The sequence below is a fragment of the Hippocampus zosterae genome, chromosome 10 (genome assembly GCF_025434085.1).
Source record: "Hippocampus zosterae strain Florida chromosome 10, ASM2543408v3, whole genome shotgun sequence".
NCBI classification, from domain to species: Eukaryota; Metazoa; Chordata; class Actinopteri; order Syngnathiformes; family Syngnathidae; genus Hippocampus; species Hippocampus zosterae.
In genome coordinates, this window is record NC_067460.1 from 19,791,397 (window position 1) to 19,935,575 (window position 144,179).

General features: G+C 41.2%; 8 protein-coding genes, 1 long non-coding RNA gene and 1 other non-coding gene across 16 annotated transcripts; 4 read left to right on the forward strand and 6 right to left on the reverse strand.

The window, feature by feature from the left end:
• The first annotated feature begins 13,971 nt into the window (after positions 1-13,971).
• Positions 13,972-18,309, forward strand: LOC127608853 (protein NipSnap homolog 2-like). 2 transcript variants are annotated; one of them, XM_052078271.1, is made up of 10 exons: positions 13,972-14,129; positions 14,588-14,724; positions 14,793-14,838; positions 15,195-15,289; positions 15,574-15,644; positions 15,742-15,882; positions 16,197-16,228; positions 16,552-16,646; positions 16,750-16,833; positions 16,982-18,309. In XM_052078271.1, exons 1-10 carry the CDS (start codon positions 14,038-14,040, stop codon positions 17,044-17,046), a joined length of 858 nt encoding a protein of 285 aa, XP_051934231.1. In that variant the 5' UTR covers positions 13,972-14,037; the 3' UTR covers positions 17,047-18,309. The 2 variants fall into 2 exon arrangements, with proteins under 2 accessions (XP_051934231.1, XP_051934233.1); XM_052078273.1 differs by lacking the exon at positions 13,972-14,129 and adding an exon at positions 14,132-14,157.
• Positions 18,310-18,361: 52 nt separating this feature from the next.
• On the reverse strand, positions 18,362-21,515 carry psph (phosphoserine phosphatase). The gene is made up of 6 exons (XM_052078278.1): positions 21,361-21,515; positions 20,227-20,385; positions 20,006-20,140; positions 19,501-19,646; positions 18,964-19,112; positions 18,362-18,857 (listed from the first exon to the last, which is right to left on the reverse strand). The coding sequence occupies exons 1-6, from the start codon at positions 21,432-21,434 to the stop codon at positions 18,747-18,749; spliced, it is 774 nt and encodes a 257-aa protein (XP_051934238.1). The 5' UTR covers positions 21,435-21,515; the 3' UTR covers positions 18,362-18,746.
• A 53-nt stretch (positions 21,516-21,568) lies between these two features.
• LOC127608863 (uncharacterized) lies at positions 21,569-22,847 on the forward strand. The gene is made up of 3 exons (XR_007964396.1): positions 21,569-21,725; positions 22,228-22,301; positions 22,668-22,847. It is a non-coding gene; the product is annotated as an uncharacterized LOC127608863 (long non-coding RNA).
• On the forward strand, positions 22,417-22,546 carry LOC127609522 (small nucleolar RNA SNORA15). The gene has a single exon (XR_007964648.1). It is a non-coding gene; the product is annotated as a small nucleolar RNA SNORA15 (small nucleolar RNA).
• A 5-nt stretch (positions 22,848-22,852) lies between the features above and the next one.
• Positions 22,853-27,900, reverse strand: LOC127608850 (phosphorylase b kinase gamma catalytic chain, skeletal muscle/heart isoform-like). Of its 3 annotated transcripts, none has more exons than XM_052078267.1 (10): positions 27,577-27,900; positions 26,764-26,908; positions 25,970-26,148; positions 25,765-25,819; positions 25,580-25,645; positions 25,322-25,485; positions 24,408-24,498; positions 24,040-24,193; positions 23,806-23,931; positions 22,853-23,327 (listed from the first exon to the last, which is right to left on the reverse strand). In XM_052078267.1, the coding sequence occupies exons 2-10, from the start codon at positions 26,844-26,846 to the stop codon at positions 23,061-23,063; spliced, it is 1,185 nt and encodes a 394-aa protein (XP_051934227.1). In that variant the 5' UTR covers positions 26,847-26,908; positions 27,577-27,900; the 3' UTR covers positions 22,853-23,060. The 3 variants fall into 3 exon arrangements, with proteins under 3 accessions (XP_051934227.1, XP_051934228.1, XP_051934229.1); XM_052078268.1 differs by lacking the exon at positions 27,577-27,900 and adding an exon at positions 27,527-27,547; XM_052078269.1 differs by lacking the exon at positions 27,577-27,900 and adding an exon at positions 26,558-26,596 and having other exon boundaries at positions 26,764-27,418.
• A 542-nt stretch (positions 27,901-28,442) lies between these two features.
• Positions 28,443-30,607, reverse strand: chchd2 (coiled-coil-helix-coiled-coil-helix domain containing 2). Its single transcript, XM_052078287.1, has 4 exons — positions 30,416-30,607; positions 29,582-29,816; positions 29,084-29,258; positions 28,443-28,768 (listed from the first exon to the last, which is right to left on the reverse strand). Exons 1-4 carry the CDS (start codon positions 30,463-30,465, stop codon positions 28,758-28,760), a joined length of 471 nt encoding a protein of 156 aa, XP_051934247.1. The 5' UTR covers positions 30,466-30,607; the 3' UTR covers positions 28,443-28,757.
• Positions 30,608-30,780: 173 nt separating this feature from the next.
• On the reverse strand, positions 30,781-33,466 carry im:7138535 (uncharacterized protein LOC797998 homolog). Its single transcript, XM_052078270.1, has 8 exons — positions 33,308-33,466; positions 33,024-33,130; positions 32,633-32,758; positions 32,279-32,529; positions 32,109-32,189; positions 31,887-32,003; positions 31,269-31,415; positions 30,781-31,187 (listed from the first exon to the last, which is right to left on the reverse strand). The coding sequence occupies exons 1-8, from the start codon at positions 33,349-33,351 to the stop codon at positions 31,038-31,040; spliced, it is 1,023 nt and encodes a 340-aa protein (XP_051934230.1). The 5' UTR covers positions 33,352-33,466; the 3' UTR covers positions 30,781-31,037.
• Positions 33,467-34,968: 1,502 nt separating this feature from the next.
• On the forward strand, positions 34,969-44,942 carry si:ch211-235m3.5 (BICD family-like cargo adapter 1). Its single transcript, XM_052078264.1, has 9 exons — positions 34,969-35,293; positions 35,941-36,156; positions 40,035-40,154; positions 40,332-40,478; positions 40,607-40,777; positions 41,269-41,424; positions 42,137-42,249; positions 43,359-43,479; positions 44,088-44,942. Exons 1-9 carry the CDS (start codon positions 35,048-35,050, stop codon positions 44,295-44,297), a joined length of 1,500 nt encoding a protein of 499 aa, XP_051934224.1. The 5' UTR covers positions 34,969-35,047; the 3' UTR covers positions 44,298-44,942.
• Positions 44,943-45,349: 407 nt separating this feature from the next.
• Positions 45,350-56,550, reverse strand: LOC127608858 (sodium channel subunit beta-4-like). 4 transcript variants are annotated; one of them, XR_007964395.1, is made up of 6 exons: positions 54,908-56,536; positions 50,899-51,071; positions 50,585-50,804; positions 50,378-50,507; positions 50,059-50,161; positions 45,350-49,784 (listed from the first exon to the last, which is right to left on the reverse strand). XR_007964395.1 is itself a non-coding variant. In XM_052078282.1 (6 exons), exons 2-6 carry the CDS (start codon positions 54,960-54,962, stop codon positions 49,691-49,693), a joined length of 672 nt encoding a protein of 223 aa, XP_051934242.1. In that variant the 5' UTR covers positions 54,963-55,864; positions 56,449-56,550; the 3' UTR covers positions 45,350-49,690. The 4 variants fall into 4 exon arrangements, 2 of the variants coding, with proteins under 2 accessions (XP_051934242.1, XP_051934241.1); XR_007964394.1 differs by lacking the exon at positions 50,059-50,161 and having other exon boundaries at positions 45,350-48,867; positions 48,907-49,784; positions 54,908-56,532; XM_052078282.1 differs by lacking the exon at positions 50,059-50,161 and having other exon boundaries at positions 54,908-55,864; positions 56,449-56,550.
• A 7,191-nt stretch (positions 56,551-63,741) lies between these two features.
• On the reverse strand, positions 63,742-70,953 carry scn2b (sodium channel, voltage-gated, type II, beta). The gene is given in 5 exon segments (XM_052078279.1): positions 63,742-63,938; positions 65,092-65,308; positions 65,386-65,546; positions 70,688-70,825; positions 70,828-70,953. Coding segments are annotated over 5 exon segments (771 nt in total). The 5' UTR covers positions 70,886-70,953.
• Between the last annotated feature and the right edge of the window lie 73,226 nt (positions 70,954-144,179).

Here is a 144,179-nt window from a genome sequence, read left to right on the forward strand (position 1 = left end):
ACTAGTGATACAATGAGCCCTTGTTCACTGGTCGAGTGTTTGCATTTTCCTGGTGAATGCTGTACTGGATAACTTTCATGCTGATGATCAGAGAGCGACATTAGCCCCACTCTGCTGTACAGCTCCATAGTTAAACCTGGTCACATTTTCACCAAGTGGTACATTTGAATTTGGTTCATCGTGATACTGTTTGGAATGGTAAACCCTGATCTGGCTTGCTTTTCTACTGAAAGGTGTGCAGGTTGGATGGTGCAATGGTACGTCTACTGACGAACGTCTCTTCATAGGAAATTTTCAAGTTACGAAACGCCTCACCAGGAAAACATTGCCTCGTTATGAAATACATTTCAAAATACGAAAGGTAAAAATATAGTTTGGTCTGCTACTCGCAGCTCCGAGTTTGCTGAACGCAACATTGTTATAGCTTATAGCTTATAGCTGCTCTGCCATTGGCTATTACCTGGCATCTTCCTGGCATCCCATTGGCTAAGAGGGCTATGAGACGTTCCGATAGTTTTACCTCAATGTGTATCACCCAGAAAAAGGGTTCACCAGTCCGGCGATCGCTCACTATGCTGATGTTTACCTTGGACATTTTCGAAGGCTTGTTAAAAGCCGACAAAAGCAAACGTCCTTGGATCTTGACAAAACGCCAGGCAACAACCCCTTCTGAGAGAGAACATGAACTAAAGAGGGCAAAAAAACGATGAGGTTAAATGGTCATCATTTTTATTCTTGACCGGTACTCTATATTCTTTGTTTTTTACAATATGCACAACACTCATTTCTTGTGCAATAATCTACTTGTAATATGTATTCGTTACATATTGATTCATTTTTATGCTTTAGAAAACATTTATGTCTGAATTTTTGGGGGGCTTGGAACGAATTAGGACATTTACATGGAAAACGCATCTCTAGTTACAACATTTTCTTCCATAACTAAATTAATTTCGTAAGTAGACGTACCACTATATTGGCAACACTATAAGCATATGGCAAGCGCTTAGTCAGTACATACACTGTATGTGGTATACCACTGTGATAGTAGGGTGTGGAGAATGCCATGGAATGAGCTCTATCTGCATTGACCTCTCTCGTTTTGCTACTGTTACTGTTTAACACTTAAACCAACAACTCCATGGAGATCAAATTGCGCAGCTTTCTGGAAAAAGGACATATGCATCCCCCACATAGCCATACAGTGTTTTAATCGAGAGAAAACGATTCCTATAAGCTGCTTTCATTCGTCCAAAACTTATAAGGCAGTGACGTGGTTTTTGACAGGTAGACACCTTTGCTGGGAAAAGCGCACACTTCCACGTGACAAGTGCGGCACCACAATACAAACAGACTTTTTTTTAACGACCGGTGAAGTTGCAGACAAGCATACTGGCACTTTTTCAAAGTGAGATATACTCACCCAAACAAGGCTCCAGATGGGGTCGTTGAACATCAAGCGCCAGGGGAAAACAGATGAGCCCCAATTAGGGCCAGACTTGGCCATAGAGTGACTCATTTTGGCATTAACATTTTCGAGATCAACCTGCAAGAAAGGCATGGGTGCAATTGAGCAGAACATCCAAGTTTCTGAGGGTTTAACTTGTTTAATGAATGTGATTATATTTAATATGTGTCCAAAGAAACAAACTTCGGGAATCAAGGAATGTGTGCACACGTCATAATGGTTATTATTAATTATTTAATGACTCACAAATGGGTTTCAAAAAGGGGACTTCAAAATATTTGGGTTTACTCACATGAAAATTAAACATAAGGATTAAAATGACTGAAGTACAAATCTGGAAGTTGCTACTTTAAGCTCCACAAAAGCCGTTTGAATTTTTTTATTTATTGTGACAGTGTCATGGAACATTCGCCTAACTTCAGAGAGCAGCTTGGATTTAGTTCCCACTCAGTGCTGGCGCAAATGTGAGAGGGTGGTTATCTGTTGCCCTATGCACCTTGTGACTAACTGTACAGAACTTTTCTGTATCTTCCTGACGCTCTGAATTATCTGAGATAGACTCCAGTGGGAGAACGTGCAACACATAATGGATGGACGGATGGATAATCAAATGTCTAAGTTCAATTCAGAATTTCACCAAAATATGAAGTCAAGAATCACCTATTTAAGTTGCCATAAGGGTTTGGTAACAATAAAATGCTTACGGTATCACTCTTATTTATTACAAATGAGAATTTAAAATTTGGGTAGCGATTTTAGGAAGCATCGTGAAAGTTGACCTCTTTGATTTGCTTTCGCGGGCCACATAAAATGACGTGGGAGGCCAGATCTGGCCCCGAGCCTCGAGTTTGACACCAGTGCCCTAGATCCACCTTTAAATCTCTCCTCAGTATACCTCTTATACGCCCAAAATTAAGCTGAAGTTGCTTTTAGTTATTAATTCTTATGGTCCAACACTGTGGAACTTTTTGCCATTGGAGCTCTGGTCACATCCAACAATAGCTTCCTTTAAATGTAATCATAAAGGCATGTTTTCTGACTCGCGTTTAATTGGCTGAGTGTTTGTTTGAAATATGCCCTTTTAAATGTATTGCCATCTTGCTTCGTGTATAGTGCGCCCAATTGTTAACCATAGCATTGCCGTTCCCCCCCCGCAATAACATGCAGTACAGTAAATGGCTGAAATGTACTGGACTCTATGAAGCAGACTGTAAAGGCAATGGCAGCGATACCATAGGCATCTGATGTTGTCGAAGGTTTAATTTTGGCCTTATCGTTGTTCTCAGGCTTTTGCTTCAGCAATCACATGGAGGAATGTTTGATACACCGCAAAGATCGTCTGCGAGAGAGAGAAAAGGAACTCTCGGGCAGTGTAGACACTGGCGACATGGCTTTTCATCATGTCACTTGATGTCCACTGAAAGACACACTAAAGATATCATAATCGTTAAGTGAAATGGTGGGGCAACTTAAGGCATGGGAAAACAGTGACATTATCATCAGAGGACATTAGTATAATTTCCTGAGCTACCACAATTGGGTATACCGGTGTATATATATATATATATATATATATATATATATATATATATATATATATATATATATATATATGGAAACGACAGTGTAGCATTTGACTGCAGTGTGGAATCCACTTCTTGGCAAAGCTTTTGCAACGTTACACTCATTTCCCTCATGCAGACAAACACACTTCCTTGACATTGTTCAAACTTCCTTATGCCGCCCCTGAACGGAATTATTGGGGCCGATAGAATGAGGAATTTATCACACAACCAATGCCCTAGCTTTCAGTGTGAGAAATGAAGTAATGGCATTGTATGAATATTACGGAACCACTCGGGTCAGTTGCTGGATGCCGGCCTGCCGCCCGATGGAAATCATCCAAACTCAAAGATTCCAGGTTGAAACCGTTGTCGTCCTAAAAATGTTATTATTATCCCCAACTGTGGTAGAAGTTAAGCATTGCAACATTAATATCAGTAGGTAGGAAAGGTGGATTTGTCTTAATCCCAGGCTGAGCCCAAAAATGGTGATCTGCTGGTCCCTTTCTTTTGGGGAGGTGGGGGGTGGAGAAGCATCGCAAAAAGCAAAAGCAGTCATCTGCTGTCATCTTGTGTGCTCGATGCATCAAAATTTTGCATGACTTTTAAGGGCAATGAAATACACGGACTTCTCAGCTGTGGAGGCCTTTCCGGACCTTTTATTAGCTACATTGTTTTCTCACATTCAGATAACTTTGGGTTGGCATGTTCATTTCTGAATGTGGATGTTGGCACGGAGATATGGCCGTTGAATGAGACACAACCACTGCATCATGTATGTGAACGGTCCTATGAAAGTGTTCAGGAAGGGTTTGGCATCATTGTTCTCGAATACGTCTAATGTAAGTGAGATTGTTGTGACTGGAGAAATGAAAACACCGCAGTTTTCCCAACACAGCGTTCGTTTCGCAGCTCTTTTTGGTCTGCTCAGCATGTCCACACATTGAGTATAATCAGATGTCCACCCTTTAATTTTATAGGTATTGAGGGGTTTCATTTAATGTTTCACATATAGGGATCATCTTATAAATAAGTTAAAGTTTGAGATAGTTTTGGCCAATTTAAAGAGGGACATTTGTTTAGAAAACGGATGTTCGGAACAAAAAGAATCAACTTTCATCGAAAAGATGTTTTCTTAGTTTCAGTAGGTCGAACTCAGAAAACAGCTTTTATCTTTATAGCAGAAAAGGGACTTTTCTGTTTTGTAACCCAAATAAATCTTGTGAAAAGTGTGGGCCGAGTTTCATCTGGATCACATTTCGTCATTTTCTTTCAAGCAGTTGTCAACAAGAGATAAAAATAAAAGAATAATAACTATTGCAGGAGCAGGAGAGATATACAGGACTTGAAAACAGATTTTTCGTCATGATGACACGCAAAAATGTTCAAAATTTAAAGATGGCTTCATTACTCAAATGCTTTATAACTCTAACAAAGAGGGAAATATGAGCAGACAGGCCAGGTTAAGAGAAAATAAATATAAACAAAAAAAAATTGAAAAATTTATTGACAAAATGAATAAATTATCCAGTGGAAATGACAATGAATCTACAATAATTAAGACTATGCTTTTTTTCTCCTCTGTATATGTATAGAACTAACACGATATAATTATCAGTTATAAGTCAGTTATAACTGACTTATAACCGATAGCCAGGCACATACAGGCAAAAAAACAAACAAACAATTAACACTCATATTCAAGCCTACAGAAAACTTTGAATCATCATTTAGCCTCGGAAATATGTGTTTGGAATGTGGGGCGATGCCAGAGTCCCTGGAGAAAACCCACGCAAGCATGGGTAGAACTTGCATATGCCACACCATAACGCTAAAGCCCCCATGCTCGGAACCGTGAGGCCTGTGTGCGAACCACTCGCTCACTCGGGTTAACGTAATTCTTATTAATGAGTTGATATTTAAATTGTTGTTCTGGAAACTCCTGTTGATCATGAGCCTGGTCAGTAAAATGAAAATGAAATTTGACAGGGAGGAAAAACATGTCTTTAGCCTATTGACTTCAAGACATTTGCTGGGCACTGATAACGGTTGTTACAAATTTGCGTTTCTGTTTTGCGTTCGCGGCCGTCTTTTCAAAGTTCAGAGGTGCTAAAATGTTTTGCCAGCCACCGTGACACAAAATGTGTGCTCTGTTTACTTGTGGCAATCCAATGCCAGACTAAGGAGGTCCCTGGCTAGCACAAGCAAAAACTGTCAGAGTTCTGTCACCTCAGTGAACAAGGTGCAAAACAACAGTGGAAAGCTTGTGGCCAAATTTAAGGCCCCTGTTTCCTGTCTTGACATCATCACTTGGAAACCTCTTGGTGTCCGCTCATGCCTCCGCTCTTAAATCATCACACAGCAGGGCCAGTATTGGCGTAGCAAGTGGCACAAAACACCTCAAGTGCTGTTATTTTATTATTATCATTATTTTTTTATGTCAGGGAGGATACCAATAAACAATCCAAACACACACATGAAAGAAATACGCTTTTGGAATATGCAGTTCATTGCTTGTATATTGACATCATTTGCTTACTTAATTAGAATTCATTTGAAGGAGAAAAAAAAAAGCACAGAATCGACTGTCTGATGAATGATGTCACCAAATGGTCGGATGATTTTTATCAATTTGACTGCAATGGCGCAAAGAAATGTTCTCTGGACTGACTTCCTTAAGCGGAATGTTGACTCATGCTGTCATCACATACGACATGCTATGGTATTTTTTTAATCACTCATGAGATGAAATGAAGCCAAAATCTAACATTCGGTATATCGTGATGTCAAATATATATACATTTGTTTTGTTTATTGTTTGCAAATCAGCAGTCCATCTACCAAACAACGCGACATTCAATACCTACGGTAATATTATCGTTGTTTGGCTACAAGGCTAAAGGTGGAATGAATAAATATATGCGCATACCTTACAAAATATTTACATTCGATAAATGAGCTGAATAAAAGGTCCGTGTCAAATGGAATGAAAATAAACACTGACATTAATGCGTCATCTAACTTGATGACGGTAAATATTTACAAGAGAAAACAGCGAAAATAGGAATACATGCACACAAAGAAACGATCACCATCTGTGTAGCGCCACAATGAAGACTCGCTCTTTTATTTCAAGGTTGTTGTCGACCACAGAGCGCCGAATCTGACTCAATGTTTCGGTTTTTTCCCCATGTTACAATTGCAGGCTGGCAGAGACAAATGCCCACCTCACGGTCAGAAAACATCCAGAAATTGTATCCCTGAAGAATGTTTTCACAAACTTGAGTCTAATGGCTCAACATTTCAGTTCAAAATAAATAGGAGCGTACAATTAAATCGCACATGCCAATTAGAAACTCTAATGGGTGCTCAAGTGAAAACAGAATGTCTAATCATACATTCTCTGGCAAGTGTTTTGTAAAATGACCGCTCCTTGCTGCCAACAGTCATCATCCTTGAGTTAGTCAAATTTGGAATTCAACCAAATTTATGGAGGGCTTATCACGTTGAAAATTCACTTCAACAACCACCAAAGTATTAATTTGCGTGTTGCCTTTTTTTTTTGACAAAGCGATTTCAAATGAAGAACTCGTCTTAACATCGGCTGATGAGAGACAAATGAGAGGAGGGAACACCCCCGCCCCCCCCACCCCCCCATCTAATTTCATTAAATTGACGCACATTGAAAATTCACCACATTTACTGTTGCTACGAAAGTTACAGAAAAGTGAACATTTTTATCAAAATGCCAACAAATCTGAAGATGACTCATGTCCCATGATCAAAGGTTCCACGTTTTTTTTTTTTTTTTTTTTTTTACAAGTTAGACTGAAAACAAACAGTACACTATAAAGTTGAGCACCGAGACCATTTTGGGAAACAAAGACATCATCCGGCATCTGCCACAATTCCGTGTACTTTGGGAATGGCTTCACAGACAAAACTTTGCTGTTTAATTCTCTGCCCAAGAATCAGATAGAACAACAACTACCGGCACAAATTAAATTGGTACGGGTTCCAGGATAGTCTCATTCCCAATATTTAGCTCCAGAGTTTAAAACAGACATCAACGTCATCACCATCAAAGAAATAGTTTTGCAGATTTATATCGCACGTAATCGGATGAAGCCATTACGCACATGCTGCATATCATTCTAAGTGCTTTTGCTTTGCGAGACGACACTAACCTGGAAGATTAAATCACAAAAATATTGGTTGACAATTGCAAATGGGAAAAACGGCCTCCTGAGATTATCAAAAGAAAAGGTTGGAAGTAGTTCAACTGCAGATAATAATTAGAACAGTTTCATAAGATGCTGTGACCTGCACTGTTCAAGGTTCTTGAACAAACGGTTTACACAAAACAGGACACATGCAGCGAGCAGAGTCATGAAACGCTAAGTTTGACTCACTATTCAGATTTCATGTTAATAAAAAAAAAAAGTGTTTATATTGTCGCCTGCAGGAATTATTTGACATACTGCATGAAATGTATCTACATTCATACTCAAAGACACAGAAAATATGAATTAGTGCAATTTGAGCTCTTTCCCCATTTGTGATGCTGTTGACTTAAGAAGAAAATCACTATCATATGGTGGCGATACTTGCCACAGTCTGTCAGATGATTTTTTGTTTTCCCCCGCCATGATATTGACACAATCTTCTCAGTTGGTGGAACCTCTCACATCCTTATTGGAAAACCTTGTTGGTCCAAAGATGCGTCTATCTGCACAATAAACATGACGCAACATGAGAAGTTTATCGAACAAGCACAAGCCGTAGAAAAATTAATCTGAAGGGATTTCCTCTTCAAGTAAAACCATCTGTTTTTTATCTGATAGAGAACTGTGACAGCATCCCTCGTTCTGGAGCATTATTGATACCTTAACAACTTGAAAGTCTTCATTTTGTTGTGCTGAGATCTATTTTGCTTCATTTACGGAATGCACACAGCACGTTGGCTAAACTGGACCCTTTTGTTTAATAATTTCAAACCAACAAAAGTAAAAATATATTTTTTAAATTGGAAATGCGTGTTCAATCTAAATCACATGTTAAAAAGAAAATCTAATGAAACTTAGCTTTGTGATTTGGCTTTACCGTCTTTTGACACAACCCTTGACTTGTGGCTGGGTGCACATTTTGCTCCAGAATACCTTCAAAGTCTTGTTGATAGATTCTGCACTGTGGTGGGGGGGTATCAATAAAGCAAAATAAAGACGGACGCTGTCACATTCCTCCATTCTGTGTAGCAGGAATGGAACGTTTGACGTACAACCTACTCATTACATTATGCTTCCAGCGATAGTCAGTTCCATCCTTTCACTCTGCTAAATTCCACGCAGGAGAAGGAAATGTCATTATCCCTAATCAATCACTGTAGAGATCAAGATGGTCTTTTTCCAACCTGGCTCCAAAGTCAAATCAGCCATAAGAACCTGGTGGCATTTGCCGAGGTTTTGAAAGTTTCAAGAAAAGTACACGTGGGCCGACTGGGAGAAAACATGACGCACAGATTGACACTGCATGAGCGCATGAGGCTCCCCAGTGGCGCCTATTGGATCAATCCATTTTTCCCCCCATCCCCTCCCAAAAAAAAAAAACCCTCGTGTTTCATGTCACGACATCAGACGTATCAGTCAACTCGCTGAAGCTGGCGGATTCCAAAAGATCTGTAACGGAGCAACCTCCCTATACATCTTAATTTCATTCATGGAACCGGTGTTTCTAAGTAATCACATTCAGATGTCTTGCGTCGCGTTAAGGAAAAGCATACTTACAGTACTGCTGCAAACAATCAGGCGACAGAAAGATAACATGGTGTCTTAAATACGTCAACGGGCCATCCAATGAGGTCTTCTTAAGTAATGGTTGACTACTAAATGACTCACATTTTGCAAAGTAGTACTCATTTGTTATATCCATTAGAGATTTACTTCACAGTGAATGAATCTAGGTGCAATAATGATGGATGACTAGCTAACTAACGAACTAACTAGATCAGGGGTGTCAAACTCAGGTCCCGGAGGGCCGCTGTTCTACATGTTTTCCAAGTCTCCCTGCTGCAATACACCCGATTCAAATGAACATGTTCAATGTCAGGCTTCCGCAGAGCTTGCTGATGAGCTGATCACTTGAATCAGGTGTGTTGCAACAGGGAGACTTGCAGAAAACATGCAGGACAGTGGCACCTCCAGGACCGGAGTTTGACACCTAGGAACTAGATCGATAGATAAATAGTCTGAAGTCACAGTTGTATGTGAGAAAATAATTTTGAATCAGTATGAGATTGTGTGGGCTGTCGAACAATATAACAGGTCTATCCTAAAAAGACGCAGCACTGATAGCAGCCATGCAATGAACAATTTTATTCATATTTGTTCGTCTAATTTTTCAATGTATTCCCTTTTTAACTTTTACAACTGCAAGTAACCACATGGAACAGGAAGTTACAGTTGTATCAACAGTTGAGGTGTCAGCTATGGTTATAATTCCATTTTTTTTCCTCATAAATACCACACACATACAGAACAAGCAAAGATAAACACTGTTATACATGTGCTGTAATGATAGGCACATGTTTTGTTGATAATGTTTTTAGTTAGTATGAGTATTTGAAAAATTATTGGAGATTGGAACCATTCTTGTGGAATGTCCATGACTGAGTTGATTTTTGTCTTTCACCATTTGGTTTGTGTTGGTCTTCCAAAAATGTGAATTCGGCTGGGATCAAATTATTACAAATAAGTACTATGACAGCCTCGATCAATGGAGCAATTTAAATCACTATGGAGCTAAAGAACACGGGTACATTTTCATTTTTCAAAATAAATGTTCTGAGCAAATGTGCAAAGAACCTAATAAGAACCACTGACAGGTTACATTTATCCATTGCTGGCTTGGTGGTGGAGTGCTGCAAAATGTCATCTTTAAGTGAATAGTCTATTTCTTATATGTGTCCTAAATAGGACACATTTTTTAATACATGAAAAAAAATCGATATATCTTTCATTAAAAAAAACAACCAGATTGATGAATTCCATGCGGGCTTGGCTCCTATTGGCTCCCATATGTAACTGCAATCCAGCATGTTGGAATAAGACATCACTGCGGAATCCAACCGTTCATTTTATACCAGCTGGAATAGGCTCGAGGTCCATGTGACCCTGAACAACTAGTTCTTAGAACATATCCCAGATGACACCACAGTAAGTCTTTATAACTCACAGGGACAATGGAAAGAAGGTGTTTATTTATGACAAGTCACTGAACGACTCTCCTTTTATGGCAGCAGATATAGCAGCAAATTTCTGGCTAATATTCCTGTGATTAACTTTATAGACGTATTTCATTTGCAGGGATTTTGCATGAAGATCCACGGAGCGGAGAATAATCATTTCTCCTGATACGGGAACATATGTTCATTTCAGGCCTAAGAGTCCACAAATTCCATGAATTATTCCATTACAGCATCACAGATGGGGAGATATACTCATATTTTCAAGCATTAATGGCATTAACGGCAAGAAACACTGGGAAAAGGTTTTTAAGATTTATTGTTGCAGCAGTACGTTGGTTTTAAATTGCAGTCTTTTATCATATATATACTGTACTGTATATATATATATATATGAAAATAAATCTCTGAATTCACTGTACATGGTCAGAAGTCAGAACTGCAAAAAGTCAGCTCGGGAACCCTACGCTACGAATAACATGAGGTAATGTCCCATTCATAGAACAAGCGAAGGACTACAGATTTTAAATGATGTGGTGTTCACTGTCATTACACCCCATTAGAGTCACACGATCTGTCAATTGACACATTCCTAGGAACCCCCGCCCCCTTAAAAAAAAAAACATAATCCCAGCCATGCTCCTGTAATTAGCGATTTCTTATCTATACTATTATATCCGAGTATAAACAGAAATGTTTCCAGGATTTCAGTCTGCTCTATCAACTAAAACAAATGTTTTCGTGCCACTTTATGCACCAGTGCTGCATTTCCTCGCTCTGGTGCCCAGACAAACTAGGGAGTGGAGACTCACAACACTCACGACACAATACGCAGTGTTTTCTCACAAGTTCAACGGTGTTTCTTGGAGAGTTCTGAAATCCCACATACACAGGAAAGCCAAAGTTAATAAGCGAATGCTCAGGGTGACTGCTAGGTTTACTGATAAGGGTGTCCATAGGAACAAAAGAAGAATTTCCACCAGCCTATTTTGACCTACTCAACAGTCGAATAGATTCTGTTGTACTTTTATCAATAAGGATAAAATGGGTACCACTTTAAATGTCACCGATTTTTCAGTGTTTAATCTCAATTTGTAGCCACAACTCTTGTTTAATAGAGCGATATTTTGAATTTCCATGTGAACATAAACCAAGATGTCTGCACAGCTTGAGTCATTTGGCATGAGATTTAACATTGGAGTTTGAGAGGCTTGGGTGAAGGATTTATCCTCCTGGGTCCTAAACTGATAAATGGCATTTGCGGTTTTGGGGAGCATTAGTGGTGGATTCATGTCGTTTGTTTTCACAGCTGCTCTTCTTTGAGCCTGCTTCATAGGAAATTATTGTGTCCAACAATGAAATCTGAGAATATTTGAAGCGACTTTAGAGTCACATGGAAGCACACTACCAGTACAACCATGATATTTTCAACATGCCAAAAAATAGCTAAATATGTATCCAATACCGCATAGTAAAGTGCTCAAAGATGCAATTTCAACAGAGGAATAGGATACCTGTGATAAAATAAACCTAATTACGGAAACCCATATCTGAGTGCCAAGGCCAAGGAGCCCGTGGGCATTCTTTGACCTTGTTCTTTGTATTAATTTTCAACAATTTGCAAACAATCCCCAAGCACTGATGGGCTCATTATAAGAGTGTTGATTCCTGTATATTCTATATCCATTCAGCGCTACTTCCAACTACAATAATGTTCACTATCGTATCCGTAAAAATATACAATATTTTACAGTATGACTTTGTATAGGTCATAAGAAATCGTACATGCTTATTTTAAACTTGTTGAAACCTCTACACGGCTTAAAAAATGTGTCACATGATTTTTTATCAATAGCTTGAGCTAAGAAAGCTTCGGCTCGAATGTGAGAACCCTTACTGTTGGACCTGAAGGATTTCACTTGCTAAAATACACACCAACATATATAACGTCATTAAACATTAAACTATCTCAACAAATGAGCAAATTCACCGACTATGATGCAACACGGAAGTCTCGGGAATGGTTTGTCCTGCATTATGCATAACAGGACCGGCTATGTTGCACAGTAAATGTCGGTCGGGTACTTTAGGAGCTCTTTGTGTCACTTTTCCCATGACTAATATAAGCCCCCTTGTGAAAGTTTCCACACCCAAGTGCGCACCGATCAGACCATTCAAATGAACAGAGAGTTTCTGAGTGCTCTGCTGTGTTTGTGGTCTTTTGTGAGGTGCAACTAATGACATACCACATTAAATAAGTGCAACAAGGAATCCTTTTATATGATATTTAAACTCCTGAAATGCAAAGGTATAGTTGATGTTCCTGCATATCACAAATTACTGTGATAGAAAAAACATAGCCAACCCCCTAAAACAATGTATGATCATACTTGGAATTCCCAGACAAGTCTGCAATTTGCCATTGGTGTTTCAAAAATCTTTCACAGAGAAAATACTATGATTGATGTTTTTGAATTTAAAACAAAGATATGCATAGTTACTGGATTCCAACTGTTGTTTATATTACAGCCAACGAGGATTTGAAAATATGGAACCTGTTAGTTTCATTGTCACACTATCAAATAATAAATCAATCACAACTGTTCTGAATTCCACAGTGATTACGATCCCACCACCGCAGCCTGCGTCTATTTGGATCCTGTTCTCATGCTCGTCTCTTCTAGAAAAAAAAGAAAATCACATCATTCAAGTTTCAGTTTCAATTGTTTGGAAAAGAGTTTTTCCTTTGGTTAACTTATTTTCTGGTTGTTCTTATATATTTAAACATACATACATACATACATACATATATTTAAAGTTGAGTTTTCAAGGATTCTGAAATATTTTTTTTATTGTCGTCCCAATGCACATTTCCACATGATATGACAAGAAATTGAGTCTCAGATTACCTTTTTGTCGACACAGTGACCAAGAAGCAAACTGCTAGTGTGCCTGATTTTCTGTCAAATAACATATCCGAGTGTTAATATTACCGTTTCTTTTCGAACATTGAACCCTCTGGTCCCAAATTTCCTTAAGGACTGAACTACTGCTACAACCTATTTGTCTGCCAGTGTGAAAAATGGTGTCTGTCTGCTGTGTTCATGTAAAAGATTATGATAATGAATACATTTATATTCACTTTTGTAGCCTAAAGTTGCTGATCGAAATGAGCAACTCGCATTAGTCTTGACTTTGATAGGAGCTGCATGCATGAGTTTTGAGTAACATGCCCATTTCACTTTCAATTTTGTTTCAGTCACTTTATAAATAATACTTTAAATCCTTGAGTTGTGGCGCCCTCGTATGTACAGTTGTGGTAAGTGTTTTTGAAAAAGACTACTGTATATTGAAAACCCAGACGTTTTTTGCAAGGTCATAATCAATCAGGAGTGAGAGGAGAAAAATAAATTATATTTTTGAATTACTTTTGGTATAGCACGCGTGTAATGTTTATGTATTTTTGGCATGGTTGATTTGAAATTTCATTGAAGTGACAGAAAGCCATCGTTTAAGCTTCCTTCTCTCACAATAAGCTTTACACTAAAAGCAATGTTGTAAATCTGCTCTCAACAGTAGAGTGAAAAGAGGTAGACTTGCCTGGTCATGGTCGCAATGGTAATCAAAATAGTGACGTTGACGTGCGTAACACCCTGGTTCATTCTACTTCGACGAGACCAAATATAGACCCTGTGGCGCTAATGGGTTCCATCGCCACCTATCTGCCAACAGTGTGAACAGCGCCTTGGCTGCTGCTCCCCTGGAAAATGGCGACAGGAGTCCTTCAGAGAATGAGAGCCGGCTTGGCTCGGGCTCAAAGCGGGGCCCGTTCAAACGGGCATCTTCTCGTTTGGAGCAGGTCGGCTTGTCATCAACATGCATTACAAGTTTTATTTTTTGATGGAGGCTGTCAATTGTGTGTTAGCATCGGAGGTTGACGCGATGTAAGTGCGCAAGCTAGTGGCCGATGGAGGTTGACGCGATATAAGTGAGCAAGGTAGGGGCCGATGTCCTAGCTAAATATGTTGAGTAGTAGTCAATCTTGGAAACTAAACTAAACTATTTGGGAAAAAACACTTATTGTGGAATATGTTGTGTTTCGAGATTAGATGAGCGGTTTTTTTACTTATTCAAAAGAAACGCACTTTTTAAGTTGGGTCATGGTGTTGGTCAGATGCTCAAGGTCAATTTGGTTCTTGGGGGAATGTCATGTTGGACAAAGGGTGCAAACTAGTGCTCCTTGTATGTTATGATGTAATCAGATATTCAACTGATATCAAACGTTTTCCTCGGTTAAAACTCAACCTTATTTTACAGGGGCTTCTCCGTATCCAACGTCACTAGAGAAGACAGCTGGTTCAAATCACTTTTTGTCAGGAAAGTTGATCCGAGGAAAGATGCACACTCAGCTCTACTGACCAAAAACGAGGAAAGTAACCTCTACAAAATCCAGTGTAAGTACATTTCCTGTAACAAATATTCAGACATTGTCATAATTGTTTAACTTAACCTCTTTTTTCAGTCCACAATGTCAAGCCAGAGTGTCTTGAAGCATACAACAAACTCTGGTAAGTCTTATTTTTATTGTTTAATCTCAAAACATTTTGTCCATCGCTATTTACAACTGTAACACTTGGACAAGTGTACCTAGCGTTGTGCAGCCAGTAAAAAGAAACCAGTGTGGTCTATTCTTGTGAGGTGTTTAAGGAGCTGCTATGCTTCGAGTCATCTGTCTACAGGCCAAGTCCTTATAGCTAACTTCTATTTCTTTCTGCAATCATAGACATGACATTTAACAGAATTTCATGCAATTGTAATTTTAGGCATAGTTGTAAGGTTATTTTCGATTAAATTGTGTTAGAATCATGGTTCGGTGTAGGTAATACTAACTGATTTGTTTGTGAAATTGTCATTTTTGCCACAGCGAGGATGTCTTGCCCTCGATCCATGCTGATAAGTACTACCCCTGTGAGCTGGTGGGCACCTGGAATACTTGGTATGGAGAACAGGACCAGGCTGGTAGGCTTGCTTATGTCATCACTGCCAAATATATGACATGATAGCAACATTTCTCTGTTGGTATTGTATAGTTGCACATTAGTGTACGCTGAGATCTTCAGGTGTGCCGTTAAAAACAATGGATCCAAACAATTATTTTCTACAAATAAACGATTAAATACTCTGCACTGTATGGCAGACGTTACATACTTAATCTTAATTGTTGTAAATGACACCCTTTAAGATTGTAAATATAAATGACGTTGTAATGTGATGATACAGGGCGGTTTTGTTTTTTTGCCCAGTTCACCTGTGGCGTTATAGAGGTGGTTACCCAGCTCTGACAGAGGTGATGAACAAGCTACGTCAGAACAAGGTGAGCAGAACCTCTTCACACATCCTGTTGCTCCTACCCGGGTTGTAAACCAAGTAGAATGTAGCCCATTACTGGCCCATATTTATCCTCACGGCAGGAGTTCACAGAGTACAGGAAGGCGCGTGGTAAGATGCTGCTGTCTCGCAGAAATCAGCTTTTACTGGAGTTCAGTTTCTGGAATGAGCCAGTACCTAGAGAGGGGCCCAACGTATACGAGCTTAGAACCTACCAACTCAGGGTGAGTACGCAAGCACTACTGTTTTTTTTTATTACTCTTCGAGACCTCATAAGCGCTAGGTGGGATTTTGTCTTACTTCCCATTTTGTTTTTGTTTCTGGTTGCAACATTGTGCAAATAAATTAAGCCAAACGTATGAAACCGAGGGTATTATATCGGTCGATATTGGAAGAGTATATACATTTGGATATACTTGTGCTTATGCTTAGAATGACATATCACTTTTGCATTATTGACTCAATAACCCTGGCAAGAAGCAAGGTCTGACTATCATTTTTATTTCCGGTACTCATCCCATTGTTCTCTTTTCTCCAGCCAGGAACAATGATCGAGTGGGGTAATTACTGGTAAGACAGCATGAATTAATTGCATTCATAGACCCTGTCGAACCCTACTTAAAAATAGCCCGCACAGAATGGACTGCTCAATGACTAAACAAATGAAAAGACAGCACTGAATTCTACTGTATTTGGACAATGAGTGCCTCCATTTCAAAAATTCCCCTCAGTCATACTGTCAGCTGAATTTCTGTATCTAATCTGTAACTGTGATAAAGTGCTCTCCTTTTTTGGGACCAAATATCTGGACTATTCTTCCTCTGTGTACTCTGACCAGATTGTAGTTTTCTTCCCATAGATGACATAAATGATTGTTTTGTTGTCTTTGGCAGGGCCAGAGCTATTCGGATACGCCAGCAAAACAGTGAAGCCGTAGGAGGGTTTTTCTCACAGATCGGCAACCTCTACATGGTTCATCACCTCTGGGGTAAAGTCAAGAAACCAGTTCAATGGGAAAATACCGTACAGCGTTAAAGTCTGGTTTCATGCAGTGAACGGGTTTGAGCTGTAATAGATTTTGTTTCTTGCAGCCTACAAAGACCTTCAATCCAGAGAGGACATAAGGAAAGGTGCGTGGCAGGAAGAAGGCTGGCACGAAGTGGTCTATTATACAGGTGAGTATAGACGAAGAAAAAGAAACCCAGTCCTATTTAAAATTATTTTTAGAACTCTAACTGAAATCATTGTTTAAAAACTTTTGAGTTAAAATGGTGAGAGCAGATTGTTTATCCAACTGGTGCTGCATTCCCTCCCTCCCCACAGTTCCTCTCATCCAGCATATGGAATCCCGGATTATGATCCCCACCAAAGCATCACCGCTCAAGTGAAAAGACCGGAACCTCTTGCAGGCATGAGCATGGGGTGGTACCCTGACAAATGAGTAGCCCAAGAGCATCACTTTCGACGGTTTCAGTGCTGCACAACAACACGACCTTTCTCTTTCATCATTTTCGTTGTTTCAGAACTGTTCAACTCTGTGAAATATATCGTATGCGGACGGGTAAAGGAAGTTTTACATATTGCGTTGGCCGCTAGTGGCATTGCATGGGCTAAATACTTAAAAACAAGAGTAATTGTAGTGGTTACTTAATTTTTTCCAGGTTGTATTTCTGGCAAGATGCGTGTTTTGGTTGTTACAGTTTACACTCATGATTATTCAACCCCAATTCTTAGTTACACCTACTAAATGCACACAACCCTCAGCGGTTGGTTAATTGAAATAAATGGTTCCGTTGCACTGTTTAAATTTGTATTTGGAATCTTTGGCTCTTTGCAAAGCAACTAACAATTCGGGGTTGTTGTTTTTGAGTGCATGTGTGATTGAGTCAATATTCACTAACCTGATGGTGCAGCACATCAATCTACCGTACATAAAAACAACTTGCAGTAAGGGAAGAGGTGAATTGCTAATTCAGAAAGACTTATCTTCTCTGGTTCGTTGCAATATTTATATTGCCAGGCATCAACATAGACAAAATGTACCTTACGATAATATACAAAAGTGTCCTTTTCAATAATAGGATTTTGGAAAGGGTCAGGAATTGCTTTGACACAAGTCCTTGCAACTCCACTGCATTATGCCTCGAGCTGGTCATTCATTCCAACATCTACTCTTGCCACATGTAAAGTCATTGATGGACAAATGATCGTGACTTTTTTTTTTTTCAAACAAAGCAGCTGTATGGTATGTAAATGTTGATACCTGTTCATATATCAACACGACAAGCTACTACTAACACGGGGGGCTTTATTTATTAGTGTTAACCTTTTCAATGTTAGCTGGGATAACATCTGATTTTGTGTTCCAAGTTTGACAGTATGAACGTTTATTACATATTCATTTTCGGTTAATATTTTTGACTTGAAACATGTCTTGTTTTACTGTTATTTTTCCCTTGTTTCCCTGTGAGTTGTTTTTGTTTGTAAATGTGACTATCAATTTGTGGCCGTGTGAACTGAGCATGACATATATGAGCATATATATCTATCTATAGGAGATGTAAGGTATTTTCAAGGGGAGTAATGACAAATTACGTGGGCAAGCACCCCACGACATCTTTTCAGATTTTATCAGCAAAAAATAAATAAAAGGCGCATCTTTATTTGTCTTTCGGGGGCAACAATGACATAGAATTAAAGAAATTCAAGCAACAATATTTGTGTTTAATACTCCGTCTTAACGCATAATTCAATGCAGCCTGTCACTCACATGACCACTTACAATGATTTTTACATTGCACTTCCCAGTGTGTATTGTGTAGGAGTAAGTCGTATGTAAAAAGTGCTCAAAACACAAATGTCACATGTTTAACCTCCACACATCGTATGGTCTAGTAAAGAAAATCAAGAAACCACATGAAGGTAGAATTGGTCGAACTATAGTGAAAATGGTCAATGATTTAAAATTTGTTGACTTAAAGGGAGTGTGCACAATGGATAAAACCATCCCATACACAACTTTTGGTGCAAATAACATGAGTAAAGTTAAGAAAAAAATCATAAAAAGAGTAAATGTACTCTAGAATATTCAAATCTTTTCCATTTCTTTCAGCAGCTCTCCAAAACTTGTGACATACCATGAACTCATTTCTTTAACCTGTGGCCTGACAACATTGCCACCGAATCCAATGAATGCACTCTGCAGGGGGGAGAGCAAATCAACCAGATCAGTCTTCAAAACAATGAATGTAAATACAAACCTGAATATTTAAATGAACCCACACGGCATTAACATAAACACTTACAGCGGGAGGGCAGGCCTCGAGATCAGTGGCTCCATCTCCAATCATCACCACTGTCTTGAAGCCGTACTTTTCCTTCAGCATGCTAATTACTTTTCCTTTGCCTCCGCTCTCTGCTGTCGGTTGGCTCTCGTCAAATCCGGCGTACTCGCCTAAATACAACCACATTCAATCTCTTAAAAAGTAAAATCATGTTGGGACATGTTTGGAGAAGGGTAGTAATTGACATCTGGCTGATAATTATGTCTCAAAATAACCAAACATTTATATGTCTTTGGAACATGGGAGGAAGCCAGAATACCCGGGGAGAGACCATGCCAAGTCCAAACAGAAAGTCTGGAGACGAGATTCAAACCCAGAACCAGGTAGACTCTGGACTGAGGCTCTGAATAACTCAGAGGGTCTGATTCCAAATGGGTTCGTCAATAGGTACCGGTAATTTGAATTTTGAGGTACCACTGTATTCTCTTGAACACTGCTCTGGTACCTGATGTCATGGCTGGTGAGTGTGTATCACAATTTGTACTATAGTGCCCTTACCGTTGAAGTAGAACTTGAGTCGGTTGGCGTAGACGTTTTCTAGAGGAATGTTTAGCTGAGTGGCCACGTGTTCCACAATGCAGCGAAAGCCACCTGAGATGAGGAACACTTTGATGTTGCGCTGGTGTAGACGGTCCACAAGTTCCCTGGATATTGTTGAAAATGAGGGTGTATTTAGCTTATCAATCGTATAGTTCTACAATAACGTTCATGCATAAATACCACAGTCATGAACATGAAAGGAAATTCATACCACTATCGCTTCAATGGTCTTACCATCAAAGCTGATACACCTCAATTCAATTAGTGCATCAGGTTTTTTTTAAGAATGCCTTCTAAACGTTCTCAGCAATATACATTTGGGTGGCATTCCCGAAGCTTTCAATGACTTATGGTACTTTTCCAAGGCATTCGTGGACTTTTGGTACTTTTCCGGGAATTATTGATGTTCAGAATGCTGTAAGTGAGATGAAACAAAACAAATAATGGGGATTGCCTCTCATACCTGATACCTGGGGTCAGCTGTGGCGGGTGGTCTGTAATCAGTTTGTTGACCTGTTCTCTGGAACATTTGATGATGGCGAGGCGCTCAGTCAGGGCTGATTTGAAAGTCATCGAGCCCCCCATGGCTTTACGAGTCCTAAAACATGCAAATTAAGGCTCGTCTCATGTGATGCGATAATACCGGGGGGGGGGATAGTTGTGCACGAGAATGAATGCATTTACATTTCAGTGACGGCGTCCCCCACACCACAGAACTTCGCCAGTTCGTCGATGCCTTCTTCTTTGATGACTGTGCTGTCCACGTCAAAACAGACAGCTTCTGCTCTTCTAAAAAGTTCTTTAGTCTGTGACATTGTGGACACTGCAATACTGTGAACAGAACTACAGTACAGCCAATATTAGTGGAATAAACAAGAAAAATAACGAACATTCCAGTAGGGCTCTCTGTGATCAGTTTTAGTAATACAAAAAAACACAGTTTTACTTTCTATTCTACTTTTTCAAAACGGGCTTGCTGCATTAGATGGCATAAGGTAAAATAGCCAGTTTGGGGCCTTAGAAGGCAGATAAAATCAGGGAGGCCTGCAGCAGTGAAATGGAGCAACATGAACCAGGGAACAGATGTGGAGAAGCTTTTCGCCATCTAGTGCCTTATTTTATAAGTTAATAAAAGAGGGAAATTATTTTGTATGAGGATGTTTTTTTTTCATCGTGCAAAGTGAATAAAATGGGTATTGTACATAATTGACAATAAAATTAAATTGGTACCTTTGCAATTAAGCACGTCAGAGCCTGTCCTTTATTTATTTTAGTTGGAGCAGTACGTCTTTTTTTATTTGAGAACTTTTACATCTATTCAAGTGCGAGTCCTCAGCTGAAGTACACGTGACGTCTAATGTACAACATCCTTATGATAATACATGTCGAGCATCCAGTGGAGCGGCAAAAACAACAACAACAACAACAACAAAACGGCTCTAATCTTAACGTGTGAGTGCCAACAAACGTTGCATAATGCGGCCAGCCTAAACAAAATATATGAAGGGGCCATGGTGGACATCATCTGCCACTGTTGCGTCACCCCTCACTCACCATGCTCATAATAATTTGTTGCAACGCTAAAGTACACAACTAAATAGAATAATGCAACGTAGCAGACAATCTGATGCCAAAACAGTGCACCGCCATACATTTCTGAAGAAACGCTGACATTTGATAAAATTAAACCGGTTACGTTCACCCTAATACATTGTTTTCGCCGTGCAGTCCGTTGACACCGGCTGTTAAAAGATACAGTTTGTGAAACGAATAACAGGACGATGGCGTACAGGAAATGGAAAAATCAACAGAACAAACCGTTCTATACAGCAACGATGCAAGTGGACAGGAGACAGTTTCAGGAAGAGCCTCACAACTCCGCACAGAAGCATCAGTTAGTGAAAATTGCAGAAGAAGAGCGGAGCTAACGAGTTGCACCAATCAGAGCGAAGCCGGTGATGGACAGCCCACTCTCATGTGATCATGCGTCAGGAAGTATGACCAATCAGGGCTGTGATATAAATAATCCCGCCCCTACATCAGAACCGACTGTCTGACTCCGCAATTGCAAACTAGTCGAAGTACAGTGAAAACCACCACGAGGGCACTGCGCAAAGAGACATTGGCCAATAAAAGCGGATGTTTGAGGTTTTTATTAACGTTGCCGTTTGAGGAATTGAGGCGTGAGTAAGATTGTGTAATTTCTCACAGAAATTTTGACGTTAACTGTTGGCTACAGGTTCTAAATTGCCTTAAATTTAGCTTTAGCTTGTTGTCCGGCACTTTGAATCTCAACTGGGCCTCTCGTTCACGTGAAGCCATACTACAGCAAATAAATGACGGCATTTTCTTCCTTTGGACAATTATGATATATGGAATGTTAATGTAAATGATGTACATCAAGATGTCGATTTTTTTATACAACTGGTATCATTGCCGACAGGCACGTGTCTGAATGCATGGCCGAATTCTGATTTACTCTTTGAAGTGGTAAATTCAGTCAGACATCATGCGAAATAAAAGTTTTCACAGAGACTTTACAATGAAAGAGCAACTGGGTGGCTCATTCTGCTGTCAGTGATTTACATTTCATTTTACTAGTAAACATTTGCAGTATAATGAGTGAATAATTACAGAATTTCTTACGGTTATCCATGCCATGCTTTTCTTCTCGTTCTCCCTCAGAACATCAGCCATATTGATTGGTGGGCCGAAGACCACGCCATGCAAACATTTCCGCTTCTGGACCACAAGTTGAGGTGTGCTATCACAATCCAATATAAATGCACCTAATAAATGACAAATAGGGAGTTAATTTCAACAATTGAGATTCAGACTCTTATGTGGCATTATTCTTAATGGAAGACATTGACAGCATGGCAGAATTCTGTTCCAGCTCTGTGTTGGACACAGTCAGACACCATGCAAGAGTATTGCCTCAATTCTTTTAACTATGGGTGAATTGTTTTCAGCTTCATCCAGCAATATAGAAATGAGTACACCTTGTATGATACTCTTGTGACTATAATATTCTGCGTATCCAGTGGCTTTGTGAACTGTAGTACAGTTGGAACCAATAGCAAACTTGGAATATCGTTTTAATGTGTTTTTTTTTCCTTCAACAGGGCTTCTGCATGTTTATGATCTAGTGGCCTCAGTCATACTAGATGGTGTTGTGTGGATTCATGCAGACTTTCAATTTTCCATCCATGAGGTGCCATTGCAACAGAATGCTGAAGGAGTAATTATGGGTGATGACTTGCAAAGGGGTACAACAATAAATGTTGAAAATAAAGTTTAACACTAACTATTATTGTATTGTTTGTTTTTTATTTCCATAAACAGAAGGCTGCATTTCAAACATTTTCACATGATAAAACATCCAAATTATATTCTGTCATGCTTTATGAAATCCACATACTACAAATTGATGAGTTGATGAGGTCTGGCTCAGATCAAAGATTTTTTTTTTTAAACTTACAGTACTTTTATCATATTCTTCGCTAGCCAGCTGTTTATTACCAGATATGCTGGACTGGCTCATCTGCCTCTGCCACGATGGACAGCAGGATGGCCTTGGGAGTGTTCTCGAATAGTGCCGCTCTGTTCTGCGTCTGGCCCTTCTTGACCCAGTGGCCGTACATCTTGAAAGCACACGCGTCAATGAGCTTGCGAATGGGCTTGACCGCGTACGGGTCACTTTTGATCACCTCCTTGGTGACAGGTTTGACTCTGCGGTAGCTGCAGTAGATGCGCATGGTGGCGAGTACTGTGAGGCAGATGACCTGGTGGAAAAGTAGCATTCTTTAAGGTACTAGTGTCGTACATTGGTTTTGAGGTAGCGCAAGCGCCACTTGCGATATGTCATTTGATCAAACTTAATGGTAATGCACTATTCTCTCCTCAAATTCAGCTAAAAAAGTCAATGAAACCGCTATTTCATCGTGCTCCCCACACTCACCGTCATAAAAAAATAAATTCTTGAAAATATGGTTAAAAAAAGAATTGTAAATACTACATTGAGTTTTATTTGATCGATCCGCCCCCTTGATTGGAGGTTAAGTTCCCCTAAGGTGCCGCTGCTAGTAGAGAAAGTATATTCGTTGATTATCGGTCGACGTGTAAATCAATCACAGTGGACTATTTAGGTGACATGGTGTACTGGTGGTCTTACTAAATAAATATTGGTCGAACATTTAAGAGTTTGCTTCTTTCAGCGTTTGATGTCCTTAAGCCACATACTTTCAGCTTGTAAGACCTCACCTTGAATTTTCTGTACGGGCTAAATTGTCGAACTTCGTCTACCACATACTGGGTGAAGAACTGATGATTGAGCACGTCGACGGCTGTGTAACGCTGCTTCGGGTCCACTACGAGCATCCGAGAGATCTGAAAAAAAAAAACACTCAAATAAGTACCGGTGTATTTTACTGTCAGGCAGTTTTTACTGAACACATAAGGTAAACCACTGAGAGAACATCAATTAAAGCGGCTGACCAAATCTTTGACCGTGTCAGAGCGGTCGTCCCATTCAGGGGATGAGAAACTGTAATCCCCGGCCAAGATCATACGCAGCATTAGCATCTGTTTCCTGTGCCAGAAGGGTGGAGAGCCAGCCAGCAGTGTGTACATGATCACACCCGCACTCCATCTGCACGGAGGGCAAACACCGCGGCAGAATTCATTTAGGATGGCAGGAGCTTTCATATCACTTCCGTGAGTGAGTGAATTTGACTTCTTGGAAGGGATCGAGAGCAGTACAGCAAGGGCGTTTTAAGTCCACAGGCAAAGCCATCAGACAATGTCCGTAAATGCACTTCATATAATCATTTTTACTGTTTTGATTTTTTTTCCCCCCCTCTCACATGTCCACAGCCGTTCCATATCCGCGGTGGCCAGAGTCCATGGAGCACTGGATGATCTCAGGAGCGAGATATACAGGAGTCCCACACACCTCTGCAGGAAAGACAAACGTTTTAGCATCGAACAAGTTTGGCTTCAGGCAACAAGCGTCTCCTTACAGGCTGTCAAATAGTGTTGAATTAGTTCATTATTGATAGTCATAATGAGCATATCTGATATCTGGTGTGTAAAAATGTCCTCAATAAATGGGCATTTAGAGAGTGTCTGGCTTAAAGTGAGCATTTATTTCCGATTGCTTTTGAAATTTCAAATGTTCTGAGAGACTGTTGTCAAGCAAAAAAATTGGGATATTTTATACACACAACATATCAATCCTCATATACTGTGCAAATGATTATTATTTCAATGCAAATTTCAGGCTGCGGGCACCGCCTCATCCATAGCAGAATCAATGCTCGCCTTCTCTCCATGATCTTTCTTTTGATTGCTTCACTAAATCTATCGATTTCAATCATGCAACCTCAACAAGTTATTTCTTCATTATACAACAATTTCATGTTGAAGCAAATCACTATTTGACCTCTTTGCTCAATGGCAGATAGACTTGAGTATCTTGTTGCATCGCAACCTTTGTAACTTAAGAATGCACAACCAGACTCGACTCTGATTTCAAACAGCTGCTGGAACATTTGGAGAAGTTGTGACATTTCTTTCTTTGACAGTGCAAACATGCTCAATTAAAAACGTCTGCTCGCTCCATGTTTTGCTCTCAGTCAACACAAGATATGTAATGATATCACAATACACCAGCGACATATCTCGGCAGCTGTAGATGACAGACAACTATGGATACAATGTGTCGAACAGGCCCCCCTACCGGGGTAACTCTGATCGTGTTTATGAGTTGAGCTCTAACCTTTAAGCGTCTGTCCCGATTGCATTTGCACGGCGAAGCCAAAGTCTGTGAGTTTGATGTTCATCTGGTCATCCAAAAGGATGTTTTCAGGCTTGAGATCTCGATGGACTATGTTGTGGTCGTGGAGAAAGTGAACCACATCCAGCAGCGCACGCATGATGTTCCTACAACCGATACATCAAGCACTCATGAAGGCTTGTTCTGGCTGAGGTATGACAGTAGGCTGGTTTTGGGAGAAGTTAAAATTTGCTCAGTGACCTTGTTTCCTTCTCACTCAGTGTTACTTTCTCGGTGAGGTAGTCAAAAAGTTCACCCTTTCTCATCCTGAATTGAAGAGGACAAGTAATAAAACAAGAATAGGTTAACATTCATGGAAGCAAATTAAGCTCGGGACAGTATTGAATGAGATTAAAAGTGCAGATTTCCTGCTCGTCCTTACGTACAGGTCGAAAACCAGGAAGAAGAATACGTTGGATTCATAGCAATCTTTCAGCTGTACTGCAGGGGAAATATACATCAATTGTGTAATTGCTGTTAATACTCGCATAGCAAATGCCAAAATGTGTCATAGTTGAAAGCGGGTTGGTCATGCAACAAACAAAGACATGAGGGTGGAGTACATTCTAGGTGTATTCACAATGGACTTACTAATATTCTCTTGTCCACAGACTTTCTTGAGGATATCAATCTCCTTCATTGTAGAGTCCCTGATCTCCTCGATCTCTTGCGCGGTCATCTTGTCCGAGGGGGTGATGTCTATAATCTTCACAGCGTACTCCTCAGACGTGCGTTTGTCTACGCAACGACGCACAACGCTGCTTACTCCCCTGAGGAAAAAAAAATCCACAAACACTTTGGATGTCCAATAACTGGTCAGTACTGACAGAATGCCGACTTCTGACAATAATAATAATAATAATATCCATCCATCCATTTTCAAATGCGCTTGACCATGCATGTTTTTGAAATGTGGGAGGAAACCGGAGTACCTGGAGAAAAGGCACGGGTAGAACATGCAAATGCCACAGGGGAAGGCTGGAGCTGGAATCGAACCCTGCACCGCTGCAGACTGAGTGCAGTGTGTAACTATTATTTTACCCCAATGCCAATTAAAAACAATAACCGTGACATTATCTAAACTCCAAATCAATAAAGCCGCTTTGAACAGAGAAACATAACACGCAAGACACACGCATACCTCAGCAACAATGTTGCTTCTATAAGGGGGCCCCTAACCGAGAAATGGAGGAGAATGATAATTAGTGCTCTCATTCTCTGCTCACATGCCCCAAGGGATGTATGGAACACCATCGAGATAGATGTGGGAGGACAGACATCTCAGTAGATTTACAAAAGTTTATTAAAACAACGCAAATCCATTCCGTATCACAATTATCTCAGATTAAAGTGTTTTCAGTATGTCACATGCTGTATAAACATACCTTCCCAGTATCTCCTTGGGCTCATATTTGTCGTAGAACTCCTGGGCGCCCACCCAGTCGGGGATCTCCTCCTCTTTGGTCATGATGAAGTGATCGAAACAACAGAAAGGCTCTACGGATCCACGCGACAGTCTACAGAGAGAAACTAGAGGCAACGAAGTTAAAGTTTAGCACATAGTTTAAACGTTCAGATGTGTTTTAGCAGTAATCGTCGGTTTACAACAGTTAATGCCCATACGGCCGTGACGTAAACCAAATGTATCAATAAACGTCGTATATATCGCTGTAAACATTTGTAATGCTAAAAACACTCTTTGTTCCATAAATAACATCCCGGTTTAGAACACACTAAGGACCGCCGGTAGAGTAGCTCTCGTTATTGTACGTCGAAGCTCTCCACAATGCTAAAATGTCAGTCTCGCTAGAGTAGAAAACGTAGAAAGCGTTCGCATGTCCAGAGAGACAAGAAGAGTTGCGGTGATGTAATAATTAAGCCGTTATTGGTCACAGTAGTCAAGTGGTTTAAAAAACACACAAAAAACACCGAAGAATTAACGAGTGTCGCTGTCAGCGTTCGCCTATTATCCTACAGTATATTAAAAAAGAAGCGAGGAGCTAATATTTTGTTAATTTTGGAACGTTTTCGTCTTATGGCACTTTTCTGACTCCACGTGTTACGTTTATGTTAAAACGTAACATGGGGAGTAACAGGTTTAGTGCTAGCTAAAATCTCGAACGTTATCGCGTCTGTTTTAAACCACACTTGCTTGGACAAATTGGAGTGAAAGGAACTCGAAAGGACGATCCACTCACCGCGTTCCGTCTCACTCAGTCCCTCCTATTAAAGGTTATCCATCATTGAGAGGATGAGGGCGAACGACGACGCTGCCAGAGTTTTGCGGGGTCGCTGCCATGACAGGAGCTCCAATGTCAAGATGCCAAAAATAAGCTGTCGCTTCTAAAGCGACCACTCTTTATGCGACAGACTAGCATATACTTAAACGCACAGCTACTGAAATAACCTTATCAACTGTCTTGTGTCAAATGTAAACTCTTAACATGACTGCCCGACAGTGCTCACTTCAATACAATCTGCATGTTTTTTAAGATCGCTCTTCAGAACTATAATTAAAACCCATTAGACCAGGCATGTCCAGCTCCGGGCCTGGAGGACTACCGTCCTGCCTGTTTTCCATTTCTCTCGGCTGCAACACGCCTGATACAGATGATCAGCTCATCAGCCACCTCTGAAGCAGCATTAGGGCATTTCTAATTATTTGAATCAGGCGTGTTGCTCCTGGGAGAGCTGGAAAACCGACAGGACAGCGGCCCTCGAGGACCGACTTTGGACACCCCTGCATTAGGCAGTTTGCATGACGAGTGGCTCGTCAGATAGTGCAGCTAGTGTGTGCATGTACTTAAGTGTTGGTTTTGTTAACCTTTATTCTAAAGTGAAGCGATTGAAAGTGCACTGGCAGCTGTGTTTGGCTTTGATGACCTGTGGGGATTGGTAGAGTTCATTCAACTAGTGGTGGTCAGCCAATTAGCTAATGTAAACCATAGACGTGCGGTTGTACGACCGGTACTTTCAGAGTTTGCTTCCAGTGACATTAAACACATTCAGTTTTAGTGTAATGCCATGTATGACCAGTATGACAGACAAAATGTTGGAATCTTGGTTTTTGTCTTCATGATCCGAATGCTTTAATGTTTTTATTTCAAGCAGCAGGTTTTTGCAAGCAATCAGTGGTGGTATCGCTCAACAATAGAGAAGTATCTAGCACTGCAAAAAAATGAAAATGCTACCAAAACAAACTCAAAAGCAACATCTATATCAACATGTGACTACAAGCTCATCTGCAGTCTCTACTGATTGAATAGACCGATATTTGTCTGAAGATGATAAACTGTTGAATAGAAGTACATTTCTCAGGTCTCTAATTAATCAATAGTGAGTCGATGGTCTCCTCCGCTTCAAGGTTTCTGGATCCAATTCAAGATAGGCCTGTTGGATGAACAAAAAAGTTTTGAGATAATTAACCAACACAGTTACTATGAAGCAAAACGAAAATTCTAATCAACCTCTTGAGCACTTAAAGGTCAATATATTGTATCTGATGAGGGCTACATCAGACAGTCATGCTGTAAATGTGGTATGTACCAGACAACTTTCAAAAATATTTCATCACACAGTCATGGCCAAAAACATGGCCCCCTCAGTGCTTCTGTCAGAGAATGTGCCAATTCTTCCAGAAAACGGCACAGACATTTAAGAAGCTACTTTTCCTCATACAAAAAAAACGTGTGCTTTCATACTTACCATTCGCAAACTTGCACTGTTTGAGCACCTCGCTGAAGCCCTCGCAGAGTTTAAGATCACTTTGTGATTGAGCGCAGTCAATGAACTGTTTGAGCTCGTAGGAACAGGCTTGCTGCGGGGTATTTTGCTGCATGTAGGGGGACTGTGATTGGTATGGCTGGGCCTGGTGGGGCTCCTAACACACACAACAAGGCAGATGATTACAACCATTCAAGAGCATTCATCTGGGTTAATGTTATTTACGTTAAGGGTATTCCGACAACTGAGTGAATTTCTGAAACATAATCAAGAAGTATATACAAAACTTTGAGCTTTAAGCTTTTAGCACTTGTCCTTTGTAATATATGACAAACAATTGCATGTAGCTGCCCATTTAAAGAAGTCCTAAGAGTTGCACCAAATGTTTCATCTTTACAGCAATAATACAAATTAAAAAACCTTACATCTATTACACAAAATAGCCATTAATTATGAATGGATAAAGGGTTGTTTATTAACCTGGTATGTGACATCAGGCCGTGCAGGCTCTGAGCTACCCCCACTGAAGGCTCCCGTCATCGCATGGCCGAGAATGTGTCCGACTGCAGAACCAACGGCGACCCCGGCAGCGGTTGTAGCCATCTGGGCAAACATACCAGGCTGCCTGGGTGCTGCCGCTGGAGCAGCCATGGCGGTCGGAGGTGCATGCACTGGTACAGGTGCACGAGACGGAGGGGGAGACGGAGGTGCCCGGCTGAAAACAGTCACACAAAAGGTCAAACATTGGCACCATAAGTGTGTTTTGTAACAACAACTGACTTGGTGATAAAAACCTAAGAAAATGCAGAGCAGCGTGTTCAATTTAAATAATTTGTACAGGTTAACAGAGTTAGTTAAAAGTTGCTTTTTAAATTCCATACGAATAAGTTTTGCTATAACCTACCTACTAATTAAGTCAAGCGATATGGCTCAGTGACTGCCTTAATCAGACATCTTATGCAACATAACCCAGATCGCCACTACGTGTTTGATTTTCTTGTAATAGGAGAAGAATAAAGTTGAATTGAAAGGCTTTTTAATGGACTATTATTTGAGCAGCGTCACGATTTGGTTACGTGGTGTAGTCAACAACATGACCTTGAAGCAATAACTACAACTAGACGAAGCGTGCCAAAACCCCACTCAATTTTTACAAATTTGAGTCACACTTACAATTGTGATTGAACCACTTTGTGTTAGAAGTCATTTTCTTTCGCTTCCTCAGTCCAACATGCATCAAGAAGGATACGTTAGCCTCAGCGCAAACGTCGTCGCGTTGCTGAACAATTCATTACCGTAACATTCAAACGTTACCTTGCTGGAGAAGGCATCCTCGATGTTCGGCTTCTACTTCCTCTTGGCATGGTGTCGAAATACACAACTTATTTTTTACAATATTTTTGTCGTGGAAGATCTCCGATGTAATTTGGCGACTGGTCTTCAGCTAACGCTTATATCGTGCGACCTTTAGCTGTTCCGGAAATTTCTGTGCGTTACATCATTTGTCTCCGGGTAACTTCCGGCAAGTCGTTTTCGTCCACATTTAAAAAAAATATTGTTACAGTTTCAAGGTTTGTTCAGTAACTTACTCATGTATTTTTTTCTATTGTAAGTTATTCATCCTCCAAGTTAAATATACAGTAAATATGAAAACGTTGATAAATCACAAACAAACGTCAAAATTTTGAATAATCTTTAATTAGCATTTGTGAAAATGTATGAAATACAAAATCAATTATTATTCCCACGTATACCCCCCCCCCCCCAAAAGATTACAAAGCATATTGGGTCATATATCGTCACACTACAGGAAGTGAAATCCTGGTTTTAAAAAAAAGAAGACGACAGAGTGCAAATGCATACTATAATTTAGAATGAACTCAATGTGATTTTTTTTCCCCTGAAAAAATGTGAGTCAAGCTCGAGCGGGCGCCTGCTAATCCCTTTTCCCCTTTCCCTTTTTATTTGGATTTTTATGCCACTGATTGCGTCCACCATGTCCTGATCTTCGCTCAGCCCAGGCAGGCATAGGTGCCTCCATTTCTCCTGTTCGTCCTCCTCTGTCTGGTACATGGCCCATCATTTTCTAGTCAGAGAGAAGAATTATCTGCCTGTGAAGTTTCATTTACAATTAAAAAGCAGACTTCAGAGCAGGTTATTGTTTTACCTTGTAGACATTTGTGCTGGCTCCAGCTTTGATTGGCTCAATGCGGCATTGGTCCTCTCTGGTAGCCAGGAGAAGTGGGAGGGACACTCTGGACGAAATTGCGATGGATGTGAGGGGAGGGACTGAGTTGACTGCTTTATGACGCTCCTGTATGCAAGAAGTAATACTGCCATCTGATCGAAAGATTCAGTATTGTACTTTATAAAAACACACAGCAATAAAGAAATAATATGGAAATAATTTTAACAGTTTGTACATCATGATTTCATGCTTTTTCTGGAATTCATTGCACTACTCATTCTGATGTGCACACATTAGCCGTTAGGGGGCAGTATATTATATACAGACGTCAATAACATCAACAATAGTTTCATGAGCCCATCCAGTATTTTGCATTGTGTGTTGGCATTAAACAGGCAGAATTTCATAACGCAAACTACATGTCTGCTGTGGCGTTTGCTGCCACCATCTAGCGCTTGTAACCTCACATTTTTGCTCCCAACTAAAGGCAAAAAGATTGGCTGAATAACAGCCCTTATCTTGAAAAACTCCAAAGTCATGTCAATTGTAAGTTGAGGTAACAACGTAATTTTTTAATTGTGCTCACGATATTCCTACCTTTTGCTTTTCTCCCCAGGCAAATGACTCAAGTGAAACCTGAAAGCGTTTCAGCATCATTTGCTGTCGACAGCCATAGTCATCGGTCAGAACTCGATTTATCTTTTCCAGTTGCCTCTAAGGAATCAAGACATTCAGTAAAAATTGAAATTGAAGTTGAATTGCAGGGGAAATTTTATTGGAGTCAAGTGTAATACACTGCAGAATGTACAAACATCATACCCAGTGCTCTGTAGTGAGGACGGCATGTAGCAGAGGCTTTGTCATGGCTTCACCAGGAAGACAAGCAATTCTCGACTCCACCTACATTATAGGAAATATAACTACAGTATTACATATCTTTGCAGTCTGTAATGGCTCACATGACGCATGTCCTCTGCAAACCAGCTCACCTCATGCAGCACATCAGGATATTGAGAGGATGTATCCATGTTAAGAGCGTGAAGCAGTAATATCCACTCCGCCTGTATCTCAGCTGTCCTTTGGTTATTGGCTGCATCATTGTCTTCATGTTCCGGACAAAATACTGACATTTCCTCCTCTCTTTGCTCTTTGGCAGCCTCTTCTCTGGCGGGTTTATCGTCAGAATGTAGCTCTTTATATTTGATTATGTGCGCCGCTTGCAACTCTGACACAAGGAACTCTGCAGGGTTTCAAGCAACATTTTTCGAGGTTTCTGATTCAAATTCAAACAACTGCTACAATCTTACAGGAAAAAAAACACACACAATTTTTTTGTTTTTCACCTGTGATTCTGGAGAGGAAAGAAGGCTCCAGCATCTCAGATGTCAGCCCAGTGAGAGGAGATTTTAAGTCGGACAGGATAGTTCTTAGCTCTCTTACTAACAAGACGTTACATCTCCCACCTGAGTCTGCAGTAAGCAAACAACATTTTGACTGAGCACATTTGGGAGTTGAAAAATGAACATTTTGAAGTACACAGAGGGAACACTTGCAATAATATGGCTCATTTATGACCATCATAGTCATTTACGATCCAGCAATCCTTTTTTTGTTTTTAGGAATGAAACCTTTGCCTGGGTTTTGGGTCCTAATATGCCACTTAAATGTCATAACTGCTGAGGGGTGAATTAAAGAGTGGGTAGAAATGACTTTAATTGTACTGGACATTCATACCTTGAAGGTCTGGGCACAGACTCTTCAGCTGGGATGTAAGCCAGTCGAGCAGTGGGCATGGAAGTTCATCACAAGTACATCTCGACAAACAGTAACCGCTCTGGTACCTGTTCAAAAATAATGAGAGGACAATAAGTATATATGTTATTCGACGGGACATCATGAAACATGAAACACATTAAAAACAAGCTCGGGTTGCGCCTCTGTGTGAACGTTGCACGATTAAGAGCAACGAGGAGTAACAGGACCGCTCACAAAACACAACGCAGTTAAATATCACTTACCCTAACGCTTTAATTGTAGAAATGATCCCAACACTCCTCTCCATTTTTACCTACACTGGAAACAAATTGAGAACTGAGTATGACATACAAGCGCTGAAACATGTTTTGAGTTTTGACGTCGACTTCCCTCACTTCCTGGATAACAAGTAGGTTGCACATTGCCACCTACTGCCCGGAGAGTGAACTGACAGGAGAAAGAGTCGTTCGGACAACAGACTGTACTGTACAGTCAGTACCTCTAAGGAAGTAGTGTAGTCATAATTACAGTAAATATAAATGTATTGAAACACTTACAACCCATATTATGAAACTACAAACTCTTACATCGCAGAAGCCCTTAAAAAGTACTGGGATTTATATTACATACATATGTACATAATTATCTATCTATCTATCTATCTATCTATCTATCTATCTATCTATCTATCTATCTATCTATCTATCTATCTATCTATCTATCTATCTATCTATCTATCTATCTATCTATCTATCTATCTATCTATCTATCTATCTATCTATCTATCTATCTATCTATCTATCTATCTATCTATCTATCTATCTATCTATCTATCTATCTATCTATCTATCTATCTATCTATCTATCTATCTATCTATCTTTCTATGTGTGTGTGTGTGTGTGTGTGTGTGTGTGCGCGCGCGCTGAGAAAATGGATGGAAAAGATGTTCTTCGCCTATGTGTGTTTGTGTTTGCCTGCTCCCTCCTGGGACCACGCCGCCATATGTTGATGCTTTCGTCCCGGAGAAAACAAAGCTGTACCACGCGTCAGGATGCGCTGCCGTTTCTTCCCTGACATTGCCACTGCCTCAATAAAATGCCCTGGGGGCCGACCTCTGACCCTTGGCAACAAGCCAAACAATGCAAGGAGACGCTCTCCTCTAAGTTGGCAGCTTTGATCAGGTGGGGAGAGGCTTTGTGACTACTTGTTGGGTGGATTCACTGATACTATGGGAACTCTGACACATTTATTTGAATTGGCTAAACCTCTTCTATTTGTTCTCATTATTATTATTATTATTTCCTTACATTTCTTAATGTTTGTTATAAAGGTCAAGAGACTATCCCAAGTGACTTTGAGCAAAAGACAGTTAGACCCAGAACTGGTCGTTAGTGTCCTGCAAACAGACAAATCAACCATTCACACTTATGGACAAACTACAAAAAAAAAAAAAAAAAATCCTGTTAATCATCACAAACACATGGACAACATGCAAACTCACACGACTGCCTGCCTGAGCTGAGATCTGAAACCGAGAACTCTCGATTGTGAGACCGACCTGCTAACCAGCCATTACTCTTATTCTTGTTATTCTTTTTATTATCATTTGTGCAAAGTACAAACTTCTCAAGAGGATGCAATCACAATAATAAATTGCTAAATTTATTATTATTATTATTATTGTAAATTACTGAATCACAATAATAAATTGCTAAATTATGGTCAACTTGACCATAATTTAACAATTTATTATTGTGATGAGAGAGTTATTTAAAATGGGGCTTGTTTATTTAATTATTCAACGTGCAGTCGGAATGGACGCTAACCGTTGCCAGGTGATACAGTCGGACGCCCTGCGCAAACAGACAGCTGCAGTGCCCCCCCCCCCTCCCCCACACCATCCATCCTCCCGCCCTACGTAAGTACAGCACAAACCAGGTGTCATGGAGCACATTATGTGCTGCGTTCAAGTACACTACTTTGGAGTAAGCGGCAAGGAAACATGAATCGGCCGTACGCGTGGGGCTTCCCGGCCAAGCAAATTGGCCTGGAGGAGGACTTCTTCATCGACTACGGCGAAGAGGAAATAGTCGATTACCAAGACCCCGGTCATCTTGTGACCGCTTTGAAACAAAAGGAGGAAGAGGTTATTTTGGCTGCCCAGCTGGGGAATGCTTTGCTCCTGGAAAATCGTCAACTCAAAGAGCAGAGCGTCAAACTACATGAGAACTACGCAGAAAAGCTGGAGGTAAAGACTTTTTAAAAGTGAAAGACCAATTTTGTGCGTGGAGTTGTGTGGTTTTGGAGCGCTGACTTAATTTGGGCGGTGGGCAGTAAATAAAAGTAAAAAGCGTCAGTGTTACTCCGGGTGACTTGATTCCACAGATTTGTTTTCTTTGCTCTTACTTGTATCGAATAATAGGTGTGTTTGTTAGTTAGCGTGGTTATCTTTGGTTGCCTGATTGAGCGATACGAGAGGGGCTAAAATAAATGAAAATGAGGAACATTTTATTGCAACCTCAACAACAAATCTTGTCAGTCTGTCTGTCCTTTGAACTCTTGAGAGGGATTTGGGGATCCAGATGCTGAAACTGAAAATGTGCTAAAAATGTAGCAAGTTAAATGAATCCAAGTCGTATTTTTTTTAACTTTGAGTGAATAATGGGTGACACGGTTTGATGTGGGCACCAGTGGTGTTTCACTTTCAGTGTCCGTGGCTTCTGAGGTCCAAAATCGCTTTCTCGACTTTAATGAAAAATCCAGTTCATCAGCAGTGAATCAAGGCTTATATTTTGGGGGATATTTATTAAAATTGAGTTGATATGTTTATGATTCATATGCTGTTTCTGTCCACCCCCCCCCCCCCCCCCACCTAACCTTCCACCCCTCACGTAGGAACTGGAACAGAGCAATCATGAGCTACGCTTGAAGCTGGAAAACTGCCAATCTCAATTGGAGAGTCAGGTGGGTTACCTGGAAAGGGATTCCAGGGAATTGAGTGCTCAGGTGCAGCAGCTCACTCGGGCCTTGTGCCAGGCTGAGAAGGACAAGATCCAAGCCCAGATGGATTACAGTGAGAACACACAGCGACTAAAGGAGAAGCTCAACACTGTGAGTCCAAACACACACACTGGTCAGGCTGCATGTGAGAATAATTGACCTGTGTCTGGATGAAAGGCAGTCAAGGTGATCAAGTAACAACAGCTCCAAAGCAGATAAGACAAGCACCCACCCGGTACAACTCATGCACTGATACCGTGTTCTTTATAGGTCTCTCGGGTATCAGTCTGACACACAAGGCCATGCACACAGCCCTCAGTTTTTGTTACAACACCCACAATTTAATTGAAGACTCGAAGTTGTGTATTTAGTATCATACTGTAGCAGGTAACATTGTTAGACTTGAGCGAGATTTGTTTTTCATGCAATCATATGACCTTATGGAAAAATATCCATGGTAGCGGTAGCTGATTCATCATCATTTGTGGGCAGTCAAACATTAATAGTTAGATGCGAAGGAAGCAGTGTTTATTGTCATCAGAATTGAAGCAGTGACGTATTCAAAGATATCTTATCACCTGATATACAAAGTTAGTTGCTGATTGAAATTTGTGGTCCTAAGAAGGAAGTGGAAAAGGGTAGAGATGTGTCACGTTTGTGGTTAAAGAGAAGTTTCTTGTGCAGGAGAAAAAGAATAGCGTACTCATTTAGTTCCTGCTCAGTTAAAAATGAATCCAAAACAACACTCCCCACCCATGTGTGTCAAGGTCCACAGAAAACCGGAATGTGAATGTGATGCCTTTCCATCTGAGGGCTCGCTGTGGAGACGAGAGCCCCTTGAAGGGCAGGAAAAAGCCAATATAGATTAAAAAAAACGAGTCTGTTGAAGGCAAAGGAAGTGGAGAAACGGTTTTATTTTTATTTAATTTCAGCTATGTTGTAAAAGTTCTAGGATGGAGAAAGTGTGAGGAGGAATCCTAATGTCTGATGACAACTGTTCACCTGATTTACTGTTAAATGCTTCGTCTGGGCTTTTGGTGAGTACAGTATACACTGAAGTAGTTTTGTGTGTAAAGTAGGCCACGCCCATTTCATAAGACCAGCATAAAGCAAAAAGGATGGAAATTTGTATTTGGTTGTTGACTGGATTGTCAATTCCATTGTGTTACAATGGAGAAATAACATGCCAAACATACATTTCCGAGTTCTTTGTATTTTGTTTACAGGAGGACATTTTTGTTCTGTGCGGAGCACTTGAGTGGATTTGTGTGGCTTGTTTAGAGGGAGCAGCAAAACAGATGTTAACAGGAAAGCTTTGCTATACCGTTGAGGAAATGTTGGTATGAAAACAATGTGTCACGTCGTGTTTTGTTGCCCAAGTTTGCAGTAACTTTGCCCTCAAGTCTTGTTGACTGTGCTCTCTTACCTGTTGCAGTAGAATTAATCTTCGAATGCACCTGTCTTTGCGATTATTAATTGCATTTTTTTTTGTGACCCATTAGCTTCACATACAAAATTTTGGCAGACTGCAAAAGAAGTAACAGAACACAGTGTTGTTCAGTGTAACATTGCCACACTAAACTAAGGTGGTGCAGTCTAATCTCGCAGTTCTGTTTCGTTTGAAGTTTGTACTTACTGTCTTTGTTTGCTGACCGTACATGAATGACCATTTGTTTTTTTATATTACTCTCAGAAATGATTAACTTTATTATTGCATAAGTATACAGTGCAGGACATTTTCATATCGTTGATGTTGAGTCCCACACACACACACACACACACACACAAACACTAATATCTATCTAGCTGTTATATATATTCTCCTAATTTAATTCGCAATGGAGAATTAAATTAGGATAGGATGTCCAAAACACGGCCCGGGGGCCATTTACGTCACGCTGCCCATTCTTTAGTGTCCTACAGCATAAAATTCACAAATGACATGGCTCGTATTGTATGCCTGCTTCGTACTATGTACTGTGACTTGGTGGTGAGTTAGGAGAAGAGAAGAAGAAATTCTTTCTCATCATTTTCCACAAATCCCTAAAACTGAAACAAAATGTTCGTAACATTCGGATGAATAAATGGAATTCAGTCACAGCAGCAAACCATGTGAATCGCGTTTGCTTGCTCCGTTTTCTGCTCCGTGTCAAGGTCAGCGAAGTACATCTTGTTTTAGCTCTGACTGTGGAGATTTCTGCTTCTGCTCGTCACCCCCCCCCCCCATTCTCCTCCCGTTTTCATCGAAAATCCAGAGTGAATGTTTATTGGGTTTTGTTTTTCATTACAAATGTTTCGTTGGCTGTTTTTGATAGATCCCAAGAGCAAACAGCCCATCATCCCCAGGGAAAGCCATCCTCTCTATCCACTCCCCCAGGGACTTTGCTGTAGCTTGGCTTGTCATCTGCCCTATACTGTTCGCTCCTCTTGTGGACTTGGGATGGCCTGGAGGTCGGGGGGCCATTTGAGGGGATATCATCTCGGTCTTTGTGTTTCTAACAAATAGAGCGTTCCGCTTCCACTTGTGTCTCTGCTAATTCTCAGTGGGTCGCTGCCTCCATTGTGTGAGGGGTCCGTGTTGATGAGACCAGCCGGTAATTAAGGCATCTCCAGAAATCAGGCCTCCTCATTGTGCGCCTGCACACAGTTAGGCTTTGCTTTTGTTCACGTCGTGCTATATTTTACTACACACTCGCGACTCCCTCATTTCCTATTTACACGCCTTCAGACACGTACGCTCAACCTGCCGCCCGCCCCCGATCCTGCTGCACAACACTTGAAATGTCTGCCACATTGTTTTTTAATATGATGTTACTTACTTATGAGACCAAGAAGTTCTCTGCTCCATCTGGTGAATGGTACACTTTGAAGCTTGTATTATTTGGCCATTAGGGGACCCGAAAGCGACCCTACAAACTGCTCCATTAGTAAGGTTAAAAAAAAGGGTCCCAGACTTGAGGAAACTGCTGAAGTAAGGCCAAAGGGTTGTCACATTAATTTGGGCTTTGAACTCCAACAGTAGCGCCGCGGAGGCATTAAATTGATTTTGTTGTTGTTGTACCTCTTACACTTGTATTCTTTCCTGTGTTGTATTTTTCTCACCACGTCATTCATCCATCCCGACGTACATTTTTAACATGGAGCTGTTGTCCTTTTGTTGCTGCAGTGTGGGAACTCGGTGTCTTTCTTGTTGTAAAACAAAAAAACGTAAACATCTGCGAACAACATAACTCGATTGTGTTGTGGAATGCAAGCACACAATGACCTAGGAGCAAGAAAATATATACATTTCTCTTGACTTCTAAATGAACATTGAGGACCCCCAAAACCAAGAAGAATAACCCGACATGATCCCCAGATTTTAAAGGAAAATAACGGCGAACGGAAAGAGTCAAATAGTACAACACACTCTTTTATTAATAAACTACTTCTGCACCTCCGGTAGGTTTAGAGGCTCACGTACAGATCGAACTATTGGCGACATTCAGGTGTTTTTAGTTTGGAGATTGTGGCCTTTTTAATCCTTTCTGTCATGTTCCAAATCCTAAAAAAAAAATACAAATAAATACACATGAAGGGCGGCCCGGTAGTCCAGTGGTTAGCACGTCGGCTTCACAGTGCACAGGTACCGGGTTCGATTCCAGCTCCGGCCTCCCTGTTTGGAGTTTGCATGTTCTCCCCGGGCCTGCGTGGGTTTTCTCCGGGTGCTCCGGTTTCCTCCCACATTCCAAAAACATGCGTGGCAGGCTGATTGAACACTCTAAATTGCCCCTAGGTGTGAGTGTGAATGGTTGTTCGTTTCTGTGTGCCCTGCGATTGGCTGGCAACCGATTCAGGGTGTCCCCCGCCTACTGCCCGAAGACAGCTGGGATAGGCTCCAGCACCCCCCGCGACCCTAGTGAGGATCAAGCGGCTCGGAAGATGAATGAATGAATGAATAAATACACATGATCATCTTATCTACATCAAGTACCGCATACTGTTTGCAGGCAGCGGAGGTGGAGAGGGTGATGTCCAGTGAGCTGCGGACTCTTAAACAAGATCTGAAAAAAAACACAAAGCAGATTAGGCCTCAGGATGAGGAGGTGATTAGTGCCATGAGAGAGCAGGTAAGCAAACATCATTTAAAAAAAAAAGTGTCCAGAAATTTACTAAAACTTTTCTGCCCCTTTATGAACACCAAAATCACTCTGGTAGTTTTTGAAAGACTCCCGTTGACGTCTTTAGTGATTAAAATAACTCTCAGGAGTATCTTAAGTTCTGTTTTTGGGCACGTGTCTGTCCAGGTTCTCCGCCTGACGCAAAGGGAACAGGCGCTGGAGGAGCGTTTGGAGAGCGTTTGTCAGGAGAATGCTGAGCTCAGAGCCAACTTGGCCTCTTTGAATGCACGTTTGGCTATGCAGGATCAGCTCAACCAACAACATAACCAACGGGTAGGCGGGCACAGTTTAGAAAAAAAAAAAGATCCAAATAGCCTTGAGTCTAAAAGTCTGGCCCTATTACATCCATCCAACCATGCTTTGGTCTCTTATGTGCTTTTCTTTGTTTTTTTTTTTTTCAGCTCGCTGAAGCATTACAGGAGCTGGAGGTGGCGCAAAGTCGCTCACAGCAGCTTCAAGCACAGGTGGAGGAGCTGGAAGAACAAGTCTCCCTTCAAGAAGCCAAGAGTCTTGGCGATGCGTCCCTACTTTCTGAGTTGGACACGGCCGACCTAGGAGTCAGTAAAGAAGAGGTAACAAAAGATCCAAACTGAGTGGTGAATTTTTGTTTTTCATTAGCTGTAAAAAAAAAAATCACAAAACAACTAAAATCTGTATTTATTTTCATGCAATGAATCCGTACGACATACGAGTTTTACATTTTGAATTGAATTGATGGACTGAACTAAATGAAGTCTTCTATAATATTCAAATTTATATTTAAGGTTGCCTTTTGCTCCTCCCACTGAACATTCGGCAAGCCTCCTCGCTGCCCATCTTTAAAGCCCTCCTCAAAACTCACTTGTATTCTTTGGCGTTTGACTCAGCATGACTTAGATTTGCTATTGGTTTTACTGCTTGGTGCTTTCTACCGCCTTATTACTTATTACTTATTACTGATTCGTCTTACTGTTTATTGTATATGTTAAATCGCTCCATGTACAGCACTTTGTATGCAGCGATGGCTGTTTGAAAGTGCTCTATAAATACTGTTGACTTGACTTGACTTGACTTTTAATTGCAGCTAACAGAAGAAATGGGTTTGATCTGCCAGCTACTGCTACCGCTGGCCCAGAACAGCGCAACATGCGCAAATGCCGATCAAGGGGAGAACCTAAAGAGCGTTCTGCACCAACTGAAGACCGTGGCCCAAAGTCTGGCGCAGTCCTCTGGAGCACAGGTGATAGAATTATAAAAAAAATTACATTTCATCTGCTCCCCCCCCCACCCCATATCACACAGTTTTAAAAGTGAGCCAAGTATACTTGTAGACGCTGCAACTTTCTTATCACCGAAGGCGCTACGGTCTTATATAATATGAATGTTGGCTAATTATTGCAACTGCTAGTTTAAACGCTGACCGATTGTGGGTGAGCTTTAACTCCATGAGCAGTGACAATTTATCACTGTAACTAAATATGTTTCCCCGCCCCATTGTCTGCAAGAGCAAACAAATGGGCCAAAAATGGCAGAATCCCTTGTCGGGAAAAGTTTGGAACAAATTTATTGCTGCCATCCGATCTTTTCGGGGTTTTTTTTCCCTGTATGCTCCAGGAGCCGCATCATGCTTTGTTGTCTGCGTGAATGATCGGTGTGGGAATTCAAGTGCAATGTATGGTTTAGGAGATCGGGTGACGCGGTGCTCCTGGGGAGGGTTGGGACCCAACTGGGTCTTTATGAGAGGTCTCATCTGAGTGCTCGCATTTCATACGATCTCTGCGTCACAGACGTGCGGTGCAATTGCATGATTGACCCAAAAGTCGTTGGCTGTCTCAGACTTAATCTTTTATCCAAACAAAGGTGATGATGTGCTCTGATAGTGCCGTTTTCTTATCGTAAAATGATGGCAAAAATGAACAGATAAAACCCTGAACTGCTCTCTTCCCCTTAAGACGTTCCAGCTGCAGCAGGAGAATGCTGCAATGAGGCAGAAGCTGCAGAACGTCAAAGAGCGGGCGGAAGTCACCCAACAGGCCATCAGAGACCGAGATGAGGCCATTGCCAAGTCAGTCATCCTTCACGCTGAATCTTGTTCAAATCAACGATCGTAATTGCACTGGGTGTCCGCGGAACCTACGTACTTCCTCAACTCCAAATTTAAAGCCTTCTTATCCTCAATGATGTCAGTTAATCCTTTAATCCACAGTTCACGTCTTCCAAATGCCGCAAACATAATCCCCGACATGTTTATTTGTTCAATGGTCATCCTCTAAAGAATTTGAGGGTGTAATGAGTTTGCCATCACTATAAAATGTGTCATACTCATTTAAATAGTATTTAGAAGTAAAAATATGATCACAATATCTTAGACCAGAGGTGCCCATTAGGTAGATCCTGATCGACCGGTAGATCTAGGACAGGTCCCAAGTAGATCAGAGGAGTGTCGAGAAGAAAAAAAACAAACAACCATTTGTGTGTCTTTGTACATGTTAGTAATATATTTTTGTGTTAATATACACTCCACACTAATCAGTCTCATTTTCACACAAAAAAAAATTTAAAAAATAAAATAAAGCAGGTAAATCTTTAATTTGTGTGTGTGTGTGTGCGTGCGCGCGCCGGTAAGGGTAGATCCCGTGAGGTTAGTTGATCAAAAAGTAGATCTTCGATCCAAAAAGTTTGGGCACCCCAGTCTTAGACTATTATGATATAACATTGAGCCAGTAACGCCCATTCCTAATTTTGGCTCCTCAAGACCACAGATACGACAGGCTTCACTGTCTAAACCCAATCTTTTTGGACCCAAGATCGAATTTTCAAGCAGCCAACCTCCCGAAATCGTCCGGTTCAATGTCAACATTGCAAACGTGTACACTTTTGAAAATGCTGCGCCAGAGTCCCTTTCTTTGCCATTGTTGCATTGCAGATCAAATAAACAAGCTTTTAAATTAGAATAAGCAAAAAATAAAATGAATAAAATAAATCTAGCTGCAAGAAACTGCTGAATGCTGTCAACTTCCTACTATTTTCTTTTTTTTTTTCAACTTTTATGTGCATGTGGGACTGATCTGGATTTTTTTAGAGGCACTACTAGTGATTGAAAAACCTATATGTCTCTATAGTGATTGAAGCCCAATGTTGAATAATATTTATGTCCATACTGATTTGTTGCAGGAAAACCCTGATGGAGGCCGAGTTGGTCCGGAGTAAAAATGAAATGATGTCTCTGAACAACCAATTATTAGATGCTATTCAACGTAAACTGGAGCTTTCACAGGAATTGGAGGCCTGGCAGGTAAAGTCTCTTCTTCGGGGCTGTTTACACTGAGACAGTAACACATTGTGACCATTTGTTACGTTACAATGGCGTTTTGGATGTGGAAATAGACATTTGAAGGCAAGTTTTTGACCATGACTTACTGTATATTCAGACTGCGCCAGTGCCACAGTCAAAACAATGATCGGGGGAGCATAGCACTGATGTAGCGTTTGTGCTTGTAATGAATGCTTCTTCAACAAAGTGCACATACCGTATGCTATATCGCAACTGCGATGAACCGAACGGAGTCACATGACTTCCACATGTGAAGGTCTGAAGTATTACAGGAGCTGAGGGAAGGCGTTCACAATATTATGTGTGCTTGAAGGGTTTCTTTACAGTGCCATCTTGTGGTTCAGCGTTCATATTACACATTTGCCAATCGTGTGGCTGGTCTGTGTGGACAGAGATCATGTTGAGGATCAGTTAAACATGTAAACTTGTTTTTTGCATACAGTAAATGTATGTGGTCATCTCGCTTCCACAGTTTCATGGATTGCTCCTTTTGCATGTTACACCCCGTTACATATCTTTATTTCTTCATAAAACCGTCTCATCTGCAATTTTACTCCGCTCTTCTTCAGGACGACATCCAGATCGTCATCAACCAGCAGCTGATGTCGCAGCAGCAATCGGAGCAGCCTTCAAAGAAGATCACCTCACAGGGAATGTCATTCTTTCGCAAGTCCAACAAGACCGCTTTCCCTTGGAGTGTAGACGCCAATCAGGACAAGGCCCAGTCCCCGTGGCGGGATTGGTTAAGACGAAGCAAAGGCGCATCCTATAGCAAGTAAATAACTGATGGGCTTCAAGCTGCCAGCTGCTTGCTCAGGAGAATTAGTTGAAAATGATTGGATGGCGGATGTTTGATGAAAAGCAGCCATAAAGACACTCGTGATCACAGACGTTGGCGATCGAATGAACAACAAAGCACATTTCAAGTCAAGCTTCCTTCCACTGTGACCAACCCTTGAACACTTTTTTTTTCTCTGTTCACAGGGTGTTGCTTAAGATTGTAAATATTGTTTATTTTTGAATTATTGATTTTGTAAATGTCTTTGCATTGTTGCTTTATATAGTCTGTTTCAGAGAGGCGGCTACAGGTTTTGCTGCTGTGAATTAACGAAAAAGAGGAGAGCCAGGGAATGAGGACTGAACAATGCATTTGTACTAATTATTTTATTTTCCGAGTTAGATGTACAAGTTACATTGTCTTCTTCTCTTACATTACCAAAAAAAAAGGTAAGTGTGAGAGGAAGAGTTCCAGAAAAGTAGTTTGAGAAAGTTCTTACTTTTGCACTTTATTTGGGTTTTTGTAAAAATACCGAACACATTCAATAACCATACCTTGTTCCATCATAGCATCGTTAATGTGACTATATTTGGAATGATTTCTAATTGTCATATCTAATAAACCATTCTCATGTGTTTGGTCATAATGACAGGAGGGTACGTTTTGTGAGGTTTGCTTGCATCGGCGTCATATTATGGACCGTTCACCTCTGCCAGGGGGTCGATTTGCATCACACGTGTGGGGTTGCAATGATGTCATGTTTTACCGAAGCTCCGGATTGCTCATCTCTGCCCAGAACATCTCTCAACAGCTGCATGGAATAACTTGTTTGAATTTGAAATTTGTAAACCTGTTGACATACTTAAAGGTCCCACGTCATCAAAATTCCAATTTGTGGTAATGTTTTGAAGAGCCCATGATGGGCAGGGGCCCTTTGCTCAAAGAACATATAGTCAACTGACTCTGTACGTGCTAGAACGTAATGGGTTAATAATGACACTTTTACCTCCTATTTAGCTTAACTCCCCCGACACACACAAACCGATTCCCCACAATGCGTCAGATGTTTTATTTCACAAACAGGCACTGACACCAGCGTTCTCTGGCATTTACAGTGTTTTTATTTACATCATTATATTTCCTAAACAAGTCAAGTTATAAGTGCATAGTCATGAGGTGAACATGAGCGGCATGACTAGAGGGAGACAAAGAGTGACATTGAGGATTATTATTCCAGGAAATCTGGGGTTACATGTGTGGGTGGTGAATATTCAATAGACAGTACAGTTGGAATCGAAATACAAACAATTGCATCAAACAATTAGGAATTGTAAAGTTTGTGTTTAAAAAAAACATTTTGTTCCATCACAAGGGAGAATATTTAGTTTTGTTCTAAAGTAAGGATATAGACTATTGTTTTTTTTTAACCCATTGTAATAGTTAATATTTCATTTGAAGTGCATTGATCCGTGATTTGATCGTTGAATTTGAACGGAATGTGGGAGTAGACTTGGCAGTGTGGGCAGTGATGAAGTACCTTAGGCCAGTGGTCCCCAACCCCCGGGCCGTAGACTGATACCGGTCCGTGGGTCATTTGGTACCGAACCGCACAGAGAAAATAAATAACTTACCTTAATTCCGTTTTATTTATTTTAGAATCTGAAAGATATTTTATTTAGAAATATTACCGGATTCTCTGTTACATCTCTCTACAATATGTCACCCATGACACAGGTCAAGGTGCGCTTCTTGGTCACGTGATAGGTTACCACTGAAATGAAACCTGGAGCTAGCAAAATGAGTGAAAAAACCCTCCCCCCCAAACATCTTTGGAAAGGTTCTATAGGAAGGGGAAAAGGCTCGGCCAGGAGACCAAAGAGAGGCCTATGACTTTCAAGAAAAGGTAGGATACCTTTAATCCACACTATTAGTCGTCCTACTTAAAATACGGCTTTAGCTCAACGGGAAATTCCCACGCACCAAGCCCACTTTGGATAATGTGCGGCGGTGGTGAGTCGTATTTTTCACTCGCTTTATATTTGCGCTGTATCTTATTTTGAAGGCAGGTTTAAACATTAACATGACTACCAGAGAGTGGTGCGGCCAGATCGGACGTTCCTGGTGTCATGATTCGTGTTTATTATTATGTTACGAAAATAGTACCGTTTTAATGCAGGTCGTATCATATTATTTTGTTGTATTTATCCGGCCTTAAAGGCCGGTCTCTGAAAATATTGTCTGACATTAAACCAGTCCGTGGGGCAAAAAAGGTTGGGGACCACTGCTTAGGCCACATGCAGGCTGTTGCAATTCAGTAACAGTTGTTACAATGATCTTTTCTATTCGATTGCTGTATGTTTAAAAGGTGTCTCTGTAATATTTGGGAAGCCACAAGACTCCTGGACTGGCAGTATGAGCTCCAGTTGCTTGGCAGTTTAAATAATTTACCATAAGAAGACATCACGGTCTTTTCCCATTTTTTTCTCCTAAATTGTTTTGCCTCAATAGTTCCATTTTTGTGGTCCCTTGCCCTAATAATCTTTCAATTGAATAAAAACTTTAAAAATATGTGGCAAAGACATGGGACAAACAATCCGACCAAAAGAGACAAAAAAGTCATTCCTATCACTTGCAGAACTATGTATAAATGCATTGTTACACTTGTATTGTAGCCGAATAAACGGGATGTGAAAACACTACATTTTGCCTTGTAGAATAATGTGTCTCCAATATGTAAAACACTTAATTGACGAACTAATTGAGTTCAGACAACAGGCTTCTCATGTCAAGTTGACGAGATGGATATTATACCTAGAGTATACCCCAGTACTGCAGCAGGGGTTGTACACAGTCGGCTGACGATAAGTCGTGTTCTCTTAGTGCAGAAAAACAGAACGGGTCAAAATGAGGAAAAGGACAAAGGGTGAATGAGTTTCCATCCACATATGTCATCATTAAATATGAATTATATCTCCCTAAATGACATAATTAAATATGACTTTTTTGTGGTGGATGTAAATATTGGCCTTCAAATGATAATAAATGATCACAATATTATCTGCGATAACAGCCCATCTTGCCGGTATCTTTTATACAACTCCTCTCTTTATTTCCCTTTTTAAGTGCCATTCAGAAGGAGCACACTCGTGTGTGGGATGAGCACCACAATTGAGAATGTATGGCATACCCATATTAAACGTTGCTAGAACTTTGACATGAGGTCACCACGGACAACCAAATTGGCTTTTTTTTGTATTCAGAACACAAAAATCAGGAACTAAGACAGCAAACAGACTGTTTTGTGCGCTTTATGTTTGAGGTATATGATGTATGTTTAACTCCACCATACTGCCTCTTTTGGGATGTTTGTACCCTTATTACATCAGTTGCTACTGGCAATACTTTCATATGTCATCACTTATATCACGAACAAAGCGTATAAGTCTACAGTAATTTGAAAACCTGCCATTACGTTACATTAAAGTGATTAATCAGCTATTACATACAAATGGCATCTTTTGTTTATGTGAAGAAATCTGTCAAACTGAAGGAAATAATTTCAATCAGACCTTTTTTGCTGCTCAAATGGTAAATGTCAAACTGGTAAACGGTAACACTTAACATTTGTAATCCATCTCTTTATTGCAAGTATCGAGAAAATGGTATCGATGGTGGCTCTGCAATTATGTGTGCCACCAAAGTAATGGCAAGGACGAGACAGACGAAGTCTGTCCCAATACATTTGTCCAATAGTATTGATGAAACGCGACAGACCAATACACTTTATGATATTGCATTTTAACATTCACAACTGGATACATTCAAAAAGACAAAGTTGTTACTAGCTAGAATAAGGCAATGTTTACTTTAAGTTGATTTCATTGCGTATTATTTGCACTATTGAGGACACTAACCAGAGTCATTGTTGGGTTGTCTTACCTCAAGTAAAGTGAGACATCACTGGCCGGAACATCTTATACGTCTTCATTAATTATTGGATTCTATCAAGTTATGCCCAATAAAATATATTCAAGGCATCGGCCCACTAAGACACTTTACCACCCTGCCCATCATTGACAAAGCCTTCAACAGGCCTTTTGTCCTGACACACTTCCAAAGTGATCTTTAACATATTATTGCATAACAATTTCTTTATTATTGCTTCCATTGAAAGCAAGGAGGAAAAGACATAACACAAATAAGAAAGTGGCCAGTTGGCCAGAGTGAGAAATGTGAACAATAAAACAAATGCATGGCTGTTGACACATTCTCTTAACGGAACTATGGCAAATTAGATTTTCAGATTTTTTTTTCATTGTTCAAATTGTTTTCTAATAAAATAAGAATGGATTTAAGTTGATTTGTGCAGCCACTCCAAACAGTGGTAAAGTGCTGTATTGTTTGTGTGCAAGGCCCGTGCATGACTCATTGCTATTTGACAACTTAAATATAAGTGTGTGTGTGTGTGTGTGTATGTGTGTGTGTGTGTGTGTGTGTGTGTGTGTGTGTGTGTCTGTGTGTGTGTACGCGCACGTGCACGTGCACGTGTGCGTGCATGCATCCCTAAACTCCTGATCCCAGGATCACCCCTGACTTTCAGTTTTAATGACCTGAATTGAAATCGAGATTTGGACAATACAATTTTCTGAATTTTAGAGAAAAAAAAGACTTGTTCTTCAAAAAAGAACACCACTTATCCATCCAACGATCCATTCATACATCTTCTATTGCGCACTGGGTTCAAAATTACATGTGAGCTGTAGTCTTATCACCGTTGACTTTGGGCATGAGGCGGGGTACACAATGATCATAAAACCATTCACAATCCAATTTAGATTATTCAACTAGCTGGACTTGCATGGTTTTGGAAGATGGGAATATGCAAAGAAAACCTCATGCAAGTGTGGAAAACATACAAACTCCTCACTGAAAAGTCTAAGCCACAACTCGAACCCTTAACTTTTGACTGTGAGGCACACTTGCTATCAAATTCAACACTGTGTAGCTCCAAACATTTAAATGCCGGTTTGGGAGAGGCATTTCAGCTATTTTGTACTCTTCAATGATTCCAACGAAAGCATCTTTGCTCGGTTTCACTCGTGTTCAGTTTCATGTTAGCGCAAGACTAATCATCAAAAAGAATAAGCAGGATATTGACTGAGTTTAGTACATTTAGCATAGGGAACTACTTGTGAAAGACTGCAGAGTTTGATGATACGGGCGCTGAACACTGCAACAAATAGGCTGTCATGTAGACAAGTGTGGCCCATCCTTCTGCAGATCGTTTTTTTTCCATTGAAGCAATGATGGAGCTGTACATTTGCTTAGTGTACTTGAGAGTGTACATTTGTAACATCTTGTAACATATATACAAACATAACGTTGCGTTTTTGCTCATGCCTTTGGTGTTCCTTTGTTGTCAGCTTTGGCTCCTGTAAGTCCATTTTCGGTATTGTCGTTCCCTGAGGCATTTACCAGGCACTCTTTACTGCAAGGTGATGGAGAAACCAAAGATTAGCATGCAGAAGCAACAGCAGCAACAACAAAAACGATAAATATCCCTGATCCACATGACTAACATTTTTTTTATCCAAGCCATACAAAACAAAATGCATTGAAACGAAAGTGGATATTTTTTTTAAAGGATATTTTCCCCAATTTTGTAACCAAACATAATTTAAGTGAATGACAATTAGACATGTTCAAATGCTACTAAAAGCGTTAAAAATGTTTTCGAAGGGTCATCATTTGACTTAGTGCACCTTGCGTTGCTGTGGGGCCATTTTGCCTTTAGGACAGTTTGGAGGTTCGCTTGTTGAATTTGGCCTGTTTTACTGCTGCTTCTCCTCGCTCCCGATCCCATCCCTGTTCAGAGATTGTTAAATTTTGCAAACTGTGAGCCTGTGAAGCTAGATATGCTTTTATCATTAAGGCCTACATAAAAGAACTTCAATTGACTTGACTTTAATAGGTTTTTTGCAAGCCCTTATATTGTATCGTGAGGTTTTCGGAAAAGTGTTATCAGTCATGTAAGTTACGCATGCCGTGATGAGTTCCAGTCACCATCTTGAGACGACTTACTTCTTTTCATCATCCTTCAGCAGGAATTGGACCACCAAGGCCTTTATCACCATCACGATGATAACTATGCCAATGACTCCGCCCAACACAGAGACAATGATGACAGTTAACGTATTGTCAACCTCCCTCACTGTGGACAAAGAGCCATTGGGTGAGAGGTAGTCGACAAACAAAATACACAATAGGACATGTCAATACGGTGCATACTTTGATCCACCACATAGAGAGTGAAAACAGTGCTGTGGTTGCGGTACTTCTCTTTCGGGTTTCTTGCAAAACAGGTGTACTCTCCTTCATCTTCAAAGGTGATATTCCACAGCAGGACAGAAATATTGTGTTTCTTGGAAGAGCCTACAAACTCTATTCGCGGGTGTTGCACTTTCACCCTGGGCTCCGCAACTTCGCTCGGAATCACCCCATCGCATAACTAGATAAACGCCCAAGAAAACCTGACTTGGTTACCCAGCCCAGAGCCGACCATAAGGTTTTTATCAATGCGCTGATGCTTATGAGGTCCCTACCTTTTGCATTGTGCCGTTGTTATAATGCCAGCTGAAGTAGAGCTGGTGAATGCCAATGCAGGATGAGAAGGTGCAGGGTAACAGCACGGTGGAGCCATTCATCGCTTCAATTGATGACACTTTTCCTGTTGTTACCTCCAGTCCACGAACGTGCAGCACATCTGAATCAAAGACTGGGAGTATGGCGCACAGAATAAATGGGAGTGAGTCGTGAGAGATCATCAGGTGTGCCGCGGGAAATCATCAGATCCTCGAAATATACATAACAATATTGTCAATATTTATGAAATTGTGTATCAAGAGAAGTAAAAAAATACCAGTGCTTCATGAAGCTTCATTTTCCCCATCACTTTCATTGAAAATATTTAATATTTTACAACACTGGCTAGAATACGACTTTAAGAAGTAGATGATCGCTTCTAGAGAATTTTGACCACTAGCACGAGGTCAAATACAATCTGAGTCACCTATTAAGTCTATACTGTATGAGGAAAACAGCATTTGTGTTGCGGTCACTAGTGAGTCAGGTTCTCTCACACCTCATTAATACAAGTGTGCCTTATATAAGTGTGACTGTTTTTGTGTGTGTGTGTGTGCGTATGTGTGTGTTAGAAGCATAATTCTTCTATTTCTGCTTGGTAGGAAGCATAAAATTAAAAAAAAAGAAAACAATTAAGTCCCAAGACTTTTGTCTGCCACAAATGACACTTCATTTACGGTACTTGGAACCAACGAGAAGGATCGGCTGGGGACACATACGAAAATAATGCAATATATTGATAGTGATGTAAAAAATGTTAATTTAGTATTCTTCTTATTACTGTGTGCATGGGTCCAATGAGTTGTCCTTGCTTCATGGCAACCAGAGGAATTCTGACATTATTACTCTGGTGTCTGCCGACCCTTGAGTCCTATTTATAAACACTGTCCTCTCCACACTGACCATCATGGGATCACATTACACTTGGTGCAAACTGGGATTAAAACATTTTACGCCTGTCAATTGGTGTTTCAAAGACGATGTTTCGTCACCGTTTTTTTTCGCGGTCCAAACACAAAAATAAGACTGGCACTCTGCACTTGTGTACAGTTCCAAACCACAAAATCAGTCTTGTTTCAACTATTTTGTTGTTCCCAAATCTCTTTACATGTGACAAAACAAATGTGTTTACAAACACAGCGCGTGTCAGCTCATGCCTTCGTAGTTGTTTGGTTCTACTTCTGTCTCTGACTTCTGTCCCCCCCTTTCATCTTGACTTCGACGAGTGGATATTTTTATCTCCCGTCTGCATTCAAGTTGACTCGTCTTTAATAGCAATCTTAGCTCGGGTCCCCCTTATTCTGTTCTCTTTCTGGAGCTTGTCTCTTTTCTTGGACTTTTACTTTTCTTTGAGGTCTGGTCACTTTTAGCTTGTGCGTCTTATTGATCAGCGAATGCATCTATCTTGCAGGAATGTTGGAGTGAGATTGAAAAAGGTGCATGGTGTTCTTTTTAGATTGACATAATTGTGTTATCCTTGACCAGTCAAGGATTTGAAATGTTTCCATGATGGGAAGGGTTTTGAATGCCTGGACAAACATTTCCATTAATCCAGTTTCGATAGTGCTTGTCATCATTACATCGGGTCACGGGTGACCCTATCTCATTTGCCTTTTGGTGAGAGGCGAGGTACTGCCCTGACCTGGTCATTGTTCACAATTTATGCGATTTCAAGTCTTAAAAGAACCTAACTTGCATGTTTTGGAAAATGGGAAGCAATGCCCATGTAAAAACAGGGAGGGGTTGGCATTTGAAGCCTGTCAATGAAAATTTGTTGAATCCTTGCGTATCGATGAAGTTGTAATATTTGAAATTTGGTCAAAATCGTCAAAAGCGATTGAAATGGTGATTTATGAGCGAGCTTCGCATTCACCACGATGAAAAAAAGTGGAAAAGACAAACGACACTCTCACGAATGCAATTTCAGCAATTTACTGAAAAGTAAAAAAGAGTCAAACACTTGCAAGCCGCAACAGTAAACCAATCCTCACAGAGACTGACCAGACATGTTCCTAATGTTACTGACTCGGTCACACCCCTTGATGTTGTGATTTTTGGCTTGAACAGTAATTACGCTTTACACAACCTATTTATTTATTAACCTATTTATTAGATTCTCTTTTCTTATGTTTTAATTATGTTTTTGTACAATACAGTGCTATGGCTTTTATTGTTAAACGTGTAACAATGTGCTGTGGTGATTTTTGGAAGCTCAAATGGATTCAAGGAATTTAAGTTCATTTCAATCTGTAATATTGATTTGGTTCAAGGGTAAACTGTATTACGATCTTGGAACATATCTGACTTGTCATTCAAGATAAAAATCTGTGAATGTGATTTTCGAGTGTCGCTTTCATTCCACAATTACTTATCATTTACTGGTCTTGCAATTAGTGCACACTCGTGTACATTTGTGCTATATATTAGCTCCATTGTCTCAACCAAACGGCAATATCTAAAATCAATTCAGCTAATGGAACAAAATGCAATTGCTGGCATATCTTGTCCTTGGCTCAGAGTCAAGGTGATACGTTTTATTTAAGTAGGCCACGCATTGAAGAGTTAATGTATTTCTGAGCAAACCCACAGAGAACGGGCCGAGAACACAATTACCACTTGGAGAAGGAGGGGTGTGGGAGTGCTGCTGGGAAGAATGGAAAGGGAAGAGGGAGAATGCTCACAGAGGAAGAGAAAAAGGTGGAGGGATAGACATACCGGGTGGGAGATGGGAAGGAGAGCAGAGAGATGGACATTATGTTCCTGAAGTAATATAGCTTGCTTGTGATGACTTCCATAAGCGTGTGCATCCATGTACCACAACTTTTGACAAATTATATTACAGGTTATTGAAACTTGATAGAGACCCAAGTACCGATATGTGTAGGTATACTATCTAATCAAGGTAATAATAATACAGTGATACCTCTACTTAGGAAATTAATTGGTTCTGGAAGACATTTCTTAACTAGAAAATTATGTAAGTAGAGACGCGTTTTCCATTTAAATGCCCTAATCCGTCCCAAACCTCCCCAAAATTCAGACATAAATGTCAAGTCAAGTCAACAGTATTTATAGAGCACTTTCAAACAGCCATCGCTGCATACAAAGTGCTGTACATGGAGCAATTTAACATGCACAACAAACAGTAAGACAAATCTGTAATAAAGGCGGTAGAAAGCACCAAACAGTAAAACCAAGAACAAATCTAAGTCATGCTGAGTCGAACGCCAAAGAATACAAGTGAGTTTTGAGGAGGGCTTTGAAGATGGGCAGCGAGGAGGCTTGCCGAATGTTCAATGGGAGGTCATTCCAGAGAGAGGGACCAGCAACAGAAAAGGCTCGATCCCCTCTGAGCCTCAGTTTAGTTCTTGGTACGTCTAGCAAAGACTGGTCCACAGACCTGAGGCGCCGGGCAGGTGTGTAGGGGCGGATGAGCTCAAAGAGGTAAGGTGTACCAAAATGTATCAAATATATCAAATGTATCAAAATATGTAACAATTACATGTTACAATTAGATTATTGCACAATAAATGAGTTGTGCATAATGTAAAAACAAATAATAAAGAATACAAATAACGGTCATTTCACTTTTAACTGCGTCCTCATTGTAATTTCTCTCTCCATTTCTGCGACCAATCCAACTCAACATAATTCATCGGGAAAAAGGTTAATGCGCTGGACCTTGATAAGTACAACTCAAATTGTATGTCAGCAAGTTTGCACTCGGAAGGTGTGGGAGGTGAACGCTAAGGCTTCGCTTAGAAGGCTGATGTGGGTAAACCCTCACGTTTGGACTTGAAGGTATGGATTTACTGTGATGGCAATGAGCCACCCACTTTGCATTCAATTAATTTGACACAGAAGAGGTAATAGATACTATGAATGAGAACAAATGCACTTCATACCACCGACACACAGAAAGGTGTGAAACAACATTTTAAGGTGGATAGAAGGAAGTCGTTAACTCACCGAGCAGCAGCGCAAACAGCAGACCTGGCACACCGGTGCTGTCCAATGACGCCATGACACCAATAATCTTGTCCGAATCCTTTTGTTTTTCCCTATTCTGAATGTTGCCCTTGTCCTGTCACAGTTGAATCTGGCCAAAAACAAAATGTGGCTCTCTTACAGGTCTTTGGAGAAAGATGGTCGTGCTTTCAGTCCCTCCTTTTGCCCCCCCTCCCCCCCCCCTGTCCCCGGGACGCGTAAAGAGTTCTGTCCAGGCTGGGGAATGCGTCCCCCCCCCTGGCCCTTTGTTTGTGTCCCTGTCTTCCCCTCTCACTCGCCCACTCTCTCTCTCTTTCTGTCTTCGGTCAGGAGTCTGAGTGGTGATCCAGCAAGCCAAAAAAAAAAAAAAAAAGGCAGTGCAGAAGCTGTTTGACGACGTGCCGTGGAGTCAGATATAGCCTCAACACTCTGGCAGCAGAGGGATCTGTCAGGGAAGCGCACCAGCCGGCAAGCCACACAGAGGGGAGATGTAGGCTGGAGCAGTGCTGGATGCAGTCTGTGAGAAAGAGGCACAATAAGGGATGCTGGCGCAGAGCGGCCAGGCAGAGGAGCAGAAAGCGAACGTTTCCACGGCCGGCGAGGAGAGAAATGAGTGCGGAAGGTACTGCAGAGGGAGAGAGGGGATGAAGAAGAGAGAGAGAGAGAGAGCTAGAAGGAAGGCGGGGAGGCTCGGGGTGTGTGTTAGAGAGGTGAAGGTGATTACCAATGCCATGTTCACATACACATGACAATTCAGGGCAATTTCGCTGACTCAGCCATACTTTACAGTAGTTGAAGACAGGATGAGTGCCTTGCTTCAGTCACGCCACATGACCACCACTCAGTGTTGTCTTTGCTGCATCCTCTTGGCCTGTCTCACTTCCATGCGTCTTTTACTTCACGCTCCCTCCCGCTATCTTGCACTGGCAACCATCTGACCTTGTTCAAAGGCAAGACAGACATTGTAATCTATGTGACTATCACGGTTAAGGCAAACAGACAACAAGGTCAGACACAAATATAAAGGACGTTAAAATAAGAAACCATCAGAATCAAGTTAACTTCCATCCATCTTTCCATTTTCGATGCAGCTTGTTCTCTTTTGAAGCCGGTAGCCCAGACGACTGGGCCATAGGCGAGATACACCTTGGACTTCAATGAGCAAAAATAATTTGATATTCTGTTCGGTAAATTGAGTGACGAGCATGGTCACACATCAATATCAACACAAGTGACCATTGTCAAACGCAAAGACCAAGATGGCAGGTATGCAGCTAGCACCGGCAGGTAATTACTGTATCTAAATTGACACAACATGCCATTATTTCTGGCTCTTACGGCTAATCAATAATAATTTGACTCCCTCCTGCATTTCTGCCATGAAAACTGTTACAGCCTCATTGGGGGCTCTGAGCCACAGAAGGTCCCCCATGTGTGTCTATTTTCCAGGCAAGTGGAAAGACATCAAATCAACATGGCGTCTTTGTATTTGGAATGTAAATGTCGTCTTAGATAATACTTACTTGCAGTTGTCGCAAAAGGCACCATTCAAGATGAGATCAACAGTGCTCCGTGAATGTATGGAGCAAATGGCTCGTCTGAAGGGTATTCTTTATATATATAACCTGCCACTGTATGGAAACGGCGACCCGGTAGTCTAGTGGTTAGCATGTCGGCTTCACAGTGCAGAGGTACCGGGTTCGATTCCAGCTCCGGCCTCCCTGTGTGGAGTTTGCATGTTCTCCCCGGGCCTGCGTGGGTTTTCTTCGGGTGCTCTGGTTTCCTACCACATTCCAAAAAACATGTGTGGCAGGCTGATTGAACACTCTAAATTGTCCCCAGGTGTGAGTGTGAGCGTGGATGGTTGTTCGTCTATGTGTGGCCTGCGATTGGCTGGCAACCCCGCCAGCCAATCGCAACCCCGCCTACTGCCCGGAGACGGCTGGGATGGGCTCCAGCACCCCCCGCGACCCTAGTAAGGATCAAGCGGTACGGAAGATGAATGAATGTATGGAAACGGCATCGTTACGTTGTTGAACAAAGCTGTGTTATTTGCGTAAGTTGAGGGGGTCGTTGTTTTTAGTGGATAGCTCTACTTTACGAACGGCAAAAGGAGAGATGGAATCCTTTAAATGCAGTCGTTCCTCATAACTACAATCACTTCCTGCTTCTCTTACTTCAACAGCCAATCAGAACCTATCAACATAAAAACATGTCTAAGCAATTATTAAACAACAGAATATAATTGAGGTATTCTTAACATGAAATAATATGATGCTCAAACATAAAATGATAATAATTATTAATATAACATAAGTTTACATTTGTATCGAATAATTGTTTGGTCCCGCTTCACACCTGATGATCTCTAACAGATCATGAGTAGCTGTTTATCACCCTCTTGTCTATTTCACGCTCCTTGGTGAAGGCTGTGTTGATTAATCTTAACGCAGTAATCATCAAAGACAAATATATCCTGAAACTGTAAACCTTCTAAAGATTGAAACCTAGCTGCCGAGGTGACATGCTTGGTCTGACACGAACCTTCTCGAACCCACCAAATGAGCCCTTCACCAACATTACGCAATACAAAGAGACCTTCCATAAATCTCATCCAAACCACCAACGCAACCCTGCATTGGCAGTGAGGAATTGCGGTCCACGCCGTTGATGTGCAGACTGACCTCCTTCACTGGATTCATCACTTCCTGCTTGAATGATGTGCAATGTTGTCACGACATGTGAGCCAAAGACTTTAGCAATCCATAGGAAGGAGATGGCTCTTAAGGACACGTAGTTGGTTTGGCTAGCCTTTACAGACAAGTTGAGAACTTTTAATAACGTGAAAGTGCACATACCACGATAAACGGTGATCTGTTCTGACTACAGCATTGTGCTACAGAGTCGATTTGAAAACCTCCCATGTGCAAGGACAGCCCGGTGGTTATGTATCGGTTTGCACTGCCGGTTTAAGTGCATCTGGATGACAGTTTATTATGTTACATTTATCATATAAACATGTGTTTGTCAGACAGTCTTGTTTACATCCTTATTTTTGCAGTCTGTTACTGTTGTCAGCATAGATTTTGCTGTGGGTTTTGTGTGTTGACTTAAAATTCTGTAAGAACCTTGGAAATGTACCACAAAGGGTACATTAAAAGATTATTAATGCCTTTCATAATCGGAATATCATGGAATCATTTCATGAAAAATGAATTTTAAGCTGATGTTAATGACATCATCAATACAGTACATTCTCAAAAATTGACATATATACTAATAGTAAAAATACAGCTATAAATAAATAATTTCTCTCATAAAATTACCATTAAAAAAGTGGATCTGTCCAATTATTGTGCAGCTCTAAATTCTTGTGTATTGATACTGCATCATGAGTAATCTAATATCATTTTGATATTTTGCCCCAACGCCAGGCACCAGAGAGTCATAGAGCTTCATTGAACATGTCACTGGGCCTGCGTCAGCTGCATAAAAGTCATCACAGTGAACCACGACTTTATCACTGGTCATTTTCTTTGCTTTCCCTGTGAAAAATCAATTTATCTTCTTGACAACATGAAAGTCATCTATGCAGAAGGTGGGTCACAAAGGTCTTCAAATTAATGTTGATTTGTTCTGGATGGATCTGTGCATTGCAGAGTGTCCTTCAAATTACGACCACTCTTTTTCATTCTGTCTCTCATGTAGTTCCCGTAAGATACACAATTCATGATTCAAATAGGATTGACCACACATACACACACCGATGTGGATCGTTCGATACACACTCAGAGAGGCAAGGGACAAGGGAGTTAGCCTTTGCAAGTCCACGATCATATGTAGTGACAGTGGCATATGTGCACACGCACCTGCTCCTGCACGGGGGTGACCTTGGAACGCTTTGAAGGCGGAGCAAGAGAGGACATTGCACTTAGAGAAGAGGGGGAGAGGAGAATATTAGCGAGCGGTGGGAGAAAATCATGGTGGGATGGAAGGAGGAATTTGTGAAGATGCAGAAAAGGGTCTGCGGGGAGTGGATGTAACAGGAGGCAAAAGGGAAGTAACATGAGAGAGAGCGACGGAGGGTGTGGAGGATTTCTTTCTGGGGCGGCCGAGGTGCTGAAATGCTGCAGTCAAGCCACATGGATAACATTACTGACACGCACGAACAGTAGACACAGAGAACTGTACACCGGCCGTAACCCTTTCAATGACCACACCAACATCATCTTTCTGGATGTGCCCCCCCCCACCCCCCCCCCCACACACACAGTCTGATTAACCTTCCTATCACCCAACACTTGGGCTTGCTCTCCTTTCTCTTCTCCCTCCGTTTCCTCCTCTCTCTCTTTGCACCAGCCGGTGAGTGAGCACATTCCAGAGAACATCCTGAGTGGCCCTGTCTCAGCCTCATCTTCAGACTGTCCCCATCTGAGCATCCCATCTTTCACTCTTCTCACCATGACCCTTTTTTTCCCTTTGTTCTGGGTCCACTCTCTCCTCTGTGTTCTTTCTGCAGTTTTCACGTCTTTTCCAATCGCTCTGGGCCGTCCCATCTGACAGTTTGGCGGGGAACGGGATAAAATAAAAAGGTGAGTCCCATTTAAAAGGTGGGGGGACAAAGTTTTGCAACTGTTAGCTCAAAATTGTAGACTTGGATGCGGAGTCATCACGGAATATTAGATACGCCTCTGTGCAAAGATTATTACGGCGATGTGTGCAGACTTGTGGTTGGCCTTAAAATGAAGGACGCTCGAAAATGGCTGTGATGTCCTTGACAAAGGCAGAATGTTGACTATATAGCCATGAAAATTGACTCTCACATTTACGGTATATTTCTTGTGTACAAAATGATACTTTTATAAGCTGTGATTTGTCCAATTGTGAGGACAAAAACGATTTATTTTGTTCTGTTGCATTGCTATCTTTTAGATGGAAATGGTAAAAGGTTGCGGGGAGTTGTGCTCAGAGATGGATTAATTAATACAGACACGTCTATACATCTCTTGGTACTGTAACACTCTCACATCCCCAAAACATGCATTTTAGGATGAATTGAAGACTCTCGTGAGGGTAAACGGTTCAGATAATGGATGGTCGATATGAATATTGTGGAAATGGCTGACAAGAGTGTTCATCATCCATACTTCAATTGGCTTATAAACACACGTACATGTTGAGTTTACTTCTGCTGTAGTTTTCAATGGTGTCATTTGAATTTAGTCTCACAAAGATGTTTTGTCCTTCAAAGTATTATGTGATTCAAACACAATAAAAGGCAAATATGATGAAATACTTTATTACGATTTTTTTTACCCCAACATTCGCGATGCTGAAATTAAGGATACATGGAGAACATATCTTCCGTAGCATATAATCACCATGCTGTGTTGTAACTATAAAGTGCACATCTTCCAGGAAACCATTTACATACCTAACATTTTAGATACTTTTTTTTTGCATGCTCTCAATGACAGTATTATCTAAAACAGTGGTTCTCAACTGCTGTCAGTCTGGGATTCGCATCGTCTTATTGTTGCAAAGATGCATGTTTTTAGTGAAAAAACAAACAGTAAAGTACGTTACTTTTTAAATGCAGTTTCAAAATGAGTTTTATATACCGCCAAGAACATATTGAGCTATGAAGTGCGTTTGCCCAAGCCTGCGCTGCACTGCTTTTGTTTACAGAGGAGCTAGTGACAAGAGCAAAGGTGTGCCTACACCTCAGTACTGTCCTGGAAAATAATTCAATAAAAATCTAAAAATCAGAATACTGGTAGATATAATTTTTTACAAGCTGCACTTTTCGGTCCCGACACACCAGTTGAGAAGCACTGATGTGAAATATGTGACAATGTGCAAAGCAGTAACCTGACCTTAGAGACAGGAAAGGATATCATGAAAATCTTAAGACACACGCACACACACAAAAACACTTTTGCTTTGCTGCAATTGGAATGCAAATCTCTGTAAAATACAACTCCAGTTGGACATCATGATTCTATAACAAACTTTCTTTCGTATTGTTATTTAAACTAAAAAATAAATATACAAAACATCAAGGCAGCAATTTGTTCTTCTTTTCAAACGGAATTTTCTTGTAGCACAATGAAATAAGTGCGATATACATAAAAAGTGCCCATTGCTACGCAGTGTAAAAGATTAAGCATGCACACAGAAACCCATGTTTGTTTCTTGTTCTGACATAACTTAAGACTGGTTCATGTTGAAATGTGTTATCCCACATGCATTGAGTACACTACACTGTTTTTATACCATCAAATGGTTATGGCGCTGAAGTAAATGAAACAAAGTGAGGGACCTGTTCAACTATTGAGACTACAATCGATGACATTTCTGAGCTTTTGACGCTCTGCCCTGACGTGATGGTTTACTGAAGGCTGAACATCTGCCTGAAGTAGTAATTTCCGTAAACTATAGAGGGATGGATGGCACGGTACATGCACGCTGCTTAACACAGGTTAAGACGAGCGCTTTGCGCCATTGTGGGCGTCAACACAGCCGAATTGATTGGCTACCAATACATGGGACTCCTTCCTTTCCATTTAAAATTGGTGCATGAGGCGCACAGTCCTTGAAATGGCAGAAATGGAAACGTATTTGCTGGAGTTCATGAGGGAGGTTTAGTGCGTAAAATACGACTATAACACACTGGCAAACCAAAAATAATGTCAATGTAAAATATATGTTTTTCAAAATAATAGTCAATTACAACATTGATTTTGCCTGGTTAATGTGATTTTTGCTCTTGGATCTCAGTGAGCTGCGTTGGCACATCAAAGATATTTAACAAGCCTCAGTTTTACTCATAGTTATAAGCTGTCATCTGTAAGGGGCAAGCGATGCTTGTTTTTAACATCCCGGTAGGTCATGTAGCACATAGCATTCAAAAGTCTGAGGATGGCCACTATAGAAGGCTGAAAGAGCCACTTGGGGCTGGAAACCCCAATACTAAACCATTGAGTTAGCCCTGAATCGGAATTCTTCAATTGGCCCAACGCACAAAGCAAGATTCGTAAAAAAATAAATAAATAAAATAAAATGGATTGGATGAGTTTGTTGCCGAAGAACATAACAGCCCTTCAAATCCCTTTGGGGTGTACTGGAATGTTAATTTTCCAACATGAATGAACTCAAATACAGTATCTCATCTAAAATTATTTTTATGTCAAACAAAGAGGCAGCCAAAAGACATATTTTCTTCCATTTCAAGTGTTGCAGGCCAGTGTTCCAATACTTTTGTCCATACGGTATATATCGTGAGAAACAAAATCTCTTGTGTTTTTGGATCCTTTTGTTTTACTGTGAGGTTCTAGTGGTAATCTGTCAGACATGTTCAATGACAAATTTGTTCCTTGGACAGATGAACATTTATAACGTACCATATTTTCCACACTGGATTATGAGGCTCCCCTTCAATGAATGGCCTATTTTGTAGTGTTTTTCATACATTGGGCGCACCGCATTGTAAGATGCAATCTACAATGCCTCCACTAGATGGAGCTACGCTCAAGGAAATGCTAACAGAACGATCAGATGTCAGTAAAACAACCGCAAGTTATAACATTGACTCGTGAACGTTGAACTCTCTTGCCGCTGCTCTATTTCCGTGTTCAACTGCGTAACCGATCACCTTAAGTTTGAACTCTGCGTTGTCAGCATGTCTCGAGCAAGGAGCCATTTGGGGGTCGAAATATTGATAATGACCATACACAAGGCGCATCGGATTTTAAGGCGCGCTGTGAGCTTTTAAGAAAATGGAAGGCTTCTAGGTGCGCCTTTTAGTGCGGAAAATACAGAACCAGTAATTACCATTGTAGATGTAATCAGCGTCTGTAAAGAGACAAACACACTCTTTCTTAAGCACACACACACACGCACTTGTGTCCACTGAAACACACAAACATGCAGAGGGAACAGATGCACTTGGTGGTGAATGATTCAGTCAGTGGTTGTTCTGGGCAGAGGAATGATGACACAATATCTTCTGGAAGAAAACAGAAGGAACAACCTGAACATTCTTCGAACCCAAAACAAACATACACATGCAGTGAAACATTCAATATTTTGAAATTCTATTGAAAATCTATTCTCCGTTGGTTTATGAATGAGAGTGACTGAGAAAAAGCAATATTACAATAGAAATGAATTTGTAAAATTGTAACTAATGTCATAAACTCTCCTTGATGGACTGCAGAAGCTAAAGTTGATGTAATATACTGGACCATATGAAATACAAAACAGTCATTGAAGTATAATTGTCTGTGTCTGTGTTGACCTTCACTTAAAATGTCAATGGTCAGAGAATATATATTGCATACATCATTAGGTAATCATGGATAAACATCCCTGAGTGCACATTATGATGACAGCAAGACAATTGAATAGAAGTTTACCAGGGGGACGTGCTGGGTCGGCAGCTCTGCAGGCTCCTAATTTGTTCTGATGACCCATTTAAGTTTGTCTGCAAATGTCAGAAAAGAGATTGACATTCAGAAAGAGTTTGATCAGAGAGGGTGAGAAAGTATGAAGCTTGGTTGCAAAATCACAAAGTCATCCTAAAATAGATGCTGGAGCCTATGCCAGCTGACACTCTGGACTGGTTCCAGTTGATCAAAGGGTCCAGTGACATTTTTACCAGTGGGCTTCCCTGGGCTGAAATCAGAATTAAAAAAAAAAAGAAATCTGGACAACGCCGTGGCCGTAATTATAGTGTCTTAAGAGTCTTAAATAGTTTCATATAATTCTGCCACTTGTTGAACTTTTTTTTCCCCACGATTTGAATGAATGATTTCCTACTTTGTCCCTTCGTCTGCGGCACCTTCAGCCTCTAATTTCCCCTCCTCCTCCATCTTCTCCTCTGCGGTCAGATCCTGTTTGAGATGATGACGGAGAAATTTCACAACCACCATGGAAAGGATGAGGAGAGCAAGGGCTCCGCCCACCGATGCCCCGATTGCAACGGCGATCGTCGAGTCTCTCGGGGGGGGAACTGAAGGAAACAAGGGGGAGAGTTAAGTATATTGTATGGACAAGAAATGGAGTGCAGTGCTGGCTAAAAGCTCCACTGGGCTGATTAAACAGAGTGGAAAGAAAGTGCTGCTGAGTTAGCCTAGCTAGCGTGTAAGTGGGAGAAAGATGCTGAGGGACTAAGTTCAACCTCTCGTCGGCCATTAATAAATAAAAAGATGACTCATGAGCAAAAGGTCCGCAAAATCAAACAACACACACACACACACACACACACACACGCACGCACACACGCAGACACACACACACACACACACACACACACACAAAGTGATGTTACGTCGGATTATTATTTGGCATCGAGAGTATTTGGGAAGAACTCAAATACATTTCTGGAGTTTAGAAAGAACTATAGGAAGATTCCCACTTGCGGATGATGTCAAATTGGGACACAGCCTTCTACTCTCGATCATGTGTGACAACCCGCTACCCACACATACACCAGTCGTGGCAAAACAAAAATGCACCTTTAAAATGACTAATTTGCTCATCAAATGATTAGCAAACTTCTTCCTCACAGAAGTTCTTTCCAGCCCTGTAATGTATGCAATCGAACCCATCCATCCATCCATTTTCAGATCCGCTTTATCCTCACAAGGGTCGCGGGGGGGGTGCTGGAGCCTATCACAGCCGTCTTCGGGCAGTAGGCGGGGGACATTCTGAACCGGTTGCCAGGGAATCACAGGGCATGCAGAGAAGACCAACCATTCACGCGCACACTCACGCCTAGGGACAATTTTGGGTCTTCCATTAACCTACATATATGTCTTTCGAATGTGGGAGGAAACCGGAGTACCCGGATAAAACCCACGCAGGCCCGGGGAGAACATGCAAACTCCACACAGGGAGGCCGGAGATGGAATTGAACCTGGTATCTCTGCACTGTGATGTTGACATGCTAGCCATTGGACGCAATTGAACCACTGAAGTGAAATACTTCTGCATTTGTATGCGTTGGAATTTCGACGAACGCTGTCAAACAAAACAAAGAAAAAAAAGGACGAATCAACCACTATGCCATCTGAGCTCTATTGACTGCATCCTCAAGGCAAATTTGGGATGAAGATGAGTGCGCATTTATTTCTCCAGGAGGGAGGGGTGAGTGAGTATCTTACGTTCAGTCGAAACTTTAAGGTTGATGGCCCCGTGTCCATGTATACGGTCCGGGGGATTGATCACGTAACAGTTGTAAATCCCTTCATCTTCCTCCTGAACATCTAATAGAGTGATGGAAAGGTCATTCTTTGCCAGGTTGCCCGCAAATAGCACCCTTTCTCCAAAGCGCTCTGGAAACAAAGCCACCATTCCTTTCTTCCTATCGTACGCCAAAAACTATGGAAAGACAGAAGCAATGGTTGGTAAATGCGGTTTTGACAGTGCGTTTCTTCATATTTGCCGATCTTTCTGACCATTTTTTCGGTATCGTTGATTGATTCATGGTAGGTCCAGTTCATGACAAACTTGTTTGTGTCTATCTGATAGCAGGAAGTGAAAGTGCATGGGATTTTGATGTCTGATCCATTCATGACGTGGATTTTACTGGGCACAGTTACATCCATGCTTGAACAACCTGAAAGAAAACAACACAATTTCATTAATTGTTGCACAGAAAAATGGGTTGACAAGTACATTTCCAGTTGCAGACGTTGTGTGGGGAAAAAAAACAACAAAACAATGGAACCTTGACTGATCTCCACCAAATGGTTTTTCAACCAGAAAATTTGAGATTTTTACGCCTCGGATCAGGATCGAAAATCGGTTTTCGTCCAAACTAAGCCAACCCGAATACGCCACTCGTCTCCTCACACGAGGAAGTGACGCTTCCTCGTGTGACGTTCATTGCGAGCAGACGTGTTTGTTGTGATTTGCGCAAATATTTTTTTTTTTGTTACAGTATTTCTGCATAGTGTACTAGCCTCTCGTCATGGGCCGAACAAATCACTTTTCGAACAGCTTTCTGGAATGGATTATGGTCGAAAACCGAGGTATGACTGTATTTTGATATCTGGTGGAATGGATTGGGCTTTACATCTTCAAACCAGAAAGTACCGGTACTTGAATTTTTTTGGACTACTGGTAGTTCTGAGTTGTTCATGCACAAATATAATCTCCATCATCACAAAAAAGAATACAAATGATTTTTATTTACTAAAAATAAAAAAAAAGAGTACCGGTAGTTGTTGAGCCAACTTAGAAAGGCAATGCTACTGTGTTACGTTTTTTAAGTGTTTCCGCTGCGTTCTTTAAAACAGCTAACCCCAACAATATTCCACTTCAAAGTCACTTGAAGTTATCACATACGTGTCGTTTGAACAATGATTGCCGGTACTTCTATACGAATGATGATGAGTCTGGTAAGCATGAGTTTGCACTCTGACAGAAGTGTGTGTGCGTGTGTGTGTGTGTGTGTGTGTGTGTGTGTGTGTGTGTGTGTGCGTGTGTGTGTGAAGGGACTCTGCACCATTTTCTACTGCAGTTGGGTGTTTTTGGCTTGGTTCCCACTGCTGCTGCACCACTGCCTCTCTGCAGCCCCGCGCGTGAACACACACACACACACACACACACACACACACACACACACACACACACACACACACACACGAAATCTCACTAATGGACAACAGCAACCACAGCAGGTTGTGTTTTGATGCGACACAAAAGTGTGCCTCCCTCCACACACAAATAAGACACATGAACCCACTAACCTGAGAAATTGTGTGCATTGTTACCAAGGACACATTCTTTTTGCCCACCATGACATCCGCACACTCGTGCAGGAACATGTGCACATACAGTTACACACACATATTTAAACATTTAGCGATATTGTACAGAGTGGGTAGAAAAAGTCCACACACAGCACACCCATGTTCAAGTGCCAAGACTTTGTCACAAAAAAAACAAGACCAAAATTAATTATTTTAAAGCCATCATTGATGTGACCTATGTAACCTGCACAATGCAATTGCTAATCTGATTAACCACAAATGCATGAGTCTGAAGCTTTTGTCCTGACACTGGCCGCACCAGTGTCATGCAATCAATGTCACGTGGACCTTGATCAGTTACTCTGTTGGTTAATTTGATTAAAAAGTATCATTATTACAAAATTCCCATTTACTTCAATTGATTTGTGGGCAATTCAAGTCAATTTGGGATGATTCGCATCATAAAAAGTACCACAAAATCCTCAAACGATTCTTACAAACTTGGGCTCATTTAATTTGTCTTACAAATCTCGTTTCAATGATGTGCTTGTCTTTATTTTGATATTTAAGTGGTTTGAATTTTTTTTTAATTGAGAGAACATTGGTGTACAACTAATCTCAGTTGTTTATTTTTACTTCCCCTTTCTTTAAGAGTTCCTTTATTGCATGTGTGTTGTGCAAGTGACAAGTCCCATTCATGGTGGAAATGGCTTTGAAATTATTTATTTTGGTCTCATTTATTATGTCATACACACATACACACACACAACAGAATTTGAACAGAGGTGTGTATACTTTTTCCATCCACTGGGCAATGAATGACTCAGCATTCCTGCACAGGAAAGACAGGCAGGTACTCTATGAGCCAGTGGCACTCGCAAAGACAAGAAGTACTGCAGTGAAGCAGCCTCATGCATACCTCAGGCCCTTTGCCCCTCCCATCTTTGTCTGCCTCACTTGCCCCCCTCCCACCCCACCCCCTCTTATTTTTGATCAACACTCCTGGTACCCACAATGTCAGTGATCTCATCCTTATTATGAATACATGTATTTGTCTCTTTGGTCTTTGTGTGTTCGGTGTATGTTACACATGCAAGGTCAATGCCGGAAACGTGAAGGTGAATGTACAGCACGTTGAATTCTCGCTCATTTTATGTTATGTGTGATTATGTGTGTTCTCCGTTTGCTTGCGGGGGTTTGCTCCGGGCCTCCTGCTACATTCCAAACACCTGCATGTTGTGTTCAACCAAGATTACAGAGGTAGGAATATGATCATCATTTGCGGTGTAGAAAAACTCAGGTTTCAATTGGTTAAGATATTAAAACTAGCTTTTGTTTATTTGTTTGTCAGTGACCTACATGAAAACGCGGTCAGGAGAGGCTCAGAAGCTGAACATCACCTGCACGTGAGGAGTCAAAAACAAAATCATCAATAAAAATCTTTTCCATTTTAGTTCTCCCGTCTGTGCTTTCTACCGATTTTATTTTTGAATCCAATGTTGATGATGTCATTGTTAAACTTGCTGAATTTGTGCATTTCCTCTCCAAATACATGGCTGATGCAGGAAGTGGGGCAGCAAGCAGCTACTGTCACCTCAGATGGCCCCAAATTCCTCACAAAAACTGGAAACAACACAGTTCAACTGGACCATCTAATGGTAAAATTACTGTACGAAAACATTCATTCATTCATTCATTCATCTTCCGAACCGCTTGATCCTCACTAGGGTCGCGGGGGGTGCTGGAGCCTATCCCAGCTGTCTCCGGGCAGTAGGCGGGGGACACCCTGAATCGGTTGCCAGCCAATCACAGGGCACACAGAGACAAATAACCATCCACGCTCGCACTCACACCTAGGGACAATTTAGAGTGTTCAATCAGCCCGCCACACATTTTTTGGAATGTGGGAGGAAACTGGAGCACCCGGAGAAAACCCACGCAGGCCCGGGGAGAACATGCAAACTCCACACAGGGAGGCCGGAGGTGGAATCGAACCCAGTACCTCTGCACTATGAAGCCGACGTGCTAACCACTGGACTACCGGGCCGCCCTGTACGAAAAGGTGCCTGTTCTGTCTCCGATATAATGTTTTCAGACACTTCCAATATACATTTTGATTTTCTATATTCAGGCAAATTTATGTGTTAGAGTGCAACTTTAATTTTGCTTATTGCATAAAATTGCAGATAAATCGCCAGGGGCGGCAAAAGGGATTATGCTTCCACACTTCAGCAGCCTCGTTTTGAGTGGCTGTGGCAGCCACACTAATTGAATTTAGTGCCGGTGTTTGACACAGCAAAGTAGCTGCTAGCCAGGCTGCTCTCGTCATACTGTGCAGCTCACAAAAGGTGGGTAATTAATTAAAAAAAACATTTTTTTGTAATTCTTCTGGTGTGTATTTAAAATATAGTGTGCAAAAATAATGGGGGCAATTATTTATTTTTTTATTTTTGCCAATTTTCAATGTCTTGCTGCTAACTTAATGGCAAATACGCCACTCCATTTGGCTAGTCAATCCGATTTATATTAACGCCTCACCAGCCACGGCCCTCAACACACATCAAAGGTATATTTATTATCATTATTAAAATTATCCATCCATCCATTCTCTAATCATCTTATCCTCAGAAGGGTCGTGGGCATGCTGGAGCCTATCACAGCTGCCTTCGGGCAGTAGGTGGGGTCCACCCTGAACAGCCAATAACAAGGTATTATTAGTGTTATACTACTACCACAGTACCACTACTACAACTGCTAATATAATAATAAATATAATTATTGTTATTAAATGTTTAATTACACAAACAAACGAGTTGAAGATGTAACTGCAAAATATTGAAACAGACATACCCACATTGAAGCTGGGGTCATTTCATTGAGTGGACCGTTGCTGCCCTCTAGTGACACCAATCGGTAACAATTTTTAGAGAGGCTGTTCAAACAGCACATTTTGATAGACAAGAAAACGTATGCAGAGCTACCACAACGAGAAAACAATGCTGACATATTTGCTCATCTTAAGAAAACAAGAATGTTGATGTACGCAAAGGTATTACACCACAAGCTTTCCCACATAACTGCATTCCGAGGTGTTGTCATGGAGACTGAAAATGGTGTGGCACCTCACTTGGTGAAAAAGATCCACACGGCTAAACAAAAGCTGCTTCCTGTAGACAGTTGACCACTTTGCCACTTTGCTATATTTAGCATTTCCAAATCGCCTGCATTTTTGGTTTGGAGCGAAACAGAGAACATTTCTTAACATAAACAATTACTAGTTCACGTATGTGCTTAGAATAATCGCCATGGAAAGAAGAAAATATAACCAACAGCAATTGAATTCGAGTAATGCAGTGGCACGGCATGCAATACTCCGGCAATGAGTCGACCGCCGGAGCGCCTAGATATAGCAGGTGAAATCACTGACAAACAGGCAGCAGGTGTGCAGGCGACAGAAATGAACGCCTGCCACCTGCTGCCAAATACGGAACATGACACAATTCAAGATCTAAATATCACAAAATCAACGTTTCTAGTTGATGGATAGCCTTGACAGGTGCACGCATCATGATAAAACCAAGAAGGCAGTTGCATATACATTTGTGTGCTGTCACAGTACCGTCAGGTAAAGCAAATGCAGTATTTGGTTTTAATAGTAATTACGGTCATCTTTATTGGCCTTGGGCATCCACACTAAGTGGTAAGATTGTGGTTTTCAACTGTAAGTGGTATCGATATGTGTAACACGGGCACCACAGAAACCTGTATTAAGTAATTAAGTAATTTATGTGGCTAATCTTAAATGGGGGCGAGGGGTGTATTTAGGCCTTAGAAATCAGAAAAATGGCGAAGACAGCTGTTTTTACAAAATGTTTCGATTTTATGGCTTGAGCGACGTCATTTCTAAATGTAATTCTACACGCGTCACACAAATACAGTAATAAGATGCCATAATGTGCTGGTTGAGTGAAGCCCTCCTGACAATGTAGGGCGGCGTGCTTACCGGAGACGGAGAACATCATCATTACCGTCAACAGCAGTAACCGAACGTCAGACCTCCATTTCCCCAGTGCACTAACACACATGGCCGCGGCTTCGGGAAGCACACACAACGTTTTCACACCTTCAGAAAAATAATGACGTGAGAAAAAGAAGCAAAAATATAATTGAGAGTGACTAAAAAGGCTAAAAAAAACAGCATATGTTTACATGCAGGGCATGGCTGGCAGTGTCTGTAGCCTTATGACGGTTGGTCTCATGGTTGCCGATTTGTTTGCATCGTAGGCGGGAGGGTGAAAACAAAGACGAGGAATGAAATGAATCACTATGCTTCAGAACCCTTTTTTTCAAAAGGGGACATTGCGTAAAAAAACAACAACATTATTATTTCAAAACTGAAAATATAATGTGATGCATCACAACGATCGCTTTAGTAGCCTGTTGCTGCGGGCTATACGTGTACATTCAGATGAGATTAAGCGCCACTGTATGCGTGAAGTTAGAAAAGTATTTTTTTTCCATATTGATTGAGAATGGAAGGTAAACTGTGTTTTTTTCATATTGACTGAGAATGAAAGGTAAACAGTTCAAAAGACACCTGCCAGTTAGTGTTTGGAATAAATGAAGTAATCGTGCAACGCAAACAAATTATTAACCCATCCCAATCCAATTTCAGGGCTGCAAGGATTGGAAAATGCAGGAATACGGAAAATAAAATAATTAGAGCCAAATAACAACTGTCAATCACGGTCAGAAAGAGTGAGAGGATTTTGTAACACAAAAATAATGTCGATTGTTGCGATCCCTCTGTTTTCTTCCCCAAAGTGTTGAACATAAATCACTTGCAAGACAGACTGTAAAGTCGATGGCTTTTATGACATCTTCAAATGTCATCAACAAGCAGTTCAAAGTAAAACAGCAAATAGCGCGTAAGAATATGCATCGATAATTATGACCAAAGTGGTATATTAATATTTTGGCTATTTCTTCTTCATTCGTGAATGTAAGTTAGCCCAATGTCGATTCATGGGTTACTATACCCTCAAGTGAATTCTAGATTTGTTTGATTTAACACCATTCATATCAACAAATTGGTCTGTGTAGTCAAGATAACCAATTCATCGTTGATGGCAACTTCCAGAATTCCAGGGTTATTGTAGTTCTTCCTGAAGCCAGAGGATAGCGCTGTTACTCTGTGTTCACAACACCACACTCCGGGGCATCGGTGTCAAACTCAGGTCCTGGAGGGCCGCTGTCTTGCATGTTCTCCAATTCTCCCTGTTACAACACACCTGATTCAAATGATCAGATCATCAGCAACCTCTGTGCAAGCCTGACATTGAACTTGTTCATTTGAATCAGGTGTGTTGTAACAGGGAGAATTGGAGAACATGCAAGACAGCGGCCCTCCAGGACCTGAGTTTGACACCTATATGAGGCAAGTTTCTCTCAAAATATAAAACGCTTTTATAGTTTTCATTTCGCCATTAGCTTCAAAACCTCTGCCCACTGCCCGAAGACATCTGGGAGAGCCGGGGAGAGCCCCCCCCTCGCGACCCTTGTGAGGATACAGCGAATTGGAAAATAGATGGGTGAAAAAGCTGTCATTCAAACACGTGTGTGTAGACTTTTTATATCCAACGAAGAGACTGATGCCAAGTGTGAAAAGTTGGTTAATGAAATCAATCAGTGGATTAACATTCTGCATGGAGTCGCTAGCTGGGATTCGCAGTGAGAAATCGCTATACTACCTGCGAAGAAAAAACAACCCAGCATTCAAACAAAAGAGTTTTGAAGACTCCTTCGACAGCAAGCACAAGTGGAAGGGGGAGTCCAATCAAGTTAAATGCGTAAAAACCACTTCCTGCTGAGAAGAACTGCAATTTGTGCTCAGAATGAGATAATCAACACTACCTGGAGTGAGGACAAGTGGCACATCAGTGCTACATTTTAAAATAGCCTCCAAGCAATCAGAAAAGAAGCAATACCTACTCGACCATGTCAGACATTTGAAGCCCAAATGTGGAGGTGAAGTAAACAAATCAGACGTGATCATCTTCTATTTAGCAATTGGATACAATCCTCAAATTCAGGCAGACTGCACAAATTGTATCTTAAAGCATTGACGGTTTTTACATTATTTTAAACTTCATCACAATTAAAAAAAGAAAAAAGATCTGTCTTTCTCTCGTGAACATGTTAACTCAGGAACTATTCGGGGACATCATTACTCGGCAGCTTCTTGGCTGAAAGATAACAACAGTATCAATGAAACACTTGCTAAATGTGTGGTGGACTGTGCTGTATTGCATATTGATCGATAACACATGCCGCTGGGCTGAAAAGGAGAGCACGATTGGATTGCTCAACATGAAGAATGACGATTAGAATTGGCAACCCCAGGCTTGCTAATCCTCCTGTTTTGCGCAAACACAGTCGATGGTACGATGAGAACATACTTGATAATCCACAAAGATGCTTGAGATTATTTGTTAATGGTAAATGGTTGAGGGCCCGCCTGATCACACTAAATCATCTTGACTAAGAGCACAGAGCTGCATAATAAGCAGAAATAGAACAAAAAGATAATACATCGAGAGTGATTGCAAGGAAACAATCTATTTTTGCCCAAATGGATTTGACTCAGAGAAGCAAAAGCCTCACTTGATGTCTTCCCTTCACAGCGGGGTGGTTTCTGCATTTTTTTTTTTTTTTACTCTGCTGCATCAATTGTGATTCTAATCGTGTGTCATTTTTCAACTACGACAATCATTTATGGAGTAATTGCGTGCCAAAACTCAATTTAAAACAACATTGAATAAATTTGAGCACTTTGGTATTGTGGATTATTGAAGGAGTTTCATCCAACTGAAAATTGTGGTGAGTAATAAAAGATGTTGTGAGTTTGAGGCATAATGAAATCAGGGTCGAAGGCAAAAACAGGCAAGTCATATCAAAGCGGTCTTTTTTTGTTTTGCCGCAAAGTCATAACGACTGACGCAAGACGGTGCAATTTGTTCTCGCTCACAAACACTTGAGTGATCTGTTCACGTCCTCGCCATCCCAAAAAGCTGCGCAACAGGCATGAAGCCGAACAAGTATTCAAGAAAACAAAACAGACAAGGCTGTGTGGGTATATCATTGTACATACAGTATGCCAATATCATTTGCATACATCGAAATCAACTTGCTCCACCACCGCCGACTCGAGCGGAGTCACATGACTCGAGTTTATATATCTATATAGTCTACATTTGCTCTTTGTGAAGCTTTTCGTGAAAACAAAAAATATTCCGCTTCATTTCCTGTTGCATAAACACACCATTACATTGACATTTGAATGAATTTGATAGTACCACCAGATATGAAGTGAGGTAATCTGTAGCGTTTCACTGTTCTTACCGGTGACGCCTTGACACTGAAGAACATGACCGATAGTTTGCAGTGTGAGCAGTATCAGGTTAGCAGGTGGCATGAGAATAATTTTGATGAACAAGAATAATCATCACAGACGGGAAGAGATAAATCAAAATTCTCACAGAAAATAAATACATAAACAAATCCAACAATTCTGCATAGATTCATTTCATTCATTAATTCATTCATTCATCTTCCTAACCGCTTGATCCTCACTAGGGTCGCGGGGGGTGCTGGAGCCTATCCCAGCTGTCTCCGGGCAGTAGGCGGGGGACACCCTGAATCGGTTGCCAGCCAATCGCAGGGCACACAGAGACGAACAACCATTCGCACTCACACTCACACCTAGGGACAATTTAGAGCAGGGGTGTCCAAACTTTTTGCCAAGGGGGCCAGATTTTATGTGGTAAAATGTCGGGGGGCCGACCTTGGCTGACATTCTTTACATTGAACAACAATATTGTTCAACAAATTTTAGTAAGCCAGTCTGTTTCACATTTCCATTTTTATTTGAATTTCAACAATCTTAAGAATTTCTTTTGGTTCATTTGAAACAGGAATTTGAAATATGACATATCAGTCAATATAAACACTGAGTGATGTCTTGTTAACTCGTGAGTGATGCCCTCTGGTGTCTAAATGCTATTACTCATTTAGTGAATGCTATTACTCATTTAGCCACTAGAGGGAAGCAGTACTCTATGAAACATCACTCGCCAGTCTACGAGACCTCAGTCAATGCAACACGTGTTCCATTGCGCCCAACCTGCGGGCCAGACGGCACTGATTTTATGACGGGGGCCGAGGGCCGGATGAAATTCGACCGCGGGCCGGATTTGGCCCGCGGGCCGGACTTTGGACATGCCTGATTTAGAGTGTTCAATCAGCCTGCCACGCATATTTTTGGAATGTGGGAGGAAACCGGAGCACCCGGAGAAAACCCACGCAGGCCCGGGGAGAACATGCAAACTCCACACAGGGAGGCCGGAGCTGGAATTGAACCCGGTACCTCTGCACCGTGAAGCCGACGTGCTAACCACTGGACTACCGGGCTGCCCTTCTGCATAGATAAAGGTACTAATTAATTAATTGGCATAAAATCAACATAGCTTTTAACAATTATTACTCAGCCCGGAGGGGTGGTGAAGAGGTTCAACTCATCCGACTTTTTGTATATCAGCGCTCTATTCCACGTGAATAGATCATTGATCAATGTTGGAAGCGGCAAGCCCACTCTTGAAACTGTCTACGCACAGACAGATTGTTTGATTGTTTCTCCTCCCTGCAAGGTTAACACCTTTGACATTTAATGTGTCACGTTGTGCCCGAAGCGATGGAATTATAGCTTCGTGCACAACAAAATAAGGAAGTGTTTCCCCGAAATAGCAGACACAGAAAGATGTTTGTCATACAAAAATGAGATTTAATATAAACACAAAATACCCGTCTAGGCGAAACAAACAGAAGACGCTGGTCAAAATAAGGACCAGGAATGAATAAGGATGTAACAGAAAACGCTTGTGGAAAAACGGCAAAGAAAATGATTAGGCAACTCTAGAATTTCACACGAGCGGATAAGACTGCACGCAATAACAGTCAATCGATTTAAAGATAAGAATTTACTCGAGAAGGACTCGGCGAGAGTAATGGCACGGCGTGGAATACTCCGGCAGTGAGTAGACTGCAAGAGCGTCCAAATAAAGGCTGAGTAATTAATCACCAATGTGTGTCAGGTGTGCAAGCGGCAGGCAAAAGCCTGCCCCCTGCTGGCAAACACGGGACGTGACATAATGAGGAAATTGTTGTCTGACGCCGTCCTTCCATGCGTTCATACCAATATAAAACAACATTGAATCTCCTTGTGACTGTGAGTCTGAATCGTATCAGTGTTTTTTTTTTTAATGTGTGGGGGTGCTATGAAAAACTCCAAAAACAAATCACGCACCCACACACACACACACACACACAACACACACACACGTTGAGCATGAAGCACCAAGGCAAACTCAAAGAGACTGTGACAGAGTAGGTCGTCGGTGAGTGTTTGGTAACAGCGGTGAGTTGGCAGTACTGTACTGTACAGTCTAATCCTGTTTTTCTACTACCAATGGCCTGTAGAGGTCCCTCTTGTACCACGCTTGTGGTGACGCAACGTGAGATCGTGGGTGGATGCAGTGCTGAGGGATGTAGTGACAGTCGAGGGAGGCAGGTTGACTTTTGGCAAGTCTTCTGGTCCAAAGGTCAAACTTAATTCATCCTGAAAAACTTTCGCGGATGGGGAAATAGTTTTGGTTACAGAGGAGTAAGGAACGATGGACTTTGTTGGTTTGCGACCTGGATATTAACTATTATTATTTTGAAAAATACAGTATGACCTCACACTAAACCAAGCAGGCCTTTGAATCCCTTGATTAAACACATACACAGAAAATGGCCTTCCTCTAACTGTATGAAGTTAGAGGAATATGAAGTTTCTGATGGGCCATGTATGTATGCACTCTACACACACACACACACACACATATACACAAGTTTCTGGGATTGAAGCAGTTTTTAATGAATTCAATGAAAACGAATGGCTTGTCATATTTTAGCTCTGTATGCAGTGTTATTTCATGTATTCAGAAAGGACACGGTAGCCTGAGCGTGCTTCCGTCATTTTGAGAGCATGAGCAGCTTCAGAAAACGCACCCTCGTGCTTGCCTGTGTGTGAACGTCCTCCATGAAGTGTGACCGAGCGACCCTGAAAATGCACTGCCTTTGAATGAGTGCCAGAGGTTTTACCGCGATAAATAAAGTAGAACAGCAGTCGTCCTCATGCTCCTCTCATGAGTATACTCTTGCTTTGCTTCCATTTGCAAGTCGGTTCATACGACAGGATTTGCAGACTGGAGTCAGCTGAATTCTTCTGCAAAACAGATTATAACATGGTTTAGGACATCGCTGTCAAACCATTTTAATTGGTTCTCTTTCTTTAATTGGTCTTCCCTGAATGGATGTTTTGCCATTTTATCTTTTCATTCTTGGCTCTGCACATCAATGTTGAATAGCAAATGAATGTCTAAACAGCTTAGTAGTTAAGGATTAAATCATTATCTCTCCAATAATTGTCTCAATGTCTAGTAAGTAAGAGCAGCTATTAAACTCATGTAAAACGCATCCAATTAAATAGCCGAATCACAAAAAAAAACAACATTTGTTTGTGCGTAGTTGTAAATATATTTGCCACTCGTGAAGTCAACAAATACTTCTGTGCCGATCTCGCTAACCGCTACCCCGCTATAAAGTCATGTGTGGACGATGGCAACTTTTTCCACAACAAACTGTCACAATTAGCCCATTAAAATATTCTGCTCAGAGCATCACTTTTGATTACTGTCTGCCACTTGTCTTTGTGGTGATGATGAATATTCATCAATTCTCTGGGCCTTATTTTGTTCCCAGTGCGAGTCTATTTGCTTAGCATGGTCTAAAGGCACTTTTTCAAAGCACCGATTCGACACCGGAAAAAGCCTTTGCTGAGATTACTGCTGTGAAGTGGGCACTCGGAGACTGCCTTCCAAACCGATTCCAACCCCCCGTCCCACCACGGCTGCGACAAAAGAGGATGTTTTTAAGAATTACAATAATCACAATGCATTGGAATGAATTCCGGCAATGATTCAGAGGGTTCAACGTACGCTGTTGCCATATTTTACGAAAGAAATACGATGACATCCACACCGCATATCTGGCGCTCTCAATCAGTCTGCCTGCACCTCGATCGAACACTAGCACCACAACTTAGATCTGCTTCAAGTTGGTTTAAATTTTAGGGGACTTTCAGCCACCAAAATGTCATGCGCACACCCAGGGTGTGTAAAACAAAACAGCCTCGGTCTGCCGGAGTGCCTAGCGTTGCGCAGTGCGGTCTGCCAAATTCCCGAATGTGCTCAACGAGGCTCACACCGGCAGACAGTTTTAATGCCAGAACGAAGGTGCGCTGGCTACAAAAATAGAGCTCGATATGTCCATCACCAAATGGACTTGACGTGACCTGTAAGTTTCCACTGTACCAAATGTATCTTCTTTTGTGACAGGACTGGAACATTTTCGGAAGAGTCTCATATTGACTTGACTTCAGCGGCTGACATGATGACTCAACATTGAATATCGTATGCAAGGGCATGGAATGGATGGGGCGGCTACCAGGTAAATGCGTCTCGTGGCTGACATATGCATCTGGTCATAGGGGACCTCTGAAATTGAGCGCAGATGACACAGTCGGCTGTGTGATCGCCAAGTAAGCCATTACCAGTCGCTATCATGTACCACTCCCATAAAAAGTATTTCTGAGAGTTTGCCAGTCTTCTTCTTGCCAGCATCACTCACCCAGTCTGCCTTTTTCACAGCTTGTCATCTCTACTTTGAGTTCTCAGACACAGGACCCATTAGTCAACACCCATGTGCTTTTATACAGATTATGCTCCGGGCAGTCAGCAAGAAACCAAACGTGATCCGACGCTCCCCGAGAGCGTACTATCACTGTTTGACTGCAGCCTTATCCTTTTTGAAGTTAGCATATGCAAGTACGAGGTCCCCGACGTCCGCGGGATTTAATTAAGCTACATTCCGTCAGATGCGCGCGTGTCAAAGTCACACAGTGGTGCTGCATCGTCCGGTTTGTTGAGCAGCTCAGAAGTCTTCTCTGACCATCTAATAACCGCAAATGATTCAAATGTACAACACATCCATTTATTTCACCGTATTATGCGGCAGTGCAATTTTTCTGTCCAAATACTACAGCTAAGCATTTTACTCGTGATTGTGCTGAGGAAGCTCTAACCGCACTGCTGATATATTCTGAATTACAATGCGTCTAATAAAGATGCATTGTCATGAGTTTGCTTCTGTGATAAGTGTTGGATTTGATGTCCAATGCTTGTAATGCGATACCTGGTGATGAGTGATGCTCGTCATCGGAGACACAACACAGACATGTTGAAAGACTGCGCGGTGCTGTACTGTACTGTGCTGGTCATTACATACCGAACACTGTGATACAAATCGACACAGAGAGAAGCAATGAATATGCATGTTGGGCAAGTTGCTTCAAAAATCCATTGGCGACCAGTGCAGGGTCTATCCCACCTCTTCGCGAGTTGTATTCTGATATCGCTTTCTACTTTTGCAATTTTGTGACTTTTCACCAAATGTATGACATTTAACGAGCATCGGTGGCCTTTGAAAGGACGACAATGGCAGCCGTTTTATTCTTGCGACAGAGAAAGCATGAAATATCATTGAGTGCTCAGAGACAAGATATACACAATGGGCAACACACTCAAACTAGTTTGTTGTGAAGCGCTTGGGTGAGCTGCAGTTTTGCAAATGTAACACGTTTGGCTTATTCCTTTAAAAAAAAAAACAAGGATAAGTGCGGTGTTAATTGCCGCTTCCTGCCCCCCTGCTAATGTGAAAAGCACACGTGCTTGTTTCGTGTGGAAAGGAAAAAAAAAGGTAACTGTCCTCAGTGAGGTAAGTAAAGCAACATAATATCATTCAGGGGCGTAATATCACTTAATAAGCCGCGTCCCTAATTATCAAATGAAAGAAAAACACACAATGTTTCTCATTCACAACTACTCCTCTCTGCACCAATTTTGACTCTGCCTAATTTACATGGAAGCACACGGTTCTGTCCATCTCGTCCCCCGAGAAGATCTTCTCTTTGACCCTGCGCCGTCATCAGCATAACAGTTTTAGGGTGATTACTCCACGAGGGAGGCGGCAGATGTGGAAAACATCACGTAGCACATCCTGATTAACAATCTGTCTGAGACGTGCTGCGCACTGGCTGCCCGCCTTCCTCCAGCGATTCTGGCTGCCGGCTCGCAGCTCGGCAGAGGGGACGATGACTGAGGTCCAATTGCGTTAATGCAATCAGGTGGAGTTTGTGTGCGCGTGCATGTGGGTACGTGTGGATGGAGGCCGAAGTACTTTTTCCTCTCTTGTCATCCTTTCTCACTGGCCTCACTTTCAAAAATATATACAGTATATTCATTCATTCATTCATCTTCCTAACCGCTTGATCCTCACTAGGGTCGCGGGGGTTGCTGGAGCAGTAGGCGGGGGGACACCCTGAATCGGTTGCCAGCCAATCGCAGGGCACACAGAGACGAACAACCATTCACACTCACACTCACACCTAGGGACAATTTAGAGTGTTCAATCAGCCTGCCATGCATATTTTTGGAATGTGGGAGGAAACCGGAGCACCCGGAGAAAACCCACGCAGGCCCGGGGAGAACATGCAAACTCCACACAGGGAGGCCGGAGCTGGAATCGAACCCGGTACCTCTGCACTGTGAAGCCGACGTGCTAACCACTGGGCTACCGGGCCGCCCTATACAGTATATATTTTTTGAAATGTTCATTCATGCTACGAGTGGTGTTGATTGAGGCCTGATGTGCATGACTCACAAGTGCGCTGCTGAAATTAAAACAACACACCTGGGCCAAATCCAATAACAAAGTATGTTCTCCGTTCCCTCTCACAAGGTACAACCGCACAAATACACACACGTTTATGGCTTTATAGGAGAAATATTTTTTTGTCATGAAATCTTTGGCTCAGTTATTGAATTTGGGACTGGCACCAATCTAAAAAGCCCCGTGAAAGGAAGCAAAGGAAAATGAAAAAGCAAACGCCGGGGATAAGCTTGAGGTGGTGTCTGAAACCCCTTGTTAATATTGTTTTAGATGTTCATATACCTCTCCCCTCCAAAAGTATTGGAACACAGAGGCAAGTTACTTCATGATTTATGCAGAAAACATTTGAGTTCCGCATCCGGGGAAAATTAAATATTAATCTAAATATTAAAATATTATTGTAAATATTCATCTCTGTTTCTTGTTTTTTGGTAATCGACGCAAAACAAAAAAACAACAAACAAAAAACAAAATAAAGCAATTCATGCCTGAAAGGCATTTTAAAAAACCATCTCTTCAACTGAGATTTGGTTAAAACATTCCCCTGTAGTCTGCAACAAGCGAGAGCAACACAAAAAAAAGAGAGATCGATAAAAGTAAAGAGCTCATTTTTCTTTCGGCTCAATTAAGTGTTACACTTTATCAGTGGTGCCTTCTCGCTGCTTAAACCCCGAAGCTCAGTGTCCCGTCATGTTTTTTTTTTTTTTTTTTTTACACGATTACTGGCTGAAACGGATGAAGCCAAGTCTGTTTGTTTTCAGAGTGCTATTTTCCTGTCAGTTAAGGGGTGTGCTCATCAATGTCGATGGGTGTGAGGAGTTTTGAAAAACACGGGAGAAACTGAATAGAAGTAAAGGGCTCCGGAGTTTGAATCGGGCAGTAAGCGGGGCTAAATTTTAGAAGATTGTACAAAACGCAACTACACTACAGTACATGCGTTAGCATCATTAATTGTTGTATTATTGTTGTTTTGTGTTCGATGTAAAATGCTTTGTGACAACTGGAGCTGTTGTGAAACACACTCCATGCCACAAGTGTTATTGTCACTACTGACCCTCACAGTGATGTGGATCCAAATTGGGAAGTGCTATTGAGTTGAAAGATTGATTACTCTCTTCTTGATGCGTAAGGTTAAGCGCCACATTTGTTTTGTTGTGTCTCGTGTGTGCGCGTGTGTTTGCGTGTTGGTGCGCGCGTGAGTGTTTTCAGGGTCAAATCACCTATTAAGGGATCTAAGTGAGTCACTTAGAATCGAATTCTTGGGATGGCACAGTAGCTGACATCCAAACGAGATCATTTTTGGAGTAGCTGAGTTGACATGAGTTGCACAAAGTTGTGTTAACGTATATTCGAGCGCGTATTCCACTTGAGTATTGCCATAAGGTGCCCTTGACAAGTTCCTTTTTCACTGCCCCAATGTTCAACAAATACATCTGGCCTTTCATAAAGGAGATCAATTGATATTTCACCGTGACGGAGCATGGACATGTTCAGCTTGAAAACGCCCAAACGCACACGTACTTGATGATACTGTTGTTTAATTTAATTGCCGCTGTTAACATCTCCTTATACTTGTATGTCAGATAGACACAGCTGATTGGTTGATAGACTTTGTCTTTTTTGTTTTTTTAAATTAAAGTTATTATCTGATGGAAAATACATTGGTTGTGTAGACCTCGTATAAATGAAAACAAAATGCTGCAAAATATGTTGACGCGTATTTGAATCACGAGAACAAAAGAATCATTGCATCTTTGCTTGCATGCATTTCCTTCCTGCTTGAGAATGTTTGTCTGCATTTGTTAAGCAAATCAATACAATCCCGGCACTTTCTCTGAATATAGATCACAGATCCAAAAACGGGCGACTGTTCTGTTCACACATCACAACACAATCTCAATTTTCCGCACTGGTGGCGCTAGAAGGGATCAGAATGATAAACGTTCTAATGCACTATTAGCATTACTATCTTAGTCTAATGATGCCGCACGCTTGTGCGTCCAGATGAATATATTAAATATTTTCAAGAAAAAAAAGGACATGTCCTTATTCAACATTTCATTCATATATATATGTTAAATCGTTATTTATATTAGATTTCATGCCCTGATTGGGGAATTCAATTTACACTGTGCTGTACGATGTATACAATGTTGACTAAATTCCAACTCACAGAAAAATGTTTTTTTTCTTTATTGAACATAGAGGAGTCCAAATAGAAACCACAGTGTGAGAGGAAGAAAAAAGGGCCAGCGAGACCGTCTAGAGTCTAGACTGAATATAAATGACTGAGTGTACCTGCAGAAGGGGATGAACACCAATCATAATGTTGTACTTTGCGCAAACACAATGAAAAGTTTGCCTCAGCCGGTCTCTGGGGAGAAACGAATATAAACAGAGAAATGTTAAAATGTCACGTTGGTGAGTGATCACCCTCTTCCATCTGCTCTTGGGCGGCGACAACTTCTCACTGCCATTCACACGAGCACAACTGTGGTCATACGGCACAAGAACGACAGTTACACTTTGGCCCATATTTCTAATTTGATCCTTTTGTTTTTTTCACACTCGAAAAGAAAAGTGGAAAAACAAAAGGATGAAGTGAAACACAGACATTGTACATAATTGAATAGTCTGCGGAGCAGGGATGCCGCTACACAGGGGCCAATGGGGGGTGCTGTAGCCCCGTCAGAAATTTGGATAGCTCACATTTAGCCCTTCCGGAATTTTATTTGATGTTCTCAAAGATATTCATAAATTGGTGGTTGACTGGTTAGCACATTCGCCTGACAGTGCAGAGGTCGTGGGTTCATATCCGCCTCTGGCTTTCCCTGTGCCAAGTTTGTTCTCCGCGTTGCTGTGCGGGTTTTCTCCGGGTTTTCTCCGGGTTCTGAAAGCATGCATGGTAAATGAATTCAACACTCTAAATTGTCTCTAAGTGTGACTGTGAGCGTGAATAATTGTTTGTTGATGTGTGCCCTGCGATTGGCTGGCAACCAATTCAGGTGATGCCCCGCCGTCTGCGCGATGACAGCTGGGATAGGCTCCAGCATGCCCGCGACACTCGTGAGGATAAGCAGATCAGAAAATGGATGGATGGAAGGATGGATGGATGGATGATTTCCCCCTCCCTGTATCGGTCAAGCCCCCCCTTCCACCCCGGGAGAGAAAAACAAATTCTTGAGTTGTCCCTGGTCGGGAGAGAGAAATCGCTTTGAGGGTGAGATGCTGGCTTTGAGAACATGCATGTTTTGGCATAAGAGCCTAATTTAGCAGGTAGTACAATTGATTTAGAACAGCAGAGCGAGCAGAAGCCGGGCCCATTGCTCAAGCAGGAACTAATCTACTGCCAGTGGGATCATTTTGCAATGCTGCTCCCCTGTGGACTTCTTCATATAAATGTGAAGTGACTCAAACTCCTCATCTACAATCTAGCCAACGCAGTGGAGTGAGGAAATACAATCCTACAGGGCTTGTACTGTCAACGTTAGTTTTTTTTTTTTTTGCTCTGTTTGAGAAAGCTAAGTGGGTGCGGTCGACGGCTCGCAAGATTTTCTCATTATTTTCTCATTTTGTGGGGGTTTGCATGTGCCCGGTGTACAATTGTAAAATGTTAGCCATTGTGTTTTAGTTCATAAAACAGTAGCAGACCGATGCACATGTGGATGTCTGAGTCTGACGTGACTTGGCGCTGTGGGCTGAGTGTTGCGTGAGCGGGTATTAGCTCATCTATAAGTGCTTGTACTTTTGGAGCTGAATGGTCATGGAAAAAATGTATAAAAATGGCCAATGAGTTGTTTGAGAGAGATCCTCGCAATCATCGAGGGGCCCTTGAGCAAAGCATGATCGCTGCCTGCTGCAGCTCAAGTGGTGCTGCCATGTTTACACGTCTCTTTCGCGCCGACGTCTTTCCTATACATCGGAGCGTCGGGTGAATTTCCCCCTCGAGGGATTATAATGAGTTAAAAAAAAAGAAAGAAAGAGCAAAAAGACAGCTCTCTCATTTGTCAAGGGTGAAAGGAATGACCTAAAAACCCGAAACATGAGTTGGAGCAGCAGCGCAATCAATCGGACAGTTCCGAGCACAAAGTGAGACGTGTCTACAATGATTTGTACGTGCGTGTGCTGAGCGAGACACAAACGGACTTTTGATTTGTCACCGTTATTGACTCCACACACGAGTAGCAAAACACAGACCAGGAGGCTCATTATTTTGACAGTTACAAACTGCCTCTTGAGTACACCCGTATACACGCGCTCGACACATGGAAAATGAGCTTTCCACAATTACTCGCCGTGACCTTGACGTAAGATCAACTTCCTCCTGACAGCACAAATATGCGCACACTGGCATAATTAGCTCCAGAGTTGCCAACTTGAACTTTATTTTACTTTATTCGAGACACGAGCATTCTTGCTCTCGCGGGGTGTGTACAGCTCTATACTCGTGACGTCTTTTGAGGCAAAGAAATTGGAATTTTGTTTGCTTGTGTCAAAACAAAGCTATGGAGACAAAAAAGTGAGTCAAGTGAGGAAAATGATCGAGGGGGGTTCACGAGTTTCAGATGACAGGAATGGCCGATTTAATAAATGGAGACAAGATTGTCCATAAATGCCAAGGAGCAAATCAGATAAAGAAAATATGAAGAGGGGCATTTCAGAAGATAAACAAACGGCAAGAGCGGTTGCGACAATTGGTGCAGCGGAAAGGAGAGCGCATAGGACGAGGTCGAAGGAGACCTTGTGTCTCCCGTCACAAATGATTGCATTCTTAAATGTGATTATCGTTATCGCACTCCAAGTCCAAGATGGCATACTACTTCCTTTCATAACCTTGGTGCTTTGAATTGGGAATTTCTCCATTGTAAGGTTTTCTTATCTTATCTTATCTTACACATGAAAGTGTCACTAAGTAATAATAATAATAATAATACATTTTATTTGTGGGCGCCTTTCTAGAAACTCAAGGACACCTTACAACAAGCAGTTAAAATCACGAGTACAATGTTAAAAACAACATCAAATAAGAAAAAAATAAATACAACCAAAATAAATAAATAAATAAAATAACTTACTGTTCATATTCTATTTGCAATTGACAAATGAACACAGAAGCTCTTGAGTCTTTACGACGACGTGGCAAATATGGTCGCCTGAGGAACGGAACAAAAAACTTGGTGGAGGGATGTACGGATTCAAAGGAGAGGTGATAGCCTCACCAGTTTGACATTTGATTTGTATTATTTGCGTGTGGGTGTGTGCGTGGGGGTGTGAATTTGCTTGAACATAACCGAATCGGCACTTCCTGTTGGAGTGTGGCATGGAAAGCGGTGTTGGGGTTTCTGGGGGACAGACATGAAAGGAGCTTGTACACCATGCGGGCCTCTGCATGTGTTGATTCAGCTAAATTTTTGATCTGAGGAGGTCTCTTTCCAAACTTAATCATTAATGAGACACACACGTACACACACACACTTTTGCACACACACAACCTTGTGTACTGAGTAAGGCATAAAAACATCGGCAAATTAAAATGTCAAATACACATTTCAATTATATAGTAAAATAGAAAGGCCACAATATTTTGCTGTTTATTTAGTTTATTTCTCATCCAAGCTGAAAAAAAAAGTGCTGATCTGTTTCTGTTTGCCTTATGAAAAAAAAAATTCAAACAGAATGCATTACAGAATGACTCGTGACTCGTTTTTAAACTTTATACATTTCTCCCCTTTTTCCTTCCTCATTTCCCTTGATCTCTCACATTTTTTACAGTCTTAACAATGTTTCTGCTTTTTTTCATTTGCCCTCCTCTCCACCTCCCCCCCACCCCCCTCATGTGTTATTTCTCTTGTGCTCTCGCTCCCTCTCTGTCAAGCTACTCATACCGGGCGGTACTCCAGGCAGATCGTATGTGGAGCTGTTAAAGACTTTAATTCAACCTGACAGGACATTCATCATTAGTCACACTGAGCTAAGAGTGTTGTACCACTCTGGGATTTTTGTTTCTTCTCAAGTAGCGTGCCTATTATCAGTGTGCACATTGAGTAACGAGGGGAAAGACCCAAAGGACGACACGTTTGAAGATGGGGAAAACAAACTATGGCTCAAACTGTGAAAAAATGTTCAACTTGACAAAGACGCATCGTTTTGAGGTTTGCTCTGAGCTTTGAGTTCTACTTTCAAAAGCAGTCAGTCTTGGTGTCCACTGTCTGATTGGTCAACAGAGAGCCATCACTTCTGTGTGACAATACAACCGTGTGGGATATTTATTGTACTTCGGGAACACTCGATTACGTTGTTTGATGTTGGTCCTTGCAAAAAAATAAAATAAAATCAATCAATCCACAGTGGACATCCCAAACTAGATCAGGATTTATGATTGATCAACCGTTTGCTGTCGAGCTGAACTGTTCTGCTTGATAGAAAGATGACGACAGTATGCCGTCTTCCGTTAATTGGCGCAATTGACTTCATTTAGCTGATTATTCCATTGATCAGTTTTCTCAAGAGTCCATCAGTTGCAATTCATCTAATGAAGTCATCCTTTCGAGTTGGCTCCAAGTATTAGTTGTCTCGTTTGTTCCTCCTCCCTGCTGATTATTCGCCACACAATGCTCAATGCTAATGAAATTGAACAACAACTTCTGCTGCCAAATTAACACTCGCTTTGGAATCGGTGCAAAAACACACGCTCAAAAATGAAAAATACTGATTAGACTCGCTCCAAAGACAACGATTGATTTTTAACACGATGGTAATTAATTTTTAACCGACCGGCAGCCTGACAGTTTTTGGCCAGTTTGATGCCGGGTCATCATCGAAGATGAGAAATGATTCTCAACTGACCTACCTGGTTAAATAAAGAAAGAAATACATTATGACTGGGCTAGCTTCACAACATTTATTAAGTTTCGTATTTTTCCCCCATTCTTTACCAATTATAGGTGATGTGAATATTCTGAATGTCTGCTTGACATTCCATGATCTCTGCATCTGGTTCATACTTTCAAAAATTGTAGGACAGATACGATAACACGCCAAAAGGAAAAAAAAAATTATACATATATAAACGCGAGGTGGATGACGCATTTATCCGATAATGAAGCTGTGGTAATTTGACAGTTCATGTTTTTCTGTCTTTGTCTGTGTCTCTCATCGGCACTGTTTCTAATTTGACTTAATGATTCTCTCGAATAAACGCCCTCCGTGCTCTGATCCCGCCACAGGTAATGAGATGAAGCTTGAGATACTTAGAGATGTGTCACGCTCTACGAAACGCGAGTGCTTGTTGTTTGATTAATCCGCATGTACATTTAAAATGTTTGGAAATGTTTCTTTTTTTTCTCTAGACTGTCAAGAGTAAACAAGTATGTCTAAATGAAGACATGCAACAGGGCAGAAGAGAATGTGAAAAACAGGTTCTTAAAATGTATTCTGCTCAGTATCATTTTATTCATCCATCCATTTGCTGAACTGCTTATCCTCACAAGGGTTCTGCGGGGATCTGGAAGCCTGGCCAAGCTGTCTTAGGGTGAGGGGCCGAGTACACCCAATCGCAGTATTTTTATTTTCAGGTGAGAGGGAGCCCAATACCTTGTTGAATAAGTGAGATGTATTTAGTCCTTACAATTTAATGATTTGTACAGTAAGATCCAACTCGCCTTCTGGGATAGCCGACCCCCCCACCCCTTCCATAAAGACAGGCTGGAGTCGATGTTCAAAAGTCAAGCTTGTTATGAATGACTGTACCGAGACTTTGAGAGTCAACACTGAGGCGAGGAGGAGGAGATTGATGGCCTCTTCAGAACACCATTCACAGCCAAGCACACGAACACAACAAACACTCTCAACCGCGTTAGCAATGACAACAGAGGTTTGCAACAAAGATAAGGTTGTCACTGTTCACAGTGCCACCAGCTAATTATAAACAAAAGTCAATCAGAGCTTCCTGAATTGTAATTGTAGTTAATGGGATAAACCGGGATACCCCAAAGTGCATCCATCCATTCATTTTCGAATCCGCTTTATCCTCACAAGGGCCACGGGGCGTGCTGGAGCCCATCCCATCTGTCTTGGTGCAGTAGGCGGGGGCACACCAAAACCCCTGGTTCACTTAAATGGCCTTTGTCAAGAATACAAGTTATGTTTCCTCTTGTCATGAAGGCTTGAAAAGGCTGCGAAAATGACTTTACAATTTCAATGCTGACTCACTGTAAGTCTTACAGCTCTGAGTGGCCGTGTCATTTTTTTTTTAGCTGGAAAGGCCGCGCAAATTGATTGCTCTGGTTTGAGCAATCTTGTCACAGAAAAGTCTTTGAACCCCATTTTTAGTGGGGGGCAGTTTTTGAGATGCGGATGGGATTTTAGTGGTGCCACTGGCGGCACCACCGAGGGAGGATGAAGATGGCGTCATGAGACAATTTGCTGCTTATCACCATTTTCAGGGGCCTGTCATCTTGCATCATGACCATACGACCTTTTATAGAGACAATGAGCAGAAATGACCATGTGATTTTAACATTCATTTATGTGCATTATCCCAAACTAAAATAAATAGAAACCTACAGGAAATGAAAAGTTGTATTGAATACAGCTATACCGAATGAAAAAAAAAAGCCAATCCTAATTGATCTTTGAATGTTTGGGTGCGTTGAATGCGTCTCTGTGTGTTTGACTCGTCATGCAAGTGATTGGAATTAAAGTCAGATTATGTCCCCAGGATACAAAATCTGTCTAGGTTGTACAACGTGGATCTGCTAATGCGCTGGCACCAGCACACAACCACTGATAGACCTGACAGACAGGCGCAACGGGCATGGATTAATACATAAGAGGAATTGAAGAATGTGCTGCTTGTATGAAAGAAAGAACGAGGCGTTTTTGAAGGAGCGACTGTGTTTGTCTGTGCAAAACATATCTGACTCCTCGGGGAAGAGCAAAACAAATTTGTCAGATTGTGAGCTGATGTAATTGAAAGACATCTGAAAGTGTTTTCAACAAAAACAATCCACCAGTGTGATGTTTTGCATTATTGTTATGTTATTTATAGTTTTTTTTTGTGCTATCAAGTGAGTCAAATAGTTGTGATTAATTGCAATTCATTTCGGAAAACGGTGTATTTAAGTAATTGTAAGGAGTGGACTGTTTCAGAATTGTCTATATGATTTATTCCTTTGTTATGTGCTCACAAACGCCACCGCATAGAATTCATTTAGTAATTTCCTCGCTAGATTTTCTGTTTTGGTGAATTATTTTCAATGTTCCTAGTGCCATTGAAGCTATCATTAATTCACGTTTTTCTGAGGCGGTCTTTGAACGCCTCTCAAGGAAGAGCAGCCACATAGTCGGAGAGAGACGTCTCTGTATTTGTTTGAGAGTTTTTCAAGGATTAAGAAAGTCTACGTTGACTCTTTGTTTCGGTGCTGCAACACATTTAATCACAAACGTTTCTGTCATCGTTCACGGTTAATCAAATGTTGCTACTTCTGCTATTTTCTACGACGACGTTTGTAACAGATATTTACTTGAGTAACAACTGACTCAGCTTTACAGGCCCTTTCCTATATTTGTCTCATAGAAACAATTCTCAGTTTAATTTTTCCCACAAGCACCACATGCCTGCAGCGTTGACTTGCAAAGTCCGTGGAGGGAACTTGACCAGGGTATTTTGCTCTGCGATGATGTGGCAAAGATGTACAAATCATCACTGGAAATTGAGAAAAAAAAAAAAAACGTTAACGTTTACAGCTGTATTTTTTTTGGCGGACAAATAAATGATTACCGTATGTCTCGTGTCAATCAAAACTCTGCGTTGTTTTCTTTGTAAAGCCATGGTTTATTTTTTTGGTACAGTACTTTTAAATTTGTGTAACTGTAAACCTGCTCGCCATGAATTTACACGTAAGAGGCGAAGATTATTCATTAATGTTGAACAGCATAGGAGGTGATTTTATTGCTGATAATGCTGATTATCAAGGTGCCGTGGGCCCTTAGGGAGAGAAATGTAACATCAAGGCTTACATCTAAGTCTCTACACACCTTTGATAAAAGCTGCCTGAACTATGATTCGCAAATCGATATAGATGTGTAAAGATAAGATAAAAAAGGGATTTTTACGACCTTCAAAAGACAGATTAAAGACGCAATCATGATACTCACGAATATGTGATAATAAAAAAACTTTTTAAAGTTCAAACGAACTTATATTAATGCTTTAATTTGGGGACAAGCCATCAGGAAATGGAGACAAACCAAACATCTTACAATGGCTTGTATCTAATAACGTAAAGCTCACTAGTTGACTCTGTTGAACTCACAACACTTGGCCGCACTTTTCTTGGCCTTGTGTTTTGCTGCAGGCATTACGCAACAAACACACAATGACAGAAATAGATGGTAAATATTGGCAAAGGAAACGACCAGGGATTTCAACAATGGGATGGAATGGTTGGAGGGGAAAAACATGGATCACAATCGAGAGCCACAGCATCACAAGCGCCCCCCCACCCCTAAATAATAAAAAAATATATACATAAATAAATAAATACACCCGCACTCACACACACAAATTAATGTATTCTTCAATAGCCCACCTTTACATGCGACCACACACTCCTGTTGCCCGCCTTCTTGTAATTGTGTTTAATTAAATAGACGATTAAGACATGTTAGCACGTCGGCTTCACAGTGCAGAGGTACCGGGTTCGATTCCGGTTCCGGCCTTCCAATGTGGAGTTTGCATCTTCTCCCCATGGCTGCGAGGGTCTTATCCGGTTTCCTCCCACATTCCAAAAACATGCATGGCAGGATGACTGAACACTCCAAATTGTCCATAGGTATGAGTGCGAATGGTTGTTCGTCTGTGTGTGCCCTGCGATTGGCTGGCAAGCAGTTCAGGGTGTCCCCCGCCTCCTGCCCGAAGACAGCTGGGATAGGCTCCAGAACACCTGCGACCCTTGTGAGGAGAAGCAGATTAGAAAGCGGATAGATGGATGGATAGACAATGAAGGGTCTGCATTTTCAGAAGTTTGTGAAAGGTCAAAGGTGACAGGGTAAGACGGTGTCACAGATAATCCTTCCCTCAGCTCTGGACCAGTGGAGGCAAAGGATGCTGTGAATGTATCAGTGTGTGACAGGGAGGTAACCTACTGTATCAAGCGTGATGTGAATGCGTGTGGAAGGGTCAAACTCCTGGTTGCAGAAGGCGGTCGAGGTGAGCAGGGGAGTAGAGGCAGAAAGAGATATTCTGACGCTTTCATTTATTAGAAGTGACCCTTGAAGAAGTGTCACTCTCCACAGACTCTTAAGAGGCACTGAAGAGGAAAGTCAGAGAGACAGTAAAAAATTCTTTCGCAACCATACACACAGGTAGCTACAGTAAGTCTCTCTATTACATTTTTGGTCGAACTCCAGATTGGACAACTTCTGATGCGAACTTCTCGGTACATGGTTTTTTTTTTTGTGTTTGTTTTCTTTTTATGATAGGTCCTGGGGGTGCCTACCTTGCATTCTCTGGCTGATGTCAAACTTTGATCATTACACCATTGCCTTAAGAGTGGTTTTGATCTGCGTGTTTGTCTCATTAGGAAGTGACTGCAATCTTCAGGAGGGCAAGAATGATTTATCATACTAATGAACACTATCCTGAGGGTAGAAATACAACATTTTTTTGGATGAGAGCAGAAGATAGTAGGAACAGAACAGCGATAGACTGGAGGGAGATGTGAGAGAATTTTGGAGGGAATAAATATGTGAGAGAGACTAGACACTGTTTACGTTATTTTAAGTCACACCAAAGTGAACTTCAACAGTCAGAGTGGTCATACACATTGACGGCGCTCATTATTCCGTCATGCTAATGTGACCAGACTGATCAGCTTTCGCAAGCTAGAAGCTTTCATGTGAAAACAGACAAAGAAATCACGAAAATAAATGAATTATTTACATGTCAAAATAAGATGGAAAAAAGATTTAGAGGCAAGCATTTGCTGCATCTACTCGATAGAAGTAATGGCTTGCCGTCTAGAAATCACAAATCAGTGAAGTCACTTCAAAATATTTAGACAGGAGAACTCCGTTGTTTCTACTCATTGGATTGGATTGGATAAGCTTTATTGTCAAATAGTACTGTACGTGTAACAGAATAGATTTTCACATTTTTTAAAACTTGTAAAAACACTTTGCACATGCAAATCAAATCAATGTCCTCCGTTCTTTTTGTTTTGTTTACGTATGCGCCTCTGTTGGTATGAGATAGATGAGAACTGACAATGTTGTCTCCAGGTATCACAGATGGGGAAGAGGTGATGCCTCTCCTAAATGGACAGCCTGCAGCATCCTTCATCCTGACACTCATTTGCATTCAGGCTCATAACTTGTTTGTCTATTTGTGTGCGCTTGCGTGTGTCACCGCGTTGGTAAGGTGTGCACATTTCCTTCCGCCGTACACAGTATACGGTATGCAAATGGTAGGTCATTTCATATCTGGTTTTATGTCTGTGTAAACCTATGCTGTGTCCATTTAAAGAAAATTGGTTAAATAGTTTTCGGCAATAGCAACGCACGCACTGAACAAACACGCATACATTTACACGCACGCGCGCGTCATTTGGTGTCAACTTGCAAATTGGTTTGTCTCCTTTGGGCTGGCAGAGCTGACAAGCTCTCGATGAGAGGCATAAACATGGCAACCATCACCCCTCCCAACTCTTTCTCTCGTCTTTCAACATAAAGCTAAAAACCTCAGTTTGAACTAATCAACTTTATCTTACCCGACTTCAAATCAGGAGGAACGCACGAGACTCATTGCTCCTTGGTGTTGAAACAAATTCTCGATTTTTTTTGAGACGCTGGTGCTGATGGTGCCACACATGTAATGATTTTCCGACTTCAACGGACAGTTAGGACGGCAGAAAAAATCGTTGGCACCGCCCTACCCACTCTTGAGGACTTGCACACTGCAAGAATCAAGACAAGGGCACGGAAAATCCTCCTGGATCCCCCGCACCCTGCCCACCACCTTTTTCAGCCACTCCCCTCAGGCAGACGTTACAGATCCATGCGCACCAAATCCAGTAGACACTTAAACAGCTTCTTCCCTCTAGCCATTAACTCCTTAAACAGTCACTGACATAGCCACTCTTCTTGCACCACAAAATGGTACTACAAAACTACTGGTTACTCTAAAATGGTTCATTTAAGGTTCAATGTTTTTGTTGTTTACGATGATACTAGTGCAGCGTGTTATACCGGAGACAAATTCCTTGTGTGTTCTACATACTTGGCCAATAAAGATGATTCTGATTCTGATTCTGATTCTGATTATCTGAATGCGTAGAGCGACAGCGTACATTTGTGAGAAATTGAGGGATTTCATTATGGATGGACCATAATAACCACCAAAATGTTCAGAGAATCTGGAGAAATCAATGCATGTAAGCGGCAAGGCCTAAAAACCAGCATTGGAAGCCCGTTCAATCCGTCAGGTGGCACTGCATCAAAAACCGACAACAATGTTATAAAAAAGAGATCAGTTCTACAAAGTTCTGGGTAATAGCAACAAAAACAATGAGGTCATCTAGGTTCGAAGAAAAGCATTTTACATTCTGGTCTTGGCATTTCTCTGGATTCAAGAGTTCAACGTGTTGAAAATGTGTGTTGGTGTGTGCATGCCTGCCCAAATGAGTGTGTGTCCATCCCTTGATCCATCAGTAATGAACAGCCAGTTAATGATGGAGCCCTTGCTCCTTCCATTCCACCGGCCACGAAATAATTACCTTGTGTCTGAAGCCATTCTCCATCTGTAGCACACTCCACAGCTTCATTTAGCTGCCATCTCTCTCAAAATCCAATTCTTTCTCTTCCTTCTACCCCGCTTCACCTTGCATTTAACTACACCTTCACTCCGACTTCCATGTGGATATAAAGCCTCATTTACTCCTCCCTGTCGTGTTCTAAATTGGAGAACATAATTGTCTCCAGGGTATTTTTTTTGATGGTTGATGAAAGCCTTGAATTCATTTACCTGCAGGTCCCTGCACATTTGCACTTGTGTCTTCGGCCACGTGTGGACATGCATTGTAGAAGAGTGGTTTACCCATTTCCCAGAGACTGTATATTGTCTCTTGGGGTTTAAACATGTAATGTACTGAATAAGAACAAACGTGACTCGACTTCAATTTTGTACTTTGTCGTACTAGAATAAGAAAACGGAGTTCCGGGTATATAGTAATACTTTTTGATCATTAGTAATTGTCGGATTTGTTGAGATAACTCAAATATTTAGTGTAAATAAACATCCCTAACATGAGCCCACGGCTTTAGAGACAGCATGGAAAAAACAAGTACTGAGAAGAATATTATACAGTGGTAGCTCTACTTATGAAATTAATCGGTTCCGGAAGAAATTTCTTAACGAGAAAACTTAGTAAGTAGAGACGCATTTTACATGAAAATGCCCTAATCCGTTCCAAGACCCCCCCCAAATTCAGACATAAATGTTTCCTAGAGCATAAAAATGCATCAAAATATGTAACAAATATATGTTACAATTCAATTATTGCACAATAAATGAGAGTTGTGCATAATGTAAAAAGAATAAGAATAAAGAATAAAAATTATGGTCATTTAACTTTTAAATGTTTCCTCATCGGGACGGCCCGGTAGTCCAGTGGTTAGCACGTCGGCTTCACAGTGCAGAGGTACCGGGTTCGATTCCAGCTCCGGCCTCCCATTGTGGAGTTTGCATGTTCTCCCCGGGCCTGCATGGGTTTTCTCCGGGTACTCCGGTTTCCTCCCACATTCCAAAAACATGCGTGGCAGGCTGATTGAACACTCTAAATTGTCCCTAGGTGTGAGTGTGAGCGTGGATGGTTGTTCGTCTCTGTGTGCCCTGCGATTGGTTGGCAACCGATTCAGAGTGTACCCCGCCTACTGCCCGGAGACAGCTGGGATAGGCTCCAGCACCCCCCGCGACCCTAGTGAGGATCAAGCGGCTCGGAAGATGAATGAATGAATGAATGTTTCCTCATCGTTTTTTTGCCCTCTTTGGTCCATGTACTCTCTGAATCCAAGGACATTTGCTTTTGTCGGCTTTTAACAATCCTTCAAAAATATCCAAGGCAAACATCAGCATAGTGAGCGATGGCCCGACTGGTGAACACTTTATCTGGGTGATTTACATTTACATAAAACCATTGGAACACCTCCTGGGAGAATGACGAGGAGCTGCGTTGACACCTTTATCTCTACACACAAATTCACACAGGGGAGAGGTCCTTCTTAGCCAAAGGGATGCCAGGATGATGCTCGGTAGTAGCCAATGGCAGAGCAGCTACAAATATGTTGCATTCAGGAAAGTCGGAGCTGCGGGCAGAAGACCAGACTGTATTTTTAACTTTTGTATCTCTAAATTTATTTTGTAACAAGAGGCAAGATTTTCCTGTTGACACGTTTCGCAACTTGAAAATGTCGCATGAAGAGACGTTCGTAAGTAGAGGTGCCACTGTATTGAATTGGAATGCTTTCCAACAACCTCAGCACACCACACCTTTGCAAGTTCTGTTCACCTGTGCCTATACCTTCAAAAATGCATTCTCAAAATACTTTTTTTTTTTTCCTCAGGAACCTTTCGAAGTAATCTCCCAATATTGAAAATCTACTAATTAAAACCCATTACTCGTCATTTGAAATCTCTAAATAATTCACGGGAGAGCTCATGCAGTTGTTCTGCCTTCGGCCTCGCAAGCTGGTGGTGACTTATGATCGCAAGGAACCGTTTAAATTTTGATAAGGGGGTGCTGCATGAATCTTGTGACAGTGCCCTGGTAGATTTAACACCAGTATCACAGCATAGTTAGCAACACACTGAATGTGACATTGCTGAAGAAAACGGTCTTTTCACATCATGATCCTTATATCAAAACATTTGCGTTCATTATCTAAATTTGCCATACTATCCCTACTTCCTTTCATTTGAAGTTATATTATGCAAATGCATTAATAAAATGCATCGGAAAGAAACGGTGTCATTGAGATTCAATCATGTATTAATTAAATGGTGATTCACAATGGATACGAATGAGGATAATTAAACAAAGAACATATTTTCTGCTGATGACATCTTCAAACTCATTAGGTCTGCGCAGGCTTGACGTTGAGTTGGTGGTAACAGGAAGGGGGAATGAGGAAAAAAAAAGTGTTGTAAATTCAAACAGACAAAATGTGCAAACAGAAGGTGGCACTGGTGCTATGCTAACAAAAAGTGGTGTGAGTGGGAATGCCAGGATACCAATGCGGTGCTTTCACTGTGGTCATAATGCTCAGTTTAGAGGGCAGTCAAAACATTCTTGTCTATTTGCTGTATTCAATTTATTCTTTCATATCGTCAGGGTAATAAATGCTGCATTGAAATTCTCAAAATTGCAAGCACCGTATTTTGATACTTGCATCTATCCTAATGTTTTGTTTTTTGTTTTTGTAAAGTGTCCTTGGGTGTCTTGAAAGGAGCTTATAAATAAAATGTATTATTATTATTAGTATTATTTATGCGGCTCCAAAGATTTTGTGTTGCGTTGCTTTTTTTGTGTTGGTTTCTTTATGTATAATAATGCATGGTCAAAATTAATCATTTAAAAAAATCATTTCAGCAAACACTGTGACTACGCTAACGATCTCACAAGCGGTCAAAGGAGACATTTCATAATATGCTATATATAATATTTCCGGGGCCCTGCCAAAAAATATATACAAAATAAATAAAACTAAATCTATCACTTTGGCTCCAATACTTCAATGTTGAAAATTTAAAATCAAGTCGAACGATCGAGGTGCAAAGCTGTCTACAACAGTTCACTTCACAGCGGCGATCTCTTTGTAGTCCCTGATCAACGTAAGTCATCATCTTCTTCCGCCATGTAGAAAATTGTTTCGAAATGCCAACAAAGGCTCAACAGGTTCCCAGAACACGGGGTCTATTCTATTGCAAACATTTCCATTTTCCAGAGCGTGAACAAGAAGGGAAATATGCAAGATTTCTTTCTCCAAATTCACAACTCACGATGAGTCTTTTCAGCCATGCTTTTGCTTCTGCTTCTTGCTACCTTCAGAACACTCTGCAGAGCTGCAAAAATTAAGCTCAAGGGAAGCACATGGAGGAGGTCTGTGTATTTGAACTTGTACAGAATGCGGATGCGTGAGTGAATGTAGGTGGCACTTTTTCAGATTTCTATTTCGGCACATGATTTATTGCGTGCGCTTCCTTTTGGATCTCTCTCTGAGCAAGCATTTGTCTTTGCCTCTGCGCTTGAGGATGTATTGATTGGTATGTACTGAAAAGGAGAATTTCACTCTTCTCCTTGATTCTACTAGAATAAAACATTCTCATTGACTTGTCCGTTCCGAGCAGAATTTAGTATTTTCAGTCGTGTCAATGGTGGGACCTTGTTGGTTTATCAAACCAATCCGGTTTCTATTGCCAGTTCCATATGAGGGGCTTAATCAAATGTGAAAAGGTCAGTCAGTGTGTTTCTATGCATTTTGTATGAGTTGAGGTCATAAAGCGCGGGGCCCTTCACAAGGGCAGCTCAGGTCAGTTCACCTCCAAATCAGGCTGTTTCATTACAGGTTGACAGCTCGGCAACTCAGCGGGAATGTAATACTCCGTCAGCCACTGAAGGACAGGTGGCCATAAACATTATTGATAGAAGGGTTTTAAAAAATCAGTTCCAAGATCGATACAAGAAATGAAGGAGCACAAGCTTGTTTTCTTAGCTTATCTTTGTAACGTCTTCAATTGGGTGTTTTGTTCATTTGTATCCTGATCTCATGTAATTGATATTGCAATCTCTTTTAGTGACATATAATTCTTCATTCCAATTAGCATATTTTCAAAACCAATTACGACGACGATGAGCTGAAAACGAGTTGTTTTACACAGCTCGCTGAAAGCAGCTGCCCTGCTACATGCCAACAGATGGTTGAGCTATATTGTGGTTGAACGTTGCGCTTTCAAATTTTGTTCTAAAAAACAGAACCAATGAAAGTGTGTACGGTTTAGGATCCAAAAGCAGAGAGGACATTTTATATTATATATCATAATTACATATTAATTATATATTACACTCGGAACAAGACGTTTCTCAAAAGAGCAAAAAAGGCAACAATGTCCAAAAAAACAAAACAAAAAACAAGACACAAAGTTGTAAACCAATAACTAGAAATACACTCACAGGGAGAACGGCTGGGAACCAAATCCCAAAACACTGTGGAGACAAAGAGGAACACTTGGACAACACACAAGCGCCTGAAGGAGTTGATAGGTTGACACAAGTTGAACGCAGATGAAGGCGATAACCTTACGACACACACCGCACAAGGAAAGCATGACAAAACTAAAATCTTATCGAAACCAAAATGCACAAAAAAAAAAAACCAGACCGTGACACACATTTGGGTATGAATATATGAAAACGTAAGAAGCAGATTCTCTTTCTCACCACCACTCAGCGGTAACGGAGCCAACATATCAAATTCGGTTAGTTAACCTCGACACTGTGCGGGGCAATTTAAAAGACGTCATGTTAGAAATGATAATAATAATCCAAATGTAATGGATTATTTATTTATCATCAGTGGGCAGTTACTTGAAAGGTCAGTCAACAGGTTTTGCAAGAATGCTGGGGGACAACATCAACAAGTTGAGACGAGGTCATTTCCCCCTGCTCAGCTGCAGGCGCATGAATGACCTGCAGCTGAAGGACCTGCAGTCAAAGCCCATCTGGCCTTGTGCAAAAGCTCTTTCATCAGACGTACTTTCCATACTAAATTTGAAACTCAGCTTCTTGGTGCAAGCAGATCTCGAGCTGAAGGTTTACAAGTCTTTCTATATTGCACAAATCCATTCTTCATATATATATTCATATTTTGTCGCATCTTTATAATCTTGTTTAAGGGTCCAACTTCCGAAAGTAACAAATATGCACGATTAGGGGACATCAAATTTGACAAATTTGTGTGCTGATATGTGCTCGTCACGGATTCAGACGACACACGGTCAAGCAAATGCTCACTACCCGCACAGCCACAACTTTGCAGACTGGCGCATCGTTTTACTTGATCCGTCGTACAATGGTGGAGTCGTCAGCAAATTTGACAATCGCGCTGCTGGGGGGGAATTGTCACGTGTGCGTAGGGACCCTGGTAATCAGGTAGAGATTGAGCTTCCAAGGGTCAGTTTGCTAAGTTCTTTTAATAGTTTGTGGTGGTGAATTGTTATAAATGCATCTTTACTCATTCACTCCCAAAGACGTTTTTAAACGTCTTTTCAAACTTGGTCCGGAATCGGCTGGTACTGGATGACTAAACAACACAAATTAGGCAGTGAAATTTTTGTTCAATTTTAACAAAGGTTAATGATTGATTTTCCTCTACTAATCATTCCAATTGTAATCGGTCCGATCTGGTCATTTGCGCCATTTTTGGAAAGAAAATGGCGACTGCTTAAAAGCTGAAATTGAACCGGTCATTCAATGTGCAGTTATTAAATAAATTTTGTTTAAAAATCCTTTCAAAAAATCAAATTGTCTGTGGAAGCTGCTGTTATCCAGTCGCATTGTGTCTCAGGTTTGAAGTAAATCAACTTTTTGAGGCTGCGGAGTCAAGGCAGAAAAGCCTCAGCCATACTCTGAGACTTGATGGATGGCTTAGCATGAACACACACACACACACAGACGCCCACACACACACACACACACACAGACACACACGCACACACACTAGCTTTGCTCCCTCACAGAGATGCACAAAGTCACACACATGTGCACCAGTATTAAACAGCTGTGGTTCAGCCAGAGGACAGCAGAGTTATTTGGGAAAGATGGCGAGAAAGCGATGGAGGGCAGGTTTGAAAAGAGTCAGAAAATAAAGGAGGAAGAGCCGCTTTTCACAAACGTTAAACACTTTCTGGCAAGGCAGACTAATGACGTCTCTCTCAGCTCCACGACACCCTCCTCGTCAGGAAGGAGTGAAGAAGAGTGAACATTTGAGAGCTTCTGCATTCTTGATGGACATGGAAGGTAAACTGAACAAATATGTGCTCGACACAACGGAATTAATCTTGATGCTAATATCACAGACTTGATAGGCCGGTGAGCATTTGTATGAATGCTAAAATAAACAATCCAGGGTCATTATCGCAATACAAGACACGCTGCTTTTATTCTAGATGAATCTGAAGCGTTTTCTTCAATTAAATTTGAATATCTTCATTTAGTTTTTTTACTTACGCTGTGATTGAGACACAAAACGGAACAAAAGGCAGACATCCACAAAATTACCAAATAAAGAGCGTCGTCTTCCGCATCAACCAAGCACTTAACAACAACTCAACCAAATAAAATGGCTGATGCTCGAACAAATGCTCGAGTCGTTCTTCATCTGACAGTGTAAAGAGATATAGAGCTACATCAGACAATTGACAAAATCTGTCTTCTCAAATTATGATAAGAACAATAAAACAAAATATGCACTTCTTTTTCAAGATCATTTGATGGATGAACATCGGGTAGGAGATTAATTTGTTTCATTTCCTGGCACTTCCTCATTTGTCAGTCAGAGAGCTTCTTTGGTTGGCTACATTCCGTCACGTCACAGTTTGCAGAGTCAACTAGCTCAGGAAAATTCAGCTACCCCTACACACACACACACACACAAAGATTCTTGGTTGTAAATATTGAACACGTTCATTACTTACGGCACAACAAATGCACTCTTGAAACACCTCACGGATAAGGATACTTTTATCAGACTAATTGTCGCGCGTTTGATGCCCTTGGTCAGAAAGGGGCTAAAAACAAGCCGAGCAGCTGTCAGCAATCGCTTTTAAACTACAATTGTGTGTACTGCAGAGTTCAATATTAAGATAAGATATCCTTTATTTGTCCCACACTGGGGAAATTTATTATTTATTAGGCGTAGAGGTGTAATGCAGGAATCTTGATCAAATTCAAAACTGTTCAATCTCAGAGGCTTTGAACTTTGTAAATATAGACAGTGTAACCAAGAGTTATTGAACATAAATGTCAGCTGTCATTTTTTTTTTTTTTACCAGAAACCAAAGAGAATCCGTGGGGAGCAAAATGAGAAGTAGAAAAGGAAAGTTAAGCCAAATGGAGAAAGAAGGGAGTTGCAGACAGCTAACAAGTTCTGATAAAAATTTGGAGACGGATAAAGTGGATGTGAAGTTTGCATCTCCTCCTCACCCCACACCACCCACATCTCCAAGGCTCTTTCATGCTTCAATTGTCTCTACTCCGGGGGCTCTTATGATCTGTTCGTTTCACCAGCCTCATGTCATTTTCCCTCCTTCTTTTCTCACCTCCTCTTCGCACAGCACAAGCTCTTCTCTTCCCATACGGCCGGAATAGCTGTCTCCTTCAGACCGTTTGCCTCGTGCAACCCATAACATACTCGTGCGGCCATTGTGTCTCTTACCAAACAAGTTAATGGTGAATTTCATATTATTTTATCAACTCTGAATGTTAAAACGCGAGGAGAATCATTTAGAACACCCATAATGAAAGAAGAGCGACACGGTGGTCAACTGGCTAGTCCATCTGCCTCATCGTGTACAGGTGCAGGGTTCGATTCCGGCTCCGGCCTCCCTGTGTGGAGTTTCCATGTTCTCCTGCGTGGGTTTTCTCTGGGTACTCCGGTTTCCTCCCACATTCCATAAACATGCATGGCAGGTTAATGGAACACTCTAAATGCTCCCTCGTTGTTAAGGTGAGCATGGATGGTTGTTTCTTTGAGGCCTGCAATTGGCTGGCAGCCAGTTCAGGGTGTCCCCCGCCTATAGCCCGTCATAGTCAGCTGGGATAGGCTTCAGCACCCCACTTGTGAGGGTAAGACGATCAGAGAATGCATGGAAAATGAAAGAGTAAATTGAAGTTGAAATCACTTAATTTTGATTAATATTTTCACCTGTAAGAGCTATTCGACTTATGAGCATGGGTTTTATTGATTTCCTGAACAAAACATAACTGCTGTCATTTCCACCTCACATATCGAAGAGACAAACAACGACAACAAAAAAAATGGTCTGTGTAAACGCTATTGATGTAGCAGACAATATAGAGGTTATTTTTATCAAGTGGGAAAATCTGCAGTGCCATTTCATTCCCGAGCAGACGATAAGCAGCATGGCGCCAGCATGAAAGTCTGTCAACTGATTTGGGTTTTTTTAGAAACACTTCACTCTTCCTAATTGGTATCGCACATTCCTCTTGCTTGTCCGACTCTCATCAGGTAATCAATCGACAGTGGCTGGAAAAAAAATGCTTCATGTTAATTAATTGATTTTTTTTTTTTTAAATCTAGGCTCCAAAAGTGTTGAGCTCTTGGATGTCTCACTTTCTCGCACCTCTTCATTCTCAGCCTCTGTGTTGCTGTTCCAAGATGTGAGAGTGAGATTTTCAAGTCAAAATGGAAGGTTGAAAAAGGATGCATGCTATCATCCTTTCATGAAGTGAGTTTTTATTCTTTTTGCTGGTATTGTAGTTGATATTGTCACTTATCCAGCATTATACTAAAAATAAACGAAAAAAAGGATCACGGTTGGAGAGATTAAGACAAGTGTGAAGACCCTGAGTGTGAGCACTTTGATTCAGCTTCGAAATGAGCTCATGTAACATAATATGGGAATGATTTAAATCCGTCATTCCATTGAATCTCTTATTACAGTTCCTGGACTCCACCATGTCCAGTTTTCCTTTCAGCGAAATGAGCAAACTCCTCGGCTGAGGATTTCTGAAGACTCCATATTCATGAACGACAAACATAATGTATCTTTCTTTGGCACAAATCTGGCAGTGCCACAAGAAAAGTTAAATTGTTCACTCCATGTTTCGGTACACACGTATCATATGTATGGACTGGCTGGGGCAACCAAAAGGAGAAGTAGCCTAAGTGGTGACCTTGAGCAAAGTCTCCGGCCTGCTCCCTGAGCACTATATGAGTTACCATATGCTCCCGTGTGTTCCACTCATGGTGTGTGTACTTGCTCTAATCATTACTACGGTGAAAGAATGCTTGTCAATTCTCAACAACAAAATGTGTGCTTTGATGTGTGATCGATCTCTCTCCCTTTTTTTTTGAAGGGAAAGCACTCATGAATACAAGTTTAATCCTAATCCAACCACATGTCCGCCCCCCCAAAAAAGTTCCCATACATAGAGGCCAAAAGGCATGAAAAACCTTGCATCACACCTCTGTAAAACACACACACACACACACACACACACACACATATATATATATATATATATATATATATATATATATATATATATATATATATATATATATATATATATATATATAATAGTGATGCTGTTTGAAGCCAATCTATTTGCCGCGATGAGCTTTTTTTTAAGTGGTTACCATGGTGAAAATTAGCAAACTAAACCGCCTGCGTTGATTACACTTTCAGAGATATGGGGGGATACAAATAGCAGTAGTTAATCTTGTTTAGAGCACACAAATTCATTGTGACAGCTCAGCTGCTTCAACCCCGCAGTCTTTCCCAGAGTAAATTGAACTGACTGATTGTAAGAGAGAAAAATAAAAAAAGAAGAAGGCAACCACAACAAACCATAAAATAAATAAATGCAGGAGGGTTTGTGTGTGCTAGGAAATACAATAAAAGTAAGTTTGGGGCCTTGTTTAAATTGAATTTAAATGGTGTGCTGTAGTCTGAAAGCAACCAGATGAATTAAACTTTAAGTGTGGAAAGGAGAACCGGTGATTTGTATGCATATACAGTACATGACTTTGCCAACAACATGTCTCATTGTGAAGGTATCTTTCGGGGCATTTTAGCCACTGCATTTTTCATCATCAGCCAATAAACATACAGAGAGATGTTGAATGCATTAAAAGCCACTCTAACTACACAGCAAAGTGGACAAAACAAACACACTCAGCGCTCTACAGTACTGGATATGCAGCACGGGCGGTTTTACAGAGTGGTAAGGGCTGACAGCTACCCTTACCAAATGCCGTGACACCTAGTAGCTACCCCTAGCTGTTGGCATGGAATCTGTGCATATGAAATTCGTTCATTCATTCATTCATTTTCCAATCCGCCTTATTCTCACAAGGGAGAGCTGGAGCCTATCCCAGCCGTCTTCAGGCAGTAGGCAGGGGACACCCTGAACCGGTTGCCAGCCAATCGCAGTGCACACCGAGATGAACGATCATCCGTGCTCACACTCACAACTAGGGACAATTTAGAGTGTTCAATCAGCCTGCCATGCATGTTTTTTGGAATGTGGGAGGAAACCGGAGTACCCGGAGAAAACCCACGCGGGCACGTCGTGGGCAAGGAAGGGATGCCGACGAGGCAACGGGCTCAGTGGATATATATATATACATATATTTGTATATATACACAACGTGTGGGCTTTTGTGTGTGTGTGTGTGTGTGCGTGCGTGTGTGCGTGTGTGTGTGTGTGTGTGTGTGTTGGCAAATATGTATCTTGCTATGTGTGAAGAAGAAAAATTTCACCAGAGTGCTTCAAGGTCACACATTTTGTGCTTCGTGAGGGATATTTTTGAGTCTCACGTCCAATGAGGAAAAAAAAAACAACAGTCAAAGGAAAACACTTAAAAACAGTAAATACAGACTCTTGTCATGCCTTGTCTCATCTTTTATTCAGCATATTTTGCTCATCTGTCAAACTAGTGGTCACTGCAGTGGTAGTACATTAATAATATCACGCATCAGTACTGTTTGTCAAGAAGTAGATGGGATGTTCCAAAGAAATATTGCTTTTATACAAATGATTTGTCTTGATATTTTTGGCACGTTTCAAATGCATCGTTACGAGTAAATAGTATATTTCATCAAAAGTATTGGGAGTGAGGGAGAAAAAGAACATACACTGCGACTTTAACAACCTGAAGAAAAAAACAGTAAAGAACATGTGTGACTTGTGTGACCATAATGAATCTTTAGGTCGCAAGGGTTCATTCATGGGGCGTGGGGGTGGGGGTGGGATGGATGGACAAGTGAAAACAATAAAAATTATATATTCAAGCTTTACAAGGCCAACTTATCCACTTAGGTTCATTCATTATCATATATGTGCAATTATTTTGACTTCAAAATGGCTCCGCGTGAGTGGCTGCCTTTACAGCAGCTCCTATGTTTTGTTGTTCTACTTCTTCTCGTGACTTTGCTGCTGTGAATCTGGAATTTCTCCATTGCGAGACTGATAAAGGTTTTCTTATCTTATCTTATCTTATCTTAACCTCAACAAAAGTTCCCCCCCCCCCCCATCTTGAAAATCATTTAAAACTCCATCTAACAGTGCCTTTTAAATAACAGTAAAATTTACACTCAAAACAAGAAAAGTGTGACTTAATTCACTCATTATTCACTCGTTATTTACTGCTCAAGCCTCAAGCTCTGCTGTACAGATTGCTTTTAATGACGCAGACAAGCAAACCTTTCCTCTCAGGAGTAACTTTGTCCCGTCTTTCCCCAAAACCTCTTGTGGCCCAATCAAGCAGTGGATCTTTGAAGTGGAAGTGGCCGGAGGCTTTTGTGTGCGTGTGTGTGTGTGTGTGTGTGTTGCACGTATATCTGACAATGTGGGGACATAAATCTCTTGACATTCTCTTACTGTTGGGAACATAAAGCGGCATCACAAATTGAAAAAACATAAATAGTGGTATCGAGGTGAGGTGAATAATTTGAAAGTAAAATCGATGAGCTCGCCTTTTGACTTTTGCGAAAGCTTGAACAACAGTGCAAGCAGACATGTTAGCCCAAGCATCCGAAATCCATTCACGAATTGTGGCGTAACTCGCCCGGCGCTCCCAGTCTTAGCAATGCTATGTTCGCCATCGCTCCCACGGCGCTTGGAACTTCACTTTGAACGCCCTGTTAACGCCGATGTCCAACAGTTGGAGTTCCTTCTTCAAGCCGCTTGGACAAGAAGCACAATAAGCTTAAAGTGTAAAGCCACCTGCCTTCTGCAAGATTCCCTTTCATCACTTGTGTGTTAGAGCTGCCTAAATATCCCGTAATCAGCTTAAAGCATTCAGAAGGGTCCCATGATGATATCAAGTTTTGTGCTTGATGGACATGTGGCTTATAGTGGCTCGCTACTTGCCCAAAGAATGAGTGAGTCAACAGGAAATTATTTATAAATGTCACGATGCATGGTGGTGGTGGACCCAGAAAAAGCAGGCAGGAGAGAGGAGCAGGGTGTATTTGAAGATGTGTATTGATAAAACACAGAAAACTAAATCCTAAACAAACAAAGTCCAAAGTAGCAAACAAAAACAGCAACCAACGCATGACTCAAACAAACATGACAGTAGCAAAAGCAACAATGACCCGACACCGAGTGTGCGGGCAGGAGTCCTTTTATAGGCCTGATTACCTATGACCAACAGGTGTGCAGCTGCCAGGAGAGCTCTACAGTGCCACCTGTTGGTCCCTAAACCGAATCGTGACAATAAAAGATCATCCTGACGTACAAAAAGTAACATCGCTTTACTGGCAATGAAATTATATTGCATTGAATTTATTCGTCTTTATTGTAGCCATCATGAATTTGCAGGAATGCCCAATTCCTTCTCGTTTACCGAATGATTATTAATGGCCTCATTAATAATAGTGGCTTTTACATCCCAAATGAACCAGAAACAACACCAATGGGTTTAATCTTCTTATAGTGTAGCAGTTTGTGTAATTTCAGACATTTGTCTCTTACATACGTGACATCAACCATTATTTTCACTGGGAGAAAGAAAAGGTTATTTAACATGTATAATAATTAGGTAGTAGAGTAGATAGTCTGCTGCTGTGAGGGAAATCCCTGAGGTGGTGAATGTTCGTTCCTTTACACGCTGTTAATTTTCTTTTCTTTCATCTATCCTTTCAGGCGAACTGGATGAGTGTGTTTATTTGTTTGTAAGAAGTGTTGCGCGCTCTCTCTCACTCTATCTCTTGATTGATGGATATGTAAATTGTTTCTTTATTCTGTATCCCTTTTTTGTGTCTGTTTCCCTTTCTCTTGAAAAAGACAATAGTGTGGGATGCCAATCGCTAATCAGCAGTGTTGAGATTAACTCAAAGGAAAACCAACCCCCCCCCACCACCCCCCAAAAAAATGAAAGACTGTTCTGGCTGGTCTTAGAAAACAATTCTTCCTTTCCTGGATTCCTTGTTGCTTGGTCAAATTGAAACAAGAGGGAGAGTGTAACAAAAGAGGAAGCCAGTTTGTTGGGATTAGGTGAAAAGAGAAAGCCTCTAGTCTTTGAGGCACTGGGCGTATGTTTCCCTGACTAATTTAATAATGTGCCTGAGAAACCTCAAGTGAGTTTAATGTTTTGTTGTTTTTTTTTTCCACTTTGGGTTGTGTGTGTCGAAGTGTGTGAAAGTGCAATGTCACACTTTGGAAACATCCTAGGTTTGAGATGTCTGTATCTTTTGTAATAGCAAGAAACAATAAGATTCTCGGTCATCCACTGACACCTAAATGTGGTTTGCTTGGGCTACGAGTGCTTTCTTTGGAAACGATTTTGTCCATTACCACTGTCAAGATTTTGTTTTTTTTTTAGTTTTGATCGCAGTTAAATCTACTCAACCTGCTTCCACAATACTTTGTGGTGGGGTGCCACAATACGTTTTGGTTATGAATTATTATTTTTAATTAAAAAAAAAGAAAAAGAAATGTATTTGCTGCCCATGTCTGTGAAATTAGCATTAATCTTAATGACATCTTAATGTTCGAGATTCAATGACAGGGTGTGATCAAAACATCTTCCAGCAATCATTAAGAATAGACTGACCTCAATCCGTTTTATGTAGGTCTACGTATGGAATGTATTGTACCATAGATCGTATACGCTTCTGCACGCCAAAACACATGCTGCATATTCTGTGTGGGCGAATGATGAATTATGAATATGATGTTAATATGATATAAATATGAATTATACAAGACATATGTGAGAATCTCTCAGTGATGTGTTAAATGCTTCAAACGTGCTTTGTGCAAGGCCTTATCCTTAACTGTTCAATTGTCAAGAGTATTCATTGACATTTGTCTCTCCTTAGTTGCAAAACATTCATCCATTTATTCTCTTTGTCCACATAAATATAGACGAACAGCAATTCACACTCACATTCACACCTATCTGCAATTCGGAGTCTTCAATTCAACCTATTACGCATGCTTTGGGCGCAACTCCAACAGTGCTCATGGGTGGAGTCTTCTTTCTTTTGCTATTTTGCTCCACTTTGCAACAACAATTATCCTGCGCCTCAATTAAATACACCAAAAATCGCATTGACCACCTGCGCTTCCAAATCATTCTGCTTTTGTGAAGTCTAAAATTTAGTCAAATTTTTGTGGCCATATTTGCAGATGCGCTGGGGACCTAGGGTACAATGTCCGGTGAGGCATAGCATCACTACCAAATTGAAGTTACACTGTATTCTAGCATTGCAACTTCATGAAGGCTGAGTCTCCACATGTACTATTCACGCATGCATATGTGTGTAGAAATTCACAAGCTGCTTTATACTGACCCAGCGAGCTTGTTGAGCTGTGTGATGTGAATATGTTATGACACTCTCTGCAGGCATACAAAATTAAACATGGACTCCCATAGGAGCTACCATACATAGTTAAGTTGTGATTTGCACTGCTTCATCTACGTCCAGCTGTAAAGAGGTTCTGCTCAGGACACGGTCACACACATATCCAGCCATCTTTGCAAAATCGGATTATCCTGGAAAAAGCAGAGAGTTTGCATTATGCATACTTGCTTTTTACATACTGGACAACCTTTCTGGTTTCTTTGCAATGATGCATTTGTTTAGACATGCTAGCGACGTCTTTTTTGTGTACTGCTCTGCACTGTCACATCAACTAATGTCGTAGTTCAAAGAAAAATGGTCAATGGGCTTTCACTTGGGTTGGTCTTATACCGTCATGGTACAGTACACAGAGCGCCTTAACATTCATGTGATGATGACGAAGCAGGATCAACTGCAGGTCGAGTCTCATGCTCAGGGGCACTTTGACGTGTTCAGATTTGTTTCAGAATCAAACCCACCACCTTCAGTTTTGGGGTGGAACACTTGACCACCAATAGTGTAGTAGTACATTAACATCAGTGTCATGTATGCACTTACAGTATATTGTTATATTTTACAATCATAATCCTGCGAAATAATTTCAGTTTCCCATTGAATGGGGGGTCCCCCCCTTTTAGTGTAATTGAATACATTACAATTTTGTTTTGCATCCTGATTATGTAATACTGTTGTATGTATTTCGTTATGCCGCAGATCCAACTCGCAAATCGCAAGTGTTCCATCATAGCCTAATTCTAGAGGACCTTGTCAAAGCCAAACAACAACCGTTCTCCTGAAGAGTCCTTGACCAAGACAAAATTTCCTTGCCATCTTTATGAACGAAACACTTCACTTCACTCTGCCCTGACCTCCCTTGTCGGGACGAGCGTGACAATTTTGCAGTTCTAATTAATGGAGTCTTCCGTTTTTACTCAAGATTGCTGCTCGGTGCCTTTGTTAAAACGGGCAGGTTATGTGCTGTTTCAATGAGCAGTTGCAATGAATTTGAATGCTTCAATATACACACGAGCGCGCACACACACACACATACACACACACACACACACACACACACACACACACACACAATCATAATATTTTAGACACTGACTTTGCCACATAAGTTGTATATGTTTTATAAAACACATTTTCTTCCCTCAGAGTTCCTCTCGTTTTTTAGTTTTAAAAACTTGAAGGCATTAATCTTGTGTTCTTCGCTTATTTCAGTTGAACATGAATCACATCAAAGCATGTTGCTTTTCAAATGCGCAAACTTCCTCTCTACATACACACACAGGCCTCTGTGCCAAAATTCAAATACATTTCTCAGATGTTGAAGTTGTTGAATTTTGAGTTGAAGTTGAACTTAAGGCATAGAAAACTGTCTGGTGGCTGAATCACACAGTCTGTGAATGTTATTAACTTGCACTATGTGTATGAATATCCATTTGTGTAAGAAAATGTGAGAGGGTGATACAAATTGAATGAAAGATAGAAGAGCGAGAAAGAGAAACGCGGCAAATAAACACATGTGAGAAACGAGTTCGACTTCTGCTCAACGACTCGGTGACAGGTTGAACTTTTACTCACCTGTGATGTGTTTTGCTCTCCATCAAAGCAGACAAGCCAAAGCAACAGTCTAACCTACTTGAGGCAGAAGGAAATCTGGCCAGCAGCACAAAAAATACACAAATGTCAAATGTTTTGGCCTCTGAAAGTCTCTTGAACTCAACCAGGATGCTAAAGTGGGACATTTCATAGATTTTATGCAAAGTGGAGGTAGTATTAACAAGTAAGATAAACATTTACATGTAGAAAACACAATTTGACAAATATTTTCATCTCTCTAGTGCAGCATTTCTCAAACATTATTGAACAGAGGTCTCGATTTTAAAACAGAAGATTTTCACTGAAACACCAAACAAAAATGTCCCAAAAAGTATGAACTCTGAAAATAATTTGATGTCATCTGGTGATAAGCTTGCATGCAGCCATGGGCGTTTTATGAATAGCAACAGGAGAGCATAGGGGAGCACTTCCTCTGGTTTATTTTGTCACGTTTGCAGCTGCATCGGGTCTCTTTCGACCACACGTGCCTTAGCTTTGTGTGTTTTTTTTTTTTCCTGCTCGTTAGCCACCCAAATTCATTGAGGTAATAAAAAGGCTCAGCTTGTATGAAGTTGAATGGGATTGATCTTGATAAGAAGCAGAGACCCGTGAAATCTACAGGGTGAATAACACTGAGCCCAAATAATAAGAAGCATTGAGAAGATGGATGAGGCTGCCGGCTGCAATGACCAGCAGCTTCTATGAGTGTTTTCAAATTTCCACAATTATGTTTTAAGAGTATTTGCTATTCAACTTGGCCAACATGGCTTTACTTTTAATGACCCTGGCCTTCAACTATGATGCAAAAAAATTAACAATTTGAAGGTATCAACTTTTAGTTCAATTTAGCTCAGTTTGTATAAACTAGTATAAAAATACAATTTGTAGAAATGATTGGAAGGGTTATTATATTTAACTTTACCAATCAATAGTCAGAAATGCAAAAGTGTTTGTTACAATATGTTTTTTTTGGAGATTTACTAAATATTACCAGTACCACAAAACTCATCTGAGTAGTTTCTTAAGTTGAAAATGCAACATTGTCAACATTGCGTGTGAAGGATGAAAAATGTGGAACAAGGAAGCAAGGAAACAAATAAGCAAGAAATCAGAAAGCAAGTATCAAAGAAGGAGAAAACAAGGAAACTGAAAAACAAACAAGCAAGGAATAAAAGATTCACTTAAACAAACAAAAAGGGGAAGCAAGGAAAGAAGGAAACTAAGAAGTAAGTAAGCATGGACACGAGGAAATTAGGAAGAAAGAAGACACGAAAGTAAGGAAATGAGGCAAGGATGAAGTAAGAAGGAAATGACACAATGAAACTCGGAAGCAAGGAAAAAATGAACCGAGGAAAGTAGGAAGTAATGAAACTTGAGTTCAAGAAAGGAATGAAGCATGAAAACTAGGAAGCACGGAAACAATGAAGCAAGGATGCAATCAATCTAAGAAGCAAGGATAAAACTGGAAGCGAGGAAACTAGGATGCAAGCAAAAAGGAAGGCATGAAACAAGGACATCCTTTCAATAAATGCAAAGAGACAAATGCGGTCTCTTCAGAGTTGCCCCGAAACCTGTAACGGTAGGGCAAGCTCGAGAGTTGCTCCGAGATTGTGAACCGAGACATGTTTTAGCGCACTCCTCTAGCAAGAAAGACAAAAACACCTGCGTCCTGGGTCTTCCTGTTCCTGAAAAATTTTCTTAGCGTCTGATTACCAGCAAAAAACGAACACTTGACATTCATTCATTCATTCATTCATCTTCCGAACCGCTTGATCCTCACTAGGGTCGTGGGGGGTGCTGGAGCCTATCCCAGCAGTCTCCGGGCAGTAGGCGGGGGACACCCTGAATCGGTTGCCAGCCAATCGCAGGGCACACAGAGACGAACAACCATTCGCACTCACACTCACACCTAGGGACAATTTAGAGTGTTCAATCAGCCTGCCACGCATATTTTTGGAATGTGGGAGGAAACCGGAGACCCGGAGAAAACCCACGCAGGCCCGGGGAGAACATGCAAACTCCACACAGGGAGGCCGGAGCTGGAATCGAACCCGGTACCTCTGCACTGTGAAGCCGACGTGCTAACCACTGGACAACCGGGCCGCCCCACACTTGACATCATCTGTCTCATTTGTGTAAACTACCCTCAACGATGCGATGCAGTAGAAATGGAAATCGCCTGGTCCGAAGGGACTTTGTTTTTCCAGGAATGAAAAGTTCCGGGGCTTGGTGGTTGGAAAAATTGGCTGAATGTAAAATTTTACACGGCCAGAAGGCTCAGCTACTGCCAAGAGGGAGAGCTATTTTCAAACAAGCAAGCTTCACCATTGACCTTATAAAACAAACATCTCGAAGCAGTATGGAAAAACCAATTGTTGAATAAATAAAAAGTATTCTTGTAATTCTCCCAATCTTGCCCCCATCCTGTCCTAAAAGTGATGGATTAAACCTTCATTTTTTTTCTGTGATAGAACCAGTTGCGGGTTAAAGACGGATGTGAGGATTTTTTCCCCCTCTACTCTGACACCTCAGAAGGGGAACAAACATTGTCCGATTTTCATTTGAGAGGAAAAAAACTCAGGGGAGTGTGACTTATGGACATGACAGCAAACGCTGCTTTACAGCCCGTGATGCACCGCGTACGTCCTGACTCGGTAATACTTCCCTCCCTCTGCCTGTCTGGCTGGCTGGCATCTCGTCGGCTTGTGAATCGTTGTATCGGCCCGCCCATCCATCTGCCTCACTGCGACTCGTTTTGTCTTTTGCCTTGTCCCCGTGTTATTGTATGCACCTGTCAGTGGCCGAAGAAGTACGACGCCGTTTGCTTCCCTTTGCTCTCAATATCCACCCTAATCATAGCTCAGACGCTTCTCTCCACTGGCCAATGTGACTCATTGCCATGATCCATCCATCTGTTGTTTTGAACAACGACCACATCTCCCTTTTGTATTCCATCCAGCGTTCCATTGTAGTCGTGTTTAACTTTCTGCTCTGCGTCTCAGTCTTGGCTTTACATTTCTGCCGTTCATTTGTTTGTTCATTATCTCCGTAGGGCGAGCGGCTCTCCCTTGGCCTGTGCAATAGTCATGCTTATGATGCATGCAGATAATTACCGAGCACCTCTTGTCTCTCAGGTGGTCAATAATATTATGACGTAAGGTTGATGGAGTGGGGGTATATAGTACTATTGTAACCTCATGTGGATTTACATGAGACCGTGAGATGGGGGGGTGCCTAGGGGGGGTGTAGGAAGCCGCGCTTTTGTCTAATAGGACTTGGAGTATGCTGCTTGACGAAAGGATGATAAATCTATGCTTGTGGCCATGGGGACAAACATAAAAACCACATAGCTGTGTAATGTATGAGGCGAGGAAACAAGGAGATCAAGGGTATAAAAAGGATGATGACACAAAATGGAAATCATCCATTTCTGGTGTTCAGAGACATACACGGTGTAAAAGCACTGAAAACACAACTGTTTTGTATTCTCTGAGAATAAAATGAAGTCGCGCTCATCTACGGCCTGTTTAGCACAACCTGTGAAGTATTTCTTATGGATATGTGTGCAGTGTTATATTGTCGCGGTTGCGTTGAATCCTTTTAACAAGCCACTACCCACTGCTTTTATCCATACTTTTCAGGAAAAACAAAACAAAACAGAAAAACACCATCTCGCTTTGGTTCCCAACACTGTGTACCAGTTCGTATTACACCTTATCTTGCCATTACCGATTGCGACTCACCTCACCATTTCAAAATTTTGTTTGCTTGCTAATTTAGAGTGCTGGAAAATGTCAACATTTTCACTGAAACGAAATCGCAGGGTCTGCATAGAAAGATGTTGCAATTTCATCTCAACAACACATTTTTCTATTTTTTTTTCAAAAACAAATTACTTAACAGGGTGTGTATGAAAAGTTCAATGATTGCAGGGAGGTGAAGGCACAGTTCTTTACTCCAGCCGGCCCCAACCGTTGGTCCGATTCGTGTTTATTTTTATGTTTCGAAAATACCACCGTTTTCATGCAGGTCTTCTTATAAATATTGTCTGACATTAAAGTGGTCCGTGGGGCAAAAAAGGTTGGGGATCGTTGCTTTGCTCAAGGGCTTTTATATTTAAGGGGACACTTTTCTGGCAGATTCCAGAGAAATGTTTTTCTCAAAGAATTCCTGCAAACTAAAGGAGGTATTACGGACATACCAGATCGTGCTCCAGCAATGGCCGAGTGAGTTAATTCATGAGCAATGTGCACTCTGAAAACTCCAAGTTTGTTTTCTTAATTTTGGTTAAATAAATAAATACATACATAAACTAAGTAATGTAATTCTCCGTGTTTCTGATTTGGATTCTCCACATGCCTGAAATAAAGTACTCAATTGTGCTAAAAGAAGACTTTTCTGTTGCCAGCTTCTGTCAGATGGTCACGATCTGTACAAATCTCCAGCCATCCTCTCCTGCCGACCCAGCCACCTGCTTGTGTTATCAATTACGTCTTAGACACAGCCAGACACAGACATGGGATCTTGACTCTCTTTAAGATATGAAAGTGCTTTCTGCCCTTCAACAGTTCAGTGTTATGCATTTGCGCTCAGATTCCACAAACGTGGGACTTTAATTACGACTTGTCACTTACAATCATCATAATGTATTCACTTTAAGATTGTGGGCCGGCGTCTATCCCAGCTGACAGTGATTGTGAAAATGCCTTTGGGACACATTTTAACAAACCGCCATCTCCAACTACGCTAACCCTGTCCAGATGTCTGCTGATGACCGAGGTCAACTTCTTGGATTTATTTCGGAGCCTGTTCACTTTTATTTGCTGAAAAATGCTTTATTTTGTGGTTTGGGTTTGATTCAGTTGTGAGGTAATGGTCCAATCAATAGTTACATGTTGCCGCAGTTACACACACACACACACACACGCGCACACACACACGATGGTAATCTCAAAACAGATATGACAGACTTGGCATCCCTTTACTGAGCCATCATGCCCACTGGCCGAAATGAGGGCTACAAATTGGTATTGATCAGGCCGCATTTGGAATTGCTTCAGTTGTAATCATAGTCCGTCAAAGGCGCACTGTAGAGTTACAGCTGTGGGAGTTAGTTAAGTAAAATTGGGTTTTGCGGTGGAATAGTCGTGTAAGATTGGTGGAATTGATAGACAACTAAAATGGTGTGGAAAGTGAAAGAAGAATGGCAAGCTTAAGAAAGGATTAGCCACGCGGCGAACCAGAGAGGTTGAATAGGTAATGAAGGAGAAGGGCCAGTAATGCATGAGAATAGGATCGAGGGGCTTAACAGGCATCGTGCAGTGCATTGATTACCTCGGTCTGCTATATAGTCCCCATATGTTGACTTTTGTTGAGTTTCATCGTGGTTGGGAGGTGGGAGGCTTTGGACGAGGAGAGGAGACTGGTAAAGAGCAATTGTGCTGCTGAGCAGAGCAAAAATAAAACAGGAATGACTTGTTCAAGTCGGTTCTCGGTGTTTACTTTCTTTGCACTGTCTACCTACTCTTGAGCAAGGCATTAAACCCTCACACTGCTCTGCACCGCCTTACCAGTCACCTGATATCTCCCCCCCCCCCCTCCCCCAATGTTGTGCAGTGGATCAATTGATGCATGCATGGGAATGGGGTCATACGTTGCACCATTAAGAAGTTCCTTCGCCAAAGAGGGATTATTAGTCAAGGTATGAAATATATGTATTCAACTGCATTTAATTTCATTGAGATTTGTGGTTTATTTGCTGTCGTTATTTAAATGAATGGCGTAAAACACTTGATTGAATTTGTTGCTCATTGACCAGAAACGGTTCATTCAACATCTCATTGTATTTATGGGGACATTACCAGCAGCTCCATTTGTAAGGACTTATTGTAGCTTGAAGAACAATGAACGACCAAATGGAAATCAGAATTGCTCTCAGAGGGATGCTTGTTCTCTTCCTTGGCACTGTGGATGTGATCTTGAGCCAGGCACTGAACACCCAATTATCCGAGATCCTCATTGTGTATCTCCCTTGCTCTGACATCGTTCCTTCATTGCATGTCCATACGATCCGGATGTCATGTTCATTGTATAACTTCAGCACATTCGGAACAGACATTAAAAACCGTATTTGGAAGAATATACATTTTGACCTCCTTTAGTCAGCCTTTTATTGAGCAATTTATTTACCCAAACAAAAATGTCATGGCACACTACCAAACAAACATGACACAAAAACGCATGACAACTGAATTAATGTTGCGCTTGTCTGACTTCATTCACAAACTGACTTACTCCGTGTGAAATATGGGCCTGCTTCAAGGGGAAGACAAGAACAAAATGACATCACGGTTGCTCGGGGCTCAGATCAAATCTTGTGAATGTCACATGACCAAAATCAGGAAACAGGTGAGTCGTGATTGGCCGTTACCCGAGCCCTGAGCGACTATGATCCGTGGACAGCAAGTGTCAAAATGGCTGCCACTTGAGATGGACAAGAACGGGTGGATTTTGTCACTTAATTCACCTTCCACAAATGCAACATTAATTCGAATACCATGTTTAGATTTGGCTGCATTGGTTAGCACGTCCGGTTTAATGTTTATATGCTAACAAGAAGTGATCGACCCAACCCAGAACTGGTCCGCAAAATGGCTTTGAGTACTCTGGTCTTATGTTCAAGTTAGCAGGCTGTATGTCACTCGAGCAAAACTGAACGAGCCATAAATTTCTAAATGTGAGGGTAGATTTTACAGATAAACTCAGTTTGTTTGTGTATTTCATTTACTGCAGCAAGCAGACCGATGCAATTCTTGGATGTGTTATCAATGATTCTTGCTTCTCTCCATTCTTTCGGTCACTTTTTACCCAATCTCTTCCCTCTCTCCCCACTTTGTTGTTGTTCACCCAGTCCCAGATTGCCAAACTCACTGAATGAGATTCAATCCTGTAGCTGTCAGGTGAATGACTGATACTGATCAATCTCCCGGAAGCTCTGGAGCGTGACTGAAAGGAAACTGGTTCCTGTCCTGCACGTCGCTCTCATCAAGCCCTACAAAGATGCTAAACGGTACTTTCATTGTTGATGCAGAATGTATTAACTTTACAAATAACTGAAGTCACTCCAACAATTCGAATGATTTTCTAATCATAAATCCGATACAAAAGTTTCCCAGATGCACTGTTAAAAACTCCCTCAGTCACAATTCAATGCTGGGTTCAGTCTTTGCTTCAATTCAGGGTGTGGCTCAGTCCAAAATATAAAAATACGATATCATACCATATAGTCCTACCAAAAAGCCTCTGCAAAGCAATGTGTTTATATCTTGGTATCTTATCAAAGAAACAGATCTGGAATGAGAGAAACTGGATGGAAACGAAATGAAACCAAGCTTTCCTCGCACCCTCATAAGTGAGACACGGAGAGACTAATCATTCTGATCCTTTCATCAGCGGTTGAACTGGGAAACTAGAAACGGTTTCTCTCTTGACTTTCACCAAACATACGGACAAGGGTGGTGGTGGGGCCGTACTTCTGAGCAGAAAGTTCGTGTTTTGAGAGTCGTTTAATGGCCAACTTGTAACAACAGAGTCCTCATGGAAATCGGACTGTTGGAACGGAGAAGCAAGACGTTTGCCAGGTTCCTGAGCAGAAGGGTTATCCTCTACTCAATAGATGTTCTGATCGGCTTCCTCAAGTAAAGTCCTATTGGTTGTTAACTGTAAATTTTCAAATTGAAAAAAATTGTTGATAAAATTGAAAATGCAAGGGACTATCCTTTTCCTGAATAGTCTTTTTTTAAATTACATTGTTTCGGCATTGTAGGAAAGTTGTTAAAAGATGCAAGTAATTGAATACTTGTTTATGCAGCCTTCTGCCAAGGCCAAATCCGCAAGTGGAAATAACACTTCTCAAACCATGATATATTGAATGTATCTTAAAATTTTTCTGATTCTCACGAGGAAACACATTGTTTTTATGTAGCGCACATCTGCGGTTGGAGTAGTCTCTCAATGAACAAATACACACAGATGCATTTTTTTTCATGTGTAGCTGAGATTTATACTTTGTCAGACTGTTCCTGCCAGTCTGTCAATTTACTTCAGATTCCGCTCTACCCTCCATCCAGTCGGCCAAACGGTACGACTAATAAACAGGAAATGAACCATAAGCTCCCTCCTCTACAGCTTCATATTGAACTTTAGAGGACATTTCCACTAAGCTCAGGAACTTTTCATAAGCTAGCCGCAGATGAGTTCACTTTCAGGTTTCAGGTTTCAAAACATGCCGCAGATCATCTGAATGTCACTAAAAATCAGCTTTTGAAATGAAATTGAAACACACTTATTAGATCGGTTCAAAATAATTCGCTTTCAAATCCTGCATTCCGTGGCTACGTACACACCTGCTAAGTCTTTCCCAGTCGGTCTGTAAAAAGTCTGTCTCGCAAACCAGCAATTGATTGGTCGTTAGTCACAAAAACTAATGTGTATCTGAGGTTGCCAGACGAATCTTGAATGTATTTATCAAGCATGGATTATCTGTTCATTAAAGTGATAGAAGGTTTGGCAAGAACACCAGAGGAAGTGAATTGAGCGTTCTCAATCTCTTTCCTCTTCTCTTTCTGCCATGTTAATTTGTGAACAACCTTTTGGTAGCCCTGGAATTCTATAATTGTAACATGTAATCAGGGACGGTAATTAGATAGAGGGGTCACTGTATACCTCATTAATTGGAGAGTCCCAATCTCTTTCCTCTCAATATATCTGCAGACAGATAGAGATACTACCCCAGGGTATTTGTTCTTATTAAAATGATTTCAGAGCAGCAATTAACCACACTGGTGACACGAAAGCCATTCCGAACCACTCAAAAGGCCACTATTCCCAGGCACGACACAAAAGGGGGAGTTATTAAGTTGACCAGGAAATACTGACTGAGGGTTTTATGTAATTAGGGTGACAGCCTCCAGCATCATTAATTCATTCATTCATTCATTCATTCATCTTCCGTACCGCTTGATCCTCACTAGGGTCGCGGGGGGTGCTGGAGCCTATCCCAGCTGTCTCCGGGCAGTAGGCGGGGGACACCCTGAATCGGTTGCCAGCCAATCGCAGGGCACACAGAGACGAACAACCATCACGCTCACAATCACATCTAGGGACAATTTAGAGTGTTCAATCAGCCTGCCAAGCATGTTTTTGGAATGTGGGTGGAAACCGGAGTACCCGGAGAAAACCCACGCAGGCCCGGGGAGAACATGCAAACTCCACACAGGGAGGCCGGAGCTGGAATCGAACCCGGTACCTCTGCACTGTGAAGCCGACGTGCTAACCACTGGACTACCGGGCCGCCCGCATCATTAATTAAAGGCGCAATTTGTATCATTTACAACCATTTACATATAAGGTAAATGCACATATAATTCAAAAGATTTACATTCTCGAGTGAATCCATTTCCCACCATAACTCTGTTTTATCTGTGTTTAATGCAACACGGCACCACCACGCCGGTACAATATTCGTAATCCTCCTGAGGGTCCCAGGTGAGCTGGAGGTGATCCCATCTGATTTTGGGCGAGAGGCCGGGTACATCCCTGACTGGTCACCAGGCAATCACACGGCACATATTGTTGCTGCTGGGCGAAAACCCTGCACAGTGGTACCTCTACTTACGAATGTCTCTTGATATGAAATTTTCAAGTTACAAAATGCCTCTTGTTACGAAAGAAATTTCAAGATACGAAACGGAAAAAAATACAGCCTGGGCTGCTTGTCGCAGCTCCGAGTTTCCTGAATGCAACATACTTAGAGCTGCTCTGTCAATGTCTATTACCTAGCATCTTCCTGCCATCCAATTGGCTAAGAGGGACCTCAACAGTTTGTGTCGATGTGTGTAGATAGATCGATATGTGTCTATGTAGTGTCCTCCTCATTCGTCCCTCGAGCCATGTGGTGTTTTGATAGTTTTACGTAAATGTGAATCACCCAGAAAAAGTGTTTACCAGTCGGGCGATCGCTCCCTTAGCTGATGTTTGCCTTGGACATTTTCGAAGGATTGTTAAAAGCCGACAAAAGCAAACGTTCTTTACAAAAGGCCAGGCAAAACCACTTCTGAGAAGTGGTTTGGCCTTTTACATGAACTAAAGAGGGCACAAAATGATGACGATGCAGTCCAAAGTTAATTGACCATCATTTGTATTCTTTATTCTTAGTTTTTTACATTATGCACAATCTCATTTAGTGTGCAATAATTTCATTGTAACGTGTGTTTGTTACATATTTTCATGCATTTTTATGCTTCAGAAAACATTTATGTCTGAATTTTGGGGGGGCTTGGTACGAATTAGGGCATTTAGATGGAAAACATGTCTCTACTAACAACATTTTCTAGTTAAGAAATTTCTTCCAGAACCAATTAATTTTGTAAGTAGAGGAACCACTGTTTGTCCAAATGTGGTCATGTTAATGTTTTTCAAAACTTGATAGGAACAAGCATTTTTAAAGGAGTGGAGTGTAATTATGATATAGTATAGTTACTATAATATACTATAGTGAATCTTGTGTTTAGCCTGTCAACGCATCCTGCAGCATTTTGAAAACAAAAACTAATTAATGTACTCCCACTCACAAAGGAAGAGGCATGATTGATGATTTCTACAAAGCACTTCATTTATGAAAAGCAGAGATGGCGAAACAGAGTCGGTTGGCGACTGGCAGACTATCACTTAGAATTGGGTGGCAGACTGGGTGCCTTCCTTCTCTTGGACGATCGTCTTGTGAATTTTTGTGTTCATCATCATGATCATTCACTCAGCCTTTCCGAATAACAATAACATTAATACGATAACAATAATATAATATGTAATTTAGTAATACTGATGATTTAAGGGTTAGTTTGAATAACGGATGGAATATTTTTCTGAAATCATCAGTCAAAAATATGTCAAGGGTCACATAAAGCTATCTCTGATTAAAACTTGCCGTTAACCAGTGTTAATTGCCATACTATTACAAAATTTGGTTATTATTTGACAAGTTAGTGGAGCAATGTATTATATCAAACTAATAAATGAGGCTTCATAGCACAAATTCAAACCGCTATTTCTTGCCAGTATATTAAATCAGAACTAGGGCATAAACAAGGCAAAGTATTTTCTCTTTCAAAAAAATCAAGCACCCCCCCCCCCCAACTGAAATTTTACATCCAGCGGGGGTGTCATTGCGCTCATGCTTTCTGTGTACCTGTCATCTCAGTGTTCAGGTGGTAGCCAAATGCTCTCATAGCTGCAGTGTCTGAAATTGATGGAATGTTTCAAATTCTAGCCCCCCCCCCCCCTCCACACACACACACACACACACACACTCCCTTGGGCCCCTTCTCTCATCCCCCTCATTCTTTTTCAAGAAGGTGAGCAATTTCAAACTCTGCAAACTGATTTGATTCTGCAGGGGCAGTTATTAAATTTGTTTGCAAATCTCAACCCATTCCCCCACCCACCATGCATCCGTCCATCACACCCTCTTCCTTCCCAGCCCTTCTTGCTTTTTTAGCCTTCTGCTACAGTCTTGAATGCTATCAAATTTCACGCTGACAAATAGAGAGACAAAAAGAGAGGGAGTATAAGCCCCAGGAGAGAGAGTAGGGGGAATAATAGATTATTTCTATGAAAAATAGCCTACTGAAATATTCTAAGACATGGGGACCTCTTCAATAAGACGTTTTATAATAATTTTTTTTTTCCGAGTCGTTTATCTTACACTCAGCGACAGTGGACGGGAGCCAGAGAGCAGACGGAAGGAGGTGACTTGTGGAGGCAAGACCTGATAACACAAATGAAGATGGCTAGTTGAGTCTGGCGCATCACTTACATCGAATAGGTTCTCTGCTAAACGAATATTTATACTGCTGATGGAGTCAAAAGCAGGGAAGTGTAGGTTTATAGCAAGCACATAAGTCACACTGGCCACACGCGCGCGCACACACACACACACACACACACACACTGTATTCAGACTAAATACTGATTTCTGTCTTTACATTGGCTGAATGTGCCAAAAACCTCGAGGTGCACTACTGTGACCGCTGATGTGTCTGTACTGGTGCGAGAGTGCCCCCCCCCCCAAAAAAAAGCTGATTGACTGTTAACAGACCTTGCATGGACTAATAAGAATGAAGCATGTCAATTGTTTGCACAGATGGGGGTGTGAGAACAGAGTGTGAAGGCAACGAGGATCCAATAAAGCCTTGAACTATAACAAGAGAAGACGCGAGGACAGAATGTGTACTCAGAATATCTAATTATTCCATTATTGTACGTTATTTTATGTTTCAAGGTGTCACATTCTGTTCTACTGCTTTACTTTACATGTTATATATGACCATACAGCAATTCTCCTCTTTTTTCTTTTTGTCTGCCAAAGAACAAGTTTCAGTTGAAGTCGGACACCCCTGTGAGGGAGTAAAGTTCAGACACTGACCAACATTTTCAGGGGAAATGCTGTTACTTTTTCATCAAAAACATGTCACAGTATGATTTTTTTTAATGTGTGTGTGCGTGTGTGTGTGTGTGTGTGTAAAATGCGCAGGCATAATGGTATAGTCTGGCCAAACAAACAGACAAGACTTGTTTATTTGTTAATTAGCCCAAAGTCACCGCTAGCTGTTAGCCACCTGCTCATCACTGTGGGTATCGAAACAGCATGTTTGGTGGAAAAAAAAAAAGAAAAGAAAGCATGAACATGAAAAGGACCACAGGGCTTATCCTAACAGGACAAATTGTATTTTTATAAAGAAAAATGGGGACATTGTTAAAAGCACGCATCCCTGTTGCTTTTAATGCTTAAATCCCAGCTCACGTTTCAGTGCACCGCAGATATATAAATAATATTGACACTGATGATATCAAACTTTGAAAGCATAAATATGTTTTGTAACAAAGACAATATTTTGATTTGTTCCGACCTTCCAAATTAAAACAATGAATTTTGTTCTTGCTTTGATCTTCTCCTTCTCCTTCTTGCTTTTCCTTTTGGCTTTTCCCCTCAGGGGTCGCCACAGCGAATCGGTTGCCTCCATCTAACCCTTTTCTGTGCATCCTCTTCTTTCACACCAGCTACCTTCATGGCCTCTTTCACTACATCCACAAACCTCCTCTTTGGTTTTCATCTTGGCCTCCTGCCTGTGAGTTAGTTTTTAATAAATTAGGCATGAATATTTTTTTTTCTAACAATGAGCAATGTACTGGAGCTCATTTTTAATAGATTAGGCATGAATATGTTTTCTAACAATGACAATGTACTGGAGCTCATTTCTCTTTTCTTAAGTGTAATCAAGCAAAAAAATAAATCAAATAAAACAAAAAAAATATATTGTCCATCCAGTACTGTTTCGATCACTGTAATTAATTTGCAATAAGAGAAGCATAGATTAAACAATGTGTTTATCTGTGAAGGTTTCAGTGCGTCACACAGAGAATCATCAGATCCTAAATGAACGAAATGCAATGTTGAGAAAGTATTCCTGATACAAATCCCTGCTTCTGCAATTCTTCGAATGCAGCAGAACGGCATACGGCAATATTCTCTTCCCGCTGTTTCGTTGGCAAACAAATAAAAGTCCAAATGAAGCACCATCCACAGGTAAGTCGGGCACTAGTCCCGCTGTCAGACCAACCGGGATAAAAATGAAATTGACAAATATGGGGTAGGAGGAAAGATATATCAAAGAGCGGTGCTAAACCACTTTTCTCGCCTCAAATCAAAAGCGGAGTGGTTTTCTTATCTTGCCGTTAGATGTAAGATATGAGCTGGCTTTGCACGTTGACAGGTTAATGCACTTGGCAATGAACGCATGCGCACAAAAGGAGCGGCCAACATGAATAACAGGTGAGTAAAAATCCCAACAAATACACATCATCAGCACGACGTGACATCAAACACTCATACGAAGGAAGAAAAGGCGGTTCTAAGAGTTCAAAGGTTAAGATGGAACCACTGTGTACTTGTACCGGCAATTGGATGAAGAGAGAACTTTGAAGCGGCTTCGACACTGCACAGAAAGCGAACTTCACTGCACCGTTTTATGCCATGTTACACCCCCTACAAATTTGAGGCCCCCTGAGTTTTGAAATGATCGAGCTGACAGATGAAGTGACAGATGGACAAAAAGAAAGGCCAATGCTTGGCAGAGGTAATATAGCAATTGTTCCTACCTTCTCATATCACTGAACAGTTCCTAAATTTGTACGACCAGCAGTGGCGGCTGGCATGTCGTATCTTCAGCCTGTGTGATTTGATGTGCTCCCAATAATCGCTACGAGGACATGCGGTGGTTTCTGTAATTTGATGACAATACTTTCTTGAAACCACTGCCCAGTTCTTTCTGAAATGAACAGGGGCAGTAGAATGAAATAGACTAGAGGTGCACATACATATACAATTATTTTCATTGAGTCAAAGCTCAATTGATCTAAGTCGGTCAGACCAAATCCAATAATACTGTAACAGAGTCAAAATGAATCGTCACAAAAGATGACATGACCCCATTCATGAATCTAAAGCACGGTGTCAAACCCAAGGCCCATGGGCCACACCCGGCCCGCCACATCATTTTATCCGGCCCACAAAAGCAAATCATGTGTGTCAACTTGCATGATCCTTGCTAAAATCAGTAATTTCTATTCTGGCAAGATTTCCTTCCCCCTTTCTCTTCTGCCGTGAGTCTTTGTGTTGCCTTGTGAACAGCAAGAGGGGCCAACACAACTAGGATGCACAACAACTCAAATACACAGCAAGACTGGGCCCCGATACACGCTCACATCTTATTCCTGCACTTAGCTTTCCTTATAGTTTTGTGAAGTTGGTCAGGTGGCCTATCAATTCGCACATTTCTGGGGGAAAAAACAACAACAACAAAAAACCACAAGATTCATTTGAACGTTAACATTAGTCACTTCCATCCCTCCAGTTTTCCCTTTGACACACACACACACATACACTCACGTTCTCGGCAGGCAGTGTGACATTTGCCACCTGTTGATCTAAGTGTTTCAAAGGACAAAGGCATGTCTGGAATGTAGATACATTGCATGAATAAGAAGCGAAGGGCAGGTACAGAAGTACGTAAAGAGGAGAAAGAAGTGATAGAAAGAAAGGTAACGGAGAACAGACAGAATGAGACAGACGCCAAAATAATAAAAACAGGAGGGGAGACAGCAAGCCTCGGGCTTTGTCAAGGGTTGATGTGGACGTGAGAGGATTCGGCGCAGAGCACCATCATCAATCCTTTTGGCTAATCAGAGTATAGCTGAATTATTGATAATAAACCTCATCAATAATTGCACGGTGCTTTTTGGGTAACGGACCATTGCGGGGGAGGAAATGGAAGATCTTGCTTCTCACTAGCGCCAGCATGACGTGCTTGTTTATGAACTCAAGAGAGCAAAATAACAAAGATAATGAGGTAGTGATGAAATTTGCATGTTTGGACCAAAACATGTTACAAAAAACAAGAACAGATATTTGGGAAATCATATTCATGACATTACCTGGAATGTGCTTCAAACATTTATGACAAGCTTAAAGCTCTCGGGTCAGATCGAGTACTTATCACCATGACAGAAAGTGTCTCCTGCTCAAACATTGCTCCTGCCTGATTGATGATGCTGAAAATTCGTCAATTGCAGGAGAATTCTGGTGCCGGAAGAAGTTTAAGTTAATGTTTGACTGATAGCCCTATCGCTATCGATAGCCCCAGGCCGAGTTTGTGGACAAAAAGAATGATCTGCACCTCAAATTCATATACTGCAATGTAGGTATATGACAGTCTGTATTTAATTTTTGAGTTCAATGGGGTTATCGGTAGAATAAAACCGATAGCCCTCGCGTGAGTCGGAAATGTTTTATCATAGATAAACAATGAAATCAAGTGGAGTCTTATCCAACAGGTACTAATGCAGCACATGTTGTAGTTTAGCCGAGTCTAAAATACAAAATATCTACTCACCATACTGACGGTAAAAAGTGCAATTTCGACGCCCAATACAAAGGTTATGCCGAAAGTCATCATTTATTTTCAGTGGAGTGAAATTAAATGGGAGTTTCAGTGAATAATTCAACATTTCATAATGAGAAAAGTGCCACTTTTCTGAGTCGACTTCTTTCAGTTAAGTCCACATTCCGCTCTACCTCATATTGTATTAATCTCCCCACTTCTCTTCGTAGTTCTTGTTTGACTCTCCATCCTGGGCGCTCCCTGTTAGAAAAAGGGATGGTCCCGCAGGGTGAAATCGAACAAGGACTCTTGAATTCAACCACATTTCCTTAGCCTTGGGCTCCCTTTTACTGACATTCTATTTGTGCACGGGGCCATCTTAAAAGTATCCTTCTTTCTGTATAAAATATCACCATACTGAATCACATCTTCTGTATGCGCCGTGTGCACTTGATGCATTTACAGATCTCAAGGACTCCTACTTTTTTCCCTCGACGTAACTTTACAAACCTAGAAGAGAAACAAAACAAAAATGCGGCAGTAGACAAGAAGGAGATGGGGGAAAAACAAACAACAACCTCCATCCATCCATCCAATTTCTAATCCGCTTTATCCTCATTCGGGTCACAGGGCGTGCTCCTCGCCCTTTGGGCAGTAGGGAGGGGACACCCTGAACCGGTTGCCAGCCAATCGCAGGGCACACATAGACGAACAACCATCTTCGTAAACACTCACATCTAGGGACCATTTAGAGTGTTCGAATCAGCCTGCCATGCATGTTTTTGGAATGTGGGAGGAAACCGGAGTACCCGGAGAAAACCCACGCGGGCACGGGGAGAACATGCAAACTTCACAATCCAACCCACGACCTCTGCAGTGTGAGTTCGATGCGCTAACCACTGGACCACCGGGCCGCCCCCTTCGTCAACTTGAATTGATTGGATGATAGCACACTGCAATACAATACAATACATCTTCATCAATGTGTTAAGTATCGTGTGAAAGGGTCTTTAGACACCCTCCATCCACTGTCATTTCTTTGATCCTTTCTGACATCGGCTCCGTTGCCATATTTGAAAGTCGGCTATTGAACGAGATGTGGAGAAAACCTCGAATACAGCCCACACATGTGGTATCAAACCAAAAGAGTGACCTTTATGGCAATAGCTGACTCTTTGAAGCTTGATGTCGTTTAAAAGGATTGAGACAACCATTGATTTTTTTTTAAACACTCAGTAGACAGCGGTGTTATCCGCAGGTAGTGGAACCGCATTCAAGGGCCATTGATCGGGAACAAACAGAGAAAAAAGAAACATAACACGGATATACAAAGACAAGCATAATACAACATTCGGTATGCTCATTCCAAAAGAAGCATTTAACCTCAGACTTCCTCTTGTGACATCACACAACAATAATGTACCAATAATTCTTCAGCGTATGAGGAATCAAATGCAGTCAATTAAATTACAGAAGAATATTTCCAGTTAGGGCGGCCCGGTAGCCCAGTGGTTAGCACGTCGGCTTCACAGTGCAGAGGTAACGGGTTTGATTCCAGCTCCGGCCTCCCTGTGTGGAGTTTGCATGTTCTCCGCGGGCCTGCGTGGGTTTTCTCCGGGTGCTCCGGTTTCCTCCCACATTCCAAAAACATGCATGGCAGGCTGATTGAACACTCTAAATTGTCCCTAGATTGCCATCCATCACCCCCCGAGTCAAATGAGCTACTTCCATCGATCCATTTTCCGATCCAGAAAGATATTCCAGTTATAAGATAGTTTCTTATTTTAGCACCTAGCATTTTGCATGGGATATAGAGTTTTGTATTCTATCTTATCCGGTCTGAATATGGTGAACGTGTGCAGGATCAGCTATCATGTTGATATATGTTGATCATCATAACAGGGAAAATCCTATTTCATCTGATCATATCGAATTGCTTCAGAGTGAAATTCCACGATGAACCTAAAATGGGCTTTAGATTCGAATTCAATTTGACTTCTATTTGCTGTTGATTATTGTTCAACATTCACATTCACAAAACGTTTTTAGATCCATGAACGGGCCACTATATTCGCTAGTGGAATTAGAATTGGTATTTGAGCAGCCCTCTTCATCATGCAATTCATTTTGGAAATTGCGAGACCAAAACAACACTTAACAATTCATGAAGAGTGCGTCGACATTGCGAGGCTTCAAATAGAACATCAGACGAAAGTGGCCACTGAGCTTAGAATGTCACAGAGTGGCATCAGCAGCTTGCAAAACAGATACAGTGAGACCGGAAGAGTCACTGAAAGGCATAAATTTGGACTTTGCATTCCGAGGTCATGCATCAAACACCTCGTGTCAATATTAATCAATGGGGAGTGGAGCAGCAATGGCGGATAATTGGAGCAGTCTGTCCAGTTAGTACGGCTCAAGATTCATTTCCTAGAGAGGCATTCATCAATCAAGATAATTTGCAGTTGATCGAATGCATTTATGAAGCAAATGATTTTACGAGTAACCATGAACATTTCCACCAACACACACAAACACCGAGGTCAGCCAAACCTCCAGTAACAAAATGCCTTCAATATTTTGCAAAGGTGGTTGCAATGTGGAGGTTTGGTGCTCATAAGGGAATGGAGTGATGAGGCTACTGTCTGGAAACCGTCTGTGTTGGCAAAAAAGTTACAACTCTAGAAAATGCTTTGTGACTTTGTGTCGACCCCCCCCCCCCCTCCAAGTACACTTCTTGGATTTTGAATTCAACTCCTTAAAGTGCCTGGAACTGAAACTAAGGTTTTCCTTTTCATTTATTCTCATAATAGACTTTGTAGCAAAAAAAATCCCTAGTCTTCCATAAGAGTATCGAAGAACAATAATTGAGTCAAACTAAAAGCACCTTATCAGAAGATGACTTGGGTCGATACCTGTTAAATTCATTTTCTGCTGTTAAATGCAGGCTACATAAGAGATAAAACAAAAGTAAACACACTTACAAATAGTGAATAGAATTTTGATCATATATTTATTTACTTTCATTTTATTTCATTTTCTGCGAGACAGCACGGAGCGCAAATTCCTTTGTGGGGTTTGTATGTTCTCCCTGTGTCGGTTTCTCAGAACACTCTGGTTTCCTCCCCTTCCATTCTATAAAAACAGGCTTATAGAAAACCCTTAATTGTGAGTGTTTGTTTTTTTTCTGCCCTGTGATTGACTCACGGCCAGTTCAGGGCGTACCCCTCCTCTTGTCCTAGGTGAGCTGGGATAGGATCCAACACAACTGCGACCCACGTGAAGATATCAGCCGAACAGAGAATGGATGGACGGATACTTTACTTCGGTGATGCAAAGTAGTGTGTGGCACACACGTCACCGTGCGCATCGGGTTGACCATATGCTTAAAGAAGCACAACTAAATGAATAATGACATTTTGACTGCACTGGATTAATATAAAGTGATTTAGCCGACAGGATGGGCAAGGCGTTTTTTAACATATTCAATATTTCTGTCACTTTAGTTATATATAAATTAAAAAAAAAAACCTCTTCATTATGTCGGAACAGTCTTCCACACCACTGTATAAAAACCTGTAAATACGCCCACTTAGGTGTAACGTTATCCTCGTTATCGACAACTACAAGAATTCCCCACTGCAGTAATTTTGGTCGCGATCTGCTGCTGGAGATGTTGTGAGAGCTGAGCAGCAGTCAACAGGAGCTGATTCCATCTTTAATTCGATCAATTTGTAATGCGTCAGTACTTGCGGGACTATTTTTCCACTTGGTGCTTTGCACATTAAGTATGACATCAATGCACAATAGTTTTGCCAGTAATATTTCAATCGTGAAGTAAACTACATGAGTGTGACAATTCTACTGAAGAAGAGAAAAAAAAATATGTGTACTCCTTTGCAGGGCTGCAGATACAGCAGCAACCCTTTAATGGATCATAGCTGCCCTCTTAAAGTCAAACCCTAACCCTAATCCCGGTTATATGCCAAACATGTATGAGGTTGTAGTTTAAGGCTCTGTGTGACTTCAGTTGAGTATATGTATTTGTTTTCCTGTCGATGTACAAATTTTGAAAGAACTTTTCTCAAAACCCGGTGCATCGTGTAAGCATTTGGTGTGTATAAAGAGAATGGATGTGTATAAAAGAGTATGTGTGTGTGTGTGTGTGTGTGTGTGCATAGTGTGACAAACAGGAGACATAGATGGGGTGGGGGAGAAATGTGGAAGTAACAGTGGCAGAAATATAGAAAATGCGCAGGGCCAGAGGGAGTGTGTAACCGGGAAACCCAATCTGCGACTTGATTGTGCTCCTAAGCACAGAGGCTAAATCAATTTGACTGCTGCTGCCCGTGCACTGAATGGGAGGCGAGCTGGATGGAGTGAGAGAGGGAAGAAGGTCGGGACGAAAAGGTTGACTAGATAAGGATGGAGCAGGGGAGCGATGTGAAGAAACACGTGAAGGGAGTCGCAAGATGGAGATGACAAGGTTGGGGGAGGGAATCCACACCAGGGAGAAAAGATGAGCTGAGAAAATCAGATAGGAACTCAACTTTGAAATTTATTGTCGCACGTTTCTCAGGTTGCTCAGCAGTGTTGTTCTCGACAAAGACAATCTCGATATGATTTTTCATGATAGTAATGAGCAAAGCATGGCTCTGGGATGCTCAGACGGATGGAAAATTTGAAGGAACATTGCTCGTAAACGATATCCATGTTTGGATTTTCGAATGAAGCGGTCCGCGCGTCGCCTGCAGCCTCTCGTGTGTGGTAAGAGTGAGTAAATGTGTGTCAAAGCGTGCCTAAAACGATCGTAGAACACCAGAGTGCGCACCCTCCATCACACGACTGAAACTTTAACGGAAGTGGGGATAGTCTGGTGTCCTCTTTGTAGATTGACGTGGGAAGCAAACATTGAACATATTTCTATGCCGACCTTGTACATTGCCCCGAAGGCCACTTTTCTAAAAGCCACAGCCTTGACACTGTTATTCATAGGTGTCAAACTCAGGTCCTGGAGGGCCGCTGTCTTGCATGTTTTCCAAGTCTCCCTGTTGCAACACAGCTGATTCAAATGATCAGATCATCAGCAACCTCTGCGGAAGCCTGACATTGAACCTGCTCTTTTGAATCAGGTGTGTTGCAACAGGGAGACTTGGAAAACATGCGGGACAGCGACCTCCAGGACCTGAGTTTGACACCTATTCTGTTATTCATAAAGTGGGTGGGTACTGATGGATTTACCTGGGGCCTTAAAAGGGGCGAGGCTGCCACTGACAGGCGGACCGTTCACTCGAACGGCATCGCAGTTTGTTTCAATAGAAACTCGCTCACTTCGTCGTCAGCATGTCCCCAATGGTAAGCTACGTTTGTATCCGCGCCGCTTTATGTTCGCTGCATCACAATCACAATGACTTGCTGTTCGCAATCAGCAGTTTAAAACAACGTGGGCAAAAATTATAAAGCTGGGTCTTGCAATTGCGGTGGTGTCTTTGCTTAATTTTTATGTATTTTTTGTTGTTGGAGTGTTGCCATGTCATGTTTGTCCGGCTGCACTGGAATGTTTGAACTATAAATTTGGGTTACGACTGTAGAGAATAGTACCGGCGCTGCGCTTCCGGGTTTGAGTGCTGGGATTTGTAGTCCTTTTGTTCGGTTCCACTTGAATGGTTTCTTGTTGTGTTTTGACTATGAATCTTAATGAGGTTATACATTAATTTTATCATATATAAATTGTGACGGAACTAATGATGACAATAAGAATACATCATGCAAAATCAATGGGTTGTGATAAAATATGATGATATAATAATATGTTATTATTGCTGGAACAATACTTTTAAAAAAGTGTTTTCTTTTGAATGTCTCTTCATTTAATCTTTAAGCGTTACCATCTGACACCAGCATGTGCCACTTATTGCATATTGACGGTGATGACATTTTCTCGCACAGAAGAGAGACTGATGAAACTCAGAGATGCATAAGATGACTGCAATACATTAAAGCATTAGCTTCATCTGAAGTGCCATCCTCTCATCTATTTCCAAAGAAAGAGTGATGTTTTCCTTTTTAATGGACGCCCCACTGTTCGTCCTTTATACAGTCAATATAGGATAATGGCAACTTTTTTTCAGGGTTCTTATGTCATAAGATCACCTGTGAAGCTAACACTGTACCATTAAACCATGTCCCATCTGTCTAGGTAGGTTTCATTTTAAAATTCCATTCTTCACATTATTGCCCGATTGAAGCCCCTCTCCCCCTTAACACTGTGCTCTACTTTGTGAGATCGCTAGCTGTGCCTGCTGGGATAGTGCTGTAGCCTAATTAGTCTTGCCAAACCTGCAGTCCAACATACGGCTATTGACCAGAAGAACAAAATTCATTAGTTATTGTGTCGCAGGACATCTCATTAATATCCTACCCCTTTAAGCACAGAGCAATTAAAGAGATTAAGGCTAAGGAGTGATCACTACAACTAATTACTCTGCGGTCCGCCCTGCCTCCAAGGCCATGTTTACTTGGCGTCTCTCGTCATTCATTTAGTATTTCCTGTTTCATATTGTGGATCTGTGCCTCCAATCATTTCTTGGGGTATCCCTCAAGTAATTTTAAAATCGGGATGATTCAACAGGGGGTCTACATGTATTTATTTATTTAGTGCATAGTTTGTATAAATGTGTCTTTTTGTATGAAGTACGATGCAATTGCGAGCGTCAACACTAAGTGTCTGTATGTATGTGAGTTGAAACTGCTGTCTTTGAGTTTTGGGTTTCTGATTGAGTCTGGATTATTTAAAAAATAAATAAATAAATGTCATCCTAAATCAGATGCAATATGCTCCCATTTCCCTGCAATCCTGAGCAAGATAAGGAGTTTTGAAAATGGCGCGATGGATTTAATTGAATTCACTTCCTTCCTTCTTACTTCCTACCCATCTTCTATTTAGGGAGAAAATATCACCATGAACATAAAAAGGGGAATGTTTTTTTTTGGGGGGGGGGTACCTACTGTACCATGGGGTTTGTTTGGTTATGTTGTGGGAGAATTCTCAAGGCATCCTGCAGTGAAATGGTATTCCACGGCGTCGGAGAGCTTGATCTCAGCTCCACCATCCTGGTCATCGGTTCTCCAATAGGACGCAAATCACACGGCTACAAACATAACAACCACAAACAAGCCCTGATCACATTTCTGTTGAACTATTGTGGAAGAAGCAAAGACAAAGTTTCATACTGCCGCCATTTCAGTGAGCATTGTTTTTTCTTTGCTCTTTAGAAGCATATGACCATGTGCTTCTCTGCCATGAGCATTGTTAACATGACTACCCACAGCAGGTTTCCTCATTCTAAAAATGAATTTCAATTTTCTGATGGTGCGTGCTGTGTAATATATTGCGTTGCTGGCATCATATCAAATTTGGTCTTTTTCAATGGCGTAACAAAATGGAACATGTATCCCTTGATTACCACCAGCATCATCGATCTCAATTAGCGATGACAGCTTTTGCTCCATGTCCACTTCGGTTAGCTGGTTTTCCATCATCATGTGTGAGTGTAGGTTGGACATGGGAAGAGAACAACTATGCATTGTTTACATCCTTTTTCACAGCTCAAATCCGACACTTTCAGCGAAACCCTTTTTTTCTCTGTTTTCGTTGGTCACGCACACACACAAAAAAAAGAGTGATACCATTTTATGTGGCCCCTCTGTTTGGGTAGCAAGAACAGTAAAATGTTCTCTAAAGGGACACGCTATAATCCGTGGATTGGTCGAGAGGGTATTGCCAAAGTTGCGGGAACAGAATGGGGAAGAATAGATTCCATTTGTCATTTGAGAAAGCCAGTCAAAAAAAACAAAAACGTTTAAATTGTGCACGAATACAAAATCCAAATGAAAAAAACAATTCATAAATGCTGTCATAATAATTATACTTAACACTGTCTCCTAAACAAAACGGGTTATGATATCCTTTACTTGAAAGTATTTATCCCAGGTTCAATTGCTGTTTACATTTCCAAAGTGTTTTGTGTTTGCTTTTTTTTTTTTTTTTTTAAAGACTAATACATACGATAGTTATCGATCATTACTGTGGTCATAAAAGGCGCGGTGTTGGCACAAAAAATTATTCATAGCGAGAGAATGAAAAACAGAGAAAAAGATCATTAACATAATTTTCCATGTCACTGACAGTTCAGTAACAAAATAACAGTCACATTTTTTTCACACCTGGAGAAAATATGCTTTCCTTGCTCCTTCAAGAAGATGCTACTCTAAAGTGTTGCTGGCTTTTAAAAAAATGCAAATCATCTGTTAATATTTTGGATTATTATTGTCAAACTGCTACAAAGGGGTTCAAATACACATATTTGCACCTGGCTTCTTGTCGATGGAATTGCGTTTCGACTTCACAATACAGGACAAATATTTATCCTGACAATGGCAAATTAAAGCCAAGCTGCTATATTTTCTGTCAATCATGCTTGAAAATCCAGCGATTACGTTTTTTTTTTCCCCCTCTCTCTTCACCCTCGCGGTTGTCTGAAACAATACGGTTTCACCTTCTCATTGGTTTTTCATTCCTTCCGTGTCCTTCAACTATTCTTCTCTTTGTTGTCAAGAGGCGGAAAGTGTTCTCATTTGATATGTTGGCCCACCTCCATGGTTTGCAGCTGAAATGTTACCATGGAAACAGCATGACTCCACATCACCTCAAATAGAGGTTTCCTTAACTCTGAGTGTGTGTGTGTGTGTGTGTAGCAGTTGTGAGCATGTGTGGGTGCAAGTCTATGTCAAATTGCTTTTGCAACATTTCAATTTTACCAACACTGAACAGCACAAATGGAGTCAATGGATGAGTTGCCCCAAACTTCAAACATGTTCATACACGATACAGGCAAGAGTTCGTTCGTCATGGCTAAATTCAGAGTAACACTTGAAAATAGATGGAACAAGTGACCATGGGAGGACATTTAGCGGTCAAGAGAAAAGTAATAATATGTTATGTTGAATCAATTTCCGTAAAAAAAATGCCACATTCTTGGGATGATAAAAAATATATATTTTTGGAACATTTAGACAGTTAATGTACATGAATACATAACTTTATACACATTTAAATCAATGTGTTCATTGATTTTTTTTCAGCCATTAACTGTGAGATTCAAATACAAGGGAATGAAAAGAAAATAAAAAAATGACAATTGATGTTGATCATCTGTGTAGAGCTTTGAACATTTCACTGGCCACATCTCATAATACTGCTTCTTATCCCTTCTCGCGACTGCCCCTTAACATGAAAATTATTCCAACCAAAGCCAAATACTTCTCCTGTCTAATCCCCACTAAAATAATTATTTTATTGACTTGAGGGCAAGACCGTATTACGAACACTGCCTATTAGGTGGGATTTAGAGGGCTTATTTTATTAAGTGCACTTGTGGCTACATCAACATTTGCACATTAGCAAAGCAACACATTACCTTCATAAAGTACGTTTACCTTATTTCAATATTCATTTGAAAAGGAACAGGAGCTCTTCACTGTTGATCCCTGTAGCTCTGTCCATGCTCGTGAGTTCATTTTCTATGCATGCACACTTGCCTATGAATTTTTCCTTGGGAATCTATTTTTTTAATTAAAAATAAATTTTTTTACACCGTATCTTTTCATACCAAGGCAGTAATTTCACTCACATGAAGCAGAGTGTGGGGTGTGTATTCTGCACTCTGCCACTCTCACTGTATTTACTTTTCTACTTTGAAACATGCCATAAGTCATGTTTGTATGTCACCCTTGAATGCATCAGAAACACAACAAATACAAGTGGGCATTTACTAAATACAATTTTGAAGTTATTGAAACAGAATGTGGAATCTTTGGTTCTCTTTGGTTGACAAATCTTACTTTCAAATCCCATTTCCAATAGTCATATCAATTCACCTTTAGATTACCGGTACATTCATTTCCTTTACTAATTTGTGTGTCTTTAATATTAGCAACCTCCAATTCTGTTGGCTAATGCAAATGAGAGCACCACGAGGAGAGCCGAGCCAGTAGGTGCAGATGGAACCCCCTGGATGGGTCATACGAAACAACCAGGCTAACAGATGGTGATGAGGAGGAGGTGACTTTCATGGAATGGATCTCTAAGGATATAACGAACCAAATGGAGAATGGCTGGCAGCAAGGAGGTGGGTTTCACAACTGGGGATCTGAGAGATGTAATGGTGGGTGGAGGGGGCAAATAAATGGGACATCAGCGGAGATGTTACAAATTAATGGACAGGAAGATTGATCGTAGAATAATGAATGAATGTGGATAAGTAGGAAAACTCTCCAACACAACCACCACCCACAACAGGCTCCTAAAGTTTGCAGACAAAACCCACACTTATCTACCACATTCGAGTTGACCCACGGTTGACCCACTGCTGACAAAAAGAGTCTCAAAAAACAAATGGCAGCCCACGGTATGGACAGCAGAAATGATCATTGGGTCTCTCACCTACTGTGACAATGAAGCCGTGTCGAGATAACATTTAGTATACATCCTGGACAAATTTATCTTCTGTATCTATCAAAAACGATTATATTAATAAATCTGTCAGTGGGAGTATTTTCTCCAGTAAGACGTCTTTTTATGTCAATCTTGCAGTCGATTTTATTTGATTGTACCACTGTACCTAATAAAATGGCTGGTGAGTGTTGACTATACTATGCTATATTTGTTCACATGACGGCAGTTTGTGTTGACACAACTGCAGATTGGTTGTGGAGTCTCTTTGTGTAAACACATTTTGAGGAAATAAACAATATTCTACCTTCTATCCGACCCTTTTCAATCACGCTTGTCCTCTTTAGGGTCTGCTGAAGCCTATTCCAACTCCATTTCGGTGCTATCTTGTGGCACAGGAACGATTATGCTCTCGTGACATCCAGACTGAAAAAAAACCTTGTGGGTGGAAGAAGACATGCCACGTACAATTAAAAAAAAAAAAACGATGATAATGACAAATCAAATCACGTGTAGGCTGCCAGGCATTTTCTTTTGGTTTGTTTTAAACAGAAGAGGTAATATTCTAAAGTACTAGACTGACGCTACAACCTGTAAGGAATTAATTCCCAGTTGCCCACCGTGCTGCTCTGTTTTGTACAGTAATTTTGAATTCAGGTTAATCCCTCCTTAGTTTTGAAAACCTCAATTACATTTAAATGTTTTTTTTTTTTTAATCCATTCAAAACACCTTTTCAGTATCTCATTTGAAGAACATTGGCAGGTTGCTCCAGATCCTCAGGCGTACTTGGAAGATGTGTCTAAAATGCCCCGCCTCTTTTAAACACCTACAATGAAACACAATTGATGCCATACTACACATTTGTCACGGTCGTGCTGCATATTTGGATATGCACAGAAGTAGAGAAAACTACAGCTGTAACTTCTCTCTACAAAATAGAAAAAGCCAATAAAAATAATTGATTCTACTACTGTGGGGCAAAGATAATAGTAATTTCTGCTCCGCTTTCCACCATCTGCCGCTTTCATTAATACTTCAGGAAGGAACAGGGACCTCTGACACCGTTCCCCTTTGCTTTACTTAAAGAGATTGGACAAGCTGTCATATTCCTTTTGTTTTACAACAAACAATTGATGGTCATGACTTTGGTTTTGCGTGCGTCTCCTTTTCATTTATGAGAGTCATTGATGATTCCTTGCATGGAGGAATGCAACGAATGAGAAAAAGAAGCGGAATCCTACTCATCCCCTGAGTGCTGTAAAGGGGGAGGTAAACTTGTAAAAATTTGAGAAAATGAGGGTTCAAGATAAAAGTGTCATCGTCAATTCCAAGATAATGTGTGACAATGAGGGGCTTAGTCAACACAAAATGAATGTACGCCTTGGTTTTTATGAACACGCCATTAAAGAGTAAATATATGACAGCACTAATGTGCAAACGGAGCTCCCATTCCACATGATGGATGGATTTAAAGTAATTGACTTTGTCTATTCAAATTAATTTTAGAAAACAACAACGTGGAGGCATGACAGATTGCTTTGCCAATCTTCACATTCTTCTTTCCCGTCTATTTCTCCAATCGTGTGTGTGTGAGTGCGTGCACAGGTGCACAGACATGCATGTTCTATCATTCCACCTCCATCTTCCCGTAATCCATGAGTGCATGACCTTTTCCTTGGAAGTAGCATCTCCATTCATTCCACATGTGTGTTCCTGTTTGGGAACAGCACCGCTTTATTTTGTCCACTTCAGCGACATTCACATTATGTGTGCCCATAGATCAGGACCCTTGCAAGCACAGTGGCACAGAGTCATGTACACTCCAAGGTTGTGACCCCTGCTTGCCCACCAGTGCGATAAATGGTGTAGTCAAAAAAAATTTTCAGAATGCTGTGGAAAATAATCTTTTAAACAGCCTTTTGAACTCCTGAAAATATTCCTATATTGCACTGTGGCCATTTTTCAAACAATAGCCTTATTTTGGTTTCTATTTTTCATCACTGGTGTTCAAATGAAATGTTTGTGTTCACTTTTAGTTACTTTGCTTCCACTGAAACTGAGCAGTGCATAATAAACTGTTGCAGACGTTCACATTACCTGCATCCGGCTTAAATTCCACTCAGACATAAAAAAAAAAAAAGCCACTGCCTCCTGGGTTCAGAATTATGCATCCCTCTGTTGAGAGAGAGTGTGAGATATGAGGATTTAGTTGAAGGTCATAAACTCAAAACTCAGACAGTAAAAGTAAATACCCAAAAGTCTGACTGTCATGTTTTGGTTTGTGACCAACAGGTGGCACTGTCGGGCCCTCCCTGCAGCTGCACACCTGTTGGTCGTTAGGTTTAGGTAATCTTTTTTTGTTGGTTTGACTGGGTGGGAAATTAGCGTGTAACGAGGCTGTTTTGGTTCTCATGACTTCATTTCAGGTCTTGCGGTAATCCATTTTATGTTGCCGCGTCAATGAGTTTCTTATTTGAAATACGTTTGTCTTAGGATTGATAACTTTCAATTTCACCCTACGCCCTTTGGGTTGACTTGTTTAACCGTAAAACTTGAGTTTTTTTGTTTTACTGAAGCTGATGGAATCAGTCAATTAGTCAGTCAATCAAATCACTCAAACATTTTCTATGTTCGGTCATGAATAAAAATTAACAAAAAATATTTTGTGTTCGGTCAAGTCTGCCACACAGCTTTGGGATTGCAGTCCAGTTCAAAACCCCAGGTGAAGTGCGCCCTCTCATGGTGACACTGTGACACAGATTGCGTCTCACTGTTACCTTTTCAGTTCGAGCGCCCCCTGGCGGTCAATGGAAAAATCTTTAAACAGGCCGCATCATAAAATAAGCCGCAGGGGTGAAAACGTGTGACAAAAGTAGAGGTTTATAGTCCGGAAATTACGGTACTGCTCAATTGAGATGCATATGAATAATAACAGCTCATAAACAACATTTGTAGTCAATTTTGGCATGTTATCTCCGTTCCATGACACTCATAGTTTGGGTGCCTTTGGTTCCTCGGAGACTAACAGAGTTCAGTGGCAGAGATCTGTCGGACCTTTGATTTGCGGTGTGACGGGAACATGGCGCTATTGTGGCCTTTCACTGCTCCTCCTCGCCCGTGCCTGCGTATGAGAGGGCTTGTGTGTCACTCCTTTCACTCATCTGGAAGCAGCTTATTCCACTGAGCTGCTCCACTGGCTGCAATCCCAACCAAACCAAAGCTCCCCTCTGCAAGCCACCAATCAAAATTGGCCCATCTTTTCAATCTTCCCTCTCCAGCCAGCTTTGAAATTCTGTATTTCATTTTGCTTTTTTTTTCTGTTCATTTTTGCACTTTTTTCATATCACTCTAGTCACTTTTCAAAGTTACTTGAAAACATCGCCCTCCCCCCTTCATTTCAGCCTTTTCTCCTTTCTGAAACCTGTTTATATAAGGTTAATCTGTCTTTGACAAAAGGATGCCCCTCTGCTTCTTCGGATGTCTCAGAGAAATGCTTTGAAAAATGTGTGGAAAGGATTAAGGTAAGACCCGAAGCCAGCACTAGCTCTTTCTATTTCTCTACACTCAACTCTTGAGCCCACAAACTCAAAAAAAAAAAACAACTAATGCTGACAGGCAGACCCGATTCCACTGAGCAAAAATAGCTCAGTGAGGCTAATACAACTTTTCTTCATCTCCATCATATGACTGAATTTTGTCATAGATTATTCAACTGTTAAAGAAATAATACATTTTAAAAAAAACATAATTTTATGCAACCAATCACATTCAGGTCAGCTCTGCACGGGTTCTGTTTTCCTCAATACGGAGTAATAATTGGTTTGCAAAATGAAGGTATTTGCTTCAACTTATTTTGCAATCCTGATGCTGACATTTTTGGAGCGTTCCCGTTGTTTAACTAGAGCTAGCTGACTTCCTGGTGCTGTCAACTCCCCGATTGATGGCGGGCCCCGCCGATGAGTCTAGGTGAGAGACTCATCAACCACCAGCATTGAAATGGAGACAAACACAAGAAGGAGCCTGGTCATGTATTGTGCGTTTACCCGACCCCTACAACCCGGGACCTCCACGACATTGGACATGAATGGGTCATGGAGCGCAAGGTGGACTGCAGCTGCTGAGGGTTATACAAATATATTGGATTTGACAATTCAACATCTTAACGCAGTCTGATTGGGTACCATTTAAAAATGTTCTTCAGTTTGAACACCGAGGGCCGGCGCCTGTCATTTACGTGGCGCTAACCAATAAAAAGCGAGCAGACGGATAATATTTACTTCACAAAGCGCGCGCAGTTGGTGAAATGCGCCACTAACTGAGTTGCCAAGCAGAATGTGTCTCGGTGCGCCGGTGGTATTTGCGCATATTTAAATGAGGTCATATATAGTGATGCCAGAAATGCATTAAAAAAATGTAGTGATGCTAATAATACATTAAAAAGTAGCGTGTTACTGAAAATGTGTACATTTTGAAGTGACAAATGATTGTTACATCCACTTGTCAAGTAGCCAGAGTGAGTTTTGCGCTCCTCTGCATAAGCCTCCTTTTGAGGGGAAGAATTTCCACCTGTAACGTCTGAGCAACATGAGGGAACGCTCCAACATGTACAAGACGTGGCCGAAATTACATAACCCCGGAACATAACGACATTAGGTTGATTAAGCTGTGTGAAACGGATGTGATTTGTGAAAGAGTCTCTTCCTAACCGGCATTGTTCTACCATGGTGTTCTTGGAGCACGGTGGGCATTTCTACTTTGCCACGTGTGCAATCAGGGTGAAAACGGGTGCAAAGTGTACTCCGATGTCAAAATATGTGCACGCTTTTCCATTGGAATGTCATTGGCGCAATATCATTTGTGAATAGGACGTTAAGACGGACTAAAGTGCAAGTGCAAACAAAGTGCGATAATAATGAGGATCTCTCGGCGGCCGCAGTTGATTGTGGATTTTACCATTTCACTCAATATAGGTCAAAATGGGATTGCCATGATGTCATGGCAATCTGCTTTTGCTCATGTTCTGTCAAGCGTTACCACGAGCCATCAAAAGTCTCTCTCCATGTGTGAAAGCGGCGAGTTTTGCAAACATCTAATTGAAATAGACCTGGCACCATCAGACATGAGGCCAAATCTCCTTTCAAACTGAAAACAAGGCACAGTAACATAGGAAAAAGCCAGAGCAGGGGCTGATCGTGGGATTCCAGCTGTGATCGGCTCCCCACTAGTCCTGTGGTGTGCAGGGATTCTCAGGGATAAGCAGGGCAGCAGAGGGACTTTGGGCAATGGCGAATTGCAGGAAAAGCTTAAATGTTTTTTTTTTTTCTTACCCTGCCATATCCAAGATAGACCTTGAATGTGACAGATTCCGGATTTGTGTTCGGGCTGAACTAATTGAGTCCCCCCTAAAAACCTTGCTGCCCTGACTTCAGCTCTTCGCTGGCACACCAACACACACGGCCCAACATATGCAGACATCAACACAAATACGCGCGGTCCCTTTTGTTTCTTTTACTGCCAAACCTAATCCCGCTTTACCAGCTGCAGAATAAGAGTGCGTGTACGAGAATCCCTCCGTCCTATTCGGTTGCAATTCACTTTTCAATTTCAAGGTGCTGCGCTGGCAACAATCTGCTCGCGTGATGCCAACCAATTAACATGAAAAATGCTTCCAAATCAGATAAAGGCAAACTTACATTGCGGTCAAAATAATAATAATAATAATAATAATCATTGAAAACTCATATTTTCTCTATTCTATACTCCAATAAAATACATCAATAATCAAGCCGATGCAGCAGTACCAGAGCAATCACGGTAAAAAATAATTTTGATGGAAAATGATTGCAACTCTCTGACTACCAAAGAAGCGACATTCCTTATCCGACATGACAGCACAGAGGTGACACATATAAAGTGAATATAATATGCCGAAGAGATAAATTTCCGGCTGTGAAGTAAAGAATTGAAAGTCAACCCTTTGCAGAATGTCTGATGTTCTTTGAATGGTGCTCCAAAGTTAATTTTCAATTCTCTTTGAAAGAGAGTCAAATAAATTGTTAGAGCATAGCACTGCTGCGATAACACTCTCGATGGGTGAGTGGGCAGGGGTCAGAACATGGAATTGAAATAATTATGTGGATAACAAAGGAAGTTGGAAAGATTGCCTTAATCTTATTTTATCTTTTTTTTTTGTTTGATTCTTTTTTTTTTACTCTCTCCCAGATATCTAACTGTTTTCAACATCTGACTATACCAGAGAAAGGAGATACAGGGTAAACTACACAGTATTTTTTCAATGATAAACTGGCAGTATAAATAATTTTCCTTAACCTGCAATTATGCCAATAATTCCTTGCTAGAATTACTCCCAACTCTCTGGCTTGCTGATGACCATAATAAGGTTTTGAACCCTGCATTTTATTCTCCACTTGTTTTCTGACACGTAAACACACACAAAATTGGGATATGAAGAGGAAAACTAAAATGAAACAAAACAAAACAATTGAACAAACGTAAAATGCAAATATGTCAGTGTTTTTTCCATATCAAACCAGGCTCTTGTGTTTATACCCCTTATTTTCTGTGATTCATTAACTACAACGGCTATGTAATAACTCATATTTGCAAACCTTCAAAGGCAAGCCGAGACACGGAGAGAAAAGTAATGGCTGTGCTTTCACAGAGAAACATGCTCAGATCTCTTCATCCTGCAAATGTTTTGCTCAAGTTGACCCGTGACACAGATAAGACACCGGTGAACCTGAAATCAATCAAATGAACACCGCCCCCTATGGCCCATCAATAAACATGACCTAGCATCGTTGAGGATACAAACAC

Bases quoted from the DNA above. Each gene is read 5' to 3' on its own strand.
- LOC127608853 (XM_052078271.1), top strand. From the start codon at position 14,038: ATGGCGACAGGAGTCCTTCAGAGAATGAGAGCCGGCTTGGCTCGGGCT. The intron at 14,725-14,792 runs GTAAGTACATTT...CTCTTTTTTCAG, and splicing joins TAACCTCTACAAAATCCAGT to TCCACAATGTCAAGCCAGAG. The intron at 15,645-15,741 runs GTGAGCAGAACC...TCCTCACGGCAG, and splicing joins ACAAGCTACGTCAGAACAAG to GAGTTCACAGAGTACAGGAA.
- psph (XM_052078278.1), bottom strand. From the start codon at position 21,434: ATGCTTCTGTGCGGAGTTGTGAGGCTCTTCCTGAAACTGTCTCCTGTC. The intron at 19,113-19,500 runs GTAAGGGCACTA...GGTTGTATTTAG, and splicing joins ACTCAAGTTCTACTTCAACG to GCGAGTACGCCGGATTTGAC. The intron at 18,858-18,963 runs GTAAGTGTTTAT...TCCCCCCTGCAG, and splicing joins TCGAGGCCTGCCCTCCCGCT to AGTGCATTCATTGGATTCGG.
- LOC127608850 (XM_052078267.1), bottom strand. From the start codon at position 26,846: ATGACCAAAGAGGAGGAGATCCCCGACTGGGTGGGCGCCCAGGAGTTC. The intron at 25,646-25,764 runs GTACGTAAGGAC...TCTTCAATTCAG, and splicing joins TTCTTCCTGGTTTTCGACCT to GATGAGAAAGGGTGAACTTT. The intron at 24,499-25,321 runs GTTAGAGCTCAA...TCTTTCCTGCAG, and splicing joins ATCGGGACAGACGCTTAAAG to AGGTGTGTGGGACTCCTGTA.
- chchd2 (XM_052078287.1), bottom strand. From the start codon at position 30,465: ATGCCAAGAGGAAGTAGAAGCCGAACATCGAGGATGCCTTCTCCAGCA. The intron at 29,817-30,415 runs GTAACGTTTGAA...GACTGTTTTCAG, and splicing joins AGGATGCCTTCTCCAGCAAG to CCGGGCACCTCCGTCTCCCC. The intron at 29,259-29,581 runs GTTAATAAACAA...TGTGTGTGTTAG, and splicing joins GGCCTGATGTCACATACCAG to GAGCCCCACCAGGCCCAGCC.
- im:7138535 (XM_052078270.1), bottom strand. From the start codon at position 33,351: ATGGAGAGGAGTGTTGGGATCATTTCTACAATTAAAGCGTTAGG. The intron at 33,131-33,307 runs GTAAGTGATATT...ATTTTTGAACAG, and splicing joins TCTACAATTAAAGCGTTAGG to GTACCAGAGCGGTTACTGTT. The intron at 32,190-32,278 runs GTGAGCTGGTTT...CCTATAATGTAG, and splicing joins ATCCTGATGTGCTGCATGAG to GTGGAGTCGAGAATTGCTTG.
- si:ch211-235m3.5 (XM_052078264.1), top strand. From the start codon at position 35,048: ATGAATCGGCCGTACGCGTGGGGCTTCCCGGCCAAGCAAATTGGCCTG. The intron at 41,425-42,136 runs GTGATAGAATTA...CTTCCCCTTAAG, and splicing joins CGCAGTCCTCTGGAGCACAG to ACGTTCCAGCTGCAGCAGGA. The intron at 43,480-44,087 runs GTAAAGTCTCTT...GCTCTTCTTCAG, and splicing joins AGGAATTGGAGGCCTGGCAG to GACGACATCCAGATCGTCAT.
- LOC127608858 (XM_052078282.1), bottom strand. From the start codon at position 54,962: ATGGCGTCATTGGACAGCACCGGTGTGCCAGGTCTGCTGTTTGCGCTG. The intron at 50,508-50,584 runs GTATGCACCGTA...CTTTGTCCACAG, and splicing joins TCTCTATGTGGTGGATCAAA to TGAGGGAGGTTGACAATACG. The intron at 49,785-50,377 runs GTAAGTCGTCTC...ATCACCTTGCAG, and splicing joins CTGAAGGATGATGAAAAGAA to TAAAGAGTGCCTGGTAAATG.